Source organism: Sphaeramia orbicularis, chromosome 1 (genome assembly GCF_902148855.1).
Source record: "Sphaeramia orbicularis chromosome 1, fSphaOr1.1, whole genome shotgun sequence".
Classification (NCBI taxonomy): domain Eukaryota; kingdom Metazoa; phylum Chordata; class Actinopteri; order Kurtiformes; family Apogonidae; genus Sphaeramia; species Sphaeramia orbicularis.
The window spans coordinates 54,449,970-54,594,148 of NC_043957.1; the positions used below are offsets into that span (position 1 = coordinate 54,449,970).

Sequence of the window (144,179 nt, forward strand, 5' to 3'; positions counted from 1 at the left end):
CGGATCTACAAAGGCACAAAACATTTTAGCAATTACATTAGTGTTTACGTCTTCAAACTTTCCTTAAAAATGTGAATAGAATGTACAACCTGAAATTTCTTAAGAAAAATAAATGTAATTTTAAATACACAAAACATTTTGGCAGTATAGTGTTAAAATTACACTTAATTCTCTCTCTTTTTTTTATTATTATTATTTTTAATTTTAAATTATACATTTACATATACATGTACTTAGACATAAGGAACCACACAAACACAATACAAAAAAAAAAAAAAAAAAAAATTATACATATATATATATATATATATATATATATATATATATATATACACATATATATATATATATACACACACACACACACACACACACACACACAACAAACCTATTAAACACAAAAAAAAAAAACAAAAAAAAACAAGATGAATAATATTATCAACTCCTCTTTATACTTACTTCTCTTAAGACATTTCAGGTAGTTCAGAATTGTTCAGGGTATTCATATTTTGTGTGAAAGGATAGTTTGTGAATGTTAATGTTTTTATGGAATTTTACTTTTTACACAAAAACAAAAAGAGAAAAATTTGGAGTTGTCATTATTTATATGTTGCTATTATTATTATTATTATTATTATTATATTTTATTGGTCTGATCCACTTTAGATCATATTGGTCTGTATGTGGAATATGAACTAAAATGATTCTAACACCCCTGATTGTTAATGTGTTCAGTGTAATTTTTGCATTTCAGAAATTCATCCTGTGGCCCGGACTGGACCCTCTGGCGGGCCGCTTTTGGCCCACGGGCTGCATGTTTGGCGCCTGTGTTTTAAATCCCCATGTTTTACATTGTTGGACCTTAAATAAAACCACAGCCAGGACAAATGTGTAATCACGTACATATAATATGTGTTAGCTGGAGGTTTGTTGCCAAATTTTGACATTTAAACATCTACTGAAATCAACTCCTACTCAGTTTGTAATCGAGAGCTACGTTTCTCCTCAGTTTACTGTTAGATCGAATGTCCTGAACATGTCCTCAGACAGATTATGTTTAGTCACATTAGAGACTTTGGTAAAGTGATATATTCACCTCAGGCGACAGAGGCTAAAGGGTTCTGATGAGGCAGAAGTCTAATAAGGACAGGAGGACTCATGAGGAAATGTTGTGGGAAACATCCCCAGGTACAATGATTTCCCAAAGTAGCAAAACCTACTGCGAAGAGAGAGGAGACGTCAAGCTGAGGAAGGCTTTTCACAGAGGAGTGTGTTTACTGCAGTGTCTGTGGGTGATCCACATAGACTGGCCTGGCAGATCAGCTGATCCAAGCCCACAGAATAAACAAATGATACCATCCAACTGAGGAGCAGCCAAAGACATGCCCATCAAAGCAAGGGAGTAGGTTTGATTTGGACATTGGTGGGGTCACAAAAGTGCTCCAAGGCAGCACTCCTGAAAGTTGATGTTTTTTTGCATTTGTGATCATAATTTCACGTCATGTCGAGCTGATCAAACAAGCAAACAATCATAGTCAGAAAAAAAATTCAGTAATTGACATGTTTATAATGAATATCTGAATCTTTAAAGACAATACAAGAATTTAATGCGTTCAGCATGTTATTCTCATGACTAACATATGCATTATTATTTAACCTCACCTGTGAATTTACAGCCTCTCCTCCTTCTCCTCCTCTACCTCCTCCCTCCTCTCTACTCTCTGTCACCTGACATAAATATGTTGATGCATGACCTATGAACAGATTAGGGATATAATGATCATAGAGTTTGATGGTACAGTTATTGCCTGAGCAAAAAAGGCTTTTACTTTCAATTATTACATGTAATTTATTTCCCAAAAATATGGATAAAATCACATCTAGAATCCCATTTACAGTCTGAGGTTTTATTGTATTTTCCCCACAAATTGTATTTATTTGTGTTTTTTAAACAGTTGCTCTTCCATAGAAATACATGAAAATAAAAAGTAAAATAACTTTTAAAAAGTGTATCTATTTGGCATTAAATATTGTCTTTTATTCAGTATCTGTGTTGAGCCTCTGCAGTTCTATACTCTTGAACTAACTTACACTTTTACTCCCATAGAACTGTCTTCTGCCCACTTTTCTTTTCTTTGACATTCTTCAAATCCTAATTACCGAGCACACGCAAGGGCGCGCGTGGACGCACACAAACAAACACATGTACAAATGTACATGTAAATGACACCACTGATATTCAAATCTGTTTAGGTGAAGTGACTCAGGCAGAACAAATGCCAAACATTGACAATTTACGTTAGCGGTCCAACTAGCAGGTTCCTTTTACAAGTAGATGGAGTGACAGCGGGGATGGCCAATCATATGTACATTAGCAAAACCAAAGAGCCAACTGGAAAGCGATATTTACGTTAGAGGCGGGACTTCTAGCAGAAATGGACTGTTAACCTTTTGTGTGCCAGAATCATTGACTAAACACTACAGACAGTGGTTTGATAGGGACTACACAGTACTGGATGGATATTGGTAGGGATGTGTCCCTAGTGTCCGTATGCAACTCTACGCCCCTGTATCAAAGCCAGATGGCAGCCAGTGTTACCCCAGTATGTGGCTACTGGGAGGCTCACACTGGGCCTGCACACCCACATGGAGGGGCACTAGCATCACCCTCCTGGACTACGGTTAGAGTTAGAATTAGCTTTAGGTTTGAGAGCTATTGTTGTTGTACATAAGATCTTGATGGATTTGGCCTCATCTAAGAATCATTTAAGAATATTAGCTAAACTAGACTAGAGAACTAATTTCATTTATTTGTTACCAGCTATGTGACACCTAGTTCGGCTAACAAGCTACCTAATTTATTCATTTCATATATAGAGAGGTGACTTATGCAATGTTGAGAAATACAGTATGTGGTGGCAAGTTATTTTTCTAAATGACATATTTGTGTGTGATTTAAACACATCTTTACTCCCATTCTGAGTCTAATTTTTACCAACTACATAACTCTCAAAATTATGACAAAATCAGACAGAGAATGGCGATGTGAATGTGTGAGTTTCCAGAAAATCACAGATCTATGCAGAATCATTAAAAGCTCAGAAAAGTTTAGTTTGACTATTCAAGTTGATTTTAAAAAATACAGCCTTAAAACCCATATCTGTGTTAGTTTGCATCGTATTTTGAATTTTTTTGCTGCATTATCTGCTGTCATTATCAGACCTTTCCAACAGGGAACCGAAGCCCTGAAATGCTCCTAATCATACATGAGTTCAATGACGAAAAATAGGACCAATGTCCCTGTATCTCACCATGTTCCTCACATGTTCTATCAAGAATCAATAACAACTTGAATTTGCGAGGTTGTCAGGTTTTGACGCTAAGTTAGAGTCCTGAGGTCTTGATGCAGGAGATCAATCTCCCAATAAAAGTGGGTGGTACTTTCAGCAACTCAAAAAAATAAATGAAAGCCTATATATGTCTTCCGATCAGTATTCAATAGTAACTATATTGATATCTGTAACCATTTCCATATTATAAGCCATCAAAATATGGACCATAATAAGTAAAGGCAAATTTTTAATATTTAAAAAAAATTGTAAAAAAAAAAAATTCAAAAATCTAAATTTCTCAAAACTGTGACAGCAACAACAAAGATGACGCCAACGATGAAGACAACGAAGACGACAACAAGGAAGATGAAGACAAGGAAGATGACGACAAAAACAATGACAAAAACATCGATGAAGACGAAGACAATGGAGACAACAGTGGCTGCAAAGATGACTAAGATGGTGATGTATAAAAAATTAAACAAATTAAAGGAAGTTTTTCCTCACCACTGTCACAGTCACAAGTGTTTACTCCTGGAGGATTCTGTTGGGTTTCTGTAAACTGGCTTGAGAGTCTGGTTTCGACCAGTTCTGTATGTAAAGTGTCATGAGATTTTTTTTTTATGATTTGGCGCTATATAAATAAAATTTGATTTGATTGATTGATTGATTGATTGAATGATGAAGACACAACAATGATGAAGATGACAACAAAGACGATGATGAAGATGACAGAGACAATGACGAAGATGAAAAAGACGATGACGGTGATGAGAAACAACGCAAACAAAGATGAGGAAGATGAAGATGACGCCAGACACAGCACCTTCACAATAGCTCATGGCCTATTAGCCGGTGAGCTAAAAAGCGATTCTGAGGACTGTGCTGTTGTGTCTCTGTGGTGCTTTAACATTATTTTGGATTCAAACCAACGAACAAATGAAGCAATCAAGGCAGTGGTTTTATAGTTAAGGTTAAGGTATGGGGCTCAGGAATCTATAATGTCCATGAGTGTACTCACAATGCCATTTGGCTCAAATGTGTGTGTGTGGTTGACTGAGTAGGGGTGAAGGGGAGAATATTGATTAGAATAACACCATCCCCCCAGCACAATGGCAGGGGGGATGGTGTTATTCTCTGTGGTGAAATTATAATGCATTAGTTTGCGTGTGTTTGTGACTGTGTGTGTTATTGTGTGTCTCTTTATCTATAAGAGCCACACCATGTGAGAACAAACTGCATAATTATGTGTGGGAGAGAAAAACAGAGGGTGAAAGAAAGAGAGAGAGATAGAGTAAGTTGATGATTGATATAGACACAGGGGTGACCCAGTGTTCAGCCAGTCAGCCTTCCTTCCCTTCAGTCTGAAACACCCCATGGGCGACGCAGTGGTATGATCATCTTGACACTGCCACCAACTGTTGACTAGGAAACCATGGTGGGACGTACCACTGAGAGGGGTAGAGGAATGAGAGGGACAACAGGGGGAAATGCAATTTTTCTTAACACCAGTGTTTTTCAACCTTGGGGTTGGGACCCCATGTGGGGTCACCTGGAATTCAAATGGGGTCACTTGAAATTTCTAGTAATTGAAAAAAAAAAAAAAAAGAAAAACCTTACTAATAAAAATATATGGTGAGTTGACAAAGACAATCACAATACATAAAACACAAACTGAAGCTGAAACTGAAGCACTGTGGTTCTGTTTATCTGTCAAATGTTCATTGTGGTCAGTTTAAGATGCTGCAGCTCTTTCATAATTCATAGTTTGAGTTCTTGTTTGTTCAGTATTAATTGTCAGCCTTGTAAATTCAAGCTGGACTGACTGTACATATCCTGACCAAGGAAAATCAAATTCTCACTTTGTGTAGTAATCTACACCTGGCTTTTCAGCCTCCGTCCAGAATAATATACATTATATGGACTAAATGTTATCTAAAATAAACCTTTATTTGAAACATAGTATAGCAAACTATTACATGATCAAAAACAAATTAATTTTAGCAAAAAAAAGGTCTCCATTTTGAATGTCTGGGATCGCCAGAAATTTATGATGTTAAAATGGGGTCATGAGCCAAAAAAAGTTGGGATCCACTGCTTTACATCCTAGAGTAAAACAGTGACAGTTTAGCTTTGGATTTTGGACGCCCACCAAATGATACTCATAATTAATAATGACATGCAGTCAGAGCATTGGCAAAAAGGGCCTGCGATTCATGGAATGAAATTATGTCCAACTGCTCTTTCTATATAAAAATAACTAGACTATATTCATAAAATGTATATGAGTATGCTTACAGTACAGCATGTTCACATTTGTTTAAAGAGCTGGAGTAGGTGAATGTATTTGTGCTGAGAATGACCCATCAACAGGATGTCCGTCTAAGACTTAGCTGATGCACCAAGCATTAAAAATTCACTTGTATGTATTTTTTAACCATTGCTGACCATGGCTCTATTGTATTTTGCAAGAAATTCCATAAAATGATGAGTTATCCTCAAGAATGACAACAGTAAGTTTTTTTTTTGTTTGTTTTCACCCATACTGTCCAACTCTGCCTGGTGCCTTATTTCTGAAAGGAAGTAATGTCGGATTTCTAAGATATTTGTTTCCATACTGTAAGTACCATCTCAGTATTCACCTCTACTATTGATCTGGCATCAGAACTCAGTGTCATTATTCAGACTCTTTTGCAGGAAGCAATATACTGACCCTGGGACAACCAATTAGCTGAAATAGTCAGATTAATCATTTTAACGAACTTATCGTCCACTCATCCACACTCTTCTTGTGTACATGTTGACATAGTGCTTCCATGGCTTTAGGAACCATTACACTAACACACATATATATGTCAGCTAAAATTTACTTTGGGGGTCAAATGAGTGGCCATTTTTGTCAAAAAAAAAAAAAACGTAAGAAATGCATAGAACTGTGTTGAAATAATGCTAATCCATTTGTGCACAGACTACTGATATTATTTGACAGTGGAAGCTCTATTTTCAGAAATACTGGATTTTGAATAGCACGTGTATGTGAAAACTTTTGCTGGTGGACGGACGTGACATTACCCATGATGCTCTGGTCAGTACCAGTACTTTATTAGGAATAAACTTATAGACTTACTATTGCTAATTCTCCTCCTATTCATAAATGTTAGTATTGTGGATCTAAAACAATAACAGCTGAACAAAAACACAAAATGTGGCAGTGGACGGATGTGACATGGTTGTTGTGGATCCCATCATACTGATGCTCGGCAGCCATGTCACCGTTTCCACAAATGATCCCTGCGCAAAAACTAGGATCAGAATTATTTATTGTATAGTTTATCATCACACTAAAGAGTAAATAACAATATAGAATTGTTATTTCTTTATAAAAATGCTTATTATTAGAAAACTGTTGATTTAAAAAGTGACATGTGACATTCTTCATGTATGTATTGGCGTAACATAAGCAGGATGGATCAGCACCATACTCCAGATTGCAACCTGTAAAAATAAAACATGTGATATGTAGAATAGAATCTGGTAAGAAAAATTGGGGAATCTAAAAGCATAGAATATTTGTTTTTCAGGTAAATTCAGTTCAAATATAACTTGGCCATTTGTGACATGAAAATATAGCATTAATTGTGATGAAATTGGACATTTTTGAGCTGAAAACATAGTTCATATGAACATCAACATGTTGAACAGAACTGAAATCCTGTACATTTGCATAACTTAAATTTACCAACACAAAGTTCCTTTGGGGATTCACTTATATTGATTTCTTATGCACAAAGACAGAAATAAGACCTCTAAGCAGATTTTAGCCGATATACATTTCTTAGAAACTTATCTCTAATCACAAAATACCTTATACTATCCTAACAACCAAAAAGTCAATTTTGTCCTCCTAACTAAGCCCAAACTGGACGTTAGAGCTGAACAATTTGTTTGAGCATCACCATTGCATCACAAGGAAAATGAACTCAACTTGTTCTCATCTAATTTCCACCTGGGTACCTGACACACACTGCGCGCAGCCATCCACCAATCACAATCTTTCTTAATCAGTTTGCCGTAGCAGACCACGCCCCTGCACATGGAGTGAATCGCTGGTAACAACATTGAAAAATGAGCAATGAACAAGACAGAATCACTGAAAATGAACACTTTTTCTGGGATTGTCCAAGAATTAGGCCTTACTGGATTGAAACAACGAAAATGATTAACACAATAACGGGGTTTGAGGTTAAACATGATTTCTGCACAGTTTATCTTGGAAATCTACCACCCACAGCCAATTCTAGAGACAAATACCTGATTAATATAATGATGGCAGCCTGTAAAAAAGCCATAACAAGAAAATGGCTGAGCGAAGAACCCCCAACAAAGAAGGAATGGATTGGAATTATTAAGGAAATATACAATATGGAAAAACTAACTTTCTCCTTGAACCATAATTTGGACAAATTTACTAATTATTGGCTAAAATGGACATCTATCCCAGAAGATGTGACACCCCAATAGGACAACACCTTATTTTTCTCATGAGAAATTCACATATATCTCAACATTTGTGTGTTTTACTATCAACATGTGTAAATATGCATTCCAGGAAAATGTGCACAAATGTTTATGAAAATGATGGATGTAATTATGTCAGCAGGTTTACGGGACATGATCTGATGCAACATGAGAATATATTTGAATGATCTGACATGGACTGATATAGGACAATACCCAAACTAACTCAACCCTCTAATCAAGATGGGATAACATTGTGACTCATTGACCCACTTCTTTAACGTTGTATTTTAAGTTTTGACACTGCCCTGGCTGTGCTTGTTGACGTTTCTTGTTTTGTGTGTCTTTACTTTTTTTTTTTGTTTTGTTGTCTGTTTGTTAAAAAATGTAAAATCTGTTAAAAAATAAAGTATAAAAAAAAAAAGAAAAATGAGCAACAAACGAGAAAAATCACAGAAATCAAAGACTTAGTGCCAAAAAGAAAAGCAACGTCAGTTATCTGGAATTATTTCAGCTACAAGAAGGATGATACTGAAACACGTGTTCTGTGTCTACAGTGCCTTGAACCTGTTGACACGAGAGGAAACACAACTAATTTGTTTGACCATTTACGTCGGCACCAAACAGCTATTATATCTTCCTGAGTATTTTTTTTATATCGTTATATATATGTCGCAGAGTTACAAAAAAAACGTAGTGTCTGTTTTTTTCCAATATCGTGCAGCCATACTGGACATACATTAGATTCATAGCCAAATTTGCAGACACAGACTGTCCAAACCTTAAAGGTATAATATACAATAATCTGTAACTTCTAATAGTGAAGCCACAGAATACCTGTCACCCTCATCTACAGTGGCCTCTAAAGCCCTTTGTTATGACTAATGTTTACTTTGTCTGTTCTGGGCTTAAAGCAATAAGGAATTCACACTCCGACATAACAGGCACAGGCCATAGTGATGCACCTTCTACATGTTTTATGACAGAGGAAAGAAGTGCAAAAATCCTTCAAGAGCAACTGTAGTGACAACTGTTGAGATGCAACATGGCAGACTTAACCTCAGTCTAAGGCAGGGGTATTCAAATCCAGTCCTCGAGGGCTGGTATCCTGCATGTTTTAGACATTTCCCTCTTCCACCACACCTGGTTCAGTTAATGATCAGCTCATCTTCAGTCTCTGCAGAAAGCTGATAACGATGTAATGGCTTCCAGGTGTGATGGAAGAGGGAAAGATCTAAAACCTGTAGGATAGCGGCCCTCAGGGACCCCTGGAATACCCCTGGTCTAAGGTAAAAAAACAAAACAAAACAAAAACACAGAAATTCTTATTTTCATGTGTCTCTACACCAGTGGTTCACAACCTTTTTTGGCTCATTTTAACATCACAAATTTGTGGCGACCCCAGACATTGAAAACGGAGACTTTTTTTTTTTGTTTGTTTTGCTAAAATGAATTTGTTTTTGATTATGTAATAGTTTGCTATACTATGTTTCAAATAAAGGTTTATTTTAGATTAGTTAATTTAGATTTATTTTAGATTTTAATGTATATTATTATGGATGGAGGCAGAAAAGCCAGGTGTAGATTACTGCACAAAGTTAGAATTTTATTTTCCTTGGTCAGGATATGTACAGTCAGCCCAGCTTGGATCTACAAGGCTGACAATTAATACTGAACAAACAATAACTCAAACTACGGATTATGAAAGAGCTGCAGCATCTGAAACTGACAACAGTGAACATTTGAAAGATAAATAGTACCACGGTGCTTCAGTTTCAGCTTCACAGTTTGTCATATATTTTATGGATTGTCTCTCTCAACTCCAATTTTTTATTAGTACATTTTTTTTTATCAATTACTAGAAATTTCAGGTGACCCCAAGGTTGAAAAACACTGCTCTACACTAATAAAAACGTGTACACCCAGGCCAAAAAAGTTGCCACCTGTGTTAAACTAAACTATATTTCATATCCGTCCATCAGATAATGTCTGCATGTATTATTGTGTTTCATCTCCAACACATTCTTTAACCTTAACTGATGCAGTGAGTAGCTTCTCATTTCTGAAACAACCATGAGTTTGATAAGAGCATTAGGTTTGGACTGTGTTTCAATGGAAAGAGTTCACATGGTCTGATGAGTCCAGACCGACCCTGTTCCAGACTGATGGGTGCATCAGTATAAGTCTGTGGGGTCAGTGTTAGGATCTAGGATTGGTTCAGATGGTCAGGTCTAGGTTCAGCAATGTTATGTGTTCAAAAACCAAAGGAAATAAATGAAGCATTGCATAAACTTACTGAAATGATGCCAAATTAAATGTGTTCTGTAATCAACACTCTAACACAGGAGTGTCAAACTCATTTTAGTTCAGGGGCCACATTCAGCTAAATTTCATCTGAAGTGGGCCGAACCAGTAAAATAATAACATAATAATATATAAATAATGTCAAACCCAAACTTTTCCCTATATTTTACAGTGAAAAAACTAAAATTGAACAATGAAACTGTTTACATCTACAAACTGTCCTTTCAAACAATATGAATAACTTCAACAAACTGAAAGAATAAGTGTAATTTTAACAATATTCTTCCTCAGTTTATCGTTTCCACATGTTCATTATAACGTACAGATCACAGTGGATCTACAAATACACAAAACATTTAGTATCAGGCAGAATATTGTTAAAATTGCACTTATTTTTCTTAAGACATTTCAGGTTTTTCACATTTGTTCAGATTATTCACATTTTTTGTGAAATTATACTTTGTTTTAGAGAAAATACAAGAAAATATTTATATTTACAAATAGAAAAATGTGGAGTTGTAAGTATTTATAGGTTATCATGATAAAAATTTTACTGGTTTGACCTACTGGAGATTGAATTGATCTGCATGTGAAACCTGAACTAAAATGATTGTTAATTTCTTAATATCTATTTTTGCGTTTCATAAATTCATCCCAAGCGCCAGACTGGACCCTTTGGCGGGCCGGATTTGGCCCCCGGGCCGCATGTTTGACACCTGTGCACTAACACCTACAACACTAGAGTGTGGATGTATTTTTGACCAGGCTGTGCAGTTATGGATATTATGTTCCATTTCTACTATTAGATCCTCCTAAATCCCCTTAAATCATGTACACTAGATCTTTTACTGTTGCCACAACATGTGTAAAACCTTAACTTGCCTCTGACCCTTAAAACCACCTTAACCTTGCGATAGAATCATTTACACTGTGATGACCTGTGTTTGGAGCTCAGTCCTCAGAGATTTATTCCCTCCATAACACAGGCAATCTGCACACACAAATATATAGACAGCAGGAGGGATTTACAACAGATGCTGTCAGGAGCCATTCCACCTTAAGATGAAAATGCTGTAAACCAGTGGTGTCAAACTCATTTTAGTTCAGGGGCCATATCCCCTCAATATGATCTGAAGTGGGCCGGACCAATAAAATAATAACACAATAATATATAAATAATGTCAACTCCAAATATTTCAGTGTGTTTTATACTGAATAAAGTAAAATTACCTTATGGAAATGTTTACATCTGTAAACTGTCCTTTCAAAAATGTGAATAACATGAACAACCATGAAAAAACTGAAATATTATTAAGAAAAATAAGGGCAATTTTAACTATATTCTGCCTCTGCTTATCATTTGTAAATGTGCATTACACCTTACAGATCACAATGGATCTGCAAAATACACCAAATATTTTAGTAAATGGGAGAATATTAGTGAAATGGCACTTTACTTCTCTTAAGACATTTCTAGTGTTTCATATTTTTTGTGAAAGGCTAGTTTGTAAATTTGCACAATTTCATGTAATTAAACTTTTTTTTTTTTTTTTTTTTTTACACTAAAACAGAGGAAAAATTTGGAATTGTCATTATTTGTAGGTTTTTATGATTGTATTTTACTGGTCGGACCCACTTAAGACTAAAGTAGGGCTTTATTTGGCCCCTAAAGTAAAAGGACTGATTGTTAACATCTTAGTGTCATTTTTGCATTTCACTAATTCATCCTACGGGCTGGACTGGACCCTTTGGTGGGCCGGATTTGGCCCCCGGACCACATGTTTGACACCTGTGCTGTAAACGCTTTAACAATGAGGCACAGGTGTCAAACATGTGACCCGGGGGCCAAAACCAGCCCGCCAAAAGTTCCAATCCGGCCTGTGGGATGACTTTGCAAAGAGCAGAAGATATTAACAGTCAAGGGTGTCGAACTCTAAAATAATAGCATTATAACCGAGAAATAATGACTCCAAATGTTCTTCTTGGTTTAATGTGAAAAAAATAGTATGACGTTATGCCTATAAAGAATGGCAACTCCATTTTTTTTCTCTCTGATTTATTGCAACAAACATTAAATTCTGATATCCTTTAATAATTAAACATCAATAACCTGAACAAATATGAACAACCAGAAATGTCTAAAGAAAAATACATGTAATTTTAACAATATTCTGCCTGTTTTGTGTCTTGGCAGACCTTATCTGTAATGCACATGCATAAATCATAAGTTCAGGCATAATATTGATCAGATTTTTCTTATTACTTCTTATTTTTCTTCAGAAATTTTAGTTTTTTGTTTTTTTTTAGGTTATTTACATCTTTTTTGTTTGGATAGTTTGTAAAATGTAAATGAATTCATAATTTAATCTTATTTTTTTACATATAAAAAATTTGGAGTTGTCATTATTTATAGGCTATTATGCTATTATTTGACTGGTCCGGCCCACTGGAGGTCAAACTGGGCTGAATGTGGCCCCTGAAAGAAAATGAGTTTGACACCACTGCAGTAAGGTAAGGTCACACACACACACACAAAAGTAACAGGCTGTTACTTTTTATAGCGGACCCAGTAAAAAACACACACACACACACACACACACACACACACACACAGAAGGCTCTCCATTCTCTCTAATAATTACTTTAAACCAGGGATGTCAAACTCATGTTGGTTCAGGGGCCACATACAGCCTAATATGATACAAACTGGGCCGGACCAGTAAAATAATACAAATAATAGGATAAGAATATATAAATAATGTCAACTCCAAAGTTTCCTGTGTTTTTGAGTGAAAAAAGTAAAATTCTGTAATGAAAATGTTTACATCTACAAACTGTACTTGAGCATAACATGAACAAATACGAACAACCTGAAAATCTTACGAAAAATAAGTGCAATGTTAACAATATTACGCCTTAAGTTATCATTTATGCATGTGCATCATAACTTACAGATCAGTGGATCTACAAATACACAAAACAATTTAGTAACAGGCAGAATATTGTTAAAATTCCACATTTCAGACATTTTTGTGAAAAGGCCAGTCTGTAAATGTAACCATTTCTGTGTAATTTAACTTTTTTTTTTTTTTTTTTTACACTGAAACAAAGAGGAATATTTGCAGTTTTCATTATTTATAGGTTAATATGATTGTATTTTACTGCTCTGATCCACTTTAGATTGAACTGACCTAAAATGATTTTAACACCATTGATTGTTAATCGGCTAAAATTTGCTTAGAGGTCTTATTTCTGTCTTTGTGCATAAGAAATCAATATAAGTGAATCCCCAAATGAACTTTGTGTTGGTAAATGCAAGTTCTGCAAATGTACAGGATTTCAGTTCTGTTACAACATGTTGATGGTCATATGAACTATGTTTTCAGCTCAAAAATGTCCAATGTCATCACAATTAATGCTATATTTTCATGTCGCAAATGGCCGTTATATTTGAACTGAATTTACCTGAAAAACAAATATTCTATTCTCTTAGATTCCCCAATTTTTCTTACAAGATTCTATCCTACATATCACATGTTTTATTTTTACAGGTTGCAATCTGGAGTATGGTGCTGATCCATCCTGCTTATGTTACGCCAATACATACATGAAGAATGTCACATGTCACTTTTTAAATTAACAGTTATCTAGTGATAAGCATTTTTATAAAGAAATAACAATTCTATATTGTTATTTACTCTTTAGTATGATGATAAACTATACAATAAATAATTCTGATCCTAGTTTTTCCACAGGGATCATTTGTGGAAACGGTGACATGGCTGCCGAGCATCAGTATGATGGGATCTGGAACAACCATGTCACATCCGTCCACTGACACATTTTGTGTTTTTGTGTCAGCTGTTATTGTTTTAGATCCACAATATTTATGAATTAGAGGATAATTAGCAATAATAGTAAGTATATAAGTTTATTACTGATAACGTACTGGTACTGACCAGATCATCATGGGTAATGTCACGTCCGTCCACCAGCAAAAGTTTTCACATACACGTGCTATTCAAAATCCAGTATTTCTGAAAATAGAGCTTCCACTGTCAAATAATATCAGTAGTCTGTGCACAAATGGATTAGCATTATTTCAACACAGTTCTATGCATTTCTTACAACTTTTTTTTTTTTTTTTTGGACAAAAATGGCCACTCATTTGACCCCCTAAGTAAATTTTAGCTTCGGTGTAATTCTTGCATTTTACAAATTCATCCCAGGGGCCAGATTGGACCCTCTGGCGGGCCGGTTTTGGCCCCTGGGGCGCATGTTTGACACCTGTGCTTTAAACTGTTCATTTATGATCTCATGGCCTGGTGGACTGTGGATGTGGTGGACTGTGGATCTGGTACACCACAGGTGTCAAACATGCGGCCCGGGGGCCAAATCCGGCCCACAAAAGGGTCCAATCCGGCCCTTGGAATGAATTTGTGAAATGCAAAAATTACACTAAAATATTAAGAAATTTTTCAGTTCAGGTTCCACACTCAGACCAATTCAATCTCAAGTGGGCAGGACCAGTCAAATACTACCATAATAATCTATAAATACTCACAACTCCAAATTTTTCTCTTTGTAACTGTAAATATTCCACTTTTTGTAGAATCTGGTTTGCTAAAATTTCTTGACATTGTATATTTAAAAACAATGGAATTTATGTTTCACGTTAAAAGTAAAAACCTTCCTTTTTGTATTCAGAAAATCTTTAAGTTAAGAGAAGGACATTATAATTTAAGAGGGATGTTTGTGTTTGAAAAATGTAAAGTAAGAACAAACGTTAAATATCACAGTGCTTCAGTTATTGGTGTCAAGCTATGGAACGAATTGAAGGATGAAGCGAAATTGTGTAGCTCACTGTTGAGTTTCAAAAAGAATTTAATTGGTCAAATTATGAAGGGCTATGAGAGTAATATGTTTACAAAATAACTTATTACACTGAATGTAGTATAATTTAAGTTTAAGTATTTATCTGTTGCAACTTAAGGTGTGGACTTGGACTAAGGATGTGAATAGGAGAAGCAGAAATAAGCCTCCGGCTTCAGCTTCTTCCTTTTTCAGTTACAAAATGTGTTAATTTTATGCTTGTTTGTTTCTTTTTTAATATGTAGGTGTTTTGTTTTGTTGTCTTTTTTATATGTGTGTGTTTTGTATCTTGTATTTAACTGAAATAAACATTCATTCATTCATTCATTCATTCATTCATTCATTCATATTTTCATGTATTTACACTAAAACCAAGTATAATTTCACAAAAAATGTGAGTAACCTGAACAAATATGAACAACCTGAAATGTTTTAAGAGAAGTAAGTACAATGTTAACAATATTCTGACTGATATTAAATGTTTTGTGTGTTTGTAGATCTACTGTAATCTGTAAGTTAAAATGAACATGTGGAAATGGTAAACTGAGACAGAATATTGTTAAAATTACACTTATTTTTTCACTTTGTTCATGATATTCACATTGTTTGAAAGGATAGTTTGCAGATGTAAACATTTTCACTGTTAAATTTTAGTTTTTTCACTCTACAACACACAGAAAATTTTGGACTTGACATTATTAATATATTATTATGTTATTAATTTAATGGTTCGGCCCACTTCAGATGAAATTTAGCTGAATGTGGCCCCTGAACTAAAATGAGTTTGACACCCCTGTGGTAGACTGTGGATGTGGTGGACTGTGGATCTGGTGGACTGTGGATCTGGTGGACTGTGGATCTAGTGGACTGTGGATGTGGTGGACTGTGGATCTGGTGGACTGTGGATCTAGTGGACTGTGGATGTGGTGGACTGTGGATCTAGTGGACTGTGGATCTGGTGGACTGTGGATCTAGTGGACTGTGGATGTGGTGGACTGTGGATCTAGTGGACTGTGGATGTGGTGGACTGTGGATCTAGTGGACTGTGGATCTGGTGGACTGTGGATCTGGTGGACTGTGGATCTAGTGGACTGTGGATCTAGTGGACTGTGGATGTGGTGGACTGTGGACCTCCTCCACGGTCGTGCGTCCCCAGGAGGGCGCTGCGCTCTGGTTCTTTAATAAATCATGCCGGTGCTCCCTCTGCTCACCTGACCCCATCATTTGTCCCGCTGCCTCGTGATGACGATTAAATGTCCCATCAAATGTGAATCACACAGTGAACACATCAGTGTATAAAACAGGCTGATTTGTGTGTGTTTGTGTGTGTGTAGGACCGTGCGCACTGGTTCATTACATTCATGAGGCTGTTGTAATAATAATGCATTTAAATCCTCACATGTTTAAAAACACATTCTCTTATGATGCGTTCTTTTACGCGTCGGTGTTTTCCAGTAGACTCCAAAAACATCAACAGTTTACACATAAATGTTTTCCTTACCTTGCATAGTAGCTTTCCCGAGAACCAGGGAGAGCAACAACACCGCAATCGCAAACTTCATGCTTTCCTCAAACCGTCACCAACACCGAACCGGGTTTTATCCACAACACGGATCACACCATGTTACAGTGAAGCCAGTCCTGCAGGACGCATCCTCCTCAGTGCCAAGTACAGGACCCGTGGAGTGGAACCGGTACCGTGCAGTCCACTTTGAATAATGAAGGACAGTCGGTTGTTGTGGGTTTGTAGAACACGGTCCGCCTTCGCACTGAGCAGCAGCAGCAGCTTGGGTGATTTTTTTTTTTTTTTTTTTTTTTTCCTCTTCTTCTGTCGCTTTCCCCCGCAGCCTCCTCGGTTGGTGTGTGTGTGTGTGTTTGTGTGTGTGCGTCCCGGTGCAGAGACGGATGGAGGAGGGCTGACCCGTCAGAGGATGGAGGTTCTACAGGCTGCTCCAATCCAGACGGAGAAATAATAGATAAAGTCATTAATAAATGAACCGACTTAATACTTGATATCCATCCTAACTGTCACCTCACCAGAGTTCATATATATACTTATATATTTAGATTGTATTTTTATTGCTTCAGAGCCATATTTAATCTTTTTATGCTTTTCACATTAGTTAACCCTTTCATGCACGAATTATGAGAACCTTAGTCAATTTTTTTTTTTTTTTCTTGAGTGATTTTATTCCTCTTTAGGCATGGAAAAAAACAAAACAAAAAACAATGCAATTGATTTTTTTTTGTTTTTTTTTTAAATTTATGTGGGTGAACTATAAAAAAGCCAGCTCCCACAGACTGACAGTGGCATACAATGATGCTCTAAGACGCAGGTGTCAAACATGTGGCCCGGGGGCCAAATCTGGCCCACCAAAGGTTCCAGTCCGGCCCCTGGGATGAATTTCTGAAATGTAAAAATTACATTGACTATATCAGCAATCAAGGATGTTAGAATCATTTTAGGTAAATTCAATCTCAACTGGGTCAGACCAGTAAAATACTATCATAGTAAGCTATAAATAATGAAAACTACAATTTTTTTCTCTTTGTTGTAGTGTAAAAAAAAAGTAAAATTACACAAAAATGTTTATATTTACAGATGAACCTTTTACAAAAAATGTAAATAACCTGAAATTTCTTAAGAGAAGTATGTGGAATTGTACCAATATTCTGCCTGTTACTAAATGTTTTGTTTATTTGTAGATCCACTCTTCAAGTTGTGATGCACATGTATAAATGACAAACTAAGGCGTAATATTATTCAAATTGCACTTATTTTTCTTCAGAATTTTCAGGTTGTTCATATTTGTTCATGTTATCTTCAAGTACGGTTCACAGATGTAAACATTTTCAATACGGATTTTTACTTTTTTCACTCAAAAACTGAGAAAAAAACTTTGAAGTTGACATTATTCATACGTTCTTATCCTATTATTTATATTATTTTACTGGTTCAGCCCACTTTAGATCATATTAGGCTGAATTTGGCCCCTGAACCAAAATGAGTTTGACACCCCTGCTCTAAGACTTTTATTGAAAAAGCCCAGATGGACCAGTGCCAGTGAATTGTTTATGTCTAATCATGTAAATTCACTGCATGCTGTGCTGAGAAATCTGATGTTTAAATGTATGTGTCGCCTGAATCACATGTAAAATACTCTAATTTTATTGCTGACAAATCTTGCATATAGTGCTGTACGTTACACTGTACGTTCTGGAAACATTGGTATGACTGCCTCTTGAAAGTGTAGAGGGTTTTTTTTTTTAAATGTTTTTTATTGTGTTTGTATTTATCTGTTTGCTTTTTAATGTGGACCATGAGTCTGTAATAAAGCCTATCTATCTATGAATCTATTTTTCATGGAGTTACAAAAATGTCCACTCAGCTGGACACCATGTGTTTGATTTTTGAAGCAAAGAAACATGTATTTAAAACCCATCATCAGAAAGTGATGTAATGTGTGAAAACTATGAAATAGAAACATTTTTAATACAGCTAATGCTCATATTTTAACATACTCTAATACTAATTATTACTCACTTCACGAAGATATGAAAAAAAAAAATAAATTGATTTACACTAAACCATGTTACTGCAGATCAGGTTTATCAGCAACAGCAAATTTACAGTAATGGTATGAATTGCAGTGTTTGGGATGATACATAAGCATCCACTGTGTTGGCTGATATGGAACTAAAACAATAAAAAAAGCATGAATATACAAGAGAACAGCTGTAGAATAACTGTCCGCTGTAGTGATCACTATGCATAAAAGGGTTAATTAGCATTTGTAATATTGCAAATATGGTTAGAATTATTATTAGACTCATGACATTCACGTCAGAGCACTCAAAAGATCATAAAATAAACAAGAGGCTTAGTCATATCTAAAATAAAACTTAGAGCAACTCAAAACTTCCATTTCACTTAAGAGAACTGTCATTAAAAGTAGTGTTTCACTGCCCTCTGTAGTTAAAAATGCCTCATCTGTTGCACCTCTGATGATTTTCTGGAGTTCACTTTTACATAACTGCAGTTAAGACCAAAATATGAACCACTTGAGGTCAGCAGCAACACAGATTTTAGCAGATGCTGTCACATCACTGGTACATTATCTGCATGTTGGGTGGTTTGAAATTTGTAAATCGCACAAATAAAATACACTAAAGAAGGTTTTTTTTTTAGTGCTTCGGGTCTGTCCAATTTATTGCTATTATGAACTGACACTGCTGAGCTAATACAGTCATGGAAAAAAATATTAGACCATCAAAAGTCATCAAAAACAATGGTTATGCAATCAAGTATTAACTCCTCTGTGTATTGTGACCAAAATAAACAGAAAAGAAAACATGGAATCCCTAAAAGCACTGTTTTTGTCAGGACAATGCCATATATTGATGAAAGAACTGAAGTGATTTTGGTTATTATCAAGAAAACATGGAAAATGGATAGATATCAGCTCTGAAATTAAACTACTATGAGCTATTTTTGTTGTTATCATTATATTTGTCCAAATAAATGTACCTTTAGTTGTACCAGGCATTAAAATGAACAAGAAATTGAAGAAAACAAGGGGCGGTCTAATAGTTTTTTTCTGCGACTGTACAAAAAATGATTGGTCTGATGTTCACCTCAAGACTGACATCCATCATGATTATCACTTCAACAGGCTTCAGCTCAATTTTAACCCTTTATCAGGCAAGTGACTATTTTTGGTAATTTCTGCACATTTTACAAGACAGTAGCCCCTTTTACACAGCACTTCTGTCCTGGGAATATTTCACTTTTATTCCAGAATGATGCCTGTGTAGATGAAATGGTGGATCATTTGGTCCCAGCTCTGTAACACCTCTGGAGGTAGTAACAGAGCCGTGATAAAGATGGAATCATGATTCCAGAACGCTAAGTAAAAGGAACACCTCTTGTTCTGCAACCTAGGTGTTGTTTTGATGACGTATTGTGTGTGCGAGCCCCATGATGGGGGGTGGGGGGATTTAAAAATGAGCGCAGGCCATGTACAGTTAACAAAATATCAATGCGATTGGAAAGATGTTGAACTGAGGAGACACCGAGATCAATCTATGCTAACATTTAGGAGGACTCTATCCACGCTAACATTTGGGAGGACTCTATCCACGCTAACATTTGGGAGGACTCTAACCAATGCTAACATTTGGGAGGACTCTATCCATGCTAACATTTTGGAGGACTCTATCCACGCTAACATTTAGGAGGACTCTATCCACGCTAACTTTGGGAGGACTCTAACCAATGCTAACATTTGGGAGGACTCTATCCATGCTAACATTTTGGAGGACTCTATCCATGCTAACATTTGGGAGGACTCTATCCATGTTAACATTTAGGAGGACTCCATCCATGCTAACATTTGGAGGACTCTATCCACGCTAACATTTAGGAGGACTCTATCCATGTTAACATTTAGGAGGACTCCATCCATGCTAACATTTGGAAGGATTCTATCCATGCTAACATTTTGGAGGACTCTATCCACGCTAACATTTAGGAGGACTCTATCCACGCTAACATTTGGGAGGACTCTATCCTTGCTAACATTTGGGAGGACTCTATCCATGCTAACATTTAGGAGGACTCTATCCATGCTAACATTTGGGAGGACTCTATCCATGCTAACATTTGGAAGGATTCTATCCATGCGAACATTTGGGAGGACTCTATCCATGCTAACATTTTGGAGGACTCTATCCGTGCTAACATTTAGGAGGACTCTATCCATGCTAACATTTGGGAGGACTCTATCCATGCTAACATTTGGAAGGATTCTATCCATGCGAACATTTGGGAGGACTCTATCCATGCTAACATTTTGGAGGACTCTATCCGTGCTATAACATTTGGAAGGACTCTATCCATGCTAACATTTGGGAGGACTCTATCCGTGCTATAACATTTGGAAGGACTCTATCCATGCTAACATTTGGGAGGACTCTATCCATGCTAACACTTGGAAGGATTCTATTCACGTGAACATTTGGGAGGACTCTATCCGTGCTATAACATTTGGAAGGACTCTATCCACGCTAACATTTGGGAGGACTCTATCCGTGCTATAACATTTGGAAGGACTCTATCCATGCTAACATTTGGGAGGACTCTATCCATGCTAACACTTGGAAGGATTCTATTCACGTGAACATTTGGGAGGACTCTATCCGTGCTATAACATTTGGAAGGACTCTATCCATGCTAACATTTGGGAGGACTCTATCCTTGCTAACATTTGGGAGGACTCTATCCATGCTAACATTCTGGAAAACTCTATCCATGCTAACATTTGGGAGGACTCTATCCTTGCTAACATTTGGGAGGACTCTATCCATGCTAACATTCTGGAAAACTCTATCCATGCTAACATTTGGGAGGACTCTATCCTTGCTAACATTTGGGAGGACTCTATCCATGCTAACATTCTGGAAAACTCTATCCATGCTAACATTTGGGAGGACTCTATCCATGCTAATATTTGGAAGGATTCTATCCACGCGAACATTTGGGAGGACTCTATCCATGCTAGCATTTAGGAGGACTCTATCCATGCTAACATTTGGGAAGACTCTATCCATGCTAACATTTGGGAGTACTCTATCCATGTTAACATTTGGGAGTACTCTATCCATGTTAACATTTGGGAGGACTCTATCCATGCTAATATTTGGAAGGATTCTATTCATGCGAACATTTGGGAGGACTCTATCTATGCTAACATTTAAGACAGGGGTCTGAAACTCAGATCCTCGAGGGCCGGTATCCTGCTTGTTTTGGATGTATCCCTCTTCCAACACACCTGATTCAAATGATAAGCCTATTATCAAGCTCTGCAGAAGCCTGATAACAACCGTCAGGTGTGCTGGAGGAGGGAAACAACTAAAACATGCAGGATACCGGCCCTCGAGGATCTGAGTTTGAGACCCCTGATTTAGGAGGACTCTATCTGTGCTAACATTTAGGAGGACTCTATCCATGCTAATATTTGGGAAGACTCTATCCATGCTAATATTTGGGAAGACTCTATCCATGCTAACATTTGGGAGGACTCTATCCATGCTAACATTTGGGAAGACTCTATCCATGCTAACATTTGGGAGGACTCTATCCATGCTAACATTTGTGGAACAGAGAAAGATGGGCTGACTACGGAGTGGTTAGCAACACTGCTACGCTTGGGGTATTTCCAACGCGCAAGTTAGGTTACACTATACGCTGCGCTGCGTCACCACCCCTTTGATTCCAGAACACAGGTCCACTGTGTAAAAGTCCAGCCTGTCTCATTTCTGTTACTCCTTTGTCTTGGCTGTGGAAATCAGTCTATGGTGGAAAAAAGGTGGGATCATCATCTCACCTATTTTCCAGGATCTCTGTGTAAATGTGGCTAGTGACAGCAACAGTTACAGTGAGGCAACAATCTCAGGTCCAATGTGGTCTACAGGGTCTGCAAGGTCCAAATCTGCATAGATTTGCTCATGCTTTGTTAGGTACCATGAAGTAATGGTACTAATGTAAGTAATGACGTTCAAAGGCATAATGTGGATGTTGACAGATGTCTTATGTTGACATAATGTTCTGAAAGTGATGTTCTAATGTTTTAACATACATATTTCTTTCAACTTACATGTGTTTTTTGTTGTATATATATGTGTATATATACAGTACAGGCCAAAAGTTTGGACACACCTTCTCATTCTTTGCGTTTTCTTTATTTTCATGACTATTTACATTGTAGATTCTCACTGAAGGCATCAAAACTATGAATGAACACATGTGGAATTATGTACTTAACAAAAAAGTGTGAAACAACTGAAAACATATCGTATATTCTAGTTTCTTCAAAGTAGCCACCCTTAGCTCTGATGACTGTTTTGCACACTCTTGCCATTCTCTTGATGAGCTTCAAGAGGTAGTCACCTGAAATGGTTTCCTAACAGTCTTGAAGAAGTTCCCAGAGATGCTTAGCACTTGTTGGCCCTTTTGCCTTCACTCTGCGGTCCAGCTCACCCCAAACCATCTCGATTGGGTTCAGGTCCGGTTACTGTGGAGGCCAGGTCATCTGGCGCAGCACTCCATCACTCTCCTTCTTGGTCAAATATCCCTCACACAGCCTGGAGGTGTGTTTGGGGTCATTGTCCTGTTGAAACATAAAAGATGGTCCAACTAAACGCAAACCGGATGGAATGGCATGTCACTTCAGGATGCTGTGGTAGCCATGCTGATTCAGGTTGCTTTCAATCTTGAATAAATCCCCAACAGCGTCACCAGCAAAGCACCCCCACACCATCACACCTCCCCCTCCATGCTTCACGGTGGGAACCAGGCATGTAGCATCCATCCGTTCACCTTTTCTGCGTCGCACAAAGACACGGCGGTTGGATCCAAAGATCTCAAATTTGGACTCATCAGACCAAAGCACAGATTTCCACTGGTCTAATGTCCATTCCTTGGGTTTCTTGGCCCAAATAAATCTCTTCTGTTTGTTGCCTCTCCTGAGCAGTGGTTTCCTAGCAGCTATTTGACCATGAAGGCCTGATTCACGCAGTCTCCTCTTAACAGTTGTTGTAGAGATGTGTCTGCTGCTAGAGCTCTGTGTGGTATTCATCTGGTCTCTAATCTGAGCTGCTGTTAATTTGTGATTTCTGAGGCTGGTGACTCAGATGAACTTATCTTCAGCATCAGAGGTGACTCTTGGTCTTCCTTTCCTGGGGCGGTCCTCATGTGAGCCAGTTTCGTTGGAGCGCTTGATGGTTTTTGCGACTGCACTTGGGGACACATTCAAAGTTTTTGAAATTTTCCGGACTGACTGACCTTCATTTCTTAAAGTAATGATGGCCACTCGTTTGTCTTTACTTAGCTGATTGGTTCTCGCCATAATATGCATTCTAACAGTTGTCCAACAGGGCTGTCAGCTGTGCATCAACCTGACTTCTGCACAACACAACTGATGGTCCCAACCCCATCAATAAGGCAAGAAATTCCACTAAGTAACCCTGACAAGGCACAGCTATGAAGTGAAAACCATTTCAGGTGACTACCTCTGGAAGCTCATCAAGAGAATGCCAAGGGTGTGCAAGGCAGTCATCAGAGCTAAGGGTGGCTACTTTGAAGAAACTAGAATATAAGAGATGTTTTCAGTTATTTCACACTTTTTTGTTAAGTACATAATTCCACATGTGTTCATTCATAGTTTTGATGCCTTCAGTGAGAATCTACAATGTAAATAGTCATGAAAATAAAGAAAATGCAAAGAATGAGAAGGTGTGTCCAAACTTTTGGCCTGTACTGTATATATACATATATATATATATATATATATATATATATATATATATATATATATATATATACCTATATACCTATATACCTTTTGTTTTGTTTTTTTTTGCTTTCCCATTTATGAGTGAGGAGCCAAATATGGTAACTTCATTGACCTTGATTTTCTACATGAAAATAAAAAAATGTGAAAAATTTCACAAAAGTGATAAAGTTTTGTTATGTCCTTCAGTAACACACTATAATTGTACTTTTGAATTTCAGAGTATTTCTATGAGTGTCCTACTGTATAAAGACTTAAGAGGAGAAAATAGTGCTGAACTGCAGAGATGACTACTTTGCTATTAGTAACACTCACAGATGTCAAGAGGCACTTTAGTTCATGATAGATGACTTAAGATCACCTTTCAGGAAGCAGTGACCTGTGTTTTTCCTCTCAGAAGCCCATCACACTGTTTTATAGGCAGTGAGGCTGCACATTATCGTAAATCATCAGATCGTGCAATTTGATGCTTCATTCATTCAGCTACACAAGGATGCACACTTCTGCACGTCATGTCATGCGTGCATTACATACCTACACGCAACGCTGTCATCTCTTTACTGTTACAGGAGACGGTGGGTGTGGACTGTGAGCATATTGAGCGCTTCAAACCAACACTGAATCCATGCTAATAATATAAGCACACGTGAAAAATGCACTATGTCACATCACATCCTGAGACCAAATCTAGTTAGTCTGTAATGCATGTGGGCACCAAAGCCTCTGATTAGAGCCTAATTCCAATATCTGTACAACAAATAACCCCACTCAACGAGGGATGATTGAGCCGTTTTCTTTATGTATATTGTAATTCAAAAGCGATCATCTTTCACCGATAAAAGGTAAAGTAGCAAAGATGAGCACTTACTGGAGCACAATCTATCTAATTACCTGCTGTACAAGCTGAGAGGATGAGCTGATCAAACTATTGATCTCACACAGAGTTTCTGTTCACCGTCAGAAAATTGTGAATCGAGTGGTTCAGTGCACGTTTGTAACCAGGCAGCGGGTTTTAGGAGAATATCCCCAGACTTTACGACAAGTCATTCTTTTTATTGTCTATAAATTGTATGAAACGCTGCCGTGTGTGTTAAAGCAATGCAGCAGAGATCCCAGCAGACTGAATGTGAAGAATGGGGATGATTTATGGAGATGCAAAGGGCCGACAGCCAGACCATCTGAGCGCTCCGCGATTCATTTGCTTTGTGTCATTTATTCAGGCAATCAAATGAGCAGTCGGTTTGACTCGTAAACAAATCATGCTGAGCTCGTGGAGGAGATGGACTCTTGCTCGCCATCCTAATTAACTTTGAGCTAACAGCAGCTGGAAGAAGAACTGCAAGGTGAATCATTCTGCACCCACACACACATACACGCAGACATGCAGAAAAGAAAAAAAGACTTGCAGACATAAATGCGTTGGATGTGCTGGTTCATTCATAATCACCATGAAGATGTTCGTACTCTGACATCATCCTCCGCTCACGTGGTTGAAGATGAGCCATTTGGCGGTTTTCTTTGGCTTTGTGTTCCTCATTAAAGACTGTTTTAGCCAGGCACCTGATCACTGCTCTGCTGTTGCCAAGATTCGCTCAGGGGGGAACCAAGTCTATCTGCTGCCTCACACACAAACACACACACAACACACTCATATTAAACCGACACAATCTCGCTGCTTATCTAACACCCAAACAAACTCTGCCACTTCTGTGTCAGTGAACGCAACCTGACAGTGAATGCTTTATAAGGGTCTTGTTACCCGGAGCTAAATGAAGATCAGGATGGTCTTTAAATTGCAGACTACTTCAGTAATTAGTCTTATTCCACTAACAGTGTAAGTTAATTAAGAAAATGAGTTCACTTAAGGGTCATGAGCGCTGAGGGGAAACTGGTGAAAGCATGAGCTGTGATTATACTAAACAAGTGAAAAACCCTATCTTTTTGAGAACATTAACACAATTCCTAATTATTTTTGAGTAAGAGCTAATTCTTTCCTTCTGGCTCTCTCTAGCTCTCATCTCCTTTTTTGTGAAGAAAAAGTATAATGGAGTGTAATGCCACGTTTCCACTACATCAGTGTTTTTCAACCTTGGGGTCGGAACTCCATGTGAGGTCGCTTAGAATTCAAATAGGGTTGCCATAAATTTCTAGTAATTGATAAAAAAACAAAAAACAAAAAAAACAACTTACTGATAAAAAATATATGGTGAGTTGAGAGAGACAATCACAATACATAAGACATGACAAACTCTGAAGCTGAAACTGAAGCAGTCGTCACTTTTCCATTGACCCTCAAATTGCGCAAATATACTGTAACTTGCGCATAAAAATGGACCTAATGGAAAAACGACAATTTCGCCAAAGTCTCATTTTTCGATTAGAAGTTTTGCGCTGGCAAGAGGTGGTTTTTCGGGCATAGCACAAATGGTATATCATGCAAAACTGCAATGGAAAGACCTTTTTTGGCAACTACAGTCTGGTGAATTAAAAAAAACGAGGTGAATCAAAAGAAGAAGAAACATGTCGTGGTATGTGTAGAAACACCAGGAAACCCAATCATTTTTTAATTTAGTATGGGATAGTGGGGTAATACATAATATTAATGAATATATCTGTAAATCAACACCATATTTACATTCGTCTCCATGTCTATGGAATGACTTCTCGTGCATCTTGCGATAATAAATAAACAAATCATCGCATTTGTGGTTTAATTGAAAAACTGACATTACGCACTTCTGTTTTTTCAACATTTAGAAACTATAGGTAAAGTTTTGCACAGATGTCCAATGGAAAAGCGACTACTGTGGTTCGGTTTATCTTTCAAATGTTCATTGTGATCGGTTTCAGATGCAGCAGCTCTTTCTTAATTCATAGTTTGAGTTCTTGTTTGTTCAGTATTAATTGTCAGCCTTGTAAATCCAAGCTGGACTGACTGTACATATCCTGACCAAAGAAAATCAAATTCTCACTTTGCGCAAAAATCTACACCTGACTTTTCTGCCTCCGTCCATAATAATATACATTATATAGACTAAATGTCATCTAAAATTAACGTTTATTTGCAACATTGTATAGCAATCTATTACATGATCAAAACAAATTCATTTTAGCAAAAAAAAGCCTCCACTTTGAATGTCTGGGGTCGCCAGAAATTTGTGACGTTAAAATGGGGTCATGAGACAAAAAAGGTTGAAACCACTGCACTATATGGTACCGGCTCGACTCGGGTGCTGGGTACTATTCCTGGAGACTGTTTCCATTACAGGACACTACCGACTTTAGAGTACCTGGACGTCATAGCGATGCTGCGCGTAACTTCCATGGTTGCTGATAAATTCACTCGTTGCCTGTTGTCCTGTCAAAGTCAAGCTGAATCTTTTCATCAGCCACCAAGGACAGAAACGTCTGAAACTCCTTGACCGACCACAGTGTCGTTTTGCAGGGTGTCATCATGGATTAGCCTACAGGTATAGTCAGGGTGCACTTTGTCTGGGGGGGTGGGAGGGGTCAACACCCCCCTCTGGTTTTTACATCCCTTCTTCTGCTCAATGAATGTCATCCTCGAAATAACAGGCAGGTTGTGACTGAGTTTTCTTCCACCTACTGAATATCCTACATTACTGGCACTAATGTTCACCTGAACTGAACTGTCAGCAGTCTCAGAATTCGCAACTGTCCCCATTCACTGGGGTGCTGTAAAGGGGGGGTAAACGTGACAAATTCATGGGGCCCAGCATTTGTGTGTCCAGTGGACACAGGTTAGAAGTTGGGAATATTTCATGTAAGATCCGCTGTATAATAGAGGAATGGAGCCCGGGAGTTGGACGTTGAAAGTATGTAAAGTTTCACTTTCATTTCACAACAGCGTTAGTTACATTAGTTACACTCCAACAAAAATAAAAATAAAACATCCCCCCCCTCTGTTTTTTTGACAAATCCTACCCTGGATATATTTACTGTAAACTTCCAAATCTGTTTTTTTTTTTTAAATAGTGTGTCGCACATTGATGACGCAAAGACATCTTTGACCAATCAGTGGTCTGCTGTGTTTACACATCACATTTTAGTATCTCTTCACCCATTTTGGAACACTGGCCAAGCAAGTACCAAAAAAGTAGTACCACGTACCAGATTCCAGTTTCTTTTACGAAATGTAAAAGCAAAAAGGCCGAGTCGAGCCGGTACAACATAGTGGAAACGTTGCATAACAGAGTTCAGCATGGGATCCATTTTTGTGAATTTCCAGAATTACTATAAAATTCCCTTGTTCCAGCGCCTTTGTTAAATGCTCCTGATGTGGTTCTAAAGTAACACAATGCAACTGTATATCAGTGGATGACTCAGTTACAGTACAATTGCTCATGCCCTTTCAGCAAACATTACCACAGAGAGTTAATGCAAAAACATAAATGGCCATATTCACCGCACAAACATTACACACAACCATTTAACAGTCATGCTCCAGTGTGTGTTCAGTGACCTTTTCAATGCAAACAGTGGAAGAAGGGTAAACCATGATTGAAAAAGGTGCATTTCCCTGTGGCTGTGTACACGTCTGTGCATGTGTGTATGTGTTTGTGCTTTTCTATTTTTATGAGAACCAACATACGATTCACTCCCACAGAGAGAGAGGAGAGAAGAGAGAGGAGAAAGTCAGGATTAGAGCTGAGGGTGAAAAAACCTGACATGTTCTTGAGATTGGGCTTTTATGCAATAACTTCAAGTCTAAACCTTTGCATTGCCTTATAAGCCCATAAGCAGCTAAACTTTGTAGAAGAAGCTTTAGAGAAAGATGACATGATTCTGACTATAAATCCATGCAGGCAGAGCTCATACCTGGGGCTTCAGCTCATGGACACCTGCCGTTTGTCATCTATTTACTGTCTTTATTTCCCGTCCAGACTTTCTAATTCTGTCTTCCAGTACTTGTGTTTGATAGAACAGTTTTTCATTTTGAGTTCTTCTTCCTTTCATATCTCACCCACCCCTTCAGAATTCTACATCACTACATCGCTCTTAATTTGATTTGAGACCCATAGATTTCCACCAGCATTAACCCCATGACAGTTCATTTCAGAGAGAATGTCATTATAAAAATTATATTCCCCCACCATTTCCATGGGTTGTATTTGCTTTTACATTCCTCCATCACGGAACATATATTTATCACAAACAAATGCACCGTCTGTCTGTCCCTCCCTCCCTTGGTGTCTCCTTGCTCACACCCAGTCACAGAAAAAAAAATAAAAAAAAAAACACCCCAGCAGGCACTAAAGCAGGAAGTGACAATGAAAGGCTGGTGCGAAGCCTCATCCACCCGCAGTGATCCAGTGTGGCTGAGTGGCCAACACTTCTAGTAAGGAGCAGCTCCCTGAAGAGGACAGCTGGACCTTTATCTCAGTCTGTTTGCCTCTGACAGAGATAAAGAGAGAAAGTACAGTAACTGGGGCAGGAGAAAGAAAAGGTCCACAGTCTAATAAGGGATTTGAGTTTTCAAGGGTTTTCATTTTAAGTCCAAAACAAATGCAATTTTAAGTGGCATCACTGTATTCAGGTTGTGTATTTTTATACGAGTTATGTGCTGATTAATTTTCCTTGACATACAAGTTTAACAAAAAGCCTTAAACCTGTAAAGCCTGAACTATTAAAACACTGACAGAAAATTCCAGTTCTTTGAAACTGGAGCCTTTATTGGTCCTTCTGAACAACCCAAAATATTTTTTTTCAAATATCAATTTCCACGTATTTGTTTCAGTTTTGTATCATATTTGATACATTAGGTCTCAATGCTCAAATATTATTATTTTTGAACAAACATGTCTAACAAATTGGTAATTCCTTTTCAAAATTGCCAAAGTTCTGCCTCCTTCCTCATTAATGTCAATCTTGTAGTGTCATTGGAAAGGCCTTTGGTGAATGAATTCCTCCCCCCTGGTGGATTTTCAGTGTATTGCATGTATCTATACACGTATGTATGTTGGGCGCATGCGCATGCAATGACCGGCATTGAGTGAGACCTTGCTGCAAAAAAAAAATCTACCCACGGGTATAAATAAAGTAACCTTGAACCTTGAACTTTGATCTAATTGTATACATCAGGTTTTTCAAGAAAAAAAAAAAAAAAAATCACACTGAGGACTTCAAAACTCATGTATCAAATACATGTTTGGCGTTGTAGGGTTAAACAGGCCAAATAAGAAAGAAGCTTCTCTCTATAGGTCAGATGCTTTGTGCAGACTGTTGGGACTGAATCAGAAGCCAAGACATCCTGGCTCTGAATGTGATCTCAGACATGAACCACATGAATGCTCCATACATCTGCTCTTAAGCACTCAAGAGGACTTAAAAAAAATCCATACCAGCTTAAGGTTCAGAATGACCGCATTAGTATGTGTTTTTCCACATGCAAATGCAAAACAGCTTGGCTCATGGGAGAGCTTGAGGAAAAAAGAAAGAAGAAAAATATCCAAGATAAAATCATCAAATAAAAATCAGACAAGAAGCACACAACATTATTGCACGTACAGACATAGCAGATCAGAAACCTCGATCTATTGCTTATTATGACAAAGCGAAAAGTCTGATTTTCTGCCCCAGTTGCTGCAGCAGCCAGGAGCAGCTGCAGTGACAGGGTAGAATTCGCTCTGCCATTCCACTCCTCCATTCCCCAAGTCGGTCGATTATCAATGATACGGAAAAGCTGGGAAGATCCTGTCGGCCCTCTGCTCGGCACATGCCGGGGCCACAGGAGGGGGGCTGAAGGGGAGGGATAAACACTGAGGAACGGCACAGAGAGGGAAAGTGTATGCTGCAGTACACCAGTTCAGTAAAAGACAAAAAGAACGGAACAAATCAAGGACACTTGGTAGTCTGGCATCCTGGGCCCTTTCCGTGAGGCTATTTGAAGCCAACGAGAGGTAATTTATGCCGCGTTTCCACTATGTAGTACCAGCTCGGCTCGACTTGACTCAACTCAACTTGGCCTTTTTGCGTTTCCATTATGAAAAAGGACCTGGAATCTGGTATCCGGTACTAGTTTTTTGGTATCACCTCCACCTATGTTCCAAGATGGGGGACCAGATACTAAAACGTGATGTGTAAACACTGCAGACCACTGATTGGTCAGAGAGTTGTCTCTGTGACTCGCCATTTTACAAAAAACAGATGCAGAAGTTGACGGTAAATATAGCGGTAGGTTAATTCACATGATGACAGCCTGTGAAACTACACCATGGTTTGTCGAGATTCAGTCTGTGGTGGCCGACATAAAAATTCAGCATGAGTTTGATGAGACAACACAGAATGAGCGAGTTTATCAGTGACTTTCTGAGCAGACGACACAGAAGTAACACGCTGCATCGCTATGACGTCCAGGTACTGTAAAGTTGGTAGTATCCTGTAATGGAAAGGGTCTCCAGGAATAGGACCTGGTACCCGAGCCGAGCCGAGTCGAGCCGAGTTGAGTCGAGCTGGTTCCACATAGCGGAAACGCAGCATTATATACTTTCGTTTATATGCTGCTTGATCAGCCCATAAAACAGATAGAGCGAGTGACTGCTTGGTTTCTCAACTGACACCATGACCCATTGTAGTTTTACAAGCCACTGTCCCTGTGGGTTTCTTTGTTAGAGATTCAGCAGTGATAATAAGTGGCATCTACTGGTGAAGCTGCACTTTGGATTAAGCTCAGTACCCCTCCCCACCACCAACAGTGGTCACTTGTTACAGCCAGTATTAGTTTTGTCTGTTCTGAGCTTTATAAGGGATGATAATTCTGCTGCATATTTAAAAAAAAAAAAAAAAAAAAAAGTGCATTTGACACTACCATAAAACATGGCAACACGGTGAACTCTAGGTGACCTCCTCCCTTCTGGAGACATATATGAGTCATTCTAAAGGCCCCTGCACACTGGGGGCATGAGGAAAAATAACACGAAAGTGCAAAACATTCATGGGCAAATATTTTGCATCAAAACTATTCACACCAGCGGCCATGTGAGTTTGCGATAGTTGAATAAAGATTTGAATATATTCACACCAAGGTTATAATAGTTTTAGATTTTTCATTATAGTTTAATTTTATTTAGTTTTGACTTTTTTTTCTCCAATTCGGTTAGTTTTAATTAGTTTTTAGAGCAGGTTTGCTAGTTTTTATTAGTTTTTGTTATTTTCTAAATGCTTAGTTTTAGTATTAGTTTTAGTTTTTTTTTTTTTAATATCTTTTATCTTCTTCACTGTTGTATTCAAATAAATCCCAGACAGGACTCTGCTGCTTTCTCCCAACTTTAGTCTTCATGTTTCCAGGTAGAGTGGGGGCTAGAAACGACTCTAAACGACAAGTGACGAGAAGTGACAGACCGTTCAATGTCATATGTTGCCAGCAGCTAAAATTGCTTGAGGGAAATAAATCGATTTCATATCAATCCGACATTGACAAAGATGAAAACGAAGGGAATTTTATCCATAATTTTGGTATGTTTTTGTTAGTTTTGTAAGTACACAATACAGTTTCAGTTAGTTATCGTTTTTTCCTTTTAATTATAGTTTTTATTTATTTCAGTTAATGAAAATGTTTTTACAATTCTAGTTTTCGTCATTTCGTTAGTTTTCATTAACGATAATAACCTTGATTCACACCAGACCATTGAAGAGAAACCCTAATAGATTCAACATCAGCTGGAGCCTCATCTGCAGTGTGTCTCCAGTTCATTTGATCCAGCATTTGTCCCCTCACAGCAAAACCCAGATGCTTTTATATGTGAGATGCAAAAAAAAAAAAAAAAAATCCCTTGCTACAAGTAAGCACTGTAAGTATTTATGATATAAACAGCTAGTTAAAAAAAATGGTAAAGTTAATCACATGAAAAATGCCTGGTGTGTAAATATAAAGGCCTTAAGATAAAAAAAAAAAAAACAGCAATTCTCATTTTCTTGTTATCACATAATAATGAAAACATAATTGTGACTATTACTTTCTATTTCAGTACATAGATCTTCCTATATCCACCTAAATCTTACTCACTGAAGTTTTAATATCTGTAATTAGCAGTATGCCAAACACGTATAAACCAAACTGAAAAGGAGGCACAAAGATGTTAGGAAGAGGTTCAAGACTAGGACTGCTACTTGATTAAACTTCACTTGTGGGACAGCATTCAGTGTTCAAGATTTAAGAGGATATGAGTGTAGAAATGGAATGTACAATATATTCAATCATTCAGTGTTATCCATTATTGAGTGTACCTTCAGTGGCAGCAGGACACTGCATTACCAAGTGTTTCGAATAGTTCAGAACTGACTTTTAGTTTTAATGAGATTGGCCTCCAATGTTAACATGCATTACTGTCACCTATATTTGTAGACTAGAGCTATTAGCCCTTAAACTAAAAAGCCCCGAGCAGACAAAATACACACTGGCTGTAACAAGGACCTTTTCTAAGTGGAGGATGGGAGGTTCATTACCACCAGCAGTGGGTGTCATCTGCAGTTTTCACAGTTAGATGCCACTAAAGCAAACACACTGAACCCTTTAAATGTGAATTATATAATCTTAGACTTGTGCAGTTCACTTTCACAGCTCTGTTGTGATTTGGAAACGGCACAGCAGTACACTAAACCTGGCTCTGTCAGATGCTTTTTATTGCAAAGTTTAACCAAGGCCATGTGCTGTAAATTTAACTTACACTGGCTGAACCAACCACCAAGTCATCCTCTATAAACCTGTGAAACTGAAACACACTGAAACGAGCCTAAGCATCACTTCAATGCAGGCTGTGTTTTTTGTAGCGCTTTAAATAAGGCGTTAACTCATCCCTGTCACTGGGGTCACATCAGAATAAAGTACCTGACATGATAAACACCACCATATGATTACTACCGTGGGTCAGAAGAGAGATCCACTGTAAAAGGTATTTATAGCAAAAGTTCTCATTTCATTGCATCTGTAGGTCATGTAACGTTGTCTACGTTGTGTGCAGAGACAGATCTAAAGCTGAGCCGGTAGTTTCTTTGTTGTCTGTCTGTTAAAGGATCTGTCCTTTAACAACAACTGCAGCACATGAATTCATGTACATGAACAAACACTAAACAGAAGGACAGGCTCTGGCAGAAGTAAAACCATGTCTGTCATATCCACTTTACCTCTGCCTCTTTTCTGCTAAAGCTGTCATAAAAAATAATCTGATAGAGAGACAGAGATCTGACTCAGTGAGACTGTTTGCACACCTTAACACACTCACACATGCACATACACACCGAGGTACACACTCCACACTCCCTTTCCACTGAAGTTGTCACAAAAATGTTCTGGACCGAGAGTTAAAGGTATGACTCAATCAGACTCCTTCTTTCTTCTTTATTTTAGTCTCCTTCACTTTCTCTGTCACACACACACACACACACACCCCACCCACCCACACACACACACACACACACTCACACGCACGCACACACACACACACACACACACACACAAACAAACACACACACACACACACACACACACACCCTGATGCATGACTGTGGATTCACACAGGCTTTTGTAATATATATATATATATATATGCACATAAGCTGTCATGAAAATATGTGTGTGCTGAAATGAAGTGTGCAAGGCAAGGCAGGTTTATTTATATAGCACATTTCATGTACAAGACAATTCAAAGTGCTTTACATAAAACATTAAAAGCATTACAGCAGAAGCAATAAAAAAGTATAGGCATGAGAAAAACAAACAAACAAAACAAAACAAAATCAGATAAATGGATAAAACAGATAAACTGATAAAACAGACAAGCAGATAAAAAAGATGAAAATTTTTAGCTCAAAAAGAACAGCGCAGATCTGAACTGATGAATACAAACTCTATTTAAATGCACTTGAGAACAGGTGGGTCTTCAACCTGGATTTAAATAAACTGAGTGTTTCAGCTGATCTGAGGTTTTCTGGGAGTTTGTTCCAGACATGTGGAGCATAGAAGCTGAACGCAGCTTCTCCGTGTCTGGTTCTGACTCTGGGAACTGACAACAGACCAGATCCAGATGACCTGAGGGGTCTGGTGGGTTCATTCTGGGTCAGGAGGTCACTGATGTATTTTGGTCCTAAACCATTCAGAGCTTTATAGACCAGCAGCAGAACTTTAAAGTCTGTCCTCTGATGGACAGGCAGCCAGTGGAAGGACCTCAGAGTTGGACTAATGTGGTCCACTTTTCTGGTCTTAGTGAGGACTCTAGCAGCAGAGTTCTGAATGAGCTGTGTGTGCAGACTTATTGAGCTTTTTTTCGTATTCTAACCTCCTGAAGTTGTCTCTTTCTCCCTCCTTCACACATATGTACACACTGTCACATGCTACATAATACCACCCAGAAACAGACCAGTTTTTAAAGCTCTGCAGTATCCTGGGGGTATAACTGTAGTAGCTATCAAAGAAGAATGATTCAACCAGCCTGCGTTAATATGGAAGTTACTTCTTTCTTTCTATTTCTTTCTTTCTTTATGGGGTCTAATATTGACTGAAATTCATCTGCTCCTCAAGACTTACCCTGTAATGTACCAAACCTAAACCTTATCTTCACCATAACTGTTCACAAATAAAACTCATTTTCATCTTAAGTGTGTGGTGGAGAGGGTGCTCATTTTTATCATTCTTATTATTGTTTGGCAGCACTTACATACTATATAATACATTTCTTTAAGGTGAATGGCTTTTGAGTCCCTTAAAACAGTGGTTCTTGACCGAGTGGCATCGTCGTGCATACTTATCATTCAGCACATACTCTCCCCCGCTCACAGACTGAGGTCCGTGAGTGGGTAGGTGGGGGGTGGGGGGTTGCATATCATCCGGCACACAGCCAGCCCCCCCTCGCAAATTTGTTTTCGGGGGGCAGCAGGTAGTCAATAAGGTGAGTGGAGCTCACTTTCACTTTCTCACTGCTTTATCTACAGAGCTCTAGATCCTTCACAATACTTTTTGAATTATGTATCCCCCCCTCCCAGCAATTTTTAGGGGTTGGGGGGGCACCAGTATGCTCATGATGCCATTAGTGGTGCATGCTTCAAAAAAGGTTGAGAAACCGTGCCCTAAAACACAGACAGAACAACCTTGAATGTCATGCGTTTTGTATTTTTGGATGCCTTCAACAGTATCACACCAGTTTATGAAAGTGTGAACTGAGGTTTAAATGCACACCATTTCTAAGCTTAGTTCTTTTAAAACTAACAGAATCATTCTCATGAATATTCCCAGTAAATTCAGCCTTGTTCTGTGTCAGTTTACTTCAAAAATCTCAGCAGAGGAACTGATTCAACCTGCAGCTCTGTGACAGATTGAACTGCGCAGCATATGTTCACTTATCATACAAAGAAATCAGAGATGATATTTGAGGAGTGACAAGGGTGATATCACAACTACGAAAAAAAAAATATCCTTGCTACCCTCTCCATTTCTCTGAAGAGCTCCTGCACTGGGCTCTTTAACAGATTTTTAATGAGCAGTTCATTAACCATCCATTAGGATTCACAGTGGTTTCACTGTGTCTAGTCTGCACCGCTGCACTGACTCATAAAGAAAAAGGCACAATGAATATTTCATCCCAGTTGTCTTACTGAGCAGTATATTACACTGTAGATTACAGGAACTCTCTTACGTAACATTTTGATATTAATAACTACATATGAACTTTAATGAGGCAGTAAAATATAAGGGAACTTTGGTACGGTTGAGTGAGTTGTAACACCACCAATCTATGTGAAGACAGGAGTTATCTGATCATTTCAGTGTTTACCCACTTCCTCTCTGATCCCACATGATGGATATGAAGGCTATAAAATGTGCTGCAACAAATAGTTTTAAGTGAGGCATTGTGGTGTTGTAGATGTACCCCTACCTACAAAACAGATTTTTGGGATGTAAGAGAACACGCAGCAAAAATCACATGGTCATTTTATATCTTTAGTGAAAATGTAATGTAACAAATTGCCATGATCAATACAATTGAGTCTTTTAAAAAGTATAGCTAGAGGAGCTGTCTGTCAGTGTGTTGGCTGACAGTGCACTTATGAGTTCAGCTTTGTCTCTAATTATTGCTTTATAATCTTGTTTTTATAACTGGGTCGACACCGACCCTAACAACACAAAGGTCATAATTTCAACCAGAGCATTTCATAATTTAGTGAAAAAAAAATCTAGTATTTTGTTGAAATAGAAGTTCCTGACAAAGTCAAAAAGCCTTGATGCAATAAGCAAATGTAATGTGGCTAATTTAAGCATGTAAAACCTAAAATGGGTTGGTGCCGACCCTAACACAAGAGGAAGGTTACGTTGTTTTTGTTTGTTTATTTATTTATTTACAATTTGTCCTGTTCTCATATCTTAATAACTTGGCAAATAAAATGTTATAGTTCCTGATAAAAGCTATAATTGTTTGCCAAAGCCAGTATAAATGTTGTGACTGTACTTGAATATAATCAGAAGCAGGTTGAACTGTGAGAGACTTCACTTGAGGGATCTGGATACTTTCATGAATTATTAAGAGACCTGCTGTCTCTGCCTTCTTAGTTCCGGGTGACTTGTCTGTCTTGATCGCAGTAATGCTAAACTATGGAGTTATCCACGCACAAATGCACACACAATACAAACATCCTGCTACAAGAGCATGTTCTCGAAGAATTTCCCCGTTGGCCTGAGACTGCTGAGGACTTGAACTGTGATGCAGAGTAAAGGGAAGAGTCCACCTCTTACCCAGACTGATTTGTTCCACTATCCCTACAACACAGAAAAACAAAAGACTAGATAGAAAAAAACAAGGACTGGGACGTGTGCAGATAGTGTAAGGGTCTGCCTGTGGGAAAACCTATGACACCAACAAAAACCTGTGTGTGGTCCCAACACACTGTCAATCTGCACATGTCAGTGGTTTTTGGTTCATGAGGTTTGAATATTTAATTACTGTAGAACACGTAACAAGCCATAGCCATGGGTGTGTGGCTTGGAGACAGACAGTGAAACCAAAGTGAGATATTTTTATTTCTATTATTTTGGTGGTTTAACCCTATAACACCAAACACATCACATTTGATACATGAGTTTTGAAGCCCTCTACATGATCAGTGTGATACATATATTTTTTTTAAACCTGATGTATACAGATACATGCAATACATGGATAATCCAAAGGGGGGAGGAATTCTTTCACCAGACGCCTTTCCAGTGTTACTACAAGATTAAATTAATGAAAGAGGCTGAACTTTGCCAATTTTAAAAAGAAACAAGTGTTCAGAGAACGCAAACCTCCACCAAGCACCCTGAATGGTGTGCATGTGTGGATCGACTATTTCTTTTTAAATTAAACAGTTTCAAAGTTGTTCCACACAGTAGAAAAAGTTGAAGCTTGGTACCAGTCATGTGTATGTCAAATTATATTAAATTCCAATCAGTATTTGTTGAGTTATAATGAAAAATGTGTCGTAAATGGGATTTTCAGTGTTAAATTGAAATGTCCACAGAGTCCACATTCCACAGTGGATGTGGACAATGTTGAGCCAGATACAAGATATTGTTATAAGCTATGGGTGGATCAAATTGGAGGCTAATCTGAGTTGTTTTGAATTTTTTATGAATTTTTGAAAATTGCTCAATGATGAGAGATAAGAAAATTTGAGATTTTGTGACCTTGCTGTGACCTTGAACTTTGGCCTACTTGGCCTAAAACTGAACGGGTTGGTCCCAGGGCCTAGGCCTATCTGTGGGTAAAATTTGGTAAAGATGGTTGTAGTAGTTTTCCTGTAAAGTTGCTAACAAACAAACAAACAAACAAACAAACAAAGAAAGCAAAGTGATCACAATACCTCCTGGCGGAGGTAATTACCAATTTGTTAGACATGTTTGTGTTATATTATGTTTCTGTTTGTTCAAAAATAATAATATTTGAGCATTGAGACCCGACGTATCAAATATGATACAAAATTGAAACTCATACATGAAAACTGATATTTGAGAAAAAACATTTTTGGGGTTGTTCAGAAGGAACAATAAAGGCTCCAGTTTCAAAGAACTGGAACTTTCTGTCAGTGATTTAATGGTTCAGGTTTTACAGGGTTAAATGGAAATGTATTACATTCATCTGTTAGTAGCCTAATTTTCAGACATCTTTGAACAGTTGATGTTGGCTCATCATGAAAGAAGAAGAAATGGTGGAAGTGCAGAATTCAGAGCATACTACAGAGTGAGTCTGACAGAATACTGTTACACTGACTAAATATTAAACGGACATAAATATCATAACATTATATAAGTAACAGGGAATAAGAACATAATGTGCTTTTCCAACACATTCAGTCTCACTTTCAGTCTTTGATACTGATTTGAAACTAAACAGGATTAATCGTCCTAGTTATGTAATCAGTCGGTATCGTGAGACGAGATTAACGAAAAAGAAGAGAATCAGAAGTAAATCTGAATGGCAAATTTATTCAGAAGACAGCGGGACTCAGTAATTGGTTAAATGAGTTGTCAAATTGGGATTCTTGCACTAAAAAGCGGATGACAAGCGCAGTGATGGGCTCAGACACTTGAATTAAACATCGGTGCCATGTGCATCGCTCTTTCTTTGCATTTCAAAGCTGAATTACATTTTGAGACGTTCTTGTCACTGCTGGGAAACAGGCTGGATAAAAATACAAAAACATGGTGCATACAAACACCAGTGATGTCAGTGACACAGACTTTTTATGCAGATAGTAAAAAAATCACACTAGATGTCTCTGACAGATTAATTTATGAATAACTTAGTCTCTAGTTTGCCACTCTGTTTGGTGCTGGGCAGGTAGTGAGATGCAGTTATTAGAGACAGATGACTAAAACTGTGGATGTGGATCAGTTTGGCCAATAATTAGCATCAGTAAGAGGTTTGACAAACTGTTTCTGTAAGTATGGAAACAGATTGTGGTGGTGTGTATGATGGGTGCTTCTATGAAACTGGGGACCTTTTGGTTCCTGGCACTTTTCCAGCTTTTTAGACCCAATAATTAAACGTAAATTAAGACATATTTCCCCCCAGGATGTATGTAATGATGACCTCAGATAAATACAAAAAAAATAAAATAATTATGCTCTTGTTCTGAGCCATCCCAAAATTAATGAATTTTTAGTCAAATACTGGGGCCGGAAATAGGACCAAAACTGGGACATGAAAAACTACCCTAGGTATCAGCGCATTTGATCTGGAAAACATGCTTGTAAATGGTCTTGTATAGACTATAAATAAAGACACTGTGTTGAATTTAATGTTCCTAGTGGTTTTTCTAATCCAGACATTTTGGTTTTCATGAATCTCATCTCATTCCAGGTTTTGTATGTAACCCATCGTGTCCACTTGTGTTATATGCAGAACCTGCCCAGTTAAACACATAAATTGTAAATGATTTTGCAACAGTGGTCATTTTTGTGACTCACCCTGCCTTGCATATAATTAGTTTGATTCCCAAAATGTACCTGTGAGAGAATAAAAAGATATTCCAAAAAAATTATTGCGCGTAATTTTCGTGTCCTTTTGACCATGTTACATACAGATTTTTGTATTAAATATAATGTAAAATAATATAAAAATGTGTTTTATCTGAAAAATAGTTTCTCTTTTATCTCAGTAAGTACTTATTTTTCAAATAGGCCCAAAGTGCTTCTAAACTTGCTTCATAACATTATTCTACATCAGGTCTGAATTTTTAGCCCCATGTCCTGTTTTTAAGGACCAGTTTCATAGAAGAACCCATAGACAGAACTGGGCTCTGATATTGGGTAATTGTTGTTATAAGGCTTACTGACTGTTGAAGTCAACCTTCAATGTGCTCTATTTTTAGTACTTTTAATTTGATCAGTGATCCAGATTTATTTATTTATTTATTTATTCATTTATTTATCTTTGATTCAATACTAGTCTGAAACAAAACATGACTTTCTATCTTTAGAATATGTACAGAAGGTGTTGACTCTTCACAGATGTTTTCAGACAGGAAGGGGTTAAATACAATGACAGCTATAACTATTTATCACAAGTTGCTTTTCCACTTACCCTCAAATTGCGTGAATATAACTTTTTTTTTTTTTCCAATAAGTTTTGTGCTGGTAAGAGGTGGTTTTTCGGGCATAGCACAATTGGTATATCACACAAAACTGCAATGGAAAGATCTTTTTCCACAACTAGAGTCGCCTAAATAAAAAAACGGATGTTGACGGACGTTGCAACAAGCAAAGAAGAAGAGATTTAAAAGAAACATGGCATTGTATGTGTGGACACACACGGAAACTGAATCATTTTTCAATTTAGTACGAGATAGAGGGGTAATGTATAATAATAATGAATATATCTGTAAATCACGATATTTACATTCATCACAATGTTTATGCAATGACTTCTTGTGTCATCTCGCGATAATAAATAAACAAATCATCGTATTTGGGATTTAATGGAAAAAACGACATTATGCACTTCTGTTTTTTCGACATTTAGTAAATATTGGTAAAGTTTTGTGCAGATGTCCAATGGAAAAGCGACTCACAACCCTCAACCCATTATCTTTTTCTTTCTCAAACCTGTTGATATTATATATTAGCTTTTCAAAATATTTTACCAGTCGACCTCTACTCCAAGCTACTTTTATTAACTTAACTTTTATTAAATTAATTCATGTATTGTTTATTTCACAACATTGATGACATGATCCCACAAATGCCATGTTTCCACTACATGGAACTGGCTCGGCTCGGCTCGGCTCAGGTACCAGGTCCTATTCCTGGAGACCATTTCCATTACAGGATACTACTGACTTTACAGTACCTGGACGTCAAAGCGGTGCAGTATGTTACTTCCGTGTTGTCTGCTCAGAGGGTTGCTGATAAACTCGCTTGTTGTGTGTTGTCTCGTCAAGCTCACGCTGAATTTTTATGTCTGAACCTCCTTGATAAACCATGGTGTAGTTTTGCAGGCTGTCATCATGTGGATTAACCTACCGCTATATTTACTATAAACTTCCGCATCTGTTTTTTGTAAAATGGCTGGTCACAGAGACAACTCTCTGACCAATCAGTGGTCTGCAGTGTTTACGCGTCACATTTTAGTATCTGGTCCCCAGTCCTGGAACCTTGGTGGAGGTGATACCAAAAAACTAGTACCGGGTACCAGATTCCAGGTCCTTTTTTGTAATGAAAATGCAAAAAGGCCGAGTCGAGTCGAGCCAATACCACGTAGTGGAGATGCGGCAAAACTGAGCCACTGTTTGCATTGAATCAACTTTGTCCACAAGAAAAGGCTACGTGATATATTTTTTTCTGTGAAATCACTAGTACATGGTGTTAGTGTACTCCTCCCTCCCACTACTGTTCCTGAGAAAGTTGCTCAGTTTAACAGAGGACATTAAATATTCAGATTTCCTGCCTCTGCTAACCATCAAATAAACACCTCTCTTCTTCTGTGGACCAAATCAATCTTTTTATGTCTGTCTTCTTTTGCTCTGCCTCTTCCTCCTCCAGCATCCCATGAGCAAAGTGCTCTCAAAAAAAAGGAAAAGTAAGCAACACCTGCAGAAGTGAGGATCATCACATAAGGATATGGGCAGAGGTGTAGCGCAGGGTATATGGCGGTATACAGAGTATACCTACTTATTTTTAAGTCACCATTGGGTATACCCACTTCTAAATCCCCCTAATTCAGTAGTATCTGAGCCAAACTGCCCATGTTTTGCCCATGCCCTACTCTGCCTCTAATTGGATAGTAGTTAGATAGCCTTCACTGATTAGTGCTAGTGATTAGAGATTAGTGCCAGTGCCACCCAAGTGGATTGACAGGTCATTGCACGTCTCATTGAAGGATGCGCGATTATTGGAAACGTGAACAAGAAATCAGAATAAACATCTTTCAAATGAGTGACACATATTGAGAGAACTACTTTAATGGAACACATAATTCTGAGGTAATTTTTAAGGTGGTTTCAGAATGAGTCACCGTTTTAAACTACTGGTCATATGACTGCACATTCAGAGAAGAAGAGATGGTGTCACCAATAGTTAAACTATGTGAGTAGGCTAACATTATGAAAGGCTAACATTATCCTATGTTTCCCTCATGTTGAATACATTTACATTCATGCAGCTGCTTGTGTGACCAGTTAAACCTACAAACTGCTCCTGATCAAGTCACGATCATTTTATAATAGTGAGCAAATACGACTGATGAATTTTTGGGGTAAACTAAATAGAGTAGTCTTATATGTCACTGTTTCTAAAACAGTGTTTTTCTGGACTATTTTAAAAAGAGTATAACCACTTCTCCAGGGACCACAACACCACGGATATGGAGTGATTGTGGCTCAGTTGGTAGAGCAGGTCCTGAATGAAGCTATATAAGTTCAGTCCATTTACCATCACATAAGGACTTTTAATTCTCAATCACTGGATACAAAGCATTCATGTTCTCCAACAGCATCAAAACAAAGCCATGTGATCACCTTTGACCTTATCTTTACCAGCATTTTGTAAATACTCATGAGTGTGAGAATGAAATAGTCAAACCCTCAACCGCTGATGAGTGTAGACTCTTTGGTGAATACTGTACATTTTCTGTGTTTCTGGCTCTATCATAACACTTTATGCTGTTCTTCTCTAGTGTTTACAAAATGAAACATTTAGAATTGATTAAAAATTCATTTAAACAACACTCAGCTGTATTATTCCCTGTGCCAGCTGCTAAATCAGCATGAGCAATCTTCTGAGAGCTTCAGATAACACAGTTTGGGGCCAAGCTTTTATTTGCATGTTTCATCAAGATGCTAATATCAGCACATATATTACACAATTCTCCACCATTGTCATCATTCACTTTATAAGATGTGCTTTCTCATTCGTCTACTGTAAAATATCTTAAAATATCTACAATACTTTGGATACATCATAAATCCATGGCATCCTGGGCAGCATAAAGAAAAACAAATTATATATAAATATTACAGTGAAGTGCGACGTTGCTCCACTTCATCCATTTGAACAACTTTCATTTTCATAAAGTCGTATAATTCAATATCACAGCACAGAAGAACAATTTTCTAGAGGGGCCTCAAATGTAAATACGTATTACATATGATAATGTTTCCTATTAAGATTGAGCTCCATTCCTCTGCTGCAAATCCACAGAAAAATAATGAATGAATGGCCCCGTTCAGTGTAATTCCAATTCTGCTTGACATCCCAATTTCATTTGACCTCCATTACAGAGAAACTCCTATTGTAGAAGGGATTTTGTGAAGCACTGGGGTATGTTGGTCTGCTCATGTTTTCCTTTTCTCCATTTCTCCTGCCACCTTCAAGGACTGAGCTAAAAGTCTTGTTTAAATCTAAATAGAATTGCATACTATAAAAGTAGTGCAGTCGAGAGACAGAGAACATAAAACCTCTGCAAATGCACAGATTATTGATATTTCACAGCTTGATGTCTTATTATCGAAATAAATCACTGCCTGCCTTAAGTGTATTATGTGTGCACTAAGAAACTTACACGGTTCTGAACAAAATTAGCAGTTAATTAAGCTCCACATCACAAATGCTTTTCAATCTTCCTTAAATATCTCTTAATTAAATTGTATGTGAGTCTGTGTTCTCGTTTTCATCATTCTGTAGAGGAGGATTCCCACTCCCTGTTTAACTGGAGTTTTTATTAAGAACTGAGTGAGGATAAGTTACAATACATCTATAGTGACAAAATGTAAGTCTTCATATATGTAATGACTATGACACATTTAGTCCATTGTAAATAATTGTACACTGTAAACTACGATGCATGATTATACCTCACAAAATAATCCTCCATATATTGTCTTTTTTGCCCTTATTACCTCAAATGAATCAATTAATCCTCTGTGCAACTCTCTAAATCATGACTTACAATTTGCATTTTTCTTTGTTATGCTTATTTGGTGAAATGAGGCAGCTCTCCTGAGAATACTGGGACACAAAAAACTACAAATGAGAATTAAACTATTAAGGCTCCAAGCACCAGTGGTGTCAGGACCCTATTGTTTTTGTCATGAGTTTTACTTCTCTGTATTATTATTATTGTTCCAACAGCTGAAAACATGAAATTTTATGAAGGAAAAAACAAATCTTCTTAACCAGAGGGAGAGTGGGGATGAATATGAATGTGTTTTTTTAATGACTCACAAAATGCTCATTGCACATTTAGATGCTTTACATCTATGTATTCCTTTTATGGATCTGCTGATATAGGCCCCACACAATTGTGTAAAGGATTTGTTTGCAAAATCCTAATATACTGGAAACCCACTTTTCTAACTCTTCAAGTGTTTTTTTTTTTTTTTTTTTTTTTACTTAGACTTTAGTAAGAGGAAAAAAAATAGTGAGAAGATGAATGAAGCTGTGACATGATTATGATATTTGATGGCAGGGGGTCATTGTTGGATAAAACAGAATACAAAACAACTTTGACAGAGTTTATACACTTAGCAACTGTAGATTATTAATTCAAAACACAATTTCATGAAAAGATATTCAAGGTGATTTTCAAATTCTAATACATATTAAAAACATACTATGTATGTTATATCCCATCATTGTAATATTTAAGATCTGAACTTGCTAAATGATGGTGTGATGAATTTTGTAAATATATAACACTGAAATATGTTATATGTTATATGTATATGTGTCACTACTGTGCTACTGTCATTATCATGGCCGATTCTAGGTTGGTGGGGGCCCTAAGCAAGATGTTGTTTGGGGGGCCCCTAGTTTGTCAAACTACAATGAAGAGATTCCTAACCCTTTAGATGGTCAACTAAGATGTCACAATCTATTACACTTCATGAGCAAAACAGGCTACAGTTCAAATTAAACATCATAAGTTGAGCCACTCAGGCAAGTTAAGCTGATAAACAGTGCGATTCAACAAATATGACCTAATAATGCCACAAAAACATCAGCACAGTGTATCATTGCAGTTTATTTTATTTATATCCTATGTTTATTTTTTAAGTACATAAGGGATGTAATAAACACTTGAGATAACTACAGATAAAGACAGGACATTATAATTTTCCTCAGATGAGGCAGAACATGCAGCTTTGGGGCCCCCTGGTGGTTTGGAGGCCCTAAGAATTTACCTAGTTCGCCTATGGTAAGAAACAGCCCTGGGTGTTATTGTTATACCACCTGGTAACTCATCTGGTAAAGAAAATGACTTTAATAGTGAAGTTTGTGGGTTTGAACCACAGATCAAATATATTAAATCTGGTTCTTGAGATCTTAGGCCTTTGTCATAATCAAACATATTAAGGTAAAAGGGTGAGAGCACAGGGGGTGATGAGTGAGCAAATGCAAAACATTAAATCAGTGGGATAGTTAAATGGTGAACTATGGTCATTTAATGGTCTAGTGTAATTTATTAACCTTTAGCCTTAACTACAGTCATGTTGTAGCCTATATCATTCATAAAATATTCAATAAAGAGACACTCTTATGCATGATTTGGGTGGCATCAATCTGGCAGTTAAAGTCCAACAACATTTATGGAGCAACGGTTACAAAAACGTACACCACCAGATGATTGAGCATAGGGTCTACTAACCACATGAGACCAGACCAGTCACTCCTGTAAATAAATAGTTAACTCTATTTAGTATTTTAAAAGGGAAGTTCAGTTTTACCCCGTGACCCTAGTGAGGATAATAAAGGGGGTTCAGAAGATGAATGAATGAAGTTCAGTTTCAGTCTATGGGAGCCAGGGCTTTCTGGAGTAGCACCTAGTGGCCATTCGTAGTATTACACCTTAAGAAACATTAATGTTTCCATGTGGAGCTGTGGTTCTCACCCTTAGGTTTTACATTTTTACCCCGCCCCCCGAAGGGGAGTCAAGGGGTTTTGTTTTTTGTTCGGTTTGTTTTTTGTTTGTTTGTTAACACTCTAGCAGCAAAACTGTTGGTTGAATTCATAACAAATTGGGTTTATAGATTGCCAGTGACCCAGAATAGATAGCATTACATTTTAGCAAAAATATATCAAAGTTTCAATTTTTTTAATGAATTTTTGTAATCTTTTTTCCCCCCATTTACTTATAATGGGCCAAATTTCACGTCTATAAAAACATCCATTTTGTTTAAATTTACTTCAAACTCGGCACATATATAGAGACAATTGATATAGTAACATCAGCACACGCATAGACATGATGACATCAGCTGGATTGATGCCAAAATAAGCTACAATATGTGCAAGGAGCGGGGTTTGTTGCAAGGTTATTATTGTTAACAAAAACTAATGAAATGACGAAAACTAGAATTGTAAAAACATTTTCGTTAACTGAAATAGATAAAAACTATAATTAAAAGTAAAAAATGATAACTAACTGAAACTGTAATGTGTGCTTACAAAACTAACTAAAACGTATAAAAATTATGGATAAAATTCCCTTAGTTTTCGTCTTTGTCAGTGTCGGATTGATATGAAATCGATTTATTTCCCTCAAGCAATTTTAGCTGCTGGCACCATACAACACTTCACGGTCCGTCACTTCTCGTCACTTGTCGTTTAGAATCGTCTTCTCATCCCCAATCTACCTGGAAACATGGAGACTAAAGTTGTGAGGAAGCAGCAGAGTCCTGTATGGGATTTATTTGAATATGATGGCGAAGAAGGTAAAAGATATAAAAAAAAAAAACTAAAACTAAACTAAAACTAAGCATTTAGAAAATAACAAAAACTAATAAAAACTAGCAAACCTGCTCTAAAATGAATTAAAACTGACTGAATTAGAGAAAAAAAAGTCAAAAACTAAATAAAACTAAACTATAATGAAAAATCCAAAACTATTAAAACCTTGGTTTGTTGTGTCTAGCACCACTTGTTATATCTGTATAACGGATTTCCGTGTGTTCCTGGGATTTCTTCCTTTGGGTTCACATGACAACGGTGCTTGGACGTAGATATAATTTCAGTTTGTCATGTTTCATCAAGACTTTCATTCATTTCTCCAACATCTCTCCATTAAAGTTGAACATGGTGCACACATCCTGAAGACACTGCTGTAAGTTAAAAGCTTTGTCCTGCACTATTACTTTAACACAGTGGTTCTCAATCTTTTTCTGTCGGGCCCCCCTTTGGAGGACAAAAAATCTCCAGGCCCCCCACCAACCCCAGCAACATTGTAACAGTGGTGCAATTATAACTTATTGAAAGAAACGTCAATATTATAACAATACTTTTTGTTTTTCCTTGAATAATTTATTGTTCAAATTAAAAATAACTTAGATTTTTGCTTGAACAATACAAATAAACTCAACAAGACTGCTCTGAGACAATATTTTTCCAAATAAAAATTGGAAATGCGCAATTATCTTACAACTATGACAATAAAGTTACTTTTCTTAGAACAACAAACAAATTTTGGTAATGAAGATGAACATTTTAACAACATGGCTCAGTTGGTAGAGCGGGTCGTCCAATAACCGAAGGGTTGGCGGTTCGAATCCTGCTCTGTCCTAGTCAGTCCGTTGTGTCCTTGGGCAAGACACTTCACCCTCCTTGCCTCCAGTGCCACCCACACTGGTGTATGAATGTTTGGTGGTGGTCAGAGGGGCCGTAGGCGCAAAATGGCAGCCACGCTTCTGTCAGTCTGCCCCAGGGCAGCTGTGGCTACAGATGTAGTTTACCACCACCAGAGGGAGAATGTGAGAGCGAATGAATAATGGGTCAATAATGTAAAGCGCTTTGGGTGTCTAGAAAGGCGCTATATAAATCCAATCCATTATTATTATTATTATTAACAATATCAATGGCTGCAATGAGCCTGTTTCCATTGCACATCTCAGAACATTAAAGTGCAAACTGTACAAATTGTGCAAAAACAGAAACATTCCACTTCTTTTTTCCCAGTCCAATCCTTGTCCATTCTCCAAACCTAAACTCTTTGTCTAGTCTAGTGACAGATCACCATGGCAGTAGAGTTTTTTGTTGTACGTCCCTAAAATGAGTGCAGGGTGCTCCAACGCTAAAATAATAGTTCTATCTGCTACATGTTCTAACCTGAAGGAGGAAAAAACAAAACAAAACAAAAAAAAAACAACCACCCAGGAGAGATCCCATGCCCCCCCAGCATGCCTTCACGCCCCTGGGGGCCCGCCCCACACTTTGAGAAACACTGCTTTAACATAACAATATGCTTATTGAATGAATGAACAATAATAATGTTGGTTAAACTTCTATTAGTATTTCCGTGCAAATGAATGAAGTAGAAAAATGCTTGTTTTGTGTTTATCACTACTTGTGCATTGCTGTGCTTGGTCCATCTTAGTCTGTACAGTGTGTTCTCTTCAGGTCTAGCCTTCGTGTTCTTTCTAGACTTGTCTCTGCTCTCTGTTGCTGCATCATCCTCTGGGCTATAGCCATGTGTTTCATGCTCTGATGGCACCATAACATACCATATAAGAGATTATCCACTGAGTCAAACTGCTCTCTGATCTCTTCCAAGTGTGTGTTTGTGTGTGTGTGCAACCATGGCTCATGTGAGTTGTGTTCATACGCAACTATATTTTATGTCGTATATACAGAGCCAGTGGAAGAATTCCAAGAAAGGATTGTGCTTTAGATGTTGAATGTGTTCCTATTACTACAATATTAGATGCGTACATTGTCTTTTTCGCCTTATTTAGATACAATATTTAAGAGGATTTTTGCTAATATGTATTACGTTTAAAAATAAAGATCATTCAATTCATATTTTCCACCCAAAACTGCATTGTGAAATTCAAAATATAAATGTTTAATATTTTTCCTTTTTGTTGCTATACATAGACTGGACTATGGCAGTGTGGAAAATCTACAGGCTCTCTCTGTCACTTTGCATATGCTTGTGCGCTTTCGTGAAGTTTCTGTAGGCGTGTGTGTTGTGCTGGAGCTGGAGGTCTGTTGACAGTAGCTGACTGCATTTCTAGTGTTGCACGTCTATGGAGCTGTAGAGGAGAGGCACTAAAGAAATTGGGATCCAGCTTTATGATTTTCCAAAAAAAGTTAGATCTGAATCTTCTACATACCAGAAATCAGTGTGTTGTGGCTGTTGGATGGAGTTAACTCACAGCTAAACAGCCTCAACACAAATTTCACAAACATTTATTTTATTTTTTTTTAGGGTTCTTATAGTTCTTGTTTTGAGCACAGAGGCATTATGGGGGAAAGGCTCAAACATCTATTTGTATAAAATTATTGCTGTTGCAATGAAATTAGGGATGTACCGATACTGATAGCAGTATCGGGTATCGGGTCCGATACTCAGCGTGTGTACTTGTACTCATACTCGTAGAAGCACTCCGATACAACCGCACCGATACCACTTATGCAGCGTGACATTCAGAGTTAAGTGCAGCAGGTACGTGGTGGAGGAGTAATGTCAGCAGTGTGGAGATTTTTCAAAATAAATGCTGATGACAAAAGTAATGCTGACTGCCAGTAACGTTAAAGACACAGATGGATATGGATGGAGCATTCTGTCCATCCTCTGCATACATTCCATCTGTTTTCCAAGTGCGTGGATGCGTACCCAGACGGAGAATACCAGCAGGAACCGTAGAGGTAGAGGATCTGTTCAAAGAGCCACTGTGTGAGTTAGAGAAAAACTACTGACAGATTTATGACAACTACCCTCATAAATATCAACATTAGTATCCACATTAGTATTACCTCTGTCATCTCCATGTATATTACTACTGACTTTCTTCTTCTCAAAAACTTTACTTTTAATTGTGGTATTTGTCCAGTATGGTTAATTAAGAGCAGCGCCCACTGATGGATTGATTGAGAAATGCTCATTCCAACACATTAAATGCCAGTAGCAGCGCTTTGTTACAGACTAATGACAACGACAATAAAGTGCATTTTCAAAAGTAACTAAGAACTATAATGGTATTATTAAGTACTCATATCAGTACTCAGTATCGGCAAGTACTCAAATGTAAGTACTTGTACTTGTTCTTGGTCTGGAAAAAGGTGGTATTGGTGCATCCCTAAATGAAATCTTCCATTACTGGAACTGTCACCCAACCCCAATTCACCCCTTAGCCCTGCCCCTGGCACTTGGCACAACCCCTTAAAATGGAGCGGCAAGGGTTAGGGGTTGAAATATTCCCCTATGAAATGGGACAACCCTTCACGACCTGTTACGTCATCAGCCGTCATCGATGCTGAAATTAACAGATGCGACAACTTTGTTTCCGAAAGTATTCCCCATCCCGTCAGCAGCTGTAACCGTCTCTGTTGCATGGGCTTTGGTCATCTTTTTGCAGCTATCAACTATAAACTGCAGAAATGAGATCAATAACACATTGAAAGGGCATTAAACGGTCGATCAAATGATTAAGTTGTTTGCAAAGAAAATGCGTACATTTGTGTGTTTCTTTCATCACACTGCTGCACTCTTCGGCTGTGTTTACCTCCATCTTGCCAATGATTTGAACAGAATTATGGGAAATTTCTCCTACCCCTCTGTTCGTAGTGTGGTCCTAGAAAATCTCCATTTCGAGGGCTATACGGCCCTCCGCCTTTGGCCTTCCCCTCCGTCTAATCGAGAATCGTGACAACACTACCCCTTCACGTGTACGTGCAAAACGGAAGGGTAGGGGTAAGGGGAGGGCCAAGGGGTGAATTGGGATTGGGCCTATATGATGCACGGTATATTCCCACTCTAAAACAAGTATATAGCTTTTTAGTTTATAAAAAAATAAGCAAACAAAAGAACTGAGAAAACAGAGAAAGCTGTCTATGGGTTTCTAACTGTCAGTTGTGTTTTCTTTATACAGTATGTTTAAAGGTCTTTCTATTGCTGACACTATGTTCTTTCTGCAGATAAATTCCAGCTGAAGATGGTTCTTTTAGCAAATAATCGTAATAATGTGGCACTGTCCGGCATAATGATACATTTTATTTCAACATTAAATTTAGGGCATATGAGCACTAACTTGTCCAGATGTTAATTAGATTTTGCATCTGGAGGCTTAATTGTACCTCTGGTGGCTGTTTTTTGAGTTCATAACAGCAACAAAAAATATCAAAGTAATCCTCCTATGCCAGGTTGTGTGTGTGTGTGTGTGTGTGTGTGTGTGTGTGCATGTGAAATGTTGATACGCTCTGTCCTTCACCAGAAACCTAATATAGCTTGTATTTTTGAATGCCAACTGTGAAACCCTGTAAACAACAAATGCTTTTCAGTTTATATGAAGAAATATTGCATTTATTTATGTGCAAAGACAAGAGAAAGGCAAAGATCATTTGTACAAACATGTTTGCTCTCGTTATGTTTTGGGCGCTTCAGCTAAGCCAAAACAGAATCGATATAACCAAAAGGGGAAGAATGGATCAAACTATAGAAATGAACCTTTACAGCAGAGAACAGTATATGTATCTGTGGTTGAAGCAATCAAATATTCTGTCATGCGTGTTTCTTGTATTACATGTAGGCTTGTAATAGCGAACATAATCAAAAATGACAAGGAAGAAAAAAAATAATAGCCATGGAGTTAGCTGATAGAATCCTTTCATTTATGAATGAATCAATGTGATGTTATTTCAGGAACAACCAATCAACCACCATTTAATCCAATATTTACCAGGACAACCAATTACTGTGTGGAACATTAATCAAGCAAACATTTATAAACACATGGATCCTAATTACAAAAGATGAACAGCCTGCCCTTTACTTTTTAAAAGCCCTGCCAAGTACGCCTGAAATCTGAAGTCTAATTGGAAATGGCACAAAAAATCTGTGAGTACAATTGGCAATGACAGTAAGCAGCTTGATGTATTAGACCAGGGGGTGGGTAGGACAGTCATCAGTCATCTCAGCAGAGTGAGTTAACCGACTGCTGCAGGATGGAGTTCAGCGTGGCAGAGAGAATCCTGTCATGACTACAAGATGTGGAAAGTTCCCAGTTCAATAATATCAACTAGATTGGGAATCTCAGGTTCTGCAGTCCAGAAGTGGTGCTAGTTTTTGATCCCAGTAAAGCTCTAACAGTACCTTTGTCAAAACATAAGAACTGCAGAAAAATGAAGAAACAAAGGAGCAAAACCAGTACAGCAAATTGTGCTTTAAAACGCTTAAAGTCCGTCTTCTGATCAGACTGAAAGCTCACTTTCAGGACTGGTCGATTGTTAGCAGTTAAGAGAAGAAGCCAAAAAGAGGCTGGAGGAAAAGGCCCACGGTTCCGAGGACACACACAGGTCACAAAGACCCAAAGGAAGATTCTATCAATCACCATGGCAACGTATTTCCAGTCATCCTCCACCTGTGAGTAAAAGGGGGGACAAAACAAAAAACTGTGAGAAGGCACAAAGTGTTAGCAGAACCAAACAAAAGATGGAGGGTGTCGATACTGTATCCATTGTTTGTTATCAGGTGAAAACATGTGCACAGTGAAAAAAACACTCAGAACAGTGGAGGCTGTGGGAGTCGATGGGGTCATGTGAGTACACAAAGTGAAGATGGGGGAAAAAAATAAATAAAAAATGAAACAAGACGAGGGCAAAGACTTTCCTTGTAAACCAACAAGAAATTGATACATAATTCAAACAAGAAAAAATTAATATGATAATCTCATTCAAACCACATCGTCAAAAGAAGCGACAGGCATTTTGACTAAGCTGACTGAGGCACAAGTTTTACATATCAAAGCTGCATCTACCCTTTGGGATGTTTCTCCTATTGTATTTATAACAGAGAGAGAGAAGAGGGAAAAGAAAGGGAAATGAAACTATTGGGTTCACACTTACATTATTGTTGACTTCTGGAGCAGGTTAGGAGTGGTAACAATACTGACGAGCAGCTGTCAGAGACCTCCATCCTCTATTTGCTTTTGCATAAATACATTATGCATGGCAGATGCTTGAAGTGTATTTGCCACAAATACTTACTGTTTCTAATGCCACGTTTCCACTACGTCAGTGGTTTCCAACCTTTTTTGGCTCGTGACCCCAATTTAACATCACAAATTTCTGGCAACCCCAGACATTCAAAACAGAGACTTTTTTTTGCTAAAATTAATTGTTTTTTGATCATGTAATAGTTTGCTATACTATGTTGCAAATAAACATTAATTTTAGGTGACATTTAGTGTTCATAATGTATATTATTCTGGATGGAGGCAGAAGACCCAGGTGTACATTACTGCACAAAGTGAGAATTAGATTTTCCTTGGTCAGGATATGTACAGTCAGTCCAGCTTGGATTTACAAGGCTGACAATTAATACTGAACAAACAAGAACTCAAACTATGAATTAATAAAGAGCTGCAGCATCTGAAACTGACCACAATGAACATTTGACAGATAAACAGAACCAGTGCTGCAGTTTCAGCTTCAGAGTTCGTCATGTCTTTTATGGATTGGGATTGTCTCTGTCAACTCACCATATATTTTTTATTAGTAAGTTTGTTTGTTTTTTTTTCTTTTTTATATCAGTTACTAGAAATTTCAGGTAACCCCATTTGAATTCCAGGCAACCCAAGTGGGGTCCCGACCCCAAGGTTGAAAAACACTGCACTACGTGGTACTGACTTGACTTGACTCACCCTTTTTGCATTTCCATTGTGTAAAAGTTCCTGGAATCTGGTACCCGGTACTATTATTTTAGTATCTGCTCAGCCAAGGTTCCAAAAGGGGGGAAGAGATACTAAAATGTGACGTGTAAACACTGCAGAAGACTGACTGGTAAGAGAGTTGTCATTGCGTCATCAAAGCGCGGCCCGCTATTTTTGACAAACCAGAATCAGACATTGACAGTAAATATACCAGTAGGCTAAATACACCCATGATGCCAGCCCTGAAAATGATACCGTGGTCGGTCAGGGAGGTTCAGATATTTTTGGCCAGTGGAACAATTCAGCGTGAGCTTGACGGGCCAACACACAACGAACGAGTTTATCAGCAACTCTCAGAGCAGATAACAGCACACGGTTACCAAAGGACCCTCATGTAATGCCGGGAGAAGCTGAAGAAATTTTGGACAGTTAGGAGTAGCGTTGCTATGACGACCCGGTAGTCTTAAGTCAGTACTATCCTGTAATGGAAACGGTCTCCAGGAATAGTACCTGGTACCTGAGGCGAGTTGAGTCAAGTCAAGCCGGTACCAGTAGTGGAAACGCGGCTTAATACATCTGAGAAACACTGGAATATTTGTGATGTAACAAGATCCTATGATTTTATCAGCTAGTGCAAAAAGTCAATGCAGCTACAAGGTGTAAACATTTAAAAAGTGTGAGAAAATTAATACTCAAGTAAATGCAAACACCTGAAAACTCAACTTACAGTAAAAAAAATATTTGTGCCTAGTTACTGTTCACCTCCACTTTTTTGGCTGTTCTCTGTTCATGGTCTTGTTCCACTACTATTTCCTTGGTGTAGTACTGTGCCAGTCTAGTAGTGTTTAATACCCACTGACATTCAGAGTTACAGTGGAGATAAAAATGACTCACCTCTTTGGCCTTGTTGCGGCTCCTCATGTTCTCAGCGATGTACTTGACGCTCTCGATGGCCTGTTTGATCTCAGGTGACACTACAGAAAAGGCCACCACTGTGTTGATGCTCTGCAGACTCAGCTGACGGCTCATCTTCCCTGTGTCTGGTGTGTCAGGGGTTTCCTTCCCATGCTGGCAGGGGCAAGGACACTTCTTCCCGGTACAGCCCTCCGTTACAGAGAGCTTGCTGTCACCAAACTCCAGGCAGCTGAGCGAGCCACCTCCGACCTGCTGTGGATGCGAAGATCACATTCAGTATGATCCATTATTATCAAAAACAGTATTCAGTGTTTAAACCAAGAAGTTTATTAGCATGTGAACCTTCCTTGCTCCCTCACAGTGAGGTCAGGGTTTTTTTTATTTGAGTTTTGGTAAAGGCCTGAAATATGGAATGTGGTTCTACAGCATAAAATATACATGTAAATTCAACATTTTTTGTCTTTTATCATACATACTAAACAAAGGGTGTTTTCACACTGCGTACCTGAGTCCACATCCGAGTATGTTGGACCCCAAAGTCTGCTTAATTTTATCAACGTGAATGCAATCGTTCCATGTGCGAGTACCATACCCAAGTCCAGCGGAGAAGGTAGTCCTGGGTACGGACTGCGTGGACTCCAGTATGGTACGTTGCAGGGTGAAAGTGATCCTTGGCCGAGAACGGATGTGACCTAATCACCACAAGACCATAGACTGTTGTGTTGTCTCCTGAAAAAACCTCAGATCCACGCGGCACAGGCTCGCCTTATCGACCCAACCACTCAGTGATATATCAGGGACAACAAAAGTCGCTCTTCTTCACGTTGCCTCAGACAGCCTAACAGATAGACAAGTACTGCCACCATTGTAGACAAATGAACAGAACATACATTGTTGGATAGTGAGAGGATTCCTTCCACACTGCCACCTAGTGTTTCAGCCCTGTAACACCCACACATACTCGGGCACGGGCCGCGGTATGTGCTTGTGAACACAACATCTACAGGAAAGGTGTGAGCATATCCAAGTGCAGCACAGATCCAGATACCCAGTGTGAAAACACCCATAGTCTCTTTCAGGTCACCCATTTGTTGACTGCCGTATAGACAGAAAACTATGGCCGTTGCAACCTTGTTTTTTTTTTTTTTTTGGAAATAAGTTATCATATTCGTTAGAGTACAGGGCTGTAGGTGAACCTGACCAAGCTAATGTTAACTTGAGGAAATAATGACCATAATGACTGTAACAGTATGATAACATTGTGATTTCAGACATTTGGCAGATAGACCAGTCAGACAACCCAATATGAATTAAAGCTAACATTAGCTAGTAAATTGTGCTTAGAACCTGGATGTTACTAAGTATCAGTAGAAAGTCTCCTTTAATGACATTGTTAGTCTGACCTCTGAAGCACAACTACAGAAGTGCTGCCTGTCAGGGAAAAATATTATCTATTCAATGAATTTGTCCAGTGAAGCAATAGAGTGAGTGGTCACTCAAACCCCACTTAGCAGATGATTCTCCACGACTCACTTCGACAACACCCTGATTAATGCATAACTTTAAGCTTTAATATGTTTAATGGATTTGTTATCAATCAATCTTTATTTATTTATATAGCACTTTTCATACATTGAGGACGTAGCACAAAGTGCTTTACATATGAGTTTAAAAATCAGTCCCCCCCACATGCATGCACACGTGCGCACACACACACACACACACACACACACACACACACACACACACACACAAGAACACATACACTTAGTTATGTTACAATTCCCTTTACAATTGTGATAAAGAAAAAGCAAAACTGTCTTTTTCCTAGGTTGTTTATTTCTGCAGTAAAGTAGTAGTGCTACTTTGCTAAAATGGCAACATTTTAGCAAAATACTACTACTACTACTACTACTAATACTACTACTACTAATAATAATAATAATAATAAAGATGATAATAATAATAATAGTCATGTATGTAGCACATTTCCAAACAATCTTAGAAAATGCCATACAAAAAACCCCCAGAGCAGACAAGTTAGGAAAAAAAAAATTGAGAGTACAGGAAATAAAAGGGCCTGTGGGGACTGACACAATTTTGGAATCAGCCTCAAGGGGCCATACAAGGAACTGTTTTTGACACATTCAGTTTTCAGCCCCATAGGTTGCTGATTCTTGCATGCCTTAAAAAAAGGGATTTACTAATGAATGGCTGAAAGAGGTTAATCACAGAAACTCCTCTGCTCACTAAGCCACCTTGACACAGTCATTGCATGGCACACTCGTTCTTTTTATTCAGGAGGTAGATCAGGTTACACAAAGAGGAGCGTTTTTGTAAGAAGAGGTAAGAAAGTACAATCAAATGACAAGTTGGATACTTATTGACAGTGATGCTGAAGCCCATGATGTTTACACTGTAAAGTTGCTATTTTTATTTTTGCAATGGCAATTATTCTTTAAAAAATCATGAAAATAATGTTGTAGTTTTCAAATTGTGTTATCTCACTGAATAAAATGTGTTTGTTTTCCTTTAAGCTGATTTTTTCCAATAACTGAAAAGCCAATGGAAAACTCTATCATTGGCCTCTTCTTTTTATTCTTCTTGCATCTACTTGTTTCAGAGGTATATGACATAACAGCAGAACTGTACTATTACAACATAATGTCGGATGTTTTTTTTTATTTATTTATTTTTCATTTTTTCAATGATTTTTATCATAAAGATGACAGTATGTAATGATTTCTACTATTTGTAAATAGTGTCAGAAGAATTACTGTGTTTCCAAAAAGCAGCAGCCTGATCTCAAAGACTTATAAAAGGTTTGATTAAGATGGAAGACAGCCTGGCAGAAGAGTTCTCCTGTGGGTAGAAACCACGTTTATTATCTAAGAATGGAAGGTTTTCTTTTCTTCCCTCTAGAGCTTCGGGGGATGCATTTCACACAGAGTAACAGTAACAGTTCAGTTCCTCCCTCTGCTGCTGTTCCATGTTTTAAGTGTCTGATCTCTTGCACTGTCAGTGGTTTCCCTCCCTGCAGCTGAAACACACCAGACTGATGAGATTTAGATGGTGTGTTGAGTTGTCTTTAAGGGATGTTCCTGTGTAACTCAGAGAAAGACTGGAATTGTTCTCAGAGAAGTTGTTGCTACGTTCATTGAAGAGGGAATAAGTGAATTTATTACCACCTCCATGTATAGGCTTTTGGTGTTTCATTGCTATTTTGTCTGCGTATCAGTATTTTTGTCCTTTTCTCTCTTATGTGTATACCTGCAGGTCTGAATGAAAAGTTATCGTGTACACATGTCCTTCAACTCACATAAAAACTTACTACATTTAAGTAACCAGATGTGAAAATAGTGGTAGTTAAAGCCTAAATTTGACATTAATTAAAGTACACATCATGCATGGTTTACGGTGGAAGTCAAGAGATTAGAAGGTTACACCATAACCTCAACACAACAGAAAAATATCAGTATTAACACCTTATGTTCAACATTTTGAACATCTTTTGAAAAAGTTTGGTTTTCCTCATATTGTGTCTGCCTATGGTTATAGACCTTTTTCACAACTTCCAAATTTTTGACCAGAAATACAAAATCGTTGCAGAATTCTACTTCTTCACTTATCAGGGAACTATGGTGCAAGTGAAGAACATGAGTTTTTGTAGCATTCCAGGTTGCCCTTGCTATGCCCAAAAGCAGCCATATCGGTCTTTTCATTCTTTTCCTGTGGACAGTGAGGTTTTTTTAATAATTGTAACTGATTACCATTACGTGTATTTTTTAATTTTACTAATTACTCCCCAGGGCTGACTGTGAGAACTATCCTTATCCCTACTATTGCACTCGACCTGACCTGGTTAGTTTAGAGCGGTCATAATCATCCATTTCTTTGTTTCTCAATATAAAAGATATTCTATTCATGTTTTCTTCTCCTGTATTTCTCATTTGGTGGGTCTTATTTATCTAATTTTATTTTACTGACATTTCCTTTTTTTCTTCTTCTTTTCCCTCTGCCTAGTTTGCTCGGTTCTTGTTTTGGTCATCATTGTCATTGTGGTTATCACCATGGTTGTTATTATTGGTATTGTTCGTGTTCTCCTGTAGGGGTCTTCAACACTTTCTTCTCCCCTTTTTCTCCCCCCTCTGCTCTCTCCTTCTCTCCTTCCTCTTTTAGAACACATTTAACTGGAAAACCTAAACCGAACCACCACCAAGCAACACCCAGCAGTCCTTGTTCTGTCTTATTTCTGTTTTATTCCACTGTCTTGTCTTATGTCTGGTTTGTCCCACTGTTTTATTTTATGTCTGTTTTGTCCCACTGTCTTGTCTTATGTCTGGTTTGTCCCACTGTTTTATTTTATGTCTGGTTTGTCCCACTGTCTTATTTTATGTCTGTTTTGTCCCACTGTCTTATTTTATGTCTGTTTTGTCCCACTGTCTTATTTTATGTCTGTTTTATCCCACTGTCTTGTCTTATGTCTGTTTTGTCCCACTGTCTTATTTTATGTCTGTTTTGTCCCACTGTCTTATTTTATGTCTGGTTTGTCCCACTGTCTTATTTTATGTCTGTTTTGTCCCACTGTCTTATTTTATGTCTGTTTTGTCCCACTGTCTTATTTTATGTCTGGTTTGTCCCACTGTCTTGTCTTATGTCTGGTTTGTCCCACTGTCTTATTTTATGTCTGTTTTATCCCACTGTCTTATTTTATGTCTGTTTTGTCCCACTGTCTTATTTTATGTCTGGTTTGTCCCACTGTCTTGTCTTATGTCTGTTTTGTCCCACTGTCTTATTTTATGTCTGTTTTATCCCACTGTCTTGTCTTATGTCTGTTTTGTCCCACTGTCTTATTTTATGTCTGTTTTGTCCCACTGTCTTGTCTTATGTCTGGTTTGTCCCACTGTCTTATTTTATGTCTGTTTTGTCCCACTGTCTTATTTTATGTCTGGTTTGTCCCACTGTCTTGTCTTATGTCTGGTTTGTCCCACTGTCTTATTTTATGTCTGGTTTGTCCCACTGTCTTATTTTATGTCTGGTTTGTCCCACTGTCTTGTCTTATGTCTGGTTTGTCCCACTGTCTTATTTTATGTCTGTTTTGTCCCACTGTCTTGTCTTATGTCTGTTTTGTCCCACTGTCTTATTTTATGTCTGTTTTATCCCACTGTCTTGTCTTATGTCTGTTTTGTCCCACTGTCTTATTTTATGTCTGTTTTGTCCCACTGTCTTGTCTTATGTCTGTTTTATCCCACTGTCTTATTTTATGTCTGTTTTGTCCCACTGTCTTATTTTATGTCTGTTTTGTCCCACTGTCTTGTCTTATGTTTGGTTTGTCCCACTGTCTTATTTTATGTCTGTTTTGTCCCACTGTCTTATTTTATGTCTGTTTTGTCCCACTGTCTTATTTTATGTCTGTTTTGTCCCACTGTCTTGTCTTATGTCTGGTTTGTCCCACTGTCTTATTTTATGTCTGGTTTGTCCCACTGTCTTATTCTATGTCTGTTTTGTCCCACTGTCTTGTCTTATGTCTGTTTTGTCCCACTGTCTTGTCTTATGTCTGTTTTGTCCCACTGTCTTATTTTATGTCTGTTTTGTCCCACTGTCTTGTCTTATGTCTGGTTTGTCCCACTGTCTTATTTTATGTCTGGTTTGTCCCACTGTCTTATTCTATGTCTGTTTTGTCCCACTGTCTTGTCTTATGTCTGTTTTGTCCCACTGTCTTATTTTATGTCTGTTTTGTCCCACTGTCTTATTTTATGTCTGTTTTATCCCACTGTCTTGTCTTATGTCTGTTTTGTCCCACTGTCTTATTTTATGTCTGTTTTGTCCCACTGTCTTATTTTATGTCTGTTTTGTCCCACTGTCTTGTCTTATGTCTGTTTTGTCCCACTGTCTTATTTTATGTCTGTTTTATCCCACTGTCTTGTCTTATGTCTGTTTTGTCCCACTGTCTTATTTTATGTCTGGTTTGTCCCACTGTCTTATTTTATGTCTGTTTTGTCCCACTGTCTTATTTTATGTCTGTTTTGTCCCACTGTCTTGTCTTATGTCTGTTTGTCCCACTGTCTTATTTTATGTCTGTTTTGTCCCACTGTCTTGTCTTATGTCTGGTTTGTCCCACTGTCTTATTTTATGTCTGTTTTGTCCCACTGTCTTATTTTATGTCTGTTTTGTCCCACTGTCTTATTTTATGTCTGTTTTGTCCCACTGTCTTATTTTATGTCTGTTTTGTCCCACTGTCTTATTTTATGTCTGTTTTGTCCCACTGTCTTATTTTATGTCTGTTTTGTCCCACTGTCTTATTTTATGTCTGTTTTGTCCCACTGTCTTATTTTATGTCTGTTTTGTCCCACTGTCTTATTTTATGTCTGTTTTGTCCCACTGTCTTGTCTTATGTCTGGTTTGTCCCACTGTCTTATTTTATGTCTGTTTTGTCCCACTGTCTTGTCTTATGTCTGTTTTGTCCCACTGTCTTATTTTATGTCTGTTTTATCCCACTGTCTTTTCTTATGTCTGGTTTGTCCCACTGTCTGGTCTCGTCCTGTCCCTGTACACTTTCATTTATATAACCCCTCCCTCTATGTATATGTATACAAGCAAGGAATGGAAGAACATGTGAATTTACAGTTTGAGATTGTTACTTAAACACAAGCTGTAATCTAAAATAAAGTTGTCCTCCGAAGAGGGGGGATGGTTTAAAAAAAAACAACACAAAAGTGACAACTCACCTGCATTAAACTATTCTTCCTCTTCTTCCCTCCTTTTCCTCCTCCGCCTCCTCCTCCCCCTCCAGCTCCTCCTGCCTCCCCACTGCTGTCCAACCCCCCAGCCATGCCGTCTTCGTCAATCGGCCTCCGCATCAGCATAATCCTTGGCAGCACTTTGAGAAACACAGAGCGCACCCAGCCCGGCATAGTGTGGGTCATGGGCGTGCGGTAATGTACATTGAGCACAAAGACAGTAATGACGATGCTGAGTGTGACGAAGATCATTGTAAAGAGCAGGTACTCTCCAATGAGCGGGATGACCAGCGACGTGGAGGGGATGGTTTCTGTGATAACAAGCAGGAACACAGTGAGGGAGAGCAGGACGGAGATACAGAGCGTGACCTTCTCTCCACAATCAGAAGGGAGATAGAAAACCAGCACTGTGAGGAAAGAGATGAGGAGGCAGGGGATGATGAGGTTAATGGTGTAGAAGAGTGGCAGACGCCGGATGTAGAAGGAGTAGGTGATGTCTGGGTAGATCTCCTCACAGCAGTTGTACTTGATGTCATGCTTGTAGCCAGGAGCATCAATGATTTCCCACTCGCCACTCTCCCAGAAGTCTTTCAGGTTCACCTAAGTAGTAGATAAAAGTCTTAAGATGCAGTCACCTTTCATCATGTTAAGTCAGGGGTGTCAAACTCATTTTAGTTCAGGGGCCACATTCAGCCCAATTTGATCTCCAGTGGGCCAGACCAGTAAAATAATAACAGTGAAAAGAGTAAAATTATATTATGATCAGGTTTACATCTACAAAGTTTCCTTTAAAATCTGAATAACATGAACAACTTGAATTATTTTAAGAAAAACTTGTACATTTTTAACAAAATTATGCCTCGGTTTATCAGTTTATCATTCACACACGTGCATTACAATCGCACAAAATATTTAGTAACAGGCAGAATATTGGTAAAATTGCATTTACTTTTCTAAAAACATTTCCATTTGTTTATATTTGTTCAGGTTATTCACATTTTTTGTAAAGGTATATTTTGGTAATGTAAACATTTTCATGTAATTTTACACCAAAAAACAAAGAGAAAATTTGGGGTTGTCATTATTTATAGGTTATTATGATAATATTTTACTGGTCTAACCCACTGTGTGTGTCTGTATGTGAAACCTGAATTAAAATGATTTTGACACCACTGATCGTTAAAGGTGCTGTAGACTTTCATGACCAATTTTTCATTAAATCTGTAAAACCCCAGTCATATCCTCAGTATCATGAATCTGTAAGTCTTTCTGTGATTACTCACCTGAATCTCTTGCATTACGGTGAACAATTTTGAAGTGCCATCCACCATAAACAAACTGTGTGTTTACATCCAGAGCTGGGAGGTAACTCGGGCATCTTCGGAATTTTGTCGTGACGTGCATTGTGGGAAAGGGAGGTTCGCGCAGCCGCCTGCTGCGGTAGCGGCAGCGCGACCATATGATATTATATGGATGAAAAAAACACGCGGAAACGTCTGAAACGCGGAAACGGCTGGAGGAATATGCATAGAGGGAAGGGAGCTCCTGCTGTTTCCGTGTTGCATCTTTAGCAGCTACTGCTGTCAGGTGGCTGCGCGAGCCTCCGTTTCCCACAATGCACGTCACGACAAAATTCCGAAGACGCCCAAGTTACCTCCCGGCTCTGGATATAAACACATGGTTTGTTTATAGTGGATGGCACTAAGAAATTATTCACCGTAATGCAAGAGATTCAGGTGAGTAATCACAGAAAGACTTACAGATTCATGATACTGAGGATATGACTGAGGTTAGACAGATGTGATGAAAAATTGGTCATGAAAGTCTCCCGCACCTTTAGTATCTTCAGTGTAATTTTTGCATTTTACAAATTTACCCCACGGGCCAGATTGGACCTTTTGGTGGGCCCCCGGGCCGCATGTTTGACACCTGTGTCTTAAGTAATGGGCTAACTTACCGTTGTAAAACAGCTGTGTCAGTCACTATGATACACAGAAGGGCTCACTGTTTTTGGTTTTAACAGAATTCTCCATAATAAATGCTTGGATTTGCAAAAATGTGCAGATCAGCTTAAACTGATACCCAAATTATATGTCTTTAAAATGATGAAGAAAAGTGGAATGTTGCAGTGTCCAGTATTCTCATTTTAAACATTGCATAACTTAGGGCCACCTGCTGTGAAACTTATCAAACATGTCAAGCTTGTTGTTTCCTTCACTGTCCACTTACTGATGAGTCAGAGACTTACTAGTCACTTTTCCATTGGACATCTGCGCAAAACTTTACCCATATTTACTAAATGTCAAAAAACAGAAGTGTGTAATGTCGGGTTTTCCATTAAATCACAAATGCATTGATTTGTTTATTTATTATCGCAAGATGACACAAGAAGTCATTCCATAAACATGGCAACGAACATAAATATGGTGTTGATTTACAGATATATTCATTATTATTATATATTACTCCTCTATCTCGTAACTAAATTAAAAAATTATTGGGTTTCCTGGTGTGTCCACATATACTGCGACGTGTTTCTTCTTCTTCTTGTTGTAATGTCCGTCAACATCCGTTTTTTTTTTTTATTCACGTGACTCTAGTTGCAAAAAAAGATCTTTCCATTGCAGTTTTGCGTGACATACCATTTGCACTACACCCGAAAAACCACCTCTTGCCAGCGTAAAAACTTTTAATCAAAAATTGAGACTTTTGGTAAAATTGTTTTTCCATTAGGTAAATTTTTATGCACAAGTTATATTTGCGCAATTTGAGGGTCAACTGTTTACCTTCTCTTTAAGGAAACACTACTGACTTCACTGTCCAAGTGTCCTCCTTTTACTGTTTAAGGTCAAATGTGTACATACATGGAGTTGAGAAGTAACCAGTTAAATGGTAGTTTTAACCTAACATGAGAAAAGACTAAACATATAATATATAAGCTTTGAAACTTCTTCTGTTGGTCAGACAGCAGGGGCAAGGCTTTGGACGATTGTGGTCTGTTGTCTCAATATTCTTACATGTAACAACATATTTGTTTTAACGCCATTTTAGTGAGTTTTTGTGTTCTTGCTTCAAAATGGTGTCCAGAGTGCTAGAAACTTCCATGACAAAATGCTTAAAACATGTTGTTTCCATCTAGCAAGAAAGCCCTGTGCACCATATTAGCTGTAAACAAGGTTTTCTGATGATGAAGAGAGCTCAGAATATCTTCCTGAAATAAAATAAACATGCAAGCACCGCTGCTGATCCCCTCTAAGCAAGCAAAAAAAAAAAAACAAAAACAAAAAAACAAGAAAAGGTTAAAAAACATCTGATGCAGAAGCAAATTGTAAGCACAACCCTAACAATATCATCTTAAAAAGACAGTTTGTCAAAACTGAATAAAACGTAGCATATTTATACATGTGGCAGAATGAGCATCATTAACATTTATTTGATTTTGAAATAATGAGGTAATATTCAATTATATATGTAATATTTCCTCTCATCACAGTGCTGGCCTTTTTTCAACCAAGAAATTTTTAAATGTTGTAGTTGCTAAATATTAATTGCTAATTGCTAATTTGCTACTGGGTAGGTATCACAATTCTAATAATTCTTTTTCTGTAAAGTCAGCAATGTATTGTATCTGGAAACAGTATAATCATCTAAAACACTGTTTTCTCAGGCTGTAAAACCAAAACAATGAGGTTAAATATTCTAAAATCTCTAAAAATCAAACTATTCTTCATTATATATACATGCATGGTAGTTTGATTCATGATTAATATGAAAATATTGTTCAGAGCAGCTTTAACCCTTTCATGCATAGTGGTCAGTACAGCGGACAGCTATTCTACACCTGTTTCTCTTGTATATTCATGAATTTTGTTGTTTTAGTTCCATATCAGCCAAAACAGTGAACGCTTATACATCATCCCATACACTGCAATTCATACCATTTCTGTAACTTTGCTGTTCTTGATAACCCTGATCTGCACTAACATGTTTGAGTGTAAATCAGTTGCTAATTATTAGGCTATCAGACTGTAATTGACAGTTTTCTTGAACAAAAAGTTTTTTTTTTTTTTTTTTTTTGCATATTATCTCCATGAATTGAGTAACAAGTAGTATTAGAGTATGTTAAAATGTGAGAAAATGGCATTAGTGGCATTCAAAATGTTTTTATTTCATATTTTTCACACAGCATATCACTTTCTGATGATGGGTTTTAAATATGTTTCTTTGCTTCAAAAATTAAACGCATGGTGTCCAGCTGAGTGGACATTTTTGTAACTCCATGAAAAACAGGGTTGTAAAAAAAATTCAATTGCGTTGTTTTTTTCATGCCTAAAGAGGGAAAAAAAATCACTCAAGAAGAAAATATTGACTAAGGTTCTCATATTTCATGCATGAAAAGGTTAAACTACATCAAAAAAGGATTAGGATCAAATATTACTATCAGTTGTAAAGTGGCACCAGACCTGCGACAAACTGACCTTGGATCCAATAAGTACCAGGTCTATCTTGGCTTTGTCATAAGTCCAGGAGCCAAACTTCATGGAGCAGTTCTGGTAGTCAAAGGGGAAGTAAGTGATGTCCATGGGGCAGGAGGATTTGAAAATAGCTGGAGGAATCCAGGTGATGGTGCCATCAAACTTCAGCAGAGCCTTGGTCTTATCCTCCACCAGGAAGTCACCTACAGCGCTGTATATGAGATGTATGTGCATGTGTTTTCATACAGAAGTGTTCAGAGAGCAAATGAGGAGAGGATTTGAAAAGGAAGCAAATGTTAGAGAAAGGAAGAAAGGTCAACCAATGAGAGAAGAGACAAGGAGAAAATGAACAGGAGGAATGAAAGAGAGGTGGGAGAAGATAAAAAGGGGACGTTATGGAAGAGAGAACAGGAGCATTAGGATTAAAAGACAGAGGACAATGAAGCTGTATTTGGCTTATTGTGCAAAAATGGCTTTGATTAGTATTATGAGGCTCTATTGTGAGTAGGAAGAAAAAAAAATTACTACATTATTATTGGAATTGAAATTGAGAGAATAGAGAGCAGCATTAACTGACTCTGAACTATAGAGGGTATGCATGTGACGTCACCGTTAGCAGAAGTCACCGCGGTTATGCCCACTGAGTGGCAGAAAGAGGGAGATGAGTGGCAACGTTGGCTTCAATACTGTCTAAACTTAAGAACAATATTTAATAAAAAATGGGGAAGAGCTGTTGTGCGATTGATTGTATGAACAGGTTTGAAAAGCAGTCTGAGCTATCGTTTCACAGACACTGAAAGACAACGAAAAGAGAAGTAGATGGATCCACAAATCCAGGAAACCAAACCTAGATCTGTGGATTCCGTTTGGTGTCAGGTCGCATTAATTTATGCTGTATTTTTGGGTAAAATCATACCTTAAATTACATATTGTTTTGGCTAATGTTACTGCTTAATAAAGCTCTTGGTTTCACAATCAGATCTTTCATGGTTTTTGTCTGTATTTTGTGATTCTGAACCTTGTGCTCCTACATGATTAGTAAACTAACTGAAACTGAGGCTAACCTAGTTTTTCAAATACGGGGGAACTGGAAAGATACGACGGCATATTAGGGCCATATAAGAAAATAAAAACACTTGTCACTACGAGAATAAAGTCATAAAATATCGATATAAATCCAGTAATTTTATGAGAATAAAGTCGAATACAAAAAAAATCACAATGTTATGAGAATAAAGTCGTAGCCAGTGACGTGCAGTCAGAGGAGGCAGGGGAGGCAGAGCCTCCCTTGTCAATCTTGAAAAGAAAAAAAAAACTTGACTATAAAATATAATAAATGTTGATAGTTGTCAGCTGGTATGTCCTATAAACTCATTTTCCGTTTGAGTCCAATATTATTATTATTATTATTATTATTTTTTTTTTTTTTTTTTTTTTTTTTTTTTTTTTTTCAATTAGAATAGCAGAATTTCCACATGCTCCATTCAAATACAGGGAGGAGAGGCAGCGCTGTGCTGTGCCTCCAGGAGAACTGTCTCCTCCCCTCATGAACTCTGCTGGTACCCGATGAAAATATTGTGTCGCTGTCCCTCTGTATATCGCAGTTAAAATGCTTTCAAACACTCTGATTAAATGCTCTATCCTTCCATAATCTGCATAACGTATGGAATGTATTTCTGTAATGTGTTTAGGCTCGCAGATTAATCATAAAACCGCAGTGAAAAAGTCACTAGGGGAGGCAAACAGTACCCCTGCCTCATGATAGATGGCGCCAGTGAGTCCACAGATTCATGCGCTTATAATCTTCGTTCTTTTTTATACACTTTAATTCATCAGGATCAGCGCATGGATTTCATGTACAAATAAAGGTAAGACCATAAACTTTTTTTATTTTTAGTTTGAAATGGCTCTTTTTGAAGGTTTCCTGTTGAGTTCCTGCCAGTCTACCTATGCTGACTTGATGCAGAGCCCATATACCCAGGCCATTCCTTTTGCTCTCTCTCTCTATTCCAGTTTCTCAGGCCACCATATATTTGTAGATCTGGCTCTGAAAGAGTCAGTGCCTCCCCAGCCATGAACCCCACTGCACGTCACTGGTCGTAGTTATTAAAATAATCATAATTTAACAAAAATGTCATTTGTTTATGAGATTAAAGTCGTCATATTCCAACAATAAAGGCCTAATATTACAAGAATACAATCGTCGCCTGCTGGTCCACAGCAGTAGTATCTGTGTTGTATAAAGTACTTGATCTGAACTAGACTCAGTAAATCTCCTCAGTCCCAGTAGATCATGTATATATTCACTGGGGTCAGTCCACGCTCTACTGTAAATGCACTTTGGATCAGCTGGTTCTGGGCCCTAGTTTTGGACCCTGGTTGTCAGTAATGATGAAACCATGTATATTTGTTTCAGGTAAAAATAGTGCTGATCCCCTCCACCCTGGATGTCAGGATCCTCCATTTCTGTCCACATGTCAGTGTTCATGGACCACTTGTTCTTTGGTAGCTCGTACGGATCCATGTCCAGTCCAATTGTCCTTAATTTAATTTCATATTTCACATTTTCCCAGTCTGGCTGTGTTTACTGCTATACTCTGTCATGTTGAGCAGGGTGGTTTTTGCCACTCAGTCTGACTTAGAGGCGTGTGACCCGGGGGGAGGGGACATATATGCATACCCTGTATAGACAATCATCTTAGAATATTAAAGCATGAGCGAGACAGTTGTGGAAGGAACATGGACATAAATGTTTTACACTGATGTATAAGTTTAAAGATAAAATCATAAAAGAGTGTTTGCTTAAAGCCTCTGGAAACTTGGTTTGAAATATTAAAAAGTGCATCTAAGTTGAGTGTCACATTAAGTATCTACAAAATCTGAGCCAAACTAATCGTGAGTTACAAAACACCATAAATCCATAAACAGTGTTACACTTTTTTTTCTTTGGTTGGTTTGCTAGTACCATTCACTCCACCATCACTGGGGCTAAGTGTACGTCACTACCTGATTCATACTGGAAACCTGATTTTTTTCTATGCGTGTGAGAAAGCACTACTTATCTTCACTCTCGATTAAAAAAATAAAATACAATTATGCGAGTAGTGGTGAAACTGATTTAAGTGGTTTGTAATTACACAAAAACACAGTTTGCTTTTGTCAAGAGAGTTTAAAATATGACGGTAACAAAATAGAAGGAAAGTTTTCTTCATAAATTCAATTCAAATTTCTTGTCGCACATTGCATAACGCATGAATGCGAAGTGTGTTATGTGGCTCCTGGAACTAATGCAGAAATAATAATTATCATAATAATTAATATTACATTTCATAACTGCTTAAACAAAACCAGTACATTTCTATACATTGGCTGTGTAAAATTAGAAATATCCGTAGATCATTTAGAAATACAAGTCAAAAGTTAAATCACTGTTGATCCACTAATCCTATCAAGTAAATAATTGGTGTAAAATACAGGTTGTCATCTTTTCATGGTCATCAGATATGACCCATTTGGACGTTCAGAGGTTCCGTAGTGAACATGGAAAAACCGTCATCTTCTACAACATTGACTCACCAGTAAAACCCATGAAGTTGGATCAATGACAGTGAATGGAGACACTTGTTTTTCCATCCAGTTACTGATATATTTTATTGGAAAAGTCCGTTTTTCTTCAGTTTTTCCTTGTTTTTCATATATAAACCTTCAACTTTAATTTGAGCTTTAATGAACATCTACATAATCAACAATTTAAATATAGGAACATTCCAGATTTTCACTGAAGAATTCAAAATACAGAGCATAATAGTAGAGTAAATGTTGACAAATCACTTAATAAAGGTTAAATATAGAGAAAAACTCATTTGGGAACTGTCATAAAAGTAATACTGGGTCTTTCTGGGTTAAATTTGTGCTGAAACTACTTTCTATTATATTTAGATGTCTATAATTTTGAACATAGACCCTAAATTACATAGTTAGCATGCTTTAAGATTCCAGAGGCTCTAAGTGTTTTATCTGCTAATGAGTAACAGTAAAAATGACACATACCAGTATTTATTTCACAGTTAGTGTTTGATTGGTGCAGCATTATTTCAGGTCAAGAAATGTTGTGGTGGAGTAAAATAAATAAATTAATAAATAAATAATACAATCCATAGCAGTCTTCCACTGTCAAGTATCATTAAGGAGATTTGTACCATGTCACTAATAACACTGCTCATTAATCATTCATTTATTCATTCATTCATTCATGTGAGGTCGCGAGTCAATAAGATGCATACTGAGGATTTATTACATGTTTGATCAAAGCATTGCCTGCAAGACAATCTTTAATAATGTCTGTCACAATGGTGATGAAGCTGAAAATAATGAGGATTTTAATGATGGTGACAGTCTCACTTGTTGTATAGGACAATGTCGGGTCTCCAGATCTTGTTTGATGGAACTCTAATGAATTCAATGCCATCAAACTCTGCCGGCGTCCATCGCAGCTTGTAGTCATTCCAAATCTGAAACGGGGTGGGGGGGCATATTTAGCATAATGGAGATTCAACCGTCTGTTTTGTGTTGTGCATTGTACACTACACACAGTATTAGTCACTGGAGATAGTTCAACTTCATGGGAATATTCCAAAATCCATATTTATACTGCTGACAAAACCTTCTTTGATGTTTATGAATATTATTGCGAGAAAATCTAATGTTTATAGAATAAAAAGTGTCGTCCACGATGTTTTTTTCTTGCTCTGAAAAGCTCATGAAAATCTATTATGTGATGAGATTCCTCCTGGTTAAAGAGTCACAATTCACCATTTCAGAAAGCAAATAAGAGTTGTACAATAGTCACATTTGCATACAGAGTAGTTCAGCGAGACAAAGAGAATATTAGTAAATAGCTTCCTGATGGAAATTGAGGATGAGACTGTTCACTTGCCATTCTGTCAGCATACCTATGGGTAACATTTCACGAGTCACAGATCCATTAGTCTTGGCTATTTGCATGTCATTCAAGATGAATTCATTCATTAGCAAGGTGGATTAATACCCAGTTATGACCTCAGAGCTGTTTAATTAACCACTTCATGCTACACTGCATTTTCCATTTATCTTTCCAGAGAGTTTACTCCACAACTGGCTGGAGATATAATTCCTGATGAGATGAGGAGTACAGTATGTTTATCGTATACATTTTGCATATACGTGTTTAGGTATTTTAGTCCAGCTGAAGGCATTTATCAAATTGGAAAGGAGAAAAAAAAACAATCTCCTTTGCATTAGATTTACATATGACTGAATGTGATGTTGGGTAATCTACACTCTGCACTGAGAATCAAAACACATTATGCAAAAATAGACGGCAGATTCCTTTAATGTGTCTGATAAATATTGACTGGGTTATGAAGAAATGGCATGAAGATCATTAAATGAGAGACCGCAGTGACAAGAAAGGATAAAAAAAAAGTAAAGGAGTTGAGGAGCATATATGATGGGAGCATGTTCTTCACAGTTGAAACAAGAAGGTAGGGATGAATGATCTGAAATGAAGCCTCTCTACACTTGTTGGTTAATACAGGGGTTGGACAAAATAATGGAAACACCTTCACCTCAAGATGATAATGCCCCAATCCATACAGCTAGAATTGTTAAAGAATGGCATGAGGAACATTCTAATGAAGTTGAGCATCTCGTATGGCCGGCACAGTCCCCAGACCTCAACATTATTGAGCATTTATGGTCAGTTTTAGAGATTCAAGTAAGACGTCGATTTCCACCGCCATCGTCTCTAAAAGAGTTGGAGGGTATTCTAACTGAAGAATGGCTTAAAATTCCTTTGGAAACAATTCACAAGTTGTATGAATCAATACCTCGGAGAATTGAGGCTGTAATTGCCACAAAAGCCGGACCTACACCATATTAAATTATATTTTGTTGATGTTTTAAGGTGTTTCCATTATTTTGTCCAACCCCTGTAGATTGTTTTATACAGGGTCTCTGTGTGCTTATTTAACGTGCTCATATCTAAAGAAATCACAATACTCTTATCATTCACAGTGTGTAATAGTAGACGGTGGATAAATAGTACACCTTTGATTTAACCTTCCTCTTGTGTTAGCTTTCTGTTCCCATCTCTTATGTTAGAGGGTCGGATTTGACCCATATCTTAAAAATACACTAAAAACAATTATCTATCATCCAATGTGTTTCTTATCTCTTGGTTACTTTGTCAGGCTTCCTTATCTATGAAAATACTGGTTTTGATATTTTTGGTGTGAGCCTCTGGGCCTTTTTTTGTCAGTATACCCCTCAGTGTGCCCAACTCTATACTGAACTGACCTCACACGTGTGGTCATGCGCGTCTTTGTTTTGTTTTTGTGCAGGTAAACTGGATAACAAGGCAAAAGGAGAATCCCCAAAAGCTCACATGATTGGTGGAGGAGCTGTCTGTCAGTGTGTTGGCTGACAGTGCATGTGACGCACTGCCCTCAGCGGCGCTAGTAATTTATGTTAGTTGGTTTCGTTCATTTCCTGTTTTATTTTGATGAGGGGTTTTATTCGTCTGTGTGCGCTGTGTCTGTCTTGTCTGCATCCTCCCTGATTCCCTTGATTGTCTTCACCTGGGGCTCATTATCGCCCTACCCTTTATATACCCTCCTCTCTTCGTGTCTGTTGTCAGTATGTCTTCCATGCCTTGCCTAGTCAAGAGTGGCTTTGACCTTCTCCTGTGCTGCTTTGCAAGTTTATTGATTACACATTTGTGAAGATCTTTTTGTTATATTTTTTGATACTTCAACTGAGAAGATTTTTGTGTTATTTTTGATACCACGTTTTGTGAAGACCTTTCAGTAAGATTTTTTTGATCCCTCGTTTGAGAAGATATTTTTGTTAATTTTTTGATACCACATATGCAAAGATCTTTTTGTTAGACTTTTGATATCTCGAGTGAGAAGATTTTTGTGTTAATTTTTTGATTCCACGATTGTGAAGAAATTTGTTACTTTTATATTTTGAGTTAATAAATACTCAAACTAAGCTTGTTTTGTCTCTGTCTCGTGCATTTGGGTCCAAGCCTTGAGTATTCGTAACAGTGCACTTATGAGTTCAGTTTGGGGTCTAATTATTGCTTTAGAATCGTATTTTTATAATTGGGTTGACACCAACCCTAAAACCACAAAGGTCATAATTTGAACCAGAGCATTTCATAATCTGGCAAAAAAAAAAAAAATTTGGTGTGATTTTGTTGAAATAGACGTTACTGACAAAGTCAAAAAGCCTTAATGCAATAAATAATTTTTATGTGGTTCTTTTATGCATTTAAAACCTAAAATGTGTCGGGCCCAACCTTAACACAAGAGGAAGGTTTAACTACACAAAATGAACAAAGGTAGAGTTTTTGTATACCAACGGTGTCCACTCCTGGTCCTCCAGGGCCGGTATCCTGCATGTTTTAGATGTATCCCTCTTCCAGCACACCTGACAGTCATTATCAGGCTTCTGCAGAGCTTGATGATAGACTTATCATTTGAACCAGGTGTGTTGGAAGAGGGAAATATCTAAAACATGCAGGATACCGGCCCTCTAGGACAAGGGTTGGACACTCCTGCTGCATACTGTATCTACATTCAAAACAGGAACCCCCTGTAATGCCTTTTTCAGATACCATAAATACATTTACTGGGACAAAATGTCTACCTGTGTAAAAACACTGGCTCTAATCCAAAGTCTTCATCAGGGACTCCTTTTGGCACACTTTCCCATTAGGGATGATTTACTACAAACAACAGCTACAAATACGGAATAATGACAGTGCTGCACAGACCTTTGAATGCATCTTAACTGAAAAACTCAGAGATCACAGTTGTCAAATTATCATCACTGAATCTTATCAGCACCAACAGCTGTTTGGCCATAGAATGTAATTAGATGCCAGTTTACATTATGACAGAGAGTTATGGAAAAAACAGAACATCATGGAGTAGGAATAAAAATCACCAAGTGTGAGACATATAAGGTAGAGACAAAGTGAGTTCTTCTGGTGAGTAGCTGCCTGTACAGGGTCAGGAGTTCAGGCTCTGTGGCTATAGATGTTCTGAGCATGAAGTGGAGCATGAATAACTACAAAGCTAACAGAGTTCATCAGCTGACTGTATTCAGGTGTTCAATGTATTAATCCATGACATCATTTCTGGTTCATCACATCATATTCAATCTACGGCAACATTCAGACAGCAGGTCTTAAAGCATAATTCAGATTTTTGGGTGAAATCTGATTTTTTTTTTGTGTGTGCTCATTCATATTACACATTAAATGGGATTTCTATCAGTTTTGAGTATGAACTGAATGCAGCCCTGAAGTGACCCACATGTGCAAAAGAGGTCCTGATGTAATACGTGACCACGCAGAGACACACTGTGTTTACAGAAGGAAATATATTTTTCTCGCCTCTCCTCCTCCTGGGACGCAGAGTTATGATGTTTGTCGCATTTCAATGATGTAAAGGTTGGATAAATGCGACCTGGCTGTTCAGACTGAAGTCACATTGCAAAATACCAGATACATATCTGATTTAAGACCACAAATGAAAGTGGACTGGGTTGGATTTGAAATAATCTAATTTGTGCTGTTCAAACTGTCTTTAACAGATCGAATACAGGTCACAAATAGGTAAAAAATCGGATTTGGGCCACATTTGTCTACAGTCTGAACGTAGCCTAATTCAGCACTTTGTTCCTATGTACATAAAACTCAACCAGTTTTTATTCTGTCACTTTATATGTGATGATAAAGAGCAGTGGATGAAGTTTATAAGTAAAGTTACACTTCTTAAACAAATGGTACAAGGGCCGTTCAATAAGTTCATGGCCTCACCCAGAACAGAACAACACAGACTGATAATTTATATTTTATTTTTCAACATAATCTCCATTTACAGCAATGCACTTGGTCCATCGATGTTCAAGCATCACTATCCCATCACGAAAGAATGTAACATCCTGTATTATAACAACCAGTATTTCTGGGTGAGGCCATGAACTTATTGAACAGCCCTCGTAACTAATGGTAGTTTGTTAGCTAACTAATGGGTGCCCACCTTATTGTTTGAAGGCCCTTTAGTCAGAAAATCAGTTTGGATTTAGTTAGCAAATTTCACCCTTACCCTAGCCCTAGCCCTTTTCGACAAACGGGCTTTCTGACAATAGGGTGCCTCCCAAATAATGTCAGTTCCCATTGCATCTGCTAAACGAGATTTTTATGGATTCCTCTGATATAGAACAAGGTTTTAATGAGGTGTTTCGCATCTTCATACTTCGTGTTTGCTTTTTCAGCCCTTTATCTGTACTATCCAGTTCAGGGGAAAAAAACAACAAACAAAACAATTTAAATCAATACTCAACTGAGCACTGATGAGGAGCTTAAACTGTATTTAAGACACCTAGGGTTATGATGAAGGGCAGGTGAAACACAAATAAATTACACTAATCACTGTATTTGAGATAAGTATTTAGCCCATTATGAACCAAAACTGGTGCCTCACGAAAGAAAGACATAAGTAAGTAGTAAACAAGCATAAAGAGTCCATCTTTGTTGACATATTTGGACCTGGAAATGAGTTTTACTTTACCATGACATCAGACTTAACAAGCAGATGGGCTTGTGTTAACACATATGACCCCTTATCCATCATGACTGTTTGGGCAGAGCAGTGAAATACACTGTATGTTGTGTGTATGTGTGTATATTGTATATGTTCACTTACGTGTCTAAGCCACAAATTTGTTTCCATGATCTGGTTCACCTCATCCTGTAGAGGGACAGATGGGAAAAAAGAGAAAACCTTCAACATTTGAACATTTTAATAGACTTTAAAACAGCTCTTTTCATGTATAAGTCTGTCCATGGTCTAGCACCCAAGTACATCTGTGACATGTTGGTCCTATATGAACCATCTCAGACCCTGAGAACCTCAGGAACTGGTCTTTTGCTGGTGCTCAGAGTCAGGACTAAACAGGGTGAACCTGCTTTTCAGTTCTATGCAGCTAAACTCTGAAACAGTCTTCTTAATGATATGAGACAGGCCTCTGCTGTGACAATGTTGAAGTCCAGGCTGAAAACAACTCTGTACAACTGTGCATAGAACAACTGAAAGGGTTCTATCTGCACTCTATTGTAATTGATTATTATTTACATTTTATTGATTCTGTTTTAACTGTAATTGTGTGTTTTTAACTATTTTTGTAAAACACTATGAATTACCCTGTGTATGAACTGTGCTTTACAAATAAATTTGCCAAGTAAGTAAGTCAATTTTATTTATAGAGCACTTTTCACAGACAGAGTCACAAAGTGCTTTACAGTGCGAAGTACAAATAAACAGTACAAATAAAACACAATTAAAATACCATTAAAACACAATAAAATACAATTAAAATATAATAAATACATAAAGTGCAATCAGTTTGTAGCAGCCCTGAGTCAGTTGGGGAATTAAAAAGCCTGCTTGAACAGGAGGGTTTTGAGGTGTTTTTTAAAACTCTCTACAGAGTCCATGAACCGTAGGTGTAGAGGCAGGTCATTCCAAAGATGCTGTGCTACAGTTTTAAAAGACCTGTCAGCCTGTGTGCTAAAACAGGTACGGGGAACCATCAGCAGGTGCTGTTCTGAAGACCTCAGGCTACGAACCGAGCTGTAGGGCTGAATCAGGGCAGAAATGCATGCATGGGCCTGGCCATGTAAAGCCCAGAAAGTTAGCACCAGAATTTTAAAATGAAAACGATGTAGAATAGGGAGCCAATGGAGTGATTTAAGAATGGATGTGATGTGGACTCTCCTTGCCTTAAGGGCGTTTTCACACAGCGTACCTGAGTCTGTCCTGTACCTGGATACGTTCACACCTTTCCTACAGATGTTGCATTCACAAGCACATACCGCGGCCCGTGCACGAGTACAAATGGGTGTTACAGGGCTGAAACAGCAGGTGGTGGTGTGGAAGGAATTCTATTGCTATCTAACAAAAGCAGAAGTCAGAAGAAGACAAACCCTTACATCATCAACTGAGTGACTGTTCTGTTCATTTGTCTACGATGGCGGCAACACTTTTCTATCTGTTCGCCTATTTGAGGCAAAGTGAAGAAGAGCGACTTTCGTTGTCCCTGATATATCACCGAGTGGTTTGGTCCATAAGGCGAGCCCGTCCTGTGCGGATCCGAAGCTTTTTCAAACAGGAGCGAAACAGGAGCGCTGCCTATGGTCTCGTGGTGATTAGGTCACTTTTGGTCTCGGGCTTGGATCGCTTTCACATGGCTACGTACTGAACTGGAGTCAACGCAGTCCGTACCCAGGACTACCTTCTCCACTGGACTCTGGTACAGTACTCAAGCATTGAACGTTTGCATTCACATTGATAAAATTAAGTGGACTTGGGGGTCAAATGTACTTGGATGTGGACTTGGGTACGCTGTGTAGGGATGAGAATTGATAAGAATTTAACGATTCCGATTCCATAATTGATTTTGCTTATCTATCTGATTCCTTATCGATTCTCTTATCAATTCTCTTATCGATTCTCACTGGGTGAGGGAATAAAAAAGTACAAATGGGTGTTTTTTCATTAACTGTCTTTTATATTTCCATCTCAGCACAGAAAATATACCATATAGAGTATATACAAATAATAATAACAGACGACACCGGGCCCGGTTTGGGGGGGCAAGGCGGGGTGGCAGCGGCGTGCAGTTAAAGTGAAACTAAAGACACTTTACTAATTCCTCTATTGCCGCATGTCCACTACGTGGAACCGGTTAGACTCGGCTCGGCTCATCTCCCATTGTTGTGCGCCTCATTTCCTTTCCCCTACCTTCAGAAACTTGTATTTGAGGGGGTACGACGTTTGTTCCTTGCACTGGAACTGGGCCCGACGTTCACTCTGCCGCTACATTCACAAGCGTCGCTAAGTAGCATATCAAATACGTGACATTCGTGTAAATGAATCACATGCTGTGGACAAATGTTTGAGTATATTGGAGGGATTTCACCCTTTTGAAGACATGGAAACTTTTCAAGTGGTCCAAGTGGACCTGGTGTTGTGTTTTTAGACCATTTCTACCTCAACACCATGTTGGCTACGTTCTGACCAAAACAACAGCGTACGCATGACGTCACCGCGCATGTGCAACGAAGGCAGAATTGTTAAGCAGAATCGTTAAGCAGGCAGGCAAACAATTCCAAGGAATCGAGCTACTGGGATCCGGTTCTCAAAAAGAACAGGTTCTCGATTCCCATCCCTAATGCTGTGTGAAAGCGCCTAAAAAGATTTCATCTCTTTGTGCTCAACCTCTTGCCTTAAAAGCTCGACAACAAGTCTGTCATCAGTAGTTGGAGGGGTCACAGATGTCATAGCCTACCTACTTTTCTCTGTGACAGTGATTCTTAGAATTCCACACAAACCTCCCATTGCCATGCATCCACAATATGAACACAAACGGACACATACTGTAGAGTCCTGACCTGTTTCCTCTCTTCCACTCACAGTCACGTGTGCTCAACCACACACTCACCTTTAGATTAATCTCACCTTGCAGAGCTAGCAGATCTAGCTACATATCAGCCCACTCTGAAAAAGGCTCCTGCAGGCAATTTTCTCTTAATCTGAGGATTTTCATCCTGAGCTGAAAAGCTCTTTTCACAGGGGGATGTGTGCACCCCCACCACCGCTGCCACCATCATCTCCCTAGCTACGTTGAACTTAACAACATATAACAACAATACTGTGACGTTTCAGGAATCCGTGAAATTGAACAGAGTAAATAAAGACTGTTTTCAACATCTGTTTTCACTTTTACATCCACAGCTTATTTTTCTGTTTCAAAGGCAAGAAATATGAGAAAGACACTTCACAGCTCAAACAGATTCACACTTAGGATCTGGTTCAAGACGCTGCTTTGCACTGATTTATCACTGACAATACATGCAGAATATGTTAAAGAATGACTAATATGAATGAACCACTGATATTTAGTTGATGTTTATAGGCACTGTCAGGGTAATACAACATTGATTAGAGTGTGTTGGAGTGTGCTGCTTACAACTTTGACCAGCTGTGAGATGGAGACCTCAAATTCCACAGTGACAGGGTCAGATACATTCTCCACCGGCCTGATGAACTGGTTGTATCTTCTGAAGAGCTTCCTGAACAGACGGTCCTCTGCCTTGGATGAGAAGCAGTCTGAGGGTTCAAAGAGGAAATAAAGATGACAGGGGGGATCAGGGTTTAGATAATGATATATATGACAACAAGGAGGAAAAGGGAGGAAGAAAAGAAAAAGATGAATGAATATCTAAGAAATGCCAAAAAAAAAAAAAAGAATCCAAGTGTATTGGAGTTTCCATGGCTAATAAAAGATATATTAATCAAAAGCAGTGGTATTAGTAGCTATCAACCAAAACCATCACAACTAATTCTACTCAAGCTATTACGGAGCTGAAAGAAAAATAGATATTAATCTCTTCCAACAGTGTCACATCAATAAGTCCTTTGAGTTTCTACAGTTATTAATGTTTAACAATACTTCATAATTCATCTGTGAAACCTCTCTTCAGACCATAGCTCCTCTACTTAGATCCTTCTTTAGCTTTCTCAACTTAGATTTGTGGCCTAAGATGACTTTTAGGAAGTTACTGACTACATGTGGTTCAGCTGAAATAAATGGAGCGATGAAACATTACAACTGCCTTAATTCAAGTACTGTTCTTAACCCTATAACAACAAACGTATCATATTTGATAAATGAGTTTTGAAGTCCTCTACAAGATCAGTGCGATATTTTTGTTTTTGGAAGAACCTGATGTATACAATTAGATACATGCAATACACAGATAATCCACCAGGGGGGAGGAATTCATTCATCAGAGGCCTTTCCAGTGACACTATAAGACTCATTAATGAGGAAGGAGGGAGAATTTTGCCAATTTTGAAAAGGAATTATCAATTTGTTAGACATGTTTGTGTTTTTGTTTTGTTCAAAAATAATACTATTTAAGAATTGAGACCTGATGTATCAAATATGATACAAAATTGAAACGCATACATGGAAATTGATATTTGAAAAAGATTTTTTTGGGTTGTTCAGAGGGACCAATGAAGGCACCAGTTTCAAAGAACTGGAATTCTCTTTCAAAGATTTAATCCAATCCAATCCGATCCAATCCAATCCAATCTAACTTTATTCATAAAGCACTTTAAAGGTGGGGTCTGAGATGTTTTCCTGGAACATTTTTTACTATATTCCTTAAAATCCCCTTCACACCCCAATTACAACTAATTAATCAAATGCTCTAACACAAAAATAATAATAAAAAAAATAGTCACTTGTGGAATGGATAGGACTGAAAAAACACCATCCAATCATTCTGAGCGCCCACTCGAAATGATTGAACAGTGATATGTCTATCAAACTCAACTGCCATTCACCCCTCCCCCCTTCCCCCTTCTGCATGTACCCCTCTTCGAGCATGAATCGCGTGTTCCCAGAGGCTGGAAGCGCTTGTACAGGAAGCGAAACCAGAACCTGGCTATATTAGTTATATTAGGATGGAAAGTTCAAACTGTTTTGTCACTAACATAAATCAATAGGAAATGTAACATTATTCACATAGGTCTGAACTGAGGCTGTTCTGTAAGAGCAGGGGTGTTGGAGGAGACTGAATGAGGTATGCATGGATACATGAGCTGGAGGCTAAGCCGGGGCCGTAGTCGGCGTTGGGACTACTGGACCTTAGCTGGCAACGGAGCCACAGCCCGTGTAGGAGACGGAGCTGTGGCCGGGCCCGGTCCAGACTGTATAGGGCGTCGGAGCCCAACCCGGGTACAGAGCCGGGGATGGAACAGAGCCTCAGCCGGCAAATTGTTCCTGTGCAGCGTTCGTGAACCCTTTGGAACAAGCATTGCATGTGCCACTACTCTGGAGACGTGGCTCCGGAGGGACATCTGAAGAAAGGGGTTGGGACTTTTGAATTGAGTATTTTCAAAATGTAGCTAGCTCGAACCATTTTTCTAAGATCTCAAACCCCACCTTTAACCTCCTAAAACCCAGGAAATGTCAGCAAAGTACAAGCTTTTTTTTTGTTTTTATTAAATAAGTGCCTATATTGGAAACATCATGATGCAACAGTTTTTTCAGATGCAGTTTTTAAAATTTTATGGAATGTCATTTGTGGTGGACAGTTGTTTTTTTTTTTTGTTTTTTTTTGTATAAAGTTGTGAAACTCTTGTCCACAAATGTGGACAGAAAACCCATAGCTGGGTCTTAGGAGATTAAAACAACCACAGTGGACCAAAATGCTGTACAGAAGACTAAAAGCACAATAAAAATTAATAAAAGCATTAAAAAACCATTAAAATCAAATAAAAATAGATAAATAAAACAAGTTAAACTATAAAAACAGAAACAAAATTTCAACATTGCACGAGTGTTAAAAGGCATTTAATGGTTCAGGCTTTCAAAGGTTATGTATATATTTGAGGTTCTTGTACATGCATGACTGTTTCTATTTTATACAGCTTTATACAACTACTTCACTATGTCTCGGAGGCAACTATAGTCTTTTTTGCCCAATTCCATTTGTCCCACAGCTTTATCCACTATTTTTTTTAATACAAATGTTTTCATTTTGTAGGTTTATATGTTGAGAAAATTCTCCCTCCTTTTAATGTAAATGTACTCTTTAAATATCATCTTGGATTCACTAGAAAATGCCTGATTTAAAAAGCTGAAAAACACACTGTTCTTCTGAGCACATGAAAAGATGCATATGTGTAAGATGTTTACTATCTGTTATTTACATTATTAGGACTCTAACCAGATGTAACTTTATCATTAAGGAAGTGAAAGTATTGTGTTATATTGTATAAATGAGAGGTGGGAGTGGGATTTAATGTTTTCTTCTCCCCACTCCTTTTTGAGTAGTACATATTGAATTTATTGTATTACTAGTGTACAGGGAAATTACTATATCATCTTGATCGCCTCTATTTATTAATATATTTGCTCTGCTATTAGTTCTTTGTACATATAAAAACTTTAGTTTTTTCTTCTGCTTGAAACAGATAAATGAATGAATGAAATGACTGAATGAATAGTTACTGATTAAACCTACCAGGATAAACATAGATTAACCTTAATCATCTTAAGCAAAATACACATTAATACAATAAAAAAATAAAAATAATAAAATAGTACTATCAGTACCAAGACCATTTTACTAGACAGATACTCCTATTATTCATATTTTAAGTACATTTTATAAACCTTATACACTTTTTCTTGAGTATGGTTTTGGATATCGGACATTTTGGAGTGTTTTCAAAGTGATGTATTTCTGCTTGATGGATCCTTCCACTAAGTAAATGGTGTCATAATATTGAACACAGCTGAGTCAGGAGCACAGAGCAACTTTTAGAAAAGCTCTCAAAGGGAATGTAATGAATTTAGGGAGAAGCTCAGCATGTCTATGAGATTACTGCTGCCCTCTGCTGACCTTTAACCCTGACCTTATTGATATGATAGGCCTTGTCATCAGTGGTATTTCCATTCCAAAGCCTTCCAGACTTCATGTAGTGGCTGAAGTCTAGGTCTTTGCAGTTTTAGGATCCTCCAATTTTCAATATTCACCTGTACTGTCCTCTCAGCTGTTATAATGCAGCACACAAAACAAAACGCTGAACCTTGACCCTGTCATGGGTGTGTTGTAAAATACAACTGTCAATAAATCTATACTGACATGTATATCTTTAATATACATCTGGGTCAATACATATAGGTCAATATATGTATATTGTTCTAATCTAGATCTGTTCTACCTCAATGAGCACTGTGGAGATTCTGAGCTTTGGAAACACTGACAGTGCTTGAGAAGAAGTTGATCTAGTGAGACTTTGGAAAAATAATAATATTACATACACACATAGACAGAAGAGGAGTCAGTTATGCTGCAAGACATGGTTGTCTATCTTTAAAGGAGTGATATTTTTTGCTTTTTTAAATGTAATTATGCATTTTCAAACATTTCCCTGTGGTTTACATAAGCTGTAAATGCTATGCTTGGGTCTGAATTCTTCATTAACCTCCTGAGACCCAGGAAATGTCAGGAAAGTTCAAGCTTTTTTTGTTTTTTATTAAATAAGTGCATATATTGGAAACATCATGATGCAACAGTTTTTCAGATGCAGTTTTTTAAAAATGTTTATAGAATGTCCTTTGTGGTGGACAGTTTTCTTTTTTTTTGTATAAAGTTGTGAAACTCTTGTACACAAATGTGGACAGAAAACCCATAGCTGGGTCTTAGGAGGTTAATTCAACTCCACAGGTCCATCTTCAACCCTATTTCTGAATAATGACACCAGAAAGGTCGTTTTGAGTGCTGGCCCTTTAAATGCTAATGAGCCACTTCATACCCCACCCCTTCCAGGCTGTTGACTGTGCTTTCTGTCCCGTTCTGCCACTTGTGTTAGTTAATACAACCAACAACTGAACATTTTAGGTAATCGGCTCCAAGTTTGGACATATTTTCAGTTTTTACAACAACCACTGCTGCTGACAAACAATTATGTCGTACTCTGAGAAATGTTCGTCGGAAGTCTTGACTTTATATGTGCTAATGTCATGATGTAACTAGTTATAAAATGTAACAAATTAAGCAGAAATTAAAACAGGTTGTAGAAATCCACTCTGTTTTGCCAAAATGAATCTAAAGATACCTTTGCAGCACCTGGAGGGTTCAAATTCAAACTGTATGAACTAGTAGGGTCCAAATACACAAATAAATGTACCAAAGACTAATAAAAGTGGGTTTAGCAAAAATATGACCCCTTTAAGTAAAATGGCACTTGTTTTTCTGTGAGCAGGCAGGTGTGGAAAGACAATGATGACTTAGACTCTCTGTATTACACAAGTAACATATACTGAAATAAGCTCATAAAAACAGAAACTGTTCAGTAAAGGACGCTGATAGTCCAGTTCTGACTCCTGTGAAAAGTTTCAATACTGTTGATACCATAGACTTGTCAATCATCAAACTTTCAACAACTGAATGAATCCTATAAATATACCTGTCATTTGTGTATTTTAATCCACCCCGATGAATCTTTTCCTTCCATAAAATTTTTAATTATTTTGTGCACTGTGTCCAAATGCCCTTCTACTCATCTAAGACACAACACAAACATTCTCTCTCATACATTTATTGCCAAATGAGTATAGTGTTACGCTCAGTCTAGAGGTTACCGAGACGCAAACATGATATGAGACTCCCCTCCTTCCATGTCCCTTAACAAAAAGCAGCAAGTTACAACAGACGTGACCAGCAATCAACAAAATTGCAATTCGAGATATTTATTCATACAAGAACATAAAAAAAAGTGAAATCAGGAAGGGAATCAAAGTAATGAAAGTAACAAACAGAATAATACCTTAAGTCCACTATGCTTTCCACTGCCTTAATTCAAGTACAGTATTTAACCCTATAACAACAAACGTATCATATTTGATACATGAGTTTTGATGCCCTTTACTTGATCAGTGTAACATTTTTTTTTCTTGAAAAACCTGATGTATACAATTAAATGCATGCAATACACAGATAATCCACCAGGGGGGAGGAATTCATTCACCAGAGGCCTTTCCAGTGACACTACGAGACTGTAATTAATGAGGGAGGAGGCAGAACTTTGCCAATTTTGAAAAAGAATTACCAATTTCTTATGCATGTTTGTGTTACATTATGTTTTGGTTTGTTCAAAAATAATAATATTTAAGCATTGAGACCTGATGAATCAAATATGGTACAAAACTGAAACTCATACATGGAAATTGATTTTTGAAAAGAAGTTTTTTAGTTGTTAAGAAGGACCAATGAAGGCACCAGTTTCAAAGAACGGGAATTTTCTGTCAGTGATTTCATGGTTCAGTCACACTATGCTTACCTACAAACATAAACCAAGAAAAACCTAATTACAATAATCTTACCTAGACTCCTAACAAGAGTCAGGAGAAAACTTAAACAAAGAAAAGATTCCCCCCTATTGAGTCTGATCACAAAAAGAAGCTCTCCAAACAAAATGACATGTTACTGGTCAAACAAGGGGGATGGGAAGAGAGGAGTCCACAGGAAGTAGGGTGATTTGGCTTTATATTTTCCCGCTCACCGCTGAGGAACCAATCACAGAGCACTCTAGCACCACACATGCAAGTCATCCCCACTCAAAACACAATCTGCAAGGAGAGAGAGGGACAGAGAAACACATACCCATACACAGAAGAAAAAAGAAAAACTACAAAAATACAACAGAATATCACTAACCCTTAACAGTAGTTGAACCCATCTTTGTTCCTTAAGGATTAGACCTTACTTGAATGTTACTTTTGCACCATCTCATTACTACAGTCACCTCCACAGAACACATTTTGAATCACATCATTATTTCATCACTTTATAGTTGTTTCTTTTTCACAAATGCACAAAACTGTAACACAAAACCCAAAGGTCAAACTACATTCACCAAACCTTTTACTCTTGACAAAATCAAGTATTTGCCTCAAAACCATTTTACACTCACTCAAAAGCAAACACTGCTTTCGGATCAGAGATACAGAAGGTCAAAATGTAGACACTCCAGGCAGTCAATACACACTTCATAACATCATGGAAAATACTGCGTCCAGCGCATTCAAGACATGTCAGATATATATTGTAAATGCATTTAGTGCTTCATAAAAGGCAAAGGAAACTGCAAATGAAAAACAAAGACACTCAAAAATCTTACACATCTTTTTTTTTCTTAACTTGTTCCAGCTTCATAACAGCAGAATGGCAGTCTGGCTGCCTTTTGGTGATGAACAAATCTGCTTAGCCACGGGAAACTTCATAAAGTATATGAGGTTCCCCTTTTGCGATGGGAATCAAGAACCGGTTCTTTTTGAGAACCGGATCCCAGTAGCTTGATTCCTTGGAATCGTTTGCCTGCCTGCTTGACGATTCTGCTTATCGATTCTGCCTTCGTTGCGCATGCGCGATGACGTCACGCGTACGGTGCATTGTTTTGGTCAGAATGTAGCCAACATGGTGTTGAGGCAGAAACAGTCCAAAAACACGACACTAGGGCCACTTGGAACACTTGCAAAGGTTCCATGTCTTCAAAAGGGTGGAATCCCTCCAATATGCTCAAATGTTTGTCCATAGCATGTGATTCATTTGCAGGAATGTCACATATTTGATACGCTACTTAGCGACGCTTGTGAATGTAGCGGCAGAGTGAATGCCAGGCCCAGTTCGGGTTCCGGTGCGGGCAACAAACGTCGTACCCCGTCAAATACAAGTTTGAGGTGCACAACAACGGGAGCCGAGGTGAGTCAAACTGGTAAAGCATCTTAAGTTTCACTTTCACTGCACACCCCCCCCACACACACACACACACACACACACACACACACACAAACCGGGCCCGGCATCATCTATTATTATTATTATTATTATTATTATTATTATTATTATTATTATTATTATTATTATCATTATTGTTATTATTATTATTTGTACATACTGTATATGTTATATTTTCTGTGCAGAGATGGAAATATAAAAGACAGTTAATGCAAACACACCTGTTTGTACTCTTTTATTCCCTCACCCAATGAGAATGGATAAGAGAATCGATAAGGAATCGGATCGATAAGCAAAATCGATAATGGAATTGGAATCATTAAATTCTTATCAATTCCCATCCCTATTCCCCTTGATATTCTACTGTCTTTATTATGAGTTTTGTTGAACCACATTTCAATGCCGGACCTGACATAAAGGAACAGGGGGAAAAAATCAGGAAACAGGAAAAATCTTGAACATCTTCAAAATCAAATTAATTAATGAAGATAGTCATCTTTGTGCAGCATCTGGACACAGGACTTTATGACACATTGGATGATTATGTTCCTGCTATTTCTTCTTCTCTTTGCCAGATCAAACTCTGAATCATCTACCAACAATGTATTCATGGTACTCAGTCTACAGAAACAGGGGGCTGCTATAGATTTATACTGCAAGCATCAGCACAAATGTCTACTTGCACATACTGGAGTCATAACTCTTTCATAACTCTCATTCAGAGGGTACTCTCTACACTGGCTTCATATGAATCCTGTTGCATTGGAGGACATGGTGAATGGTGCTGCAGATTTTACAAATACTAAAGATAACATAAGATATGCCTTTGTTAGTCCCACAAGGGGAAATTCCAGGTTTACAGCAGCAAAAGCACAAGCACACAAGAGCAAAGAAGTGCAAAAACAAGATATACACAACAAGGTTATTATCGTTAATGAAAACTAATGAAATGATGAAAACTAGAATTGAAAAAACATTTTCGTTAACTGAAATAAATAAAAACTATAATTAAAAGAAAAAAAAATAACTAACTGAAACTGTATTGTGTGCTTACGAAACTAATTAAAACATATAAATATTATGGATAAAATTAACTTCATTTTCGTCTTTGTCAATGTCGGATTGATACGAAAGCGATTTATTGCGCTCTAGCAATTTTAGCTAGCGGCACCATACGGCACTTAATGGTCCGTCACTTCTCTTTACTTGTCGTTTAGGGTCGTCTTCCCTACTCTGCCTGGAAACATGGAGACTAAAGTTGGGAAAAAGCAGCAGAGTCCTGTCTGGGATTTATGTGAATATAACGGCGAAGAAGATAAAAGATATAAAAAAACTAAAACTAAACTAAAACTAAGCATTTAGAAAAAAATTTTTAAACTAATAAAAACTCGCAAACCTGCTCTAAAAACGAATTAAAACTAACTGAATTAGAGAAAAAAAAAGTCTAAACTAAATAAAACTAAATTATGATGAAAAATCCAAAACTATTATAACTTTGATACACAATCAAGAAAACTATATGCATTATTACCTCCGCCAAGGAGGTTATGTTTTTGCCAGGGTTTGTTTGTTTGTCTGTCCGTTAGTGTGCAACATAACTCAAAAAGTTATGGACAGATTTTGATGAAATTTTCAGGGTTTGTTGGAAATGGGATAAGGAAGAAATGATTAAATTTTGGTGGTGATCGGGGGTGGGGGGGCCCACTGGGGGGCCACTGATCAGCCTTGGCGGAGGTCTGCGCTCTACGAGTGCTTCTAGTTTACAGCTGTGCACATGCTGATCATGCCACAGGTTTGTTGCACATTTTACTGTACTGTTTATGGTACGGATATTGCACAGAATTTTTGGAGCTGTTCTTATTATGGAGCCTGACAGCTGTAGGAAGGAAAGACCTTTGATACCTCTCCTTCACACACTTGGGGTGTCTCATTCTGTAAGTAAACTCCAAGAGCGATTGTTTCCATAAATGGATTTGAGTAATGACTTCAGAGAATGGGGTTTGGTGTTTAAGCAAATCAGAAGAACTATAACTTTTTACCAGCCCTAAACTGCTCCTGTTTCAACTTTTTCTTGGATGTATTGTGCCCTCATTGTAAGGAATGGATATATATTTACAACTCAAATAAAGTTAACCACATGAAAACATGAAATAATTTGTCTTCGTTCTGTCTTCACTGAAATATGGTTTAAAGTACATTTTAATATTATGTCTGTTATTTTTTATTATTATTATGCTTTTTCCAAACTTGTGCACATACTTAAAATGAGGTACTGCAGTGAAAAGCACATCCTCTTCCCTTCCTCTGAATAAAGGGGATGTGGGGGTTGTACGAGAGCATGTTTTATTATTCTGTATCTATATTTGGGTATGATTTTCCAGATAAATGTTTAACGGCTGTATACCTAACAAAAACATGAGGGGTCCTGTTTACTAATTATCAAAGAAAGAACCTAGACACCCTGAGGGGCAAAGTAAGTGAAATATGCACAGCAAGCTGTTTAAAACTAGTGTAATGCTGAAGGCTAAAGACAGAAGATAATTTTTTTAAGCACAGGTGAGGTTTGCTGATACTTTTTCTTAAGTTCAAGGTTGTGTGCACTGCAAAAATCAAAATCTCACCAAGTGTATTTTTCTTATTTCTAGTCAAAATATTTCATCACACTTAAAATAAGACATAATCACCTAAAGAGTAACTTTTCAGTGAGATATAAGAACTTATTTTTAGACAATAGTTCGGTGGCCGACAAGGGCCAAACACATTCCCAGCCAGCTTGTCCATGTGGGCCCCAGAAGGGTTACATTTAGGCTGCATATAAGGGTTCTATTTGGGTTTGTCCACAGTTTCCATGGTGACCCCACATGTTTTTGCCCATATCAGAATCAGAGACCTGAATATCTCATATTATTTATTCTTCACACTATTTTATCCCACAATATTTATCTTTCATGTCATTTGCACTACTTCTCATGTTACTTGCACTACTTAAATTCAGGATTTTACAAATATCTTTGTTTGCAATACTTTTTATTTTTTAATGTAAATAACTGTGTCTTTTACTGGTATTTGTTGTTGTTTTACTGATATTTGTTGTCTGTCTGTAAATTCTTGCACTGAACCGGAGAGCTTTACCTCAGTTTCGTTGCACTTGGTACAATGACAATAAAGAGATTCTGATTCTGATTTGGATTCTGATTCTGATTCTGATATGTGCAAACACATGTGGGGCCATCATGGAAACTGCAGACAAACCCACATGGGACCCTTATATGCAGCCCAGTTGTAACCCTTCTACGGCCCACATGGACATGCTGGCTGGGTTGCAAGAGCCTAGTGTGTCTCAGATAGAGAAAACAGCTGCAAATACAGAAATGATGCAAATTCACAATTTCATACACAAATCTAAATGAGGCACAAAAAGAGAAACATGGTGCAAATGAATAAATGCACCACAAGACACAAAAACACATGCATAATCATCAAACTTTGCAAAGAGAGAAACAATGCGAAGCACAAAATGATTCAAACCAAGAAAACATCTGCAAACGAAAAACGCTGCTTAACCATTCACTACAATGGAAGTGCTCCAAACCTGTAGGGGGCGCCGTCAGCAGAACAGCTCAATGCAGAGACACACAGGATGGAATGAGAGACAGAGAACAGCTGACTGACAGTGTTTCAAACTACAGTGGGAACAAATTGAAGTTATGCCGTAGTGTGGTAATGTGACTTTTATTTGATTCTATTTGACACTAGTCTGTTGTCTATAAACACTGCCCCCTGCAGGTTTGGAGCACTTCTGTTGTAGTGACTGGTTATGTAGCATTTTTTGTTTGCAGATGCTTTCTTGGTCTGCATTGTGTCTTTATTAGCAGAGCATTTCATGACTATGCGTTTGTTTTTGTTTCTTGCAGTGCATTTTTTCATTTGCACCACGTTCCTCTTTTTGTACCTTGTTTAGACTTGTGTTTGAGTTGGTGAATTTGCATTGTTTCTGTACTTGCAGCTGTTTTCTCTTAACTGAGACACATTGGGCCATTGCAATGTGTTTGGCCCTTGTTGGCCACCATACAATAGATGTTTAAAATCTTATTTCAAGAAATCTTACCAAGATAATTTTCACTTGTTCAACTGGCAGATTTTTTTTTGCTAAATTCAAGATTTTTTTTTTTTTTTCCTTAATTCAAGCAAAACAATCTGCCAATGGAACAAGTGAAAACTAATTTTCAATATCTATTGCAGTGTTTTTCAACCTTGGGGTCAGGACCCCACATAGGGTCGCCTGGAATTCAAATGGGGTCGCCTCAAATTTCTAGTAATTGATAAAAAAAAGAAAGAAAGAAAAGAGAAAAAAAAAAATTACTAATAAAAAAATATATGGTGAATTGACAGAGACAATCCCAATCCATAAAAGACATGACAAACTGTGAGTCTGAAACTGAAGCACTGTGGTTCTGTTTATCTGTCAAATATTCATTGTGGTCAGTTTCAGATGCTGCAGCTCTTTCATAATTCATAGTTTGAGTTCTTGTTTGTTTAGTATTAATTGTCAGCCTTTTAAATCCAAGCTGGACTGACTGTACATATCCTGACCAAGGAAAATACAATTCTCACTTTGTGCAGTAATCTACACCTGGCTTTTCTGCCTCCACAATAATATATATATATATATATATATATATATATATTATATACACTAAATGTCCTCTAAAATTAACATTTATTTACAACATAATATAGCAAACTATTACATGATCAAAAACAAATGAATTTTAGCAAAAAAAAAAATCTCTCCGTATTGAATGTCTGGGGTTGCCAGAAATTTGTGACTTTAAAATGGGGTCATGAGCCAAAAAAGGTTGGGAACCACTGATCTATTGTATAAAAAAAAAGTTCTTATATCTTGCTGAAAAATTACTCTTTAGGTGATTATGTCTTACTTTAAGTGTGATGAAATATTTTGACTAGAAATGAGAAAAAATGGTAAGATTTTGATGTTTTCCAGTGTAAAAAGGCTAAAAATAGGACAACAACCATGGTCCATCTGTCCATCAAGCTCAATAAAATAAATTAATCTTACATCTCACAAGCTCTGCATTCAATCTCTAATAATAAGGCAATGTTGTTTGCAGATAAACAGATGTTTCTGGTTGTGTAAGTCGAGAGGATTTTCAAAGACAGTCACATCAGAAACAGGTGAAACACACCCCACACACTTTGCAATCTGGAATCCAACTGAGTCACAAAGGTTATCGGTCTTGTAGCTTGTAAAGATGATCACCCACTCATCCTGCTTCCAGACCCCCAGTGTTCCCTGAACATATCTGAGAACAGTGGGTGGGTCATGTATTTACTCTGCTCACTCCCTTTAATCTACTGATATTTAGAAAATCAATAGCACATTCTTCTCTTCCGGCTATCTGACAGAGAGGAGAAAATGCAGAATCTATGAAGCAGGCGTAAGCAAAGTAAAGAGATGTTTTGTATCGATACAAAGAGGAGTGGGATGGGAAGGTTTTTCAGATTTGCAAAACTGGTGACTCCTTGATTTGTCCCTGATTCTTCTGTTGTGTTCACCTAAACTCTATTTGGTGTTTTACTCTTTATTTTACTAAAACCGTCCAGATTGAGCTCAGGATAGAAGAGAGGAAATCTCGACAGCCTCCTGCAGAAAGGCCTTTGAAACTGTAGTGATGAACAGTATTGACCTTATTACATCAAGATCATTTCCTCAAAGGCAGAAGGTAAACGTCCTCACGCACATAACAGTGACACCAGTAACCCAAGTGGAGATGAACTCCTGGTGACAGCGAGAGAGGAGAGAATGACAACAAGAATAAAACCACCAAACCATGAGGAGAGGAGAGGAGAGGAGAGGAGGGAAGGAGGGGGGAGGAGAAAGGAGGAGAGGAGAGGAGACAGTGTTGAGTCAAATCCTTCTTAACATGTCACTCTCCAGATTATGTGAGTCCATGCTTCATATCCCTCTCTGTTTTTCAGAGCATGTGCTAATGCTTTGCTAAATAGAGTTTAAAGAGAACCTGACACCACACGCTTCACATCTGATCCTCTTTGACTATGAATTCACTACTCCAGTACACAGTGTTGACAGCAGCATTTTGGACAAATGTAAGACAGAAGAACAGAATAAAATGTGTCATATTAATCAAAAGAATAAAACAGAGGGGCAGAAATTAGACGGACTGAAAGTGACTGTCATGGTGCTTCATCTTCTGGTTAGTTTAATCACAAAGGCAGAGCCGCTCTGTCCATGTCCACTGACTGAGCCACCACCCTTTGATCAAACCACAATCCTACAGTCACTCCCTGGGACTCATTCGCACACATATGACACATTTGACATAGTCATAATTTCACGTCTTAAATCATAAAAGGAGTAATTAAAACCAAAATTGATCCACAGGTTCCTCTGCCTTCATCTGGATTCATCGTTCCCTCCTCTCTCTGTCTTTCCAGTTTCCAATTACTACTGTAGTCTACCAATCTCACTCAATAGTTCCCATCAAGTCCTTTCATCAGGGTAGGATTATGGTAGGATAGACATGTCGCCAAAAGATACAAGGGTGAAAAAATCAGAAATGAAATGGAAATGGAATAATTGTGTCGTGAGTGTAGATTATAATTACATTACATTCACAAATCCTTTTGCAAAAGTGGATTCTGTTAGATTTTGGTGTTTGGACTTCAAGACTTGGGGCAAAATATTATGTAGCATAAAGGTTTGTCTGGGAAATGTGGACATCAGCATGCATACAGTGATAGCTCGTACTGAACCCCACCCCCCTCCACCCTCACATACAGTGCACCTTAACTCTACAACGCCAAACGTATCATATTTGATACATGATTTTTGAAGCCCTCTACATGATCAGTGTGATATTTTTTTGTTTTGTTGATGTATACAACTAGATACATGCAATACACAGATAATCCACCAGGGGGGAGGAATTCATTCACCAGAGGCCTTTCCAGTGACATGACAGGATTGTCATTAACCCTTTCATGCATAGTGGTCACCACAGTGGACAGCTATTCTACAGCTGTTCTCTTATATATTCACAGATTTTGTTGTTTTAGTTCCATATCAGCCAACACAGTGGACACTTACGCATCATCCCATACACTGACATTCATACCATTATTGTAACTTTGCTTTTCTTGATAAACCTGAGCCACAGTAACATGTTTGAGTGTAAATCAATTGCTTGTTATTTTTATTAGACTGTAATTAACAGTTTTTGTTTTTTTAACAAAAAGTTGTTTGTTTGTTTTTTGCATATTATCTCCATGAGGTGAGTAGTGACTAGTATTAGAGTTTGTTAAAAATGTGAGAAAACATCAGATTAGCTGCATTAAAAATGTTTTTATTTCATAGTTTTCACATAGTATATCAGTAAATACATGTTTCTTTACTTCAAAAATTAAACCCATGGTGTCCAGCTGAGTGGACATTTTTGCAACTCCGTGAAAAATAGGTTCATGAGAAAATTTTCAGGCGCATCGTTTTTTATGCCTAAAAAGGAATAAAAACACTCAGGAAAAAAAAAAAAAAATCTTGGTTAAGGTTCTCATAATTCATGCATGAAAGGGTTAGTGAATGAATGAATGAATGAATTTATTTTTGGTTTTACACCAATCATTGTACTTAGTACATTCATCGTAATAAACATAAAAACCCAAAAAGGAATAGGCTAGAAGCAAAAGCTCATTTTTTTGCCTATCCTTTTCACCTAATACACTGCTTACATCAACTTAAATGTGTACAGCATCGAGCATTCACACCATAATAATAAAAAATTTAAAAAAATTTAAAAATCAACAACAAAAAACATATCTACCATCTCAATTCAATATTTCTGAATAATTTTAAGGTTAAGGCACTTTTTTTTTTTATACTTCGCCAAAGTAGTGAATAACTTAAATGCATCATAATGAGGAAGGAGGCAGAACTTTGACAATTTTGAAAAGGAATTACCAATTTGTTAGACATGTTATCTTATATTATGTTTTTGTTTGTTCAAAAATAATAATATTTGAGCATTGAGACCCGATGGATCAAATATGATACAAAATTGAAACTCATACATGGAAATTGATATTTGAAAAAAACATTTTTTGGTTGTTCAGAAGGACCAATAAAGGCTCCAGTTTTGAAGAACTGAAATTTTCTGTCAATGATTTAATGGTTCAAGCTTTACAGGGTTAACACTGGGAGCTCACTGCTATAAAATGTAATAGAGTGACATGGTGGATTCAGTGAAAGGTGACCCACTGTCTCTGTACGTACAAAAAGCTGGTCCTAGCATAACTAAAACAAGATTCTGATTTTAGTGTGTTTATATTTTAAAGAAATGGAGCTACATTATTACAATTAAAATTCATCTAGGCCATGGGGTGGGCAACCTGTGGCTCTGGGGTCACATTTGACTCTTGAGCCTTTTTCCAGTGGCTCAACCAATAGCTGAACATTTTAGGTAATCGGCTCGAAATTTGGACATATTTTCAGTTTTTATTATAACTGCTGCTGCTGCTTACAAACAATTATGCCATACTCTGAGAAATGTTTGTCAGAAGTCTTTACCTTATATGTGCAAATGTTGTGATGTAACTAGTTATAAAATGTAAAAAAATTAAGCAGGAATTAAAACGGGTTGTAGAAATCCATTCGATTTTTGCCAAAATGAATATAAAGATAGTTTGCGGCACCTGGAGGGTTCAAATTCAAACTTTTTGAACTGTTAGGGTCCCACCACACAAATAAATGAACCAAAGACGAATAACAGTGGGTTTAGCAAAATGTGACCCCTTTAAGCTTTCTTTTTTTTTTTTTTTTTTTTTTTTTTACTTTTTACAGTGTATTTAACTACAAAACAGTTAAATCTTGATGTTAGTGTGTAAAAATAACTATAGTTTTAATTTGGTTATGCTTAACTCTCTACTAGTAGTTGCAACATTAACTGTTGTAACTACAGTTATAGCTGTAGTTTCAAAAGGTGTTTTTTTTTTTTTTTTTTTCAGTGTAATATGGCCTGTATTAAATGAGCTTCAATTATAGTGCCATTATTATACAACTTCAATAGTTCAACTCTGTGTGCAGAATGATGTAAAACCTGACTTTTAAAGACAGTTTGTCCAAATGAAGATCCCATAAGATATTTAATGGTAACAAAACATGAAGGCTGTATCGGTCGCAAGATACTTTGAGAGTCATTTAGTCTGTGTAAGGAGAGGGTAAATGGGTGGAGGCCGATGAAGGACAGATAATAAGTGATGGAGAAGAAGAAACCATTTATGGGCTGTTAGAGAGGGGCACAGTAAGAGAACCATTTAGCCTCGGTTCTCCCCTGAGCATGCAAATGCTTTTAAAGGAGAGTGAGAATGAGAGAGAGAGAGAGAGAGAGAGAGAGAGAGAGAGAGAGAGAGAGAGAGAGAGAGAGAGAGAGAGAGAGAGAGAGAGAGAGAGAGAGAGAGAGAGAGAGAGAGAGAGAGAGAGAGAGAGAGAGAGAGAGAGAGAGAGAGAGAGAGAGAGAGAGAGAGAGAGAGAGAGAGAGAGAGAGAGAGAGAGAGGAGGAGGAGACATGTGGGTAAAAGTGGAGGAGCATTTTTACATTTACATCTTCATCATGTTCGATGCTTATAGGGTAAATATGTGTTGCGTGATGAGCTGAAAGCCTGTGCAAGTGCTGTTTGTTTCCCTTTTGTACCAATCAGACTGAGTTAAAATGAGTGGGATTATCTAGAGATTAAATATGAGTGCAGAAATAGAAGGAGAGAAGATCAAAGAAAAACAGAAATAAAGTGGTGAGACGATGACAGCAACCAGAGAGCTTCCTTTGTAAGTGAGAAAGTGCAGTGAAAGTGAGAGGCAGGTGTGAAGAGGAGAGGAGATCGAATAGAGGAGGAAGGACTGCTGTTTGTGTGTGTGTTGGTGTGTGTGTTAGTGTGTTTGTGTGTTGGTGTGTGCAGTAGATGGACTATGGCAGTGGTTTCCAACCTTTTTTGGCTTGTGACCCCATTTTAACATCACAAATTTCTGGCGATCCCAGACATTCAAAACTGAGACTTTTTTTTTTTTTTTTTGCTAAAATTCATTTGTTTTTGATCATGTAATAGTTTGCTATACTATGTTGCAAATAAATGTTAATTTCAGACGACATTTAGTCTATATAATGTATATTACTATGGATGGAGGCAGAAAAGCCAGGTGTAGATTACTGCAAAAAGGGAGAATTGGATTTTCCTTGGTCAGGATATGTACAGTCAGTCCAGCTTGGATTTACAAGGCTGGCAATTAATACTGAACAGACAATAATTCAAACTATGAATTATGAAAGAGCTGCAGCATCTGAAACTGACCACAATGAACATTTGAAAGATAAACAGAACCACAGTGCTTCAGTTTCAGCTTCAGAGTTTGTCATGTCTTTTATGTATTGGAACTGCCTCTCTCAATTTACCATATTTTTTATTAGCAAGTTTTTATTTTGATTTTTTATCAATTACTAGAAATTTCATGCGACCCCATTTGAATTCCAGGCCACCCCACGTGGGGTCCCGACCCCAAGGTTGAAAAACACTGGCCTATGGACAGATGTGTGTGATGTCCATGTCAGTGTGATGCTGTTTTCTCACCGCTGCCACACTGTGTCCAATCTTTACTATCCTTCTTCTATGTAACTGTTTTCTGGTTCTCCTCTGATGTCGGCTGTAGTAATGCTCTAAAATAGATTAAAAGCAGTTTGACATTGACAGAAGAGTGCACACAAATCTGCTCACTCTGATATTTTCACACTGATAGAAAATGAACTTTTTTTTTCCACCTTCAACATGAGCAGATCAAATAGAATTTGCACGTCTTTCCCTCAAGGCGCACACCCCCCAAAAGTGGGTTGCATGAATTTGAATATATTTTATGGAAGAGAGTCATTCAACCTTTGTAGTTCCATCTCTCAATGGTGGGATGCTGATTTCATAAAGTACAATTTGTCTTGATCAGGTGTAAATGAGACCCTGCCTTTACTGTATTCTTTTCTCAGAGGCTGGGAAATGTCATTATAACCTTGAACCAATCAGCACTGAAAAAATGTGTCTTTTATTACAGTAGAACACGTTTTATAACATATGGTCAAAATATGGGAAGCCCATGAGTGGAAGAACTGAATTTAACCTCAACAGAGGATGACTGGAGGAAAATACTTTCCCAGGTAAACGGCAGCTCTTCATGCTGTAAACTTAATACAATTCAAGATTGTCCATCGTACTTATTTTACCTATTTCAGACTCTCAAAGATGTACTCAAATGTCACAGATAAATGCAATAGATGCCAGATGTCACCTGCTAACATGACACACACGCTATGGCAGTGTTTTTCAACCTTGGGGTCGGGACCCCACGTGGGGTCACCTGGAATTTAAATGGGGTCACCTGAAATTTCTAGTAATTGATAAAAAATTTATAAAAACGTATTAATAAAAAATATATGGTGAGTTGAGAGAGACAATCCCAATCCATAAAAGACATTACAAACTGTGAAGCTGAAACTGAAGCACTGTGGTTCTGTTTATCTTTCAAATGTTCATTGTGGTCAGTTTCAGATGCTGCAGCTCTTTCATAATTCATAGTTTGAGTTCTTGTTTGTTCATTATTAATTGTCAGCCTTGTAAATCCAAGCTGGACTGACTGTACATATCCTGACCAAGGAAAATACAATTCTCACTTTGTGCAGTAATCTACACCTGGCTTTCCTGCCTCCGTCCAGAATAATATACATTATATAGACTAAATGTCCTCTAAAATTAACAACTATTTGCACCGTAGTACAGCAAACTATTACATGATCAAAAACAAATTCATTTTAGCAAAAAAAAAAAAAAAAAAAAAAGGCTCTGTTCTGGGGACACCAGAAATTTGTGATGTTAAAATGGGGTCACGAGCCAAAAAAGGTTGGGGACCACTGTGCTGTGGTTTTGTCTGCATTTGAAAAACTGCTGGACGGATATATTTTATCACCTATCTCAAGGTTTGGAAACTCCACTAAAACCATCTGCCGGATTTGCCATTTTGGAATCTCTTCTAACGATAAATTGTGCAAAAAAAGATGAAATGGACATTATTGCATTCTTAACATTATTAGCTAGAAGACAAATACTCTTTGGATAGAAATCAACATCCACCCCAAAACTATCCTCATGGCTTAGCAACCTCATTCTTTTTTTTTTTTAATTTAGAGAAGATTACAGGGTGGGGAAGCAAAATTTGCAATGAACATTTAGTTGTTTTTTCTCAGCAGGCACTACGTCAATTGTTTTGAAACCAAACATATTGATGTCATAATCATACCTAACACTATTATCCATACCTTTTCAGAAACTTTTGCCCATATGAGTAATCAGGAAAGCAAACGTCAAAGAGTGTGTGATTTGCTGAATGCACTCGTCACACCAAAGGAGATTTCAAAAATAGTTGGAGTGTCCATAAAGACTGTTTATAATGGAAAGAAGAGAATGACTATGAGCAAAACTATTACCAGAAAGTCTGGAAGATACTATTAAAGAAGAATGGGAGAAGTTGTCACCCAAATATTTGAGGAACACTTGCGCAAGTTTCAGGAAACGTGTGAAGGCAGTTATTGAGAAAGAAGGAGGACACATAGAATAAAAACATTTTCTATTATGTCAATTTTCTTGTGGCAAATAAATTCTCATGACTTTCAATAAACTAATTGGTCATACACTGTCTTTCAATCCCTGCCTCAAAATATTGTAAATTTTGCTTCCCCACCCTGTAAATACAATTTGAAAGGTCAGCCATCAAAATTTCAAGTAGTATGGGGGTCCATGGTTAAATACTTAAAAAAACTTAAGACACTCTAAACTATAAAAAATGCTTTTAGTGCAGTTTTCCCATACACACCTTTTTTTCCCCCTTTAATAACACTACATGTCCATATCTTGTGTGTAGGATGTAATTGTGAATAAGTAGATTTGTCTATTATTAGGCTGTTTTTCTTTTCTTTGCTTCTATTATTTTCTTTTTGTTTTATTTTACCTTTTTTGTTTTATGAGTAATTTGCTATTTTTCATTACTATCATTAAGTATGTTATGTGTGGGGGGTGGGAAGAATGGGATATGCTTAGTGCCTTGGAAACTGAATATTCAAATGTTCAATGTAACTTAACTCTGCACCAAAAAATGATAAATATATTTTTTTAAAAATGTCATGCCTGTGAGAACAGATTTTTTTGTAAGCACTGTTATTTGACTCATTACCTGTACACTTATCTAAAAACTTAAGAAACGAGGGGCTACCCCACTGCCATTCAAGTTGTTTCTCTTTGATTGATATTGTTCAAGTGTTAAAAAATTGAAAAAGCAAAAGTTTTGTAAATCTTTACATTGTATTGTAAACTGGATGTTTCTTTTTTTAATTTTGTTTTTATTGAGGCATAAGAGACACATCTTCCAGTCACATTAAGCTGTTACATATTCTTCACAGTGTATATATATTTATTTTAACCCATAAAGACCCAGTACTTCTTGTTAGCAGTTCCAAAATAATTTTTTGTATATTTTTAAAATTTTCTTAAGCGACTTGTCACCATTTACTATAATATTATCCTCTACTTTTTTTTTTTGTGAAAATCAGGTATTTTCCTATATTTAATTTACTGATTATGTAGATGTTCATAAAAGCTAAGATTTAAGTTGAGGGTTATTATATCAGAAACAGAGAAAACTCAAAAAAAGAGCGACTTTTCAGCAAATCTATCATTAACTGAACATTAAACAAGTGTCTCCATCCACTGTGATTTATCAAACTGCATGGGTTTTACTAATGATCATGTTGTAGAAGATGATGGTGTTTCCACGGTAACTATGGAGCCCCTGAATATCCAAATGGGTCATATCTAATGACCATGAAAAGATGATAAACTGCATTTTACACCAATTATTTACATGTACTGATAGTATTAATGGATCCACAGATATCAGTAGATGGTTTTGGTCGCCCGTGGCTGTTTGGGTCTTTATGGGTTAAAAGCACATTCTCCATCAAACAAAGTACAGTGAGGCTAATATGTTTCTAGTTGTCTCTGCTACACTTTCTCAGGGATTAAAACTTCTTTTTTAATTTTGTTTGTCTTCAAATATCTAGAGATATGTGGACATATCTAGCTTTGTAAAACATGCAATAAACTAGAAGCACTCGGAGAGCGCAGACCTCCGCCAAGGCTGATCAGTGGGCCCCCCGTGGCCCCCCCACCCCCGATCACCACCAAAATTTAATCATTTCTTCCTTATCCCATTTCCAACAAACCCTGAAAATTTCATCCAAATCTGTCCATAACTTTTTGAGTTATGTTGCACACTAACGGACAGACAAACAAACAGACAAACAAACAAACAAACAAACAAACAAACAAACAAACAAACAAACCCTGGCAAAAACATAACCTCCTTGGCGGAGGTAATAAAAAAAAAAAAGATTAAGAGCAACAGTAATACAGAAAAAAAAAGTAAAAAAGGACATATTAAATCCGATGAATATTTCTAAATTTAGATCAATGGTGAGGGTGACCTTTTTTTCCATTTTGTAAATGGCTCTGGTTATTTGAACCCATGGCTGAACAGTTGGCTCATCTCATACCATCCATTTTTTTGTTGCCACTTTTTTCCCTGCTTACCTGCTACCAAAAAAACATTTCAGAGATATTCATATTTTTTCCTATCAGGTGTTTTGAGTCCTAAATATATAGTTCTGAGTTCAGAGGGACTGTATGTTTTAAAAATTAGCAGCATTGCTTTATTGATCTCAGATCAGTAGTTTTGTATATGGATGTGCTTTTTCAATAAAAATGTTAATGGGTGCTTCTATGAAACTGCGTACATTTCCAGCTTTTTAGACCTAATAATAAAAGAGGAATTTAGACATATTTCCCCCCAGGATGTATCTAATGATGACCTCAGACAAATGCAAAAAAAAAATTATACTTTTGCTCTGAGCCATACCATAATTAATGATTATTTAATAATAATTATAAAAAAAAGGCCAAAAATAGGACCAAAATTAGGACATGAAAAACTACCTAGGTGTCAGTGCATATTATTTTGAAAACATGGCTTGAAATGATCTTATATAGCGCTATAAATAAAGACACTGCATTAAATTTGATGATCCTAGTGGTTTTCCTAATCCAGACATGAGGGTTTTTCATTAATCTCAGTCTCATTCCAGATTTTGTGTGTAACCCATTGTGTCCACTTGCGTTACATACAGAACCTGCCTTGTTAAACGCAGATAAACTGCAAATGATTTTGCAACAGTGGTCATTTTCATGCAACACTCTGCCTTGCATAATTAGTTCAATTCCCAAAATGTACCTCTGAGAGAATAAAGAGATATTCAAAAATATAGTAGCACATCCTTTCTGTGTCCTTTTGACCGTGTTACGTACAGATTTTTGTATTAACCCTTTCATGCATGAATTATAAGAGCCTTAATCAAGATTTTTTTTTTCCTGAGTGTGTTTATTCCTCTAGGCCTTAAAAAAACAAAGCGACTGAAATTTTTATTATGAACCTATTTTTCATGGAGTTGCAAAATGTCTACTCAGCTGGACACTGCATTTAATTCTGAAGCAAAGAAACATATTTACTGATATATTGTATGAAAACTATGAAATAAAAACATTTTAACCCAGCAAATCTGATGTTTTCTCACATTTTAACATACTCTAATATAAATCATTACTTACTTTATGGAGACGCTATGCAAAAAAAAGAAAAACATTTTCTTTTAAAAAAAAAACCCTGTTAATTACAGTCTAATAACAATAACAAGCAATTGATTTACACTCAAACATGTTAGTGCAGATCACGGTTATCAAGAATAGCAAAGTTACAGTAATGGTATGAATTACAGTGTGTGGGATGAAGCATGAGTGTCCACTGTGTTAGCTGATATGGAACTGGGAACAACAAAATCCATGAATATACAAGAGAACAGCTGTAGAATAGCGGTTCACTGTAGTGACCACTATGCATGAAAGGGTTAAATATAATGTAAAATTATATAAAAATGTGTTTTATCCGAAAAATAGTTTCTCTTTTATCTCAGTGAATATTTATTTTTCAATAGACCCAAAGTGCTTCCAAACTTGCTTCATAACATTAGTCTACATCTGGTTTGAATTTTTAGCCCCCATGTCCTGTCTTTCGGGACCAGTTTCATAGAAGCATCCATAACATGTATATATATATATATATATATATATATACATACAGTCTCTTTTATGGTGTAGTATTGAAGAATTACATTAAATTAAATATGTTAATGATGAAGAACAGGGCGACACAGTGGTGCAGTGGTTAGCACTCGTGCCTCACAGCAAGAAGTTCCTGGGTTCGATTCCAACACCAGTCGACGGGGGGTGGGACCTTTCTGTGTGGAGTTTGCATGTTCTCCCCGTGTCTGCGTGGGTTCTCTCCGGGTACTCCGGCTTCCTCCCACCATCCAAAGACATGCACTGATAGGTTAATTGGTTAATCTAAATTGCCCATTAGTGTGAATGTGGGAGTGATTGTTTGTCTCTATATGTTCAGCCCTGCGATGAACTAGCGACTTGTCCAGGGTGTACCCCGCCTTCGCCCCTATGTAGCTGGGATAGGCTCCATGCGACCCCCGTGACCCTAGTGAGGATGAAGCGGGTTCAGAAAATGAATGAATGAATGATGTAGAACAAATGTGAAAAGGGAGAGTTTTATTAGCAGACATGGCTTTAAAGTGAAGAAAATTGTCAGGTTTTCACTGGTAAATCTGTAAACATCAAAAGTCCAGTTTTAGTGTTCATAAAACAGGTGGAAGGTGACAGCAGTGTGAGGGAAGCACTGCAGTGTGACATGTTTTCAACACATTAGTCTGTGTCTCAGTTGGTGTTTGGCCACGCCCCCTCTGCTCCATGTTCTGCTCTATAAATGTTATTGTGACATCACCACACAAGTACACTCGCACACACACACACACACACACACACACACACACACACACACACACACACACGAACACTGTGATGCACTGTTTACTGACCAGATCATCAGTCATGCATTCAAATGCATTTAGAGAACAGCCACTAGATGAAAACAGGGAATAACACAGTGAATACACACACAGGGTGAAATAACACCATAGCAGAAGGAGCAGAGTTAAATATGTACTGTCTCTATTACTGCTATTACTCCTACGGAGTAAAAAACAGAGTGTAAATTTAACTCTTAGAGAGTTGAATTTAACTCTGTTTCAGATAACATTTGGTCCCACTCAAAATTAGAGTAAAATTGACTCTAGTCAGTGTCAAATTTTCAGAGTTAATTCTACTCAATTCAGTGTAAGAATTAACAATGAAGTGTGTAAAAATATTTAATACTGTGGTGTTTCCCCCCTGTTAAAAATAATATGATTAGACTTTTTTGAGCTATTTTTTACTCCAAATTTTGTTTAAAAATGACTCTATAATGTGATAATATTTATTTATTTATTGCCTTCATCAGTTTACACCCTACGGTAATATTGAAACAATGTAGAATTACAGAGGTTCCACCGGTGGGGGTCATGTGATGATTTTCAGAAATGTCTTGAAGTGGCTTTTAGGGTGGTGATGTTAGATTAAGTGTATTATAGTTACACTTACAATTTGATGGGAGATAATTAACTCTTTGGGTTACAATCACTCCAGGGCATGATTTTACTCTGAAAGAGCAAAGTCATCTCCAGTTGTAAAACAATCACGGTATCACAGCAACAATCAGGTAAGGCCTACAGGTTTGACTAATGGTGTCACATTAATATAAATAAATAAATAAATAAATAAATAGGCCAATAAACTTTGTAAAACAGACATATTAACCTAAATAAACATTAACACAAACCTGCCACTTGAACCCCTGCACTTGAAATAGAACACAATGAGTAAAATCTCTAGTTCCCACAGTGCAATGTGGCAGACTGGCACTAATCAACACTCTGTAGAGTTGAATTTTACACTGTATCTGTGCAGAACTTCACACTGACTTTTGACTCTACTGTTAGAGCTGGTTTACTCTCCATTGAGCTTTGAATACTCGATGTGGGTTAAAATAGTTAGACTCTGAAATATTGACACTTCATTTTTTACAGTGTGTGTGTGTGCGTGTAGGCATAAGGACCTCTGTGTGCATATTTACTGGGATTAAATCATGAAATCATCACCTCAGGAAGTACTTTAACATGACATCACCTCAAGTAAGTTGTCTTAATGTTCATGAGTTTGTTCATCTATTAGCAGGATGATGCAGAAACTACTGCGTTGATTAACACCACTTAGTTTGGAAGAAATCCAGAAAAAGGAGTAGGATTTACTTTATCTTAAAATGGCCTTGATGTGATCTAATTTGTTGCAATCAAATTTATTGTCTACAATACCCTAAGGTCTTGACCTCTCTTTGTGAAAGGAGGAACATTTAGTGACATCTGGTGGCAAAGTTGCATATTCATGACTGTAACACATGATCTGTTTTGTCTATTTCGTTGTGAGGATAATAAGTCTAACATACTCAAACATGTTAAGTCATGGGTCGGCAACCTTTACAATCTAAAGAGCCATTTTAGAACAGAAATAGAAAAAGTAAACTGTCTGGAGCCAGAAGATATCCTAATATCCTTCCTCAAAGTGGTGACAGTTTAAGAAGCTCTACAAGATTAGAATATACAGAATATGAAGAGAATAAATCACAGTTTCATGCATTTACAGAACTAAAGAAAACAGTGATATTTACGGCAGAGGATTAGGGCCGCTGGAGAAAAAAAAAAAAGGTCTGTTATATATATTTTTATATTATTCTGAGAAAAACGTCAGAATTCTGAGAAAAAAGTCAGAATTAGCCACTTAGCGCTCACTTCTCCTGCCTCTACAACAAGCAAAAAAACAAGCAAAACTCAGAATTCTGTGAGAAAAGTCTGAATTCTGATTTTTTTCTCATAATAATAATAATAATAATAATAATAATAATAATAATAATAATAATAATAATAATAAAATATTGAACCTTTTTTTCCAAGTGGCCCTAATCCTCTTCCATAGGTATTTAGTTTTGTTTTGCAGCAAAAATCTACTGGTATGTGAAGGCTTTCTTTACAATGAAAAATACAGACAAATACCTTCAGTGTCATAAGATTATAAAGTAGTCTTCTTTTACTACTATTTTTACTACTATTACTACTACTATCTACTATTTTTCTTTTATTAATTTGAGTAAAGTCTAACATTTTTACAACTACATTACATCAGAAACACTTATGGTTGCAGTAATAATAGCAAAATGTGTAAAAAAAAAAAAAAAAAGTGTTATTCATTTCCATATGATGCCACATTGAACCATTGGAAAAGGGCCAAAGACCCGTATTTGACCTCAGAGCCACAAGTTTTCTACCCTTGTGTAAGTGATGGTGATGCAACAACCATCACAACAGGAAAAAAAAAAAAAGAAGAAGAACAGGAGGATGTTATAGACATGCAACATGGTGAGAACCCTTATAGCTATAAACACCTCATCCTTTTCCATCTTAATAATGCAATGATTCATGTGATTTAGGTGATTATATATTGAATGAAACAACAATTATGATTATTATATTCCATGTATGTAATTAGACTTTTCCAAGGACCTGTAAAACTTTTACACTGGACCTTTAAATGCCTTAACATGTTTTTTTTTTTGTGTGTGTGCTGTGATTTGGTACTATATAAAAAGAACTGAATGGAGCTGCAGTTACAAAGCAAGCACCTAAAGCTCTTAAAGCAGGGGTGTCGAACTCATTTTAGTTCAGGGGCCACATTCCCCCAAATATGATCTCATGTGGGCCGGACCAGTAAAATAATAACAGTGAAAAACGTAAATTTATATTATAATAATGTTTCGATCTACAAAGTTTCCATAAAAATCTGAGTAATATGAACGACTTGAAATGTCTTAAGAATAACAAGTGCAATTTTAACAATATTTTGCCTCACTTTTTTTCAGTTTATCATTTACACATGTGAGTTACAACTTACATTACAATTACAAATACACAAAACATTTAATAACTGGCACAATATTGGTAAAATTGCATATACTGAGCTTCTCTTAAGACATTTTCAGGTTGTTCATATTTGTTCAGGTTATTCACATTTTTGTAAAAGGATAATTTGTTAATGTAAACATTTTCATGTAATTTTACTTTTTTTACACTAAGGCAAAGATAAAATTTGTAGTTGTCATTATTTATAAGTTATTATAATAGTATTTTACTGGTCTGACCCACTTGAGATCATATTGATCTGTGTGTGGAACTTGAATTAAAATGATTTTGACACCCCTGATTTTAATATCTTCAGTGTAATTTTTGCGTTTCACAAATTCATCCCGCAGGCCAGATTGGAGCCTTTAATGGGCCGGATTTGGCCCCCGGGCCACATGTTTGACACCTGTGTCTTAAAGGGTTACACTCCAGGATGAACAATACAGGGATTTAACTTCTAACTTTAGACTTTAGCCAGCATTGAATGGAAACAGTCACATATGTTTAACAGATGTTCAGGAGAAGTGTTACTCACATAATATTATTGAGTGTTAGTTACTAGCATGTTTTTTCTTTTCTTTTTTTCCCCAGTGATGACAAAATATATGTGACTTATTAGCAATAAAGCGACTTGTTCTTTAATTCAATTAAAAACAAAAACAAAAACAAAGCTACTTATTTTGGAAATATGCAAAAGGAATGTATGTGTGTGGGTCATATCAAATTTGTGAAAAACAAACAAACAAACAAACAAAGAAACAAATAAAAATCAGCAAATTTGTGGTTACATTTGCAACAGTAAGTTAAATCTTTGACTTCAACCTGGTCGTCAACATTAACCAGGCAGCTACTCCAAGTACTTTTCCAAAGACACTTCAGCTTTTGACAGAAGTCCATTTGTTGTTATCAGTCTGTACTGGACCTGAATATTAATCTGAAGGTTAAAATGTAGACTCTGTACAAATATTTGAAAATAATTCAACTACAAACGTGACCGTGCATGCATCTAACAGAGAGAAAAAAACCCAGCAGAGAGTGAAGGAAACCCACACTCATGCATAAACTCAGAGACACCTCCAAGCCAAGAGGGTCATGCATGGAAGAGAGTGTGTGTAAAGCCTGATAAACTATAAAAGAGTCTATCTGCCACCATGCATAAATCAGATAGCTGCTATTTATGGCCTTGGAGCAAATGTGTACGTTGAAGCATCTGAAATGCCACAGCATAATTACAGTTTGTGCATCTATTTCACAAAGAGGCTCCAGGTCAGATCCAGGCTCCTGCCTCAGCTGGTCAGTGATTAAGTCAATTCAATAATCACACAACCCCTCCTTTATTCCTTTCTAGTATCCCCTCTTCCTCTCTCCCTAGTTTCCTGCCACATCCAATCAATCCCAGCTTATGGCAAACATGATAAATGTATAGTGCTACATAGTCTTTTTGTTTTGTTAAAGCATTGTTCATAAATATGACCTCAATCCACAAAAATATAACCTCAGTCAACCAACAGACACCCAACACTGACAGCTAAGTCAAGCCTAACTAAACATAAAAGTAACTCTGAAAGTCCCCCCTTTCAACAAAAACCTCAAAGGAGTGGCTTTTCCATTGGACATCTGCGCAACACTTTACCGATATTTACTAAATGTAAAAAAAAACAGAAGTGCGTAATGTCAATTTTTCCATTAAATCACAAATGCCATGATTTGTTTATTTATTATCGTGAGATGACGTGAAAAGTCATTCCATAAACATGGCAACAAAAGTAAATGTCATGTTGATTTACATATATATTTATTATTATATATATTACCCCTCTATCCTGTACTAAACTAAAAAATGGTACGGTTTCCTGGTGTGTCCACAAGGGATGCACTAATTCCGATACCAGTATCGGGCATCGGCGCCGATACTCAGTGTGTGTACTTGTACTCGTACTCGTAAAAGTAATCCAATACAACTGCACCGATACCACGTATGGCAGCGTGACATTCACAGTTCAGTGCAGCAGGTACGCGGCGGTGGAATAATGTGTGGGGAGTGTGGAGATTTAACAAAATAAATGGCAGTGATAAAAGCAACGCTGACTGCAAGTAACGTTGAGACACAGACGGATATGGACACAGCGTTCTGTTCATCCTCTGCGTACATTCCATCCATTTTCCAGGTGCTGGTGGATGCGTACCCAGACAGAGAATACCAACGGGAACTGTGGAGGTAGAGGATCTGTTCAAAGAAGCCACTGTGTAATTTAGAGAGAACCTACTGACACATTTAGGACAACTACCCAGGGCTGGGCTGGTTTCCATCCTACTTATAATACGATGGAGGTATCCAGCGGCGTGGACCGCCACCAGCGGAAGTGAAAACGAAACTTATCGCTCATTTATCTTTACCCTACCTGCTGAAGCTTCGCTTTTAAACCTTACTAGGGGAAACACTGCAACATTAGCATCCACATTAGTGTTACCTCTGTCGTCTCCATGTTGTTATTACTGACTTTTTTCTTCTCAAAAAACTTTATTTTTCTTGTGGTATTTGTCCAGTATGGTTAATTAAGAGCAACGCCCCTTAAATTTTATGCGCATGTTATATTCATGCAATTTGAGGGTCAATGGAAAAGCGACTAGTGACTGTTACTAGTTATTACTTGAGAATGTTCTTCTTGTGAACTTGCTTCTTACAACGCAGTAACTAGGGGAAAACTAGGGTAAAAGGAACCCAACAGGGTTATCAGACTTAACCCTTGTATTATCCTTGAGGTCAATTTGATCCCATTCCATGTTTATCATTCAAAAAATAATAGTTGACTCTTTTTTTGCCTCATATTTCATCACTTTTCTTAATTTGATGGGGATAACTGATTAAGCATAAAATTATCATGGTAATATTTTTTCAATGTGCTGAACACATATTGCACCCATTGGTGTTCCTCTGGGGTCAATTTGACCCCAAGCTGTTTTAGCTGTGTAAAACTTGTCTGTCTGTAACCCCCCCCCCCCACCACACACACACACACACACACACACACACACACACACACACAGGTGCAGAGTTGATACTTTTGACTTGAAAAATGGGGGGGGGGGGGGGGGGGTTAACTATTCCCACCAGAACTTTGGTGCTTCTCGTAGTGTGAGCATGTGGGAAACAACTTATCTTGTGAACTTCTGCCAAAATGAGGAAGCCAATTCAGCAGGGCCGTTTCTTACTATAGGTGAACTAGGTGAATGCTTAGGGCCCCCAAGCCACCAGGGGGTCCCAAAGCTGCATATTCAGCCTCATCTAAGGAAAATTTAGATGTCCTGTGTTTATCTGTAGCTATCTCATGTGTTTATTACATCCCTTATATACTTAAAAAAAAAATAAACATAGGATATAAATAAAATAAACTGCAATATTAAGCTGTGCTGGTGTTTTTGTGGCATTATTAGGTCATATCCGTTGGACCGAACTATCACACATTTAGTGACGTAGCAGGCTGCTGCCAGGATTGACAGCTACCCACCTACCATTCCTGTAAGCGAGAGTATTAAACAAAACAAATACCATAATGGCATCAAAAAGAAGTTATCTCAGAGGTTGTTATATTTTCTTATTTAAAGTAAACATTTTTTATAAACTCTCAAAATCTGTTTTATTTATTGACATATACAAGGTTGTTGTTTTGCTTGTATTATAGTTTTTTTTTTTTTTTTTTTTTTATCAGTTTAACTTGCCTGAGTGGCTCAACTTAAGATGTTTAATTTTAACTGTGGCCTGTTTTGCTCATGAAGTGTAGTAGATTGTAGCATCTTAGTAGAAAATCTAAAGGTTTAGGAATCTCTAAATCATTGTTTGAGAAACTAGGGGCCCCCAAACAGCACCTTGCTTAGGGCCTCAACCAAGCTAGAAACGGCCCTGCAATGCAGGCTTGCGAGTTGATCACATCCAAGTCCTTCCAACTACACATGCCTGGCCTCTAAAACTGTCCTCTTAAGTATAATAATAATAATAATAATAATAATAATAATAATAATAATAATAATAATAATAATAAACAAAGTGCCTGACACAAAAATTTGGTCAACAGTTTTATGTAAATCATTTTCTGGAGGCTGATATCCCTGGGGTCAGAATCAGATTGACCCCAAGGGCAAAATTTCTTAGTAATGTTTGAGGATAATGGGAGGGTTAACCCAAGACTCACACTGCTATGAAGGGTTTTTACTCAGATGGCCAACTCTCCCTAAATAAAACAAACCTCCAGGAGTCCAAAGACGGAAACAGAACTTGTAAACAAATTCTAATCTCTTTTGGTTTCCTGGAATCAACGCCTCAAAGCAACATTTGCATTCATCTAAATTCATTTGCTTTTCCCGGATTCCTCTGCGTTTCACTTTGTTGGCCCAGTTCATACGAAAAGTCGCATCATGGCTGAGGTAAGGAGAGAAATGCGCAACTTGTTATTCATAGAACTAAACGTTTATCAAAGCATTATATTTGGCATTGTATTTACATTAATTTACATTTCTATTGTTTTCTCATTTTCAAGAGGAACCAAAGTGAGAAAGTTAGAGCCGGTGATAATGGTGACCGATGCGCTCTTTGGAGAATCAGGCACTTATTTGGCTTTTACGCCCCCAGACAGAAACGCATTTGCCTTCTTGTTGACTTCTCACAGTTAAATAAAGGTAACACAGTTAATAAAAAGCGTTTAAAGGACCTGATGAAAGCATTTAGATAGTTCACAGCACTGAGACAAGAATCCGGATCAATACCTGTACTTTCAGTCTAATATAAACAATCATCTTCACGTGTGTCTGAATGATGGAATCCACATTGTATCATAGCATGGGATACATCGGACTTACCTTGAGTTATCAAACCCAGGAGAAGAAGCAGCAAACTCCATCTGTCCGCTGACTGCATCTCCCCCCTCTGTCATTTGGATCCACTTCACTTTCTTGAGGAATCCCACTTATAGTTAATAAAAAACACAGTGTAGAAATAGGCGTGAACACATGTGCCTGTCTCCTCCGGTGCTCTCTGTCTGGCTCTGCCGGTGCGCTCCTTCCTGATGTGCTCCGAACTTGACTTGGTTCGTCCCTCCCCTACGAGCGCAGAGCTCCCCCCTGGCGCATACACACGGATGAAAACCGCCCCTCACACATGTACCGACAGATAACGACTACAATTTAGATTGTGTGGCGGAATTCATCCAGATTTCAGGCAGATAGGAAAATGTGCTTTAACTGAGGGATTTACCCGAGTATTACAGTGGAGTTCTTTGAGGGGTTTGGAGACCGAAAGTGATAGTGGAAATGTGGAAAACTTACTTCGGTTATAATCGAGGCTTTTTGCGTTTCAGCCAAATGCTCTAAGCTTCATAACAATAATCTGTAGCCTGGAATTCCTGACTAAACCATATGTTAGTGTTTGTCAGCAGTTACTTTATATATTATATATAGTAATATATATTGACGTATTAGAAAGTTTCCAGACTGAAGTGACAGTATATAAGGAGCGTCATTTCAGGACCACGGACAGCGCCGGTGCCAAAGTGAATGACGAGATGAAGAAAACAAACAAAACTGGAATTAAAGTGATTTATTCATGTTAATACTCCCATATGGATGATCATCTGACATTTCTGTATGTCTGCTAGTGCAGTTTGAGGTGCTTCAATGCAATTTGGAACCATTTTAGACACCTTGCTCTGCTAAACTGTTTGACTATTGTTTATTTTCATATTCCACTAATTCTGTAAAGCCCTGTGAGGCAACCTTGTGATATAGAACTCTACAAATAAAATTTAACTGAATTAACCCTTTCATACATGAATTATGAGAGCCTCAGTCAAGATTTTCTTTTTTTTCTGAGTGTTTTTATTCCCCTGTAGGCATGAAAAAAACAATGCGATTTAATGTCTTTTAATAGACCTATTTTTTGTGGGGTTATAAAAATGTCCACTCATCTGGACACCATCTGTTTAATTTTTGAAGCAAAGAAACATGTATTTAACCCTTTCAGGCATGAATTATGAGAACCTAAATCAAGATATTTTTCATGAGTGTTTTATTCCTCTTTAGGCATGAAAAAAACAATGCAATCTTTTCTTTTTTTTTTTTTTTTTTTAAAGGAGTTACAAAAATGTCCACTCAACCGAACACCATGCATTTAATTTTTGAAGCAAAGAAACATGTATTTAAAGCCTAATATCAGAAAGTGATACTGAAAACTATGCAATAAAAACATTTTTAATGCTGCTAATCAGATGTTTTCCCACATTTTAACACACTCTAATACTAGTTTTTATCCACTTCATGGAGATAATTATCAAAAAACTGTTTTGTTTGTTGATTTACACTAAACATGTCATTGCAGATCAGGTTTATCAAGAACAACGTAGTTACAGTAATGGTATGAATGTCAGTGTATGGGATGATGCGTAAGTGTCCACTGTGTTGGCTGATATGGAACGACAACAACAAAACCCATAAATATATGAGAGAACAGCTGTAGAATAACTGTCCACTGTAGTGACCACTATGCATGAAAGGGTTAAATCACAATATCAAAAAGTGATATACTGTGTGAAAACTGTGAAATAAAAACATTTTTAATGCAGGTAATCTGATATTTTCTCACATTTTAACGTGGTCTAATACTAGTTGTTACTCACTTCATGGAGATAATATGCAAAAAAAAAAAAAAAAAGTTTAAGAAAACTGTTAATTATAGTCTAAAATTAATCAGCAATTGATTTACACTCAAACATGTTAGTGGATATCGGGTTCACCACGAACAGTAAAGTTACAGTAATGGTATGAATTGCATTGTATGGGATGGTGCTGTGTTGGCTGATATGGAACTAAAACAACAAAGCTAATGAATATACAAGAGAACAGCTGTAGAATAACTGTCCACTGGAGTGTCCACTATGCATGAATGGGTTAAATCCAGACTGAGTGCCTAAATTCAGCCCCAGATCCTCCTGTCTGTTTGCCTGCTGGGCTGTGCCTTGTCTTCCGCAGTCATTAAACTGCAGCACTGCGCCTTTTTGCCGTGGAAGGAAAAGTTGAGCTGCTCCTGAATACCATCATTTCTGCCTCATTGGAAAACGCTGCTCGCATTGTGCTCCCATGGTGCCTGTTTACCACCAGCAGGATCGCGCTGATTAGGTTTAATTTTAGCCCGCGATTTTCTATGCTTGGTTTGACGTCATCAAACAAAGTCATTAAAGGAGTCATGCTTAGCCGAGCTGAGCTGAGCCGAGCCTAGCCGAGCCGAGATGACACAAAGCTTTTTTCAGTCGTAAAAGTGGGTGACGCACGAGAAAGAGACAGAGCAAATGTAGACAAACTATCAATGGAAACCCTCCACACTGAGATGTGCTCGAGCATTGTAAAAAAAAATACACAGGGACACCCCCAACAATGGATGCTGAGATGAAGTAGGTCAGTTTCCCATTTTAATTCACAAAAAAAGAAAAAAAAAAAAGAAAAAAAAAAACTCTAATTCTATAAACAAAGGACAATCACAAAGCCCCTGCATTTCCAAGAGAACTAAGAGTAAAGTCTCTTCATCCAGTTTCATGCTTAACCAAATTAATCAGCAGCTTAACCCTTTATTGGGCAAGTAACTATTTTTGGTAATTTCCGCACACATTACAAGACAGGAACATCACTGGACAGTGAGTCAACAATCTCAGGTCCAATGTGGTCTACAGGGTCTGTAAGGTCCACTTCTGCAACAACAGTGAGTGTACCTGCTTTGTTAGGTACCATGAAGTAATGGTACTAATGTAAAGAATGATGTTTAAAGGGATCATTTGGATGTGGACAGGGGTCTGGATCAGCACTTATGGTGGTCTAATATGGTCTGTTTTCAAAATGTTGGTCTAATATTCTAAAATACATGTGCTTTTCTTGTGTACATATATATATATATATATATATATATATATACACACACACACACACACACACACACACACACACACACACACACACACACACACATACATACATACATACATACATACATGCATATATACACACACATTTATTTCTTGGGTTTTTTTTTTGTTTTTTTTTTTGCCACTTAAGCGTAAGGAACCAAATACGGTAACTTCACTGACCTTGATTTTCTACATGACAACAAAAGATTTTGAAAATTTTCACAGAAGTGATAAAGTCTTGCTATGTCCTCCAAATAACACACTAAGGTTGAAAACTTGAATTTCAGAGTATTTCTATGAGTGAACTATAAAGGGTTAACAGAAGGAAATTATATGAATTATTGGAACTTTACCCCCAAAACTCCAAAAAAAAAATAATAATAATAAAATAAAAGAGTAAAAGAAAATAAATAAGTAAAACTAATCATTGTGGCAGAATGTTACTGCACACCTGGAGACAGAACAGTTCTAATGCCACTATAAATACATGTGAACAGACTGTCATTCACTCAAATTGAACATAAACACCCTGATATCAAGGGGAGACACAGCACATACTGAACGAAAACAGCACCACTGCAGTATTAGAAGTAAAATACAGTATGTGTATGCATGTGCCTGCCTGAGGGACAACCACATATTACATCCAAAGTTGTAACATAGCAGTAATGACTTCTCTGTCTCTACCATTTACTTGTTTTTTTCCTTGTAAGTAATTATTGTATACTGTTCTATTCAATTCAGTTCATTACAAGATTGTTGTTTTTTTTTTTATCTGTTATTCTCTTGGTAATGTTATATTTGCATGGTTATGCTATTAAGGCATATGAAATCATAATAAAATTGAATTTTAGTGCAAAATTGCTACTATAACAGATGTTGAAACCTATTATTATGTGTTAATGTAATGAACATGACCAGAGGAAACAATTACCTATCTGACAGTGATGACCTGTGTATAAAATATCACAATACATAGAGAAACAGTTCAACCAGCCGTGTTTTTGCTTCTGGGAAATCTCTACCAGATGTTGAATGTGGGATGTCAATATAGGTCTGTTCTCTGAATCAATGTAGACCACATGGGTGTGAACTGGGACACAACAGTTTATGTCCAGACCCCCGTTTATCCCCTGAAGACCCTCACCACTCAGGATGAACACATAATGCCTTCACAACAGTGTATTCATTCTTTGAGCACTGTCAAAACAAGCACTGTCCTCTTATTTTTACACAAGCAAAACCATCAAAACATTATGTGTTTCTTCTTCTTTTCCTCTTTTAGAAGGACTTTACCAAAGCTAATCCCTGCAGACAGGCGCTGCATAAAAAGGCCGGGATGAAATAAATAAACAAATAAATAAAGAGCACAGCGGGTATTATGTGTTTTTGCTGTCACTGGTGTCACCATCTGACAAGCGCTGAGCTCACAGTGTGGTGTGTGATGCTTGTCTTCACCAGCCTTATTTGGGAATTGTTAAAGAGGAGGAACTAGGTGAGAATCTGTGTTTCTGACAGGACTGTTTAATGTGATGCACCATAGCCTGTCCCAGTGCCCTGTTCTGAGCGATATTTAATTCATGCTTTTGGTAAAAGCTAGATGCACTGACTGCAAAAGCCATTAACATCATCCTCGTCTGTCTCTTCAGTGTCTTCTGTCCATTTTCACTTCCCCTCCTCCTCCTCTTTCAGTCCTCACTACCAGCAATAAACCAATTTTGCTTCTCAGTAACATTCTATCCTCTCTTTTTTCATTTCATCTTTCTCTGCTTTTCTTCATTTTCTTTCATTGCTCAATACATTTCTTTCTTTACTTTTTATCACAGTTTCCTATCACCTCAGCCTTTCTTGTACTTGCTTTTCCCTCTTTGCACCTGTTTTCATGCAGACGTCATATACCGGTGCCATCTTTCTGCCTCCAGTGAAACACAAAAATATCCATCTCTTCCTAGAACTTTTAGACTATCCTGAATTATTCACATCCACATATCTGCACCACATTACTGACCCAGAGAGAAGTGCTTTTATTTTCATCCCGTAGTAATGAAATCTGGATGGCCTTCTTTATTCTCCCTGGCATGATTGTCTTGGCGAGGTGGGTTTAATGGAGCGGATGTGATGGAGGCTTCTGGAAGGTTTCGAAAGGCTATGTGGTGGATATCATGTCTGCTTCGTAGTATGTGAAGGGAATGACAGCAAAGGCTGAGAGTGAAGACTCATACATACATGCAGAAAACAATGAATGACTTTTTACATTCAGGATAATGTTTGTAGTTACATGTTTTCATTCATAATTTTCAGGAATAAGCTCAGGATGCAAGAAAAATAATCACCTACTTCTAAAATTCATAATATTGGTAAGGTTTTTAGAGTGTGTTTATACTGTATTTAGCTGCTCCTAAACTTTTTTTGTTCCGGCTAGAGAAGAGAACCACGCTCCGACTGATGGTTGATGAATGGTCGGTTTATTTTTTCATATCTCGGACACCAAACCACTGTGAAAAACTGAAATAATAAGCCATAACATACAGGTACATCTCATCACAACTCATTAGAGTGAAACATTTCAAACCTCATTTCTTGAAATTTTGATGATTATGGCTCACAGATAATGAAAACCCAAAATTCAGTGTCTCAGAAAATTAGAATATTGCATAAAATCAATTAAAAAAGGATATTTTAAACAGAAATGTCAGGCTTCTGAAATGTATGTTCATTTCTATGAACTCCAGACTTGGTTGGGCCTCCTTTTACATAAATTACTGCATCAGTGTGTCATGGCATGAAGGTGATCAGCCTGTGGCTCTGCTCAGGTGGAATGGAAGCCCAGGTTGCTTTGATAGTGTCCTTCAGGTCATCTGCATTGTTGGATCTGGTGTCTCATCTTTTTATTGACAATACCCCAACTAATTTTTTGAGATGTACTTGCATATCAGAATTTTGGCATCAAGAAGCATATTTAACACAACATAAATGTCACACACATATCAATATAAATAACTACAAGTAATCCATACCTTGTGTGCCCTCCAACCAGAAGTAAAGAGTAGCTCTTCTTAAGGTGTGTTTTTCCCATAATTTCCAAAAACAGAACTAAACTCAGTAAATATAACATCACATGACTAACCGGATGCATCACATGACTATGCAACCTTGAAGTGTAATTTATCCTCACCACCAGGGGTCATTAATTATGAGAGTTAGAGCAAACTAATACAGTTTTGGGTGCAAAAGTGCATAACCAAACCCTGGGCTGCAGTCCATAACTAATGCAACTTACGCTGACACGAAACAAAACTTGCTTTCAACGTCCGACTTCCATAACTCTATTATACAACTGATCTTAGACAAAATGTTCATGACTTCTAAGCTGTATCCACTGGACCCCCTCAGCTGCTCTGTGGGCTCCCACAAACACTGGGCCCCATGAATTTGTCATGTTTAGGTGAGGTGAGGTGAAGAAACATGGTCCAGAACAGAAGACGGGTCAGGTTACCAGGACTGAGGTGAAGAGACATGGTCAAAATCAGGTGGTGTCAGTTCAGGATAAACGCTGGAGAATCTGGCATGTTCTGAAAACACTCTGACGCTGGGTGGATGAATCTGTGCTGCATAAATACTGGCCTGATGATTAGGTACAGCTGGGAGAGACAGGTGGAATGGGTTTGGCTGATTAGGTGTAGACTGGTGAGGGAGAGGACAGCAGCAGGGAGTCCCAGGTGAAACCAATGTGTCCGACGAGGTGACAGGGTCAGGGAGGAGACAGCAGTGAAGTAAACTGTGACAGGGCTGGATCAATAAATATGTCAATAAATAATTAGGAATTTTACAGTGGTAGAAGAAGACGAAAAATTGTTGTCTAGTCGCTTTTCCATTAACCCTCAAACTGTGCGAATATAACTTAAATTTGCCTAATGGAAAAATGACAATTTCAGCAAACCTCTTGTTTTTTGAGTAAAAGTTTTTGCGCTGGCAAGAGGTGGTTTTTTGGGCGTAGCACAACTGGTATATCGTACAAAACTGCAATGGAAAGACCGTTTTCCGCAACTAGAGTCACATGAATTAAAAAAACCCCAAAAAAACGGATGTTACAACAAGCAAAGAAGAGGTTTAAAAGAAACATGGTGTGGTATGTGTGGACACACCAGGAAACTGAATCATTTTTTTAATTTAGTACAAGATAGAGGGGTAATATATAATAATAATGAATATATCTGTAAATCAACACGATATTTACATTTCATGTTTATGGAATGACTTCTTGTGTCATCTCACAATAATAAATAAACAAATCATCGCATTTGTGATTTATTGGAAAAAACAACATTACGCACTTCTGTTTTTTTCGACATTTAGTGATTATGAAGGTTCAAGGTTTAAGGTGACTTTATTTGTACCCGTGGGTAGATTTGTTTTGCAGCAAGCTCTTGCTCACTGCCGGTCGCTGCGTGCGCATGCACCCAACACAAATCCTTCGAAAGAATTACAGTGAAGATAATGCAAGCACATACATCACATACATAAGACATTATAAACACTGTACACGTGGTCACGTGATGGAACTTTTTCAATGGATTTGGTTGTGGGAGGGGGACAGGAAGAGAAGAAGAATGTTGTGAGGCAGATGGAGATGGGGGGGGGGGTGTTAAATGCTTGTATGTGGTGAGTCCTTGAAAGTCTGTTTGTGTATGAAAAATAAGAGACTCAGACTTCTGACTTATCAGTTCGTTCAGTCCTGAGTCTTGACCTTGGAAGGATGTTTTGACTGCGAAGGAACAGATTAGACCAGAGTGGCTCCAACTGCTTTACCGGCTCCCAGGAGAAACAGAATTAAATGGGGAAAAATGATTTGATTTCTGCTTAATTTAGTTATAACTTAATTTTTGTTATATATATATTGGTAAAGTTCTGTGCAGATGTCCAATGGAAAAGCCACTAGTGTTACATTTCTAAACGGTGGGAAACTACAATAAAAACACAACTTATAAGTTATGACTATGACTGTGTCCCGTGTGTTTTAAGCAGGTTTAGAATGGATAGATATAAATTTCCAAACATCAGGGAATTTAAAGAGTGTGAGAAGCAGAAAGGAGTCAAAGTTTTTCCCTTTGGATTTGAAGAAAATACATAGTGTCCACAAAGTCACTTTACAATTAATAAAAAATAAAAAATAAAAAAAATAAATAAATAAACATTACAAAAGCAATTGATGAGTTGTGTTAATCAGATTTGGTCTATGTACTCAGTGGTTATCCAAGTTCTTAATCACATTGCACTTGTGTATTTCAAGTAGCTTGTTGATGAATTAGGTTCTGTTAAATAAACTAGAGGTAAGATCTTAAGCCCAAGCCCAAGTCCGGGCCTAAAATGTCAATCATTACGTTCGGGTCGGGTCAGGCCGGGCTTCTCTCTCGCTGACTTTTTTTTTTTAATAAATATATGTTTATAAAAATGTATACTAAAAGAACTCCTTCCTGTCTCTGTCTATTATCCACCCGTCATTGTTCTTCTTTGTCTCTCTGCCTCACTCTCTCTCTTAAAGTGCCGCGCTAGATTCTTAAGGACGTACTGCTGCTGTGGTTTATGGCCCAATTTTCAACCCGTCAAAATGACGGACGGCCTTAAATTTTTCCCGTCAACTCTTAAAAAAATCCGTCAATGATGGAAAATTGTCGGTTAATGTAACCTCTACAGACACAGAAATATAAAAGATTTAAATGTTTATACAGTCTTGTTTAACTTAGATTTCATTACAAAAGACAGGCTTTAAATTTGTTATCATAAATCACCCCTCCTCCTCCCGAGTCCTCACAAATAAAATATGAAATTTCGGGTTTGCTTCGGGCTCGGGCCTGCAAATCAAGTTAATTGGTCGGGCTCGGGCTGGGTCGGGCTTTAATACCCACGGGCCTGGGTCGGGCTGGATTTTTTAGGCCCGATCTTACCTCTAAAATAAACCCCACCGAAAAAATGCTACTCCTGCAATCAAGTAGTAACTCCTGTGTGTGTCAAGTGACTAGAACAGACAGAGAAGAAAACATGGAATGCCTAAAAGCACTGTTTAAAGCAGTACAGTGCCATAGATATTGATGTAAAAACTGAAGTGATGTTGGTTATTATCAAGAAAACCATGGAGAATGGCTAGATATCAGCTCTGAAATTAAACTGGTGAGCTATTTTTGTTGTTGTCATTGTATTTGTCCAGGCAAATGTACCTCTAATTGTACCAGACATTGGAATGAACAGAAAATTGAAGAAAACAAGAGCGGTCTAATAATTTTTTTCCCGCGTCTCTAGATTGTTTCATATGTGTGTATCCCCCTCTTTGTATTTTTTTTTCTTTATTTTTGATGATGATGATGATGATGATGATTATTATTATTATTATTATTATTATTATTATTATTATTATTATTTATCGGATGTGCTTTGTATTTATGTGGGTACCACCTGGAAGAGGGAGGGGGGTAGGATTGGGGGATGTGTAATTAAAGCATTTCAGTCCATTGTAAAATATGCTTACAAAATGATAAATACTAGGCCTGTAATGGTACACAAATTTTTTGGTTCGGTACATTTTCAGTTTTCAAAGCCATGTTTTTTTTTTTTTCTTTGGTTCGGTACGGGAAGAAAGAAAACCCCTCAAAATGTCTTTAATGCATTTATTATGAATATTTTAACATTTCCCCCCCAATTTTACAATAGAGTATAGAAAAACAGGAATAATATAATTCTGCTGCTATATATCAAATAGAAAATAAAATAAATAAAATATTACTAAATGTATTTTAAACTTGTGTGTGTGTGTGTGTGTGTGTGAGAGAGAGAGAGAGAGAAAGAGACAGACAGACAGAGAGAATAAGTGTAAGTGTTTGAGAACTTCCGGACATAGGCGGTTGTCTTTCACTTGAACCTGCAGTGAACAGGACTGTAATGATGGTGGAGGGTCTTCTGTCTCTTCCCTTCAGACTGACATCATATATATATATATATATATATATATATATATATATATATATATATATATATATATATATATATATATGTATATATATTTTACCTCATATCAGCTGCTATTTTGTATTTCGGGTCAATATGTGCTCCTTCAATATGTCCGTGTGGAACCTGTGCGGATTTAAAGTTCTGCATCGACCGACGTCTTTAGTTACTTTTTCTTGTTCTCAACAAACTGTGCCGTTTCGGTACAGCTGTGTACCGAACCGAACAGGTGTGTACCGAAATGGTTCGGTTTGGTATGTGTACCGTTACAGGCCTAATGAATACGATTGTAAAAAAATAAAATAAAATTGCTATTCCTCAAGAAAAGGCACAATGTAAATCTGGGGATCAGAACACGCCCATGTGATGAGGGAAGTTCACTGATAGAGTCCAAAAGGTAAATGTGTGGTGTGGGATCATGTGCAATCGAATCATTGATCCATTTTTCTTCAATGACAGATCGATTCATTCACATGTTTGCTTTGACTTTTTTCCTGAATATGTGGCACCACAACTAGATGACCTTCAACTAACCATCATTTTACAGCAAGATGGTGCACCACCACATTGGGGACTGTATTTTTGGTGCCAGTAGTTTCCCATTTTGGAGCAAGAACTGACCATATTTGGACTGAAGGGAATCAGTGACCCGTTATGGAACAGAGGTGAGGAATTACGAAGTGCTAGTTTAATGACTCTTTATCAGTCGTTCGTCAGTATTCATCAGAGTCATGTTATGGTCTTATTAGTGGAACCTGTTAGTCATAAGTATATTTGAGCTACCAGGATAGTCTCTACTTGGCAGAAGAGTGAGCTGTCATACACACCTGTCATCCATAGCCTTAAATAGGAGAATCACAGCCTTCTGTTAGAGTAGAGATATGATTAATGGAAGAAAAAACCCCAAACATAAATCAGCAGAATACTTATTAACAAGTCAAAATAAAAAAAAAAAACTGGAATGTTTCCCAGAAAAAAAAAAAAGAAAAAAAGATTTGACATATTTTTAGAGAAAGTGAATGTAAATCTGTAGAATCCGGTGCCTTTTTGAAACAGCCCCAGTGGTGCCAACTAATACTGATACTAAAGTAATGGCTTCACTTTGGAGCCTAGGTCCTTACTCCTTGGTTTCATGTGAGTTACATGTGGATAGAGGAGTTTTGCTTTGTCTGTAGCAGTGTTTTTCAGCCTTGGGGTTGGGACTTCATGTGGGGTCACCTGAAATTTCTAGAAATTGATAGAAATTAAAACAAAACAAAACTTACGAATAAAAAACACATGGAGAGTTGAGATACAATCCCAATACATAAAAGACATGACAAACTAGTAATGAGACGGTCCAAAAGCAACATTCAAGAAAGGTCTAATCCAGTGTTTTTCAGCCTTCGGGACCCCACGTCAGTTCGGGACCCCACGTGGGGTCGCCTGGAATTCAAATGGGGTCGCCTGAAATTTCTAGTAATTGATAGAAAATAAAAACTTACTAATTAAAAAAATATATGGTGAGTTGAGAGAGACAATCCCAATCCATAAAAGACATGGCAAACTGTGAAGCTGAAGCATTGTGGTTCTGTTTATCTTTCAAATGTTCATTGTGGTCAGTTTCAGATGCTGCAGCTCTTTCATAATTCATAGTTTGAGTTATTGTTTGTTCAGTATTAATTGTAAATCCAAGCTGGACTGACTGTACATATCCTGACCAAGGAAAATCAAATTCTCACTTTGTGCAGTAATCTACACCTGACTTTTCTACCTCCATTCATGATAACATGCATTATATAGACTAAAGGTCATCTAAAATTTAGGTTTTTTTTGCAACATAGTATAGCAAACTATTACATGATCAGAAACAAATTAATTTTAGCAAAAAAAAGGCTCAGTTTTGAATGTCTGGGGTCGCCAGAAATTTGTGATGTTAAAATGGGGTCATGAGTCCAAAAAAGGTTGGAAACCACTGGTCTATAGCATAAAATTGTTAATGTTTTTTATGCAATCTACTGTGGACACGATAACAAACATCAGAGTTTGTATGTGCAATGACTAGAACCAAAATTATTCCCAACTAAACCTAAATATTTGCATGTATTGCTGACTTAAGTTTAACTGAGTGTCTTTACCTGAGAAGAATCTGTTTTTTTTTTTTTTTTTGTTTCAGACATAATGGATGGAAACAACACTGAGGACGCATAGATATGCATATAAACAGCAGGCTGTTGAAAAAAATAAATCATAAAAATATTAAAAAGTCTGCCAGCAGAAGCAGTCTTGTTCTTGAAGGAGGGATTATCAGGTGGAAACACGCATAAACACACACCTACACAAATATATCTGCTTATTTGTTTGATTACTAAACGCAATAACATGATTGACTCAGTGTACAAAGGCCTAAAGCTCCATGACAGTGTGAGTGTTCCTGGTGCAGCTACCTGAGTGTGCACAAGACCTACATAAGGATGATTTACGGTCAGTGGCAGGTACCATATTTAACACAGGAAAATAAAAAATGAAGATACATGTGAACTCACATGCGTTTGCTGATTTTGCAGAGCTACTTTCCCCTGGGACAGTAAAAGTCATATGGTCTGGTACATGCAGGTCAAAATGGGTTAGTTCATGCTGACTGTAATTGCAAGGAATCGAATCAGGGACAATTTTTGGTCCAAATTACATATGAAGTCCCCGGGATACTGATTTTTACAACCTGGAATTTGTCCCCACATGTGGCTTAGGATAGTCTTCAAACTCCCATACACACCAAATCCACCCACAGTCATTCAAATCACCTCAGTCTACAGGTCTGTGTCGGAGATTGTAACCTGATTGGTACAAATTTGAGATGAGCGGCGGCTCACTAGCCAGGCAACCCTTTGACTCTTATGGCTTCTGATTGTGAGGGCATGGGACTCTGACCCTCCTATGTACTCCAGCCACAGGTAAGAGGAATAGATACAGTCGGCAACCACGGGAACGCCCACAAATGTCACATCCAGTTAGAACCGAAGGGGGAACAAACTCTTCAGTTTTTGTGAGTTGTGCATTTGACTCCACCATTTCATATGTTCAGGAGTTCTAACACAGGTGGGGGCCCAGCGGATGAAAACCCCCTGACCAGCATTGAGGAGCAGGTGCAGTTGATGTTCTGCGAAGAGCAAGTCGCTGGAATTGCTGGGTATGACACACTGGACCTAACAGCAGAACAAGGTAGGCGCATAGTAACACACTTTTTCATCTGAAAAGATATTTATTTACTAAATAACAAATGAATATACCTCCTGTGGTAACATTTTGCTGTCTTTTGTTAAATCCCCAACAAAAAAACATTTGTTTTTTTTTTATATGTAGAGCAGGGGTGTCAAAGGTTCAGGGGCCACATTCAACTAAATTTGATCTGAAGTTGGCCGGACCAGTAAAATTTATATATTATTATGTTATTATATGTCAACTTCAAACTTTTCTCTATGTTTTAGAGTGAAAAAAGTAAATTTACATTATGAAAAGGTTCACATCTACAAACTATCCTTTCAAAAGATGCTAATTACATGAACAAACTGAAAAAATAAGTGTAATTTTCACAATATTCTGCCTCAGGTTACCATTTACACATGTACATTATAACTTTCAGATCACAGTGGATCAACAAACACACAAAACATTTGGTAACAGGCAGAATCTTGTTAAAATTGTACTTAACTTCTCTTAAGACATTTCAGGTTGTTCATATTTTTTCAGGTTGTTCACATTTTTTTGCAAAATTAGTCTTTGTTTTAGTGTAAATACATGAAAATATTTACATATACAAAGAGAAAAATTTGGAGTTGTCATTATTTATATGTTCTTAAGATAGTATTTTACTGGTCCTGCCCAGTTGATATTAAATTGGTCTGAATGTGGAACCTGAACTAAAAGGATTGTTAATGTCTTAGTGTAATTTTTGCATTTCACAAATTCATCCCAAGGGCCGGACTGGACCCTTTGGCGGGCCGGATTTGGCCCCCGGGCCGCATGTTTGACACTTGTGATGTAGAGTCTTCATCAGAAGTTCAGCCATCCCCCCAAATCCCACCAAAGGAGCCGCCACCCCTTCAGAGCCTCCAAAGGGCCCAGAGGACATTGATTTGGAGTTGCTGAGAGAACAAAAGAAACAGTCTGCAGCCCTTCAGACAATTGCATGGGACATGCGAGTGACGTCATCGTTGGCACGGTGGTCAAGCCATTCAGGCCATTGCCACACACTGCAGACTAATGGTCAGTGCAGTATCTGCCCTGACGATGGCCGTTAATTCGGTGGCAATAGGACTACAGGCAATGACTGCTCTACAGGGGTTGGACAAAATAATGGAAACACCTTCACCTCAAGATGATAATGCCCCAATCCATACAGCTAGAATTGTTAAAGAATGGCATGAGGAACATTCTAATGAAGTTGAGCATCTCGTATGGCCGGCACAGTCCCCAGACCTCAACATTATTGAGCATTTATGGTCAGTTTTAGAGATTCAAGTAAGACGCCGATTTCCACCGCCATCGTCTCTAAAAGAGTTGGAGGGTATTCTAACTGAAGAATGGCTTAAAATTCCTTTGGAAACAATTCACAAGTTGTAAAGTAAGTAAAGTAAGTAAAGTAAATTTTATTTATAGAGCACTTTTCACAGAAAGAGTCACAAAGTGCTTGTATGAATCAATACCTCAGAGAATTGAGGCTGTAATTGCCGCAAAAGGCGGACCCACACCATATTAAATTATATTTTGTTGATTTTTTAAGGTGTTTCCATTATTTTGTCCAACCCTTGTACGTCCAGGTGTAGCCGCGGGCCGGCGAAGTCCTACAGAAACAGCAAGGCAGCTGGGGAGGATGGAGAGGTGCACATGGCGGGCAAATTCCACCTGCGCAGAAGAAAACGACCAGGTGAAGTTTTACAGAAAAGAGGAAAATAAAACTCACCCTCATCACGTTTAAGTTTTCTTACATTGGCTGTAAATATTTATTTTGTGTGTAAAATAAGCTATACCATAAAGAGCTGTGTAACCCAGCTGATAAATAGGGTTAAAAAGTAGAAACAATAATAAATACATTAGTTTAGAATTCTAAGAATAAAGTTCATAAGGATTAAGTTGTGTTTAAAAACATTATTTTGATAAAGTAAAAGTTGTACTGTATAATTTACACACATGTACTTTTATTTTGAAATGCCAACGCTTTGTGACACACCCAACTTTATTTCCTGTTAGTCGGGAGCAGATGGGAGAGGAGCAGACAGCCATTTTGCTCGTGCCATGTTTAGACGTTTTCTTTAAGACTGAACTTTACGAAAAGTAAGGAGTAAGTTGATAAAAACAGTGTCGGTTGTGGAAAGAACCTGTAAGGGATGAACTGTGACAGTGTGAAGGATGTTACTGAAGGGAAGCGTGGTAAACGTCGAGTTTCCGTCGTGTCACCCTGTCTCGGTAAGCTAGCTTGTTTCATTCTATGTGTTGTGGCGTGTTAATGTTTTGAGTCACTTGTGCCTTAATTAGTTGAACTTGTGCTGTAAAATAGTTTGATAAAGATGTGAAATGTATGTTTTTGTGTTACTTTATCACATTTAATAAATTTAAAGCCTTGTGAAAGTATTTTGTTGAAATAAGCTTCCACTTTTAAAGAGAAGGAAAGGTTAAAAACATGTAACTGAAACTCAGGTTATGTTCATGTGTAAAATGCATACCAAGTGCCAATGTGAAATGTTATTCAAATGTTTTAAGCTGGAACTGTTGATATTTTTGGTACAATTTTAAGTTATAACAGTTGTTTATAGAAATATTCTAACTTCTTATATCAGTTAAGTATTCTATCTGATTACTTTATTTGGTTAACCGATTGGTATTCACTACTATTCAGCATTTAGAAACATATATATTTCTGTAATGTGAGATTCTGGCCAGGAAGTTATAATGTGAACATGTTGCCATGTGAATATGTTCATATTTGATAGATAAATGTAAGTAACCTGCATAATGATAAAAGTTATAATGTTTACAAAAGGTTATAACCTGGTTGTAAAATGCAGGTCAAGTTTTGCTGGATTTGAAACTCCTTGAAGATTCACCGATCTCAATAGATGGCGAGCCAACCTCACTGATGTGCTGAGAACTGAATCCTGTCCCCTGAAAGGTCGGATGCCCTATCTGCTTTGTGGTAGGATTGTACCAGTCATTCCGCTGGTCCAAAATTGGATGTCCACACACATGACTTTGACTTAAATGACTATTGACGTTCGATTTTACGTGTACCCGAGGATCTGAAGATTTTTACTTCATACAAACTCAAGGAAACAAAAACTCAACGTCATCTAGAAGGACTCTTTATTTTGTTTTATATATGTATATATATATATATATATATATATATATATATATATATATATATATATATTTTATTGTCAAAGGGCCCATTTATTTTGTATGTTGGTATATGTATTATGTTCACTAGGCCTGTAACGGTACACAACATTTTCGGTTCGGTACGTTTTCGGTTTTCAAAGCCACGGTTCGGTTTTTTTTCGGTTCGGTACGGGAAGAAAGAAAACCCCTCAAAATGTCTTTAATACATTTATGAATTTTTTTAACATTTTTCCCCCAATTTTTGGACACAATAGAATATAGAAAAACAGGAATAATATAATTCTGCTGCTATAAATCAAATAGAAAATAAAATAAATTATTAATATGACTAAATGTATTTTAAACATTAGTATTGCACTTTTCTCTGACAGGTAGTTTTGAACAAACAAGAAAAATCTAATCACAGTTCTGTCAGTTCACATTCTGCAGAAAAATATCAGCAAAAAAAATTCTGCATGAAGTGCAACATTAACAGGAGGGTAAACTGGTATTCTGTTTAAACAAACTGAAGAGCAACATTGACAACAAACTGAACCAAATTATTTATTTTAGGACAGAGAATAAACTGTTTAGGACACTGTGTGTACTTGTGTGTGTGTGTATGTTTGAGTGTGCGCGCGCGCATGGAACGTACGATTTGTCTGGGGGATGGTTTGTTTGTTGTTTTTTTGTTTTGTTTTTTTTGGTCGGAGCCGGGGGGTGGGGGGGTGCGGTCCGGTCCATAACTAACGTAACTAACGCTGGCTTGAAACGAAAGTGAAACTTTATTTTTATATACTGTCAGTGGCCAACTCCGAGTTTTATTCCTCTGTTATACAGCGTGTGTGAGACAGAGAGAGAGAGAGAGAGAGAGAGGAGAGAGAGAGAGAGCTAGTGTGTTTTAGAACTACCGTAGTTCCTAGGGGCAAAACAACGTCCGTCTTATCGACGTCTCTTTCCTCGTTGTTGTCTTTCACCGGGACCTGAAGTGATCCAAACTGGACTGTAATGATGGTGGAGGGTCTTCAGTCTCTTCCTTCCAGGTTCACATCTTTTTTTTTTTTTTTTTTTACCTTATATCAGCTGCTATTTGGTATTTTGGGTCAATGTGCGTGTCCTTTAATATGTCCGTGTGAAACTTACGCGAATTTAAAGTTCCGCATTAAACGACATCTTTCGTTCCTTTTTCTTTTTGTCAACATACTGTGCTGTTTCGGTACAGCTGTGTGCCGAACCGAACAGGTGTATACCGAAACGGTTCGGTTCGGTACGTGTACCGTTACAGGCCTAATGTTCACATATACAATTCCCTAACTAAAGTTAGAGTAACTTTACCCTTGGTGTATGTGTTGCTTATTGCATCTGAACTCTGCTCCTCATGAACCTAGAGCGAGGTGTACTTACCAAGAGTGGGTTACAGCTGTATTTTTTAAAATTTATTTTCTTGCCACGTTAGTCTAATATATTTTGTGACTGAAGCAATGTGTCTTTAATTTTGCGGGGCTTAACATAATTTGACGTGTATGAGACTCAATATTTTGTTTGATATATTTATATTGATTTAGAAAGTATTTTAAGTCATCTTTTTTCAGTAAATGTTGATTTGCTTAACTTTGCAGTGCTCTTCATTGGGTCACACTAGCCAAAGGGAACGGTCTTGCATTCGTATTCTAATCTACAGCATATGTTTAATCAAGGTGTTTTTCTGCATTACATATCATTAAATGACAAAAGAAAAATAAATGCATACCTCACATCTCACAAGAAGTGACTCTGAATTAGACTGTTGTGTGTCTGCGTTCCTGCAGCACTGGGTTGATGCTCCATACAGAGGGACAGGTGGGCGTTCTCTTCCGGCATGGCATCATGCTCAGCCCATGTAGCTTGGCGATGTAGTGTAGCATGCAGCAGGTCACTACAATCTGGGCCACTTCTTCTGGCCTGTACACCAGTGCTCCTCCAGTGTGGTCCAAACAACGGAACCTGCTCTTCAGGATTCTGAAGGTGCGCTCCACAACATTCCATGTACGTATATGAGCCTTGTTGTACCTGTTCTCTACGGCAGTGGTCGGGCTGAGAACAGGTGTCAGGAGGAAGGGGTGTATGGGGTATGCACTACCACCTTAAAAAACACATGAATCAATATGAGACATGTTCTTGTTTTTGATGTAGTTAATTATTTTACAAAGGAATTTATAATTTGACTCACCTACGAGCCAGCCATCTCGCAACTTAGAAAACAGAACACTTTCTCAGAACATAAGAATCGTGTACTGACCCAGGATATTTTGCCACAACGTTGGTTATGATGCCTTTGGCATCACAAACCCACTGCACATTCAATGAATGCGTGTGTTTTCGATTTCTGTACACAGGCTCAGTGTCTGCGGGAGGCACAAGCTGCGCATGGGTGCAGTCAATCGCTCCTGTAACTCTGGGGAATCCAGCTACCACAAAGAAGCCTTGTTTGGTCTCATTCAAGGAGTTGAGTGTGAGGAAACCTAATAAACCTGGCCATCTGGTGCAACATGGCATTTAGGACCTCAGAAAGCACATCTGAAAAACGGGACTGGGAGATCCCAGCTGTGATAGTCACCATACGCTGGAAAGGTCCAGATGCAAAAAAATGTAAACTTGCCAGGAGTTTTGTCATTGCAGGTATTGCCTGACTCCTTGTGGCTGGTTCCAAATCTGCTCTGATTTCGTCCAACAGCTCCAAAATGGCAAAGCTGGATAGACGATATCTTTTAATGAGTGTTTCCTCATTCATTCCAAAAATGTTCGCACAAGGGTGAAAAATGCGTTCTCTGTGTCTTCTTTCATCATATTGATGTCTCCTTCTTGAAACAATGACCGCAGCCATGTGTGCGCAATTACACATCCAAACCGTTTGCACCTCCCTTTGAAACGTGTCAAATATAGATGCAGTTTCCATCAGCAAAATTGCTTTTGGGTTTGATAAATCACTCTGCGTGTGCTAAATTAATGTATTTACATTTTCTCCTCCCACCACACACTCAACTGCGTGTAAACACCCCATATTACATATTCATTATGGCAAATGTACTAACTGGATGCTGACGTGCTATTTTGCACCATTGAAAGATGCAACCCGTATTGCACAGTTAGTAAATCAGTTTGTGTATTTTTTTTGTGTGTGCAATGAGTGTGCACATGTTTTAATACACGCAAACCTTTGATAGATCTGGCCCTGAAACCACTGAAGTCGTCTTCTTCAGTGTCAGAGTTGAACAGCCTCAGAAAAGCTCCGTCACACACCTTCTCAGTCTCTTTCGTTGTCACTCTCAATGGCACGTACATGCAGCAGCTCTGTTTCCTTCTTGGACAGCCACATGGATTGCTTTTAACTTAAAAGCTGCATCATATGCATTTCTTCGTGTGTTTTCCACAATGAGGGTTTGTGGATGACATGCAAAATGATTGTTAAAAGTTACGCTTTAAACTTCTCCTCTTCATCACCTCTTCCACTTGTCTCTCGCTTTTGTGTTTCCTGCTAGAGCACCCCCTGGAGGCCGCTAGGCCGTAAAAATCTATACTTGAGCCGCATTGTTGTATAAGCTGCAGGGTTCAAAGCGTGAGAAAAAAGACTCGGCTTATAGTCTGAAAAATATGGTATTTAATTTCAGGTACTGAAATTATGTTAAGTTTAATTAATCATATCTGTACCAAAAGTGATACAGTCCTTTCCAGGTGACTCCATTAAATAACAGAAGATGCTTGGAAATGACACTTCATTCCACTGAGTCGGATCATTGGTCCAGTCTTTTAAAACGTAAGGATAACAATCCAACCTCAGTGGATTTACTTGTTTAATATATTGATCCTTGTCAGAAGGCAACAGCGACTCAAAGTACGTCATGGCAACTTGTAAGTGTTAGCAAAACAAGTTGAAACTCTGCTTTTTTCCATTATAGTGGACATGGGGACAAGGATTCCACCTCGGGTTTCTCCGCCCCCGGCTGTGACATCATTGCCGACTGTATCCGTACTTAAACAAGCTCACACCTCAGCTGGTACTTCATAAGTGCTGAAACTGAATTGTTTTATTTGTCGCCGTGGCAGCAGATGTAAAAGCAGTACAATCAGAACCAAAGGAAACTGTCAACACTGGGGGTGTTTCGTGCCAGGATTCTATATCCAAATCAACCTCAGAGCCAAAGTAAGTAAAGTCAGTCTGTGCAGACTGTGAACAATGATGGAATATCTCAATGGATGCATCTTTAACCCTTTCATGCATGATGTCTACATTTGTGGACACGGTTTCAGCTCACTTTCCAAAGAGTTACAAAGGCAGTATTCTCCAAACCACGTGGGGACCGTCTCTATAGACCCTAAGTAACACAATGGAAAAAAAAAAATATTTTTTTAGAATTTGGACAGCTCTGTTACCTCACAAAGTTAACCTCCTAAGACCCAGCTATGGGTTTTCTGTCCTCATTTGTTGACAAGAGTTCAAATGCTTTATACAAAAATAGAAAAAGAAGGAAAGAAATCCACCACAAAGGACATTCCATGCAAATTTTAGAAAATGTATCTGAAAAAACTGTTGCATCAACTGTTTAATTAAAAAATGCCCAAACTTGTACTTTCCTAGTTCTCAGGAGGTTAAATATATTTTTAATAAAACCGTATTTAAAAAAAATAAAAATCCAAAAAGCATTTGAACTTTAGCCTAATTTCAAGTAATAAAATGAATTGAAAAAAATATTTCTTCATAATTCATGCATGAAAGGGTTAAATATTTAGATTAATTTCAGATTTATTCACAAGGGGCCTTAATTGTCACGTTTTCCTCATGACTTTATTTCTCATGTTTTTTTTGCAGACATCTGCAGACAGCAGACGGGATGCACTCACAAATATCGACTCCCAGACGTTGACACACAGGCTGGTCAAACATTGTGTGCTGCTGAAAGTGGGTTATCCTGTGAGACAAGCTGACTTAAGCCATCATGCTTAGGAGGCGATATCTAGAGAAGCCACAAAGACATAAAACTCACATAATATAATACTGTGAGCATCTGGGGGTGACCTGTTGCTGCACTGAAACAACTTTGTCTTGGCCCATTTTCACTGAACTAGTTTTCACTGTGGCCTGAAGAATAAGTAACCCTTTTATAGTCAAAACGAATCAGAAGTGGAAACAGGTTTATTGCCCAGTACATTTACATTTGTCTGATGATTCATAATTGTATCACAATAAATAAAGGGCAAGAACATTAAACCTGGAGGGGGGGGGGGGATACAAAAAAAACCAAAATATATATATATATATATATATATATATATATAAACAATACCATATAGAACAAGAAGGGAACTCAGAGAACACAGGCATGTATGAAGGACAGTACAGTTCTTCTCACTCCACAATATGATTAAACCACAAAACTACTGCACTGGTAAGTATGAAACTAGATGAAATGACAGGCCCATAGGTATAGGTTGAAGACAAATCCTTGACATTTTAGAGCAGATTCATAAACACATGCGACGGCCGCAATTGTTTTCTCACATTCATTAACACTGGCAAGGTAATACAGCTGTGGAAAAAAATAATAAAATACTGCCAAATGATCAGTTTCTCTGATTTTACCATTTATAGGCATGTGTTTGAGTAAAATTAACATTTGTGTTTTATTGTCTAAACTACCGACAACATATCTCCCAAATTCCTAGTAAAAATATAATTATTTAGAGTAGGGGTGTCAAACACATTTTCTTTCAGGGGCCACATTCAGCCCAATTTGATCTCAAGTGGGGCAGACCAGTAAAATAACAGTGCAAAAAAGTAAAATTATATTATTATCAGGTTTACATGTACAAAGTTTCCTTAAAAATCTAAATAATATAATAATAATAATAATCTTTATTTATATAGCACTTTTCATACATTAAAAACTGTAGCACAAAGTGCTTTACATATCAGTTTAAAAATCAGTACCGCCCCCACCCACTCACCCGCGCACACACACACACATACTTAAGAAGACTGACTGAGCACGGGTAGACCAGAACAAAAATGTACAAGGAAAAGTAAAACATCAATTTAGGAGGCGCTGTCTCAGGGAGCCATCCACACCAGGAGGCAGCTGCCGACCCCGGCGACCAGGCACCAGCAACACAGCCCCGCATCCCAACTAGTGGGAGAGGGCCAACTGGGACCCCCACCCACCAGAAAGGAGCAGACCCCAGCGAGAGAAGGCGCCACAGCCCCCGGAGTCCACAGCCGCCCCCCAGCATGGAGGGCTCCCTCTGATGAAACACCGGAGAATAAGAAACATTAAAAAGATATGAAAGAACTGATTAAAAGAAGCTAAATTTAAGACATATATGAAAATAATAAAAATATTAAACATTAAAATGATAAAACAGAAGCACTGGTTAAAAGAATCTTAAGATATATATATTAAATATAACTATAAAACCTTTGCGTAGATAAAACAAGCATCAGTTAAAAGCCAAATTAAAAAGGTGGGTCTTGAGCCTGGTTTTAAAAATTTCTACATTCTCTGCGGCCCTGAGGTTCCCTGGCAGGCTGTTCCAAAGGCGAGGAGCATAATGCTGAAAAGCTGCCTCGCCATGGGTTTTTGTGTTGGCTTTTGGAACTGTTAAAAGGCCAGTGCCAGAGGACCATAACATGAACAACCTGAATTGTCATAAGAAAAACGTGCAATTTTAACAATATTCAGCCTCGTTTTATCAGTTTATCATTTACACATGCGCATTATGATCACACAAAACATGTAGTAACAGGCCGAATATTTTTAAAATTGCATTTACTTTAAGACATTTCTGTTTATATTTGTTCAGATTACTCACATTTTTTGTAAAAGTATAGTTTGGTAATGTAAACATTTTCTTGTAATTTTATTTTTTTACACCAAAAAAAATAAAGAAAATTTGGGGTTGTCATTATTTATAGGTTATTATAATATTTTACTGGTCTGACCCACTTGAAATCTAATTGGACTGTATGTGGAACCTGAATTTAAATGATTTTGACACCATTGATTGTTAATATCTTCAGTGAAATTTTTACATTTCACAAATTCATCCTGTGGGCCCCCGGGCTGCATGTTTGACACCTGTAATTTAGAGCATGTATTTGCGGAACACGACACATGGTCAAAATAACAAAAAGATGCAAGTGTTTACAGACCTCAAATAATGCAAAGAAAACCAGTTCATATTCATTTCTAAACAACACAATACTAATGTTATAACTTGCACTGTAAAAAAAACAAAACAAAAAATGTAAAAAAACAGTAATATTCCCAGAGCAAGGGTGCTGAAAAAATACTGTAAAATAACGGAAAATAACCTTGTCATAAAACTACGGTAATTTTCATTCATTCGTTTTCTGAACCCGCTTTATCCTCACTAGGGTCGCTTGGAGCCTATCCCAGCTACATAGGGGCGAAGGCGGGGTACACCCTGGACAAGTCGCCAGTTGATCACAGGGCTGACATATAGAGACAAACAATCACTCTCACATTCACACCTATGGGCAATTTAGATTAACCACTTAACCTATCAGTGCATGTGTTTGGATGGTGGGAAGGAAGCCGGAGTACCCGGAGAGAACCCACGCAGACACGGGGAGAACATGCAAACTCCACACAGAAAGGTCCCACCCCCTGTCGACGGTAATTTTCCATAATTAAAATAGTTTTTTGCCCTAACTTTACATGAGATTTGACATATTTCTTTGACTTTTTAATGTTTAATAAAGAATAGTTACATGTATTAAAACAATCAAATTACCTATAAACATATATGTAAATAATTTTCAATGAGACTAAGTTGTACAATCCACTGATAAAAACTGTATTTGGACAGTTTATCAGTGCTTATGCATGTTATACATTCACAAAAATACATTTATTCAACATTTTTGTTGTGAAACCTCCCGTAATTACACAAGATATTTGTCAATTAACAAACAAGTCTTGTTAAACTTACAGAACAAATACTTCTTTTGTGGTTAATTGTCAGTCATTTTATCTGGTTTTAATATTTTTTTTTTTTACAGTATTAAACTTTAAATTAACAGTTTAATCTCATAAATAGAAAAGAAATATTTGTGAAATTACGATACATTTGCAAATGTATTTTAACTGTATTTTTCTGTGAAAAAAGAAAAAAAAAATCTTTTAAAAAATGGAAATTTTATGGTTATTCACAGTTACAGTTTTTTTGTGTTATTTTACATTTGACGTGTAAAATCACAGTATTTTTGTCATTTATTTTTGTCAGAATAAATCTGTAAAATAAACAGTGAAAATTCTGTTACATTACAGATTTTTTTTACAGTATGGGTAAAGTTCAGACATCAGTATTTGGTGGAAAAACCCTGATTTTCACTGACAGCTTTCACATGTCTTGGCTCTGCACCATTACAGTTGGAGGACTTTATGCAGCTCCTGGCAGAAAAATTCAAGAAGCTCAGCAATGTTCCATGGCTTGTGACCATCCATCTTCCTCTAGAGGTTTTCAAAGTGGGTTTTGATTTGCTGGGTTTTAGGGAAATGGATCAGTTTGGTGTCAGTAGGAGATCACATTTGGTAACGGCGTGGATCCAAGAGGTCACAGAGGAACTGTTCTTGTTCTGCGGGTGCTGCAGTGCTTTACTTGTAGCTAATAAATAGTAGTAGGAGTCAGAGGAAGTGAAATAGTGTTACCCACGTACACACAGTCGTACACACACGTGGAAGCACACAACTGTAGTAATCCACACTGGTATCTGGTACACAGCCTGTCCCATGTTCTAAGCTATGGGCGTGTAAGCGTGAAAAAGGACAGATAATTGGGTTTATCACTAGCGTATTTTTAGTTCCCATTTCTCCACAAGCAATTTACAAAAGAGTGAAGAGAGGGAGGGAAGAGGGGAGAAGAAATAGTGAGAGGAGGGGAAGGGGGGGGGGGGTGTAGGGAAGAGGGAAAGTAAAGGAATGGAGGTTAAAAAATGGAAAAAAATAGGGAGGACAGAGATAGAGTCTGGCACATGTCCCGGTTTAGATGTGTGTGTGTGGGTGGGTGTCTGGGGACAGTAGTGTTTTCTCCCTCAGGTACCAGTGCACATAGACAGAACTGAACCTCTGAATTACTGCAGGGGTACTGTTCCTGACAAAACCCTGCTTCTTTGGTAGCAGAAGCTTTAGTGATGTGGTTACACAGTTTTTCCACCATGACGTACCTCTGATACCACAGGCGAACACAACCTGAATGTTAATGTACCAGTCGTGTGGTTTGAGGCAACGTCGATCTCTCTGGAGGAAAATTGAAGTTCTAATTTGCCGCTACAAAAGACATAATTTAGGCAACATCAGATACAATATGGTTATTGTATCTGATTGACAGCCAAGTGATTTATTTATTTGTATATTTCACATATTTATTTGTAAATTCCCTCAAACACACTGTAAAAAAACAAAACAAAAACGGTAATATTCTGGCTGGGGCGCCAAAAAAATACTGTTATATAACGGAAAATAACCATCTCATAAAAATACGGTAATTTTCCATAATTAAAATACAGTTTTTTGCCCTAACTTTACATGAGATTTTGCATATTTTTTGACTTTTTAATGTTTAATAAAGAATATTTACATGTCTTAATCAAATTACCTATAGATATATACACAAATAATTTTCAATGAGACTAAGTTGTACAATCCACTGATAAAAACTGTATTTGGACAGTTTATCAGTGCTTATACATGTTATACATTCACAAAAATACATTTATTCAACGTTTTTGTTGTGAAACCTCCCGTAATTACCCAAGGTATTTGTCAATTAACAAACAAGTCTTGTTAAACTTACAGAACAAATACTTCTTTTACGGTTAATTGCCAGTAATTTTATCTCATTTTATCTATTTTTTTTTTTTTTACAGTATTAAACTTTAAATTAACAGTTAAATCTCATGAATAGAAAAGATTTATTTGTGAAATTACGATACATTTGCAAATGTATTTTAACTGTATTTTTCTGTGAAAAAAGAAAAAAAAAAAATTAAAAAATGGAAACGTTATGGTTATTCACAGTTGCAGTTTCTTCATGTTATTTTACATTTGACGTGTGAAATCACAGTCTATTTTTGTGATTTCATTGATATTTTCTTGTATCTTAAAAATACAGGAAAAATCTGTTAAATAAACAGTGAAAGTTCTGTTAAATTACAGATGTTTTTTGCAGTGTAGCAGAAGCTTAAGGGATGTGGTTACACAGTTTTTCCACCTTGACATACCTCTGATACCACAAGCGAACACAACCTGAATGTTGATGTACCAGTCGTGTGGTTTGAGGCAACGTTGATCTCTCTGGAGGAAAACTGAAGTTCTAATTTGCCGCTACAAAAGACATAATGTAGGCAACATCAGATACAATATGGTTATTGTATCTGATTATCATTGAATATCATTTTGAATATCCAGCTAAATAAGTTAAGTCAACCCTATTTAGAATCAAAATCATTTTATTTGATGCCAACTGTTTTGTGTGACCAAACGTGGTATTATTTGAATTGCACAGAACACATGAAGTAATTTTTCAGCATTACATATTTTTTTCTGTCATTCAAATATTGTCTGGAAATGAAAATAACTTTAAATTATTGGTTTTAAAGTCAGTTTGAGCTTGTGTGTGTGTGCGCATGTGTTGGGAGAAACTGCTGATGTAATAAGTTGGATTCTCTTAAATTTACATTGCCGCAGGTCAGAGCGGCTGGCCCTGGCAGAGACGGGACAGTGGGGCGGGGGGGACCGAAAGGAGATAGAGAATTCAGTTAAAAGGCAGGGGACTGGAAAAGTGGAAAAGTGCTGCTGTCTTCAAAAATGGTGAAACCAGAATCAGAAAAGTTCATATTCAAAATGGAAAGACAAGCAAGGGAAGCTAAGTTTGTCCTCCATCTAAACTGTTTGTCACATTTCTATATCTTTATCAGTAGTAGAGCTAAATATCCAAATTCACATAGGGCTTCTTTTCATATGAATTATACGTGCAACTTAATCCGTAAAAACCCAGTGATACTTTTATGACAGTTTGCAAATAATTTTTTCTCAGTATTTAACCTTTCTTAAGTGATTTATCACCATTTCTTCCAATATTATCCTTTGTATTTTGCATTTGTTTTTCAGTTTAAATCATGTACAGGGTGTCCCAAAAACATTTACATCATTTGAGATGTCCATATCAGAGTGACTACATGGTCAGAAGAAATTATACTTAGTAGGGTTTATTTTGGACATAAAATGTTTTATTCTACAAATTTCAACGAAAAATTCTGGGGGATGGTAATTTTATAATATTCCAAAGTTATTACAAATGTTCAATGCGTGCGCTGCTCGTGATGTGGCACACATCAAGTCGGTAGTAGAATTCCTGCCACACTTGCTGCAGCATGTCATGAGTAATATTCTCCAGAACCTCATTGATTCTCCTCGAGTTCCTCTACACATGCGGGGAGTGGTGGGATATAGATCAGCCCTTTCATGTAACCCCACACAATTAGGTGATGAAATGATGTCAAATTTTTAGGGACACCCTGACTATGCAGATAATCACTAAGTTGAGGGTTATTATATAAAAAACAGAAATCTGAAGAAAAAGTGATGTTTTCATCATCAATATATCAACTGAATATAAATAACTGTCTCCATCCACTGTCATTTGTTAAACTCCATGGGTTTTACTGGTGAATCAATTTCGAAGAAAATGACAGTGTTTTATCACCATTTTAAAAATTTATTTATTTTAATATATAACTACATTTTTTCTTTATTTGGCATTTTTGTGTGTAAATCATGTTTTCCTGTATTTAATTCACAGATCATAAAGATTTTCATGAAAATTCATTGTAAATTCAAAGTTTATGTCAAAACAGAGAAAAATGAAGAAAATGAGACTTTTTCAGCAAAGATATTGCTAACTGAATATAAATAATTGTCTCCATCCACTGTCATTTGTTAAACTCTGTGGGTTTTGCTTGTGAATCAATGTCGTAGAAGATGACGGTGTTTCCACATTCATTACGGAGCCTTTGAATGTCCCAATGGGTCATGTCTGATAACCATGAAAAGATGATAAACTGCATTTTACACCAATTATTTACATGTATTGATAGGATTAGTAGATCAACAGGTATTAAACATTTTACAACTGTAGACGATTTGGTTCGATGGTGGATGTTTTGGTCTTTATGGGTTAATGTACAAAGTAAATGCTTACTTTTTAGTTCATTGTTTTTTCATGTTTACGATTATAATAGAACACTTACTTTGATAACATGATTTGTTTCATTCAGGGGTAAAGTAGTGCATGAAGGGCCTCTGTATTTGCAGCTGCAGTTCTTTGTCAATAAGTGTCTGAGGAAATGTCATACGACAACCTTCCCTTATGCAATCTAATAGTACAGTACGACAGCTGGCAGGCACCGTCCACCTCCGTCTGTCCCCCAGACACACCATCACCACATCTGTCATCTTTATGCTCGGCTCGGGCTCGTATTGATAGTGTGGGAAAGGTTGTGTCATATACACACACATACACACGCACCAGAGAGGGCACAGTAAATATGGGTTTCGTCGATAGCTGTCCACCAGCGGACAGGCTCACAGTGTTTTTGCTGACATGCTGACTTCAGGAATCACGGCTTCACTTTTGCTGAGATAAAGGATTTAGGTCAGTTAAATCTTATCATAGTCTATTATGTGTGTGTGTGGGTAAATGTATGTGTGTGTGTGTGTGTGTGTGTTCATTCTGCAAGAGTGCATAAAAAGTAACGGCGTGCTCTGTCTTCAGCAGTTTGGAAGTGATGTTATTTTCACCTTTTTTTGTCAAAGATGGACAGATGAACACAGATTTGAACACATGTACTTGTAGCACACACACACACACACACACACACTCTGCTTGCACAGCAACTTATGTATTACACAAAAAGGAGCTTCCTCCCAGGTACAACAAACACACAAAAACAAAGCAGTTCATCCATGAAAAGAATGGGATCTTATATGTGGACACAACCTTATTCACTTCATTTACATCTGTTTACTTGTGGTTTTTAGTTCCAATATCTGTCTGTGCTGTAAAAATGTGGTCATTGGCTACTTACAAGTAGCAGCAAAGTAACTTCTAATATCACTGGAATTAAAATTCTACAACAATTGGAATGTATTTGAACCCTAACCCTGAGCTCCTTCAACAGCAGCTCACTGCTCCTGATGTGTTTGTGCTAATGCTAATGCTAAGTACTGTGTGTGTACATATTAGGATGGGTAAAATGCAGAGATGCAAAACTATATTGTTGGATTTTTTCTATTTAGTTTGGTCAAAATGTAATCAATAAATGATATGTAAATTTATTTTATATTCACATATTATTAACTAAATATAGTTTTTATTTATTTACTCAGTGACAATTCCCCCATTTCAGATTTTACAGTGTGTATGTGTCCAGTTGTTTTCTCATATGGCATTTTTTTTTTTTTTTTTCAGTTTTCCGTATTTTTCTAATGATACTAATTACAAATAATAACACTTTAAAAAAGGAAAAAGTGTGAGTTAGAGCATCACTCACACAAAACACTCACGACTGCCTGAAAACTGTCATCTAACACTGTTTGATCAAAATACTAAGAGAAGTGGTTTCAGACAAGTTCAAAATGTATCTGAGGTCATTATGCTGTCACATATCACACATTAGTGTCATTACAGTAACTTTTCCAAACTAGAAACACGTCTCTTTCCTATGACCTTGTCTGACTCTTCTCAGGTATTGAACACCTTCCTTTTATTCCACACTGTCAGCGTTCTGCTCAGCCTCTTCAGAATGTCAGTTATCTCATCTAGAATAGCAATAAAATGCTTTCTGCTCCACTAACAGCTTCTCCCCTTCTCTCTCTCTCTCTCTCTCTCACTGAGAGTGGTTTAACTATATTTACCCTCAAGTACAGAACTCCTGCTGTCAGTGTTCAGGTCTCTGAAGGTCTGACCATCCTGCTGTTTAGCACACAGCATCATCTGTAAGGATGAAGACAGGATATAGAAGCCTCTCACAATATTCTGTTTCTGATCACAATGTGCGGTCTTTTATCACCTTTCATGAGCTCTATGAAGAAAAAAAAGGTCAAGATGTTGCATATTGTTAGAAGCAATTGAAGCAAAATATCCAAAATAGAGTGGACAGGGTATATGAATCTAGTTGTACATGTTCATATTCACAGCTATAATTCAAATACTACACATCTGCATCTGCTGGAGTGGGCCGATGTAGATTTATGAATGTGCAATGTTTGCTCCAAGAACTTTTGTTCCTACTGAGGATGTTGGTCTTTAACCCATAAAGACCCATTGGTAATTTTGCGGCAGTTCCCGAAAGATTTTTTTCTCTAGATTTAACCTGTCTTAAATGATTTATCACAATTTATTTCAATATCATCCTCTGTATTCTGCATTTTTTTCAGTGAAAATCATGTATTTTCCTATATTTAATTCACCAATCTTGTAGATGCTCATTAAAGCACCAGAGTAAAGTTGACTTATTGTATCAAAAGAGAGAAAACTGAAGAACAAGTGACTTTTTCAGTAAAATCTCTCATTAATTGAACATAAACCCAGTGTCTCCACTGTCATTGATCCAGCTCCATGGGTTTTACTGGTGAATCAATGTTGTAGAAGATGACAGTATTTCCACGTTCACTACGGAGCCTCTGAACGTCCAAATGGGTCATATCTGATGACCATGAAAAGATGACAAACTGTATTTACACCCATTATTTACATGGAGTGATAGCATTAGTGGATGAACAGGTTTTAAACATCAGTAGATGGGTTTTGGTTGCTGGTGGCTATTTAGGTCTTTATGGGTTACAAATGGACAACAAACATATTGTTAGAATTTATTTTAATTCTGGAGACTGAAGAATCTGGTTGTGAATGCACTCCCCACTGTACAAAGGTCAGATGGATCAGATGGAGTTTCACTGTGATTGGTGGTTTTCTACAATGTAAATAAACCTATAGCCTAGTTCAGTGCCAAACCTAAAGGACAACACAGACATATGCATCCTCCTAAAGGAGACAGAGGCAAATAGATTAGGTAAAATATATAAAACACAGGACAGAGTACAGTGTAATGTGTGCGGATGGCAGCACACCGTGACCTGTAGGC

At 37.5% G+C, this 144,179-nt stretch overlaps 2 protein-coding genes and 1 long non-coding RNA gene across 4 annotated transcripts in view; all 3 read right to left on the minus strand.

Annotated features, from left to right (window-relative positions):
• chrnb3a (cholinergic receptor nicotinic beta 3 subunit a) overlaps positions 1-16,905 on the minus strand; it is a 48,292-nt gene extending 31,387 nt beyond the window's left edge. For both annotated transcript variants that reach the window (XR_003936142.1, XM_030142342.1), the window contains exon 1: positions 16,528-16,905. Coding sequence is in view for 1 of the 2 variants with exons in the window: in XM_030142342.1 (XP_029998202.1) it covers positions 16,528-16,588 (61 nt within the window). In the remaining variant the exon portion in view is untranslated. The remainder of the gene's footprint in view (positions 1-16,527) is intronic.
• Positions 16,906-53,467: 36,562 nt separating this feature from the next.
• On the minus strand, positions 53,468-112,766 carry LOC115424919 (neuronal acetylcholine receptor subunit alpha-3-like). The gene is given in 9 exon segments (XM_030142317.1): positions 53,468-53,643; positions 53,645-53,710; positions 55,895-56,167; positions 62,644-63,255; positions 67,134-67,341; positions 71,532-71,641; positions 76,889-76,933; positions 80,214-80,353; positions 112,536-112,766. Coding segments are annotated over 9 exon segments (1,572 nt in total). The 5' UTR covers positions 112,594-112,766; the 3' UTR covers positions 53,468-53,583.
• Positions 103,323-110,660, minus strand: LOC115425210 (uncharacterized). The gene is made up of 3 exons (XR_003936206.1): positions 110,422-110,660; positions 106,252-106,254; positions 103,323-103,336 (listed from the first exon to the last, which is right to left on the minus strand). It is a non-coding gene; the product is annotated as an uncharacterized LOC115425210 (long non-coding RNA).
• Positions 112,767-144,179: the final 31,413 nt, after the last annotated feature.